This window comes from Pelodiscus sinensis, chromosome 27 (genome assembly GCF_049634645.1).
Source record: "Pelodiscus sinensis isolate JC-2024 chromosome 27, ASM4963464v1, whole genome shotgun sequence".
Lineage (NCBI taxonomy): Eukaryota > Metazoa > Chordata > Testudines > Trionychidae > Pelodiscus > Pelodiscus sinensis.
Window position 1 is genome coordinate 2,226,098 of NC_134737.1, and position 144,179 is coordinate 2,370,276.

A 144,179-nucleotide genomic window follows, 5' to 3' on the forward strand; every position below is an offset into this window, starting at 1 on the left:
ACTGCCATCTTCCCAAGAACCAGAAGCAGATGAAATACCTCCAAGTTATAGCAAACTGTTGGACTGGGAACAACCAAGGGAGTTGAGAGGTTACTCTACAGGAGGAGTATAAGGTATACATCTAGGGCATGTCAGGTGAGTTAAGGTCTGGTAGGTCATTAGCAGGAAGAAAAAAAAAAAAGCTTCCAAGTTTTTGAGTGAAAACTGACTCAGAGATTGTGACTTTGCGCCTGAGTTCTTAAGGACAAGTCCTACCGAATTTAATAACCTTTCTCTAGGGGTTTTTTGGTCAGTTCTCCATAACAAAAAACAGAATTTTATTCCTGTTGTAGAATTCTAGAGTTTGGTTTCCAAAGAACTTACATAAAGAACATAGTTCTCTATTAAGCGCTGCTTTTAGTGTGATTTTGATGGGGTCCTATAACAATTGAATGGGATGCTGCTAGATTCCATGCAAGAGGGGATTGGGCTATTGAGATTTTTCAGCTCCAGGGTTGCTGTTTCCAGTGACAGCAACCAAACACTTGTGACCGAACAGCTCTTTACTGTTGCATTAAGAGTGTGAGAGATGGGAGAGTCTCAGAGGTGTCTCCCAAGAACTGGATCATAAAGCAGAGAATCTTCACAACTGGGCCACTCACTCTGATGGGTGACTGGTCTTGCTCAGCTTGAGGATTACTGCTGGCATCCTAGTAGGAAAAACCAGAGGTACTTTGCCCACGTTATACCTGTTCAGGGGCTGCAGCAAAGATGCTAGGCCATTTCTTGGCACTGGTTTCACTTGAATCCAGTCACAAACTCCATCCATCTGCCCGTGGCTTTTGTGTTCACAGGTTGGTCTAACACGTGACAGAGCAATCTGTAGGCTTTATGAAAATATGCTTATGACTATGACATAACTGGAGTATGCTTTATGCAAAAGGCTCCCAGTGAGATATTACTGGAAAGTTTGCAATCTACTGAGTGTGATTATCCAGTTTGTATGCATGTACCATTCCAGTGTTTGAAGTTAGAAATATGAACTATAAGTCTGTGTTGCTAATGTAGCCCTGCTGCATGAGGGCCATTAGTAATACTCAGGGAATTTAATGGCCCAATACTCAGGACAGAGATCTGTGAATAGATTTGTTTTTCCTGTAAGCCTGGGAGGAGGGGCTATGGTGGGTCCTATCAAAACATTGAATGTCACCTGATGCTGGGCTCCATGTCGGATGGTGTCCCACAAGCACAGAGGGAAAGTTTAGACTGAACACAAAGGATTCCCGCCTTTTGCAAAACCTATGTAAAGGGAGTGAGGTAATCTAGGGGAGTGGGATTGCAGCTCCTCAGGTATCAATCCTCCTGACCCATCCCAACAAGATCCCTTGTGGACTGCCCAGCAAGTCTCCAATGTTCCCTCTAATTTTTTCCATCCATGTGTGGAATAATTTTGGTAGGTGCTCCAAAGTAGGTGTGGATGTGCATCACCAGTAGCAACACATGCTGCTGGTTGTGGGTGCTCTGCTAATTAGCTGGGTGGTACCTGAATTTCTCCTGGGTAGCCGCCCAAGCGCTCAGCTTCCGGGGAACACTGCGAGTCTCCCATCCTGCTGTGGAACAGGTTTTTTTTTTCTTTTTCTCTGGTGGAAGGGAGGGAAATGTTGGTGCCAAAAAAGCCCCATCCTTAACCCCCAGTGACTAGCCTCACACTCCAGACCCTAAAGGTATTGAGCAAAGCTCATGATCCTGGAAGTAGTCTAGAGTAACTTCATCAGAGGCATCCAAAAACTCAGTGTGTCAAAAGTCCCTGACAGCAACAAGCTCTTCCCACATTTTTGTTACATGATGTTAATATCTAGCCATTGTTTCCTTGCTCTGTATCTGTTGTGTTGTTTTGTTTTTACTTGATATAAGCAACTCCATGACCACTAAGTCATCAGTGAAGTGCTAGCGCTGTGTGTGTGTGTAGGTTGTTTTTGGTGGAAGATTCTCTCCCGCCCCACCCGGCAGGCTGAAATGTACACAGAGGAGTGATTTTTATCCAGAAGGTCAACAACTTTTAACTTTCCCAGAAAGTTCAGTGCTTTTTTGTCAGTTGAGAACCATTAAAGCCTCCACTGAGATCCAGCTTTTAGAAGGGAGTTTACTGTGGCTAGACAATAAACTATTGCGCAGGAGACATTAGTCAATTAATTTTTTGCCAACCCAGCCTAAATGTGCAGGGCCCTTGGCTAAGACGAACTGGGTCTCCATGAGGCTCTGTGTAAGGCCCTTTGTGATATTCTCAATGAAAATGCATTTTTTTCCTTTTAAATGCAACATTTGGCAGAAAGGTTCTCTGGGGCAGGTGAAAGAGAAATGAATAACATTATTGTACAGGGGAGAAAATGTGTTGTACAGGGGAGAAAATGGGCTGTAGTTTTGTACCCATCTTCCTGTAGGGAGCTTCATGTCTAATGCATCAAAACAAGAGTCTGAAAGTGACTGCCAAACTCCTCTGAATTGCACCATCTCACAGCCCATGGGGGCGCAATATACCGACTCTTCTTGTGAGCAGCATGAGAAGGTAAGGCAGAGAGAAGAAATGAACGGTACAGCAGCTCTTCTCCAAAGATCTGCTATCTCTCTCGCTGGCCTGTAATGAAAAGTCCTCTGGAATGTAATGGGAAGTGGTACCCTTTCTGTAGGCAGGTTCCAAACACCCATGTAAAGGTAGTCAAGTAATTGTTTAGAACCCTTGAAATGTGATTGTTCCATAGGACTTCGTGTCTTTGAAATCTGTAAATCTCTTTCCACTTGTAATGCAAAACTATCCCCTCTCTTCTCCTACTCCCTGTATTTCATCCAAGCTCATCGCCTGGCTTACCTCTCTGTTTTCTGACTTCATCGTTCTATGCAAGTTACCTCTCCAGTTTGCTATAAGATGCCAGGGCACTGTGCATCAAGGGCCTCCCTTCTGAACACCTGCCTGACCCAGGTTCTCCCATTTCCCCTTTAACCTCACCATGTTTCTCTTTGTGCTATTTTATATGGTGGTAGCTCACAAGTACTAAGCCCCTGGTGGTAGGTGCAACAGAAACACGTACAAAAATGGTGTCTGGCCTGAAATCCTACAGTCTCGACGGGGGGGGGGGGAGAGATTTGACCTAAGATACACAACTCCAGCTACAACAATAGTCCAGCGGGAGCCGATGAACCTTAAGTTGAATTTCTGGGGTGGTCCCACTGCGGGAGGTCGATGGGAGGAACTCTCCCGTTGACTTCCCTTACTCCTCGCAACCCCATGGCACACTGGGTCAATGGGGGTGCCATCAGCATTTGATTGAATGGGTCCTTACTAGACCCTCTGAATCAAACCCCAGATGATTGATCTGCAGAGCGTCAATCTGCAGGTTAAATATAGACCAGGCCTAAGTATAAGTTGTGGTGGTGGTGGAGGCGGGGGTAGGGGAGTTGCACCAAACTGATGACCCCTGGGAGGCCAAAGTCCTGCTGATGATCAGCAGCGCTGTCAGTCCATGAGCTGCCTGCCCACTGTAAGCTGCCTAGTGTAGGGGTTTTGTTCTTGGGGTGGGTTTAATATCTTACCCGTGTCCAGTCTGCATACAGCTCTCTGGGACCAACAGACCACTTATTCATAAATGGGCTGGAGAGAGGTCACCATGCTAACGAGGGAAAACTCCCTTTTCTAGAACTTGCTATTTTGTAACTGTCCTATTTTAAAAACAAAGCAAGGCTGTTTTCCCCCATCGGAGAATTATGATCACGCAACAGCACTCTAGAATAAAATAAACAGTTGGTTTGGTTTATAAGACTCAAGAGATGGTCTGTGGCGCGTACACCCGGCCTACGCGAAGCAGATTCTTCTCATCAGCCGGTTATGAAACCAGAGGTGATGACCTGCCAGAGAGCCCTGCTTTATTCAGAAGGGCTTCTCCACCTCGACTGACAGATTCTCCCACTGCGTTGAGGCTATGGAGCAAGGCTGGGGGGATTTTGCTCCGCTGTCAGTGTTTTGGGCCTGTGCATCGGTTTTTGCAGTCCATCTGTTTTAACCAATCCCAAACTGGAGCGTACCCTTTTACTGACCGTCTTCTGTAGCAGGCTGTGGCTAGCCAGTTGGGAACTGTGAGCTAATCTTCTAGACCTAGGGTGGGTGCAGTCTTACAAGCCACAGTTTGGCGTCTGGTCTCATGGCTTTCCTCTCCGTGCTCAGCCTCTCCTGGACGTGGGTCCTACTTACCCAGGCTGATGTGTGGAGGGGGATCTCAGCACACACAGTTAGTTAAAGCTGTTAGCTGCCAGGGATGTGTGTGTTTGTTTTTAAAGTGACCGTGGAGCGTGAGGAAAAAGGAGTGTTGCCAGAAAGTTAAAATTTCACTTTGTGGTTTATGTGGCTTATGCCTACTCAGTCATGCCTTGGGCCCTGGTAGAGCTCCCTTCCAGCTGGTTCCTCCCATGCCTGTTTGTGTTTGGTCCCTACCTCCCTGGCCCACTTGTACTATTTAGATGGCTTGAGTCTGAACAGAGTCCAGGCCATGTGGCCAGCAGGGGGCTGGAGGCACGCTTTCGGGGTACAGATCTGTGTAGCACCCCTTTCAGAGAGAGGGGAACCTGTGGTCTGGGAACTGCTGCCAACCCACCAGACTTCCCATCACTTACCCACACAACTCCAGCTAAGGGGGTACCCCAGGCTTGCAGGTTCACTCTTCCAGGGCATGTGATAGTGAAAGACAACACCCAGACTTTACACATTGCTCTTTACTTAGGTCTAGGCCAAAAATACACACCTGTCTGTCTCTGCATTTCCTTGCCATGGGCTTCTCCTGCCTCTGTAGGTTTCTTTGGGCTTGGCTGGAGGCCACTGGCTTCTGTAGCAGCTTGTGGCTTCCCTTCACGGAGACTTTTCTGCTCGTCTTGCTTTCTCTGACCTTGAATGGTTCCACAATTGAACTGGTCTTCTCTATGAACGCATGCCCGTTTCTTGTGCTCTCCTGCCCAAAGCTTCCTGTGACTCACTGTCCAGGTCCCTGGAGTTTATATGTCCCATTCACCAGCACCTGGCTTCTTTGTTCTTTGGCTGGTGATTTTCCACGCACAGGGAAACTTGATTTCCCCCACTCCAGCAACCGCTGCAGCCTACCCGTTCAGGCAGAGCACAGTTTTTAAGGTTAATGGCTTTTCCTTGGCCGTGGGCCGATGAATACATGCAACAGTTCCCATTTGCAACTGGATTCCACATCCCTCGAGAGGCATTTCCTGGAACAATAATACTATAATAACAACTTTATAACATCAGTCAGAATTCACACTCTGTACCTAGAGTTTCCCTTCGCGTTGCACCTAGCTGACCCCCCATTTCTGGAGCATTCCTTCTCACCCAATGTGTCTCCGTTCTCAGCTGCTCAAGCCCCTTCTAGAACAGAGAGAGTGTCGTGGCTGGTTAGGCCACTGCCTAATTTTACAGAGGTCACTGAGGAAGCTTTGCTGGGCAGAGTTGATCAAGCGAGCTAGAGATAAAAGCTAGATTCTGTGTCCCAGAGGCCTAAGGCATTCCCAAGGCTGGGGATGGCTTAGATGTAGCATGGCTCCTTCCAAAAATAACCCCCCTTTATATTTAAAAATTAAAATGAGCAATTTTGTGAGCCAAAGTACTTGTTAATGCACAGAGAGAGCCTATTAATGCCATCCTACGTAACCTCACCTGCACTATGCTACATTTATGCCAAAGTGACTGGATGTAGGAGCTGGCCCAATGCTGGCCTGTCGGAGTCAAACACAATGCGCTGCACCTTTGGTGCTGCTTGTTGAACACAAAGGAAGCTGAGCTGGGCTGTATTTGCATTTGCTGGATTTTGTAACAAGCTGTAACAGCTTGATGGGAGCCCTGGATTCAGGAAACTGCATCTGGGACCCTTATCAGGATTTTTTCCAGGGTGGTCAAAATCTGAATTGAAACGTCACCAGACTCTTACAGCCAGGTTCCGAGTGCTATAAACTCACCCATTGCCCTGTTGGGAGGGATACAACAGAAATAAGTGAATCTACACGACATCCCTGTTTGGCAGCGTCTTCAGTGCATGCCACCTTAGTGAGGACTTGCTAATTTATTGCAGCTCAGAATTCTCCACGGAATAGCAGCTAGCAAATCAACCTTCTCCCTCTAATCTGTTCCTCATTTTCTTCTAGAGCAACACTTTCTCTAGTTCTAGCTCCTTCCCATGATGGTCTGTAAATCAATTCCTAGCCCCCCCGGCCTGGCTTGGTGCAGGCAAGCCAAGAAACGGTTAGCAAAATAAAAATAGAGGCTTAGAGAAAACACGTGTTTACAAATTGCTGCTCTTTCATCCTCACTGACTTGTGGTGTATGTTCATGGCTCCCAGAACAGCCCCAGTTGTGTTCTCGGGATGAAGTCATTCGCCGCACCACAGAACTTTGCCACAATGGGCCAGATTCTGGCTTTTAGACCCTCATAGCCACAAACGCATCCCTATGAATGATTCACAGGAGAGCTGGGTTCAGTCTGTGACTCTGCCACAGACGCACACTATAACCTTGGTCAGGTCACTTAGACCCAGATGGGCAAAAGCCTTTAAGGACCTAACTCCCATGGAAACAATCCTAAATACCTTTGTGGATCTGGCTTAACCACTCCGTGCCTCGGTTTCCCATTTGTAAAAGTATTTATTAAAATGCTGATAATGCTACTTTCTCTACCTCACAGATAAATTCATAAATATCCAATACCCAGCATATAAAATCATTATTAATCTGTGGAATATCTATTGTTAGATCACCTATTAACCTGTGGAATATTTACTGTTAAATTGGTGTAAAGGGGAGCTGAGTTTGAGCTTGTTGATGCCATTTGATGAGCGTTAAGTGGTTTAAAGTTATATTCTCCAGGTGACCCCATGACTCAGCGGCAGACCCTAGGAGTCCTGACTTTGTCTCATGGCCCAAGTACTGAACATTGTCTTCTCAACTTCATTCATACTCCATGAGGAAATGGACGATTCTGCTTCCTAACAGGCCTTTTGTACAGGGCATAAAATTGCTTTATGCTGAAGGACTGAGCCTGCTGGAAGCAGATGATAACTGAATTATTGGGCCTTTCCCGTTCTTTCCCTGACAGATGGAGCATGCATGACATACCCTTTCACTCTATTACATATGCTGCCAGGAGATTTATAAGCCCAGTACGTGACTGACAGATTAGGAACTCCCACAGAGCGAAGGCGAAGAGCATGGGAACCAGGAATCTGGACATTTGGCCTGGAGTCAAGGAATTTGGAGCTCCTCTTGTTTAAGCAGGTTCTAATAGAAAGAGCTGCCAAATCAAACTAAAACCATAAAATCTCCCTTGAAAGAGGGATAGGGTAAGAAGGGTCTTTAAAACCTAATAACACGTCCTATGTCCTGGCCTGGTATTTATGATATACACATGCACGGCGGTGACAAGAGACAGTTTTGCAAGTCGATAAAATTAAAAAAAGAAAAGAAAGAGATTCCACTTAAAAGGAGTGGTTGCTTTAAATAAACAGAGCAAAACATGGGTTCATTCCATTGTTCTAATAGTTACATAACTTACTGTGTTTAATCACAGATATTTTAACCAAATTTGGACAAATTTTAACAATGGTAAAGATTTTTTGTTTTGTTTTTTTTCTTTTATTGTTTTTAAAGGCAAATACTGGTTTCCCTCAAGTCCTCATGACTGGAAAAATATCCTGTTCAGAAATCTTGCTTGGGTTTTCATTTTCTAACCTATAGCCTCTGTGCCTGGGCCTGTTCTTATTTATTTTCTGACTGTTTACTCACAAACCCGTGTTGTGCTTAACAGTCCCACTGGGTAAATGAAACCATACATGCTCCCTGGGAGCCTACTTTCCAGGTAGGATGGGGAAATAAAGATAGTACCCTTTAGTTCAGACTGCACACATGTCTAATTTTAATTGGTTTGTCACCTGGTAAGGGGCTGGAAGCAGAAGCTAGACAAATTCACATTGTTAAAATCTGGTACGGTATTTCCTGTGGAACTGCTCACCTTGAATCCTTCCTTGTTTGAAGCTTTTAAATCAAGATGGGAGGCCTTTAAAAAGATTCTGTTCTTGATTCTGGACATACTGCAGTGCCAGAGTCCATTGACTGACATTCTGCAGCCAGTGTCAAACAGGAGGGGACTCACAGCTGGATTTGGTTTTTCTCTTGCAAAAATTTGTGTGTCTCCGGCATCTCAACTGGCAATCCATTGACAATGATCATGTGATTACCGATAGTCAGGCTCAGCTTCTCTCTCAAATGTTTGCATGTGTCCGATGTCTCCGCTGACGATCTAAACGGTGATCCTGTGATCTCAGATGGTTGGGTTTGGCTTCTTTCGCAAATACTTTGCAAATATTTGTGTGTCTCCGGTGTCTCTGCTGAGACAGCATAGTGTTTACTCGTACAATGTCTTTAGTAGTCCTTGGAGTGTATGGGTACGTCTACACTAGCCCCCTTGTTCGAACTAGGGAGGCTAATGTAGGCATTCGAAATTGCAAATCAAGCCCGGGATTTAAATATCCCATGCTTGATTTGCATGTTCCCGGCTGGTCGCCATTTTTGAAATGTACAAGCCCGGACTAACTGCCCGTGTCTACACACGGCAAGGAAACGGGCGTTAGAAATAAAGCCCTAAATCGAACTACATGTTATTCCTCCTGCAATGAGGTTTAACAGGTAGTTCGATTTAGGGGCTTTATTTCAAACGCCCGTTTCCCTGCCACATGTAGACGCGGGCAGTTAGTCTTGGCATGTAAATTTCAAAAATGGTGACCGGCTGGGAACATGCAAATCAAGCGTGGGATATTTAAATCCTGGGCTTGATTTGCAATTTCGAATGCCGACATTAGCCTCCCTAGTTCGAACAAGGGGGCTAGTGTAGACGTACCCTATGAGAGTTCCATTCTTTTATCAATTATTATACAAGTTTTTATAAATGTATCTGTTATTTTAAATTTTTACAACATGGAAAAGTATTTATTGGGTGGTAAGCAAAAAGCTGACGACAAATCTACCGCTATTGCTTATAAAAATATTATGCAACAATAAACGAGCTCATCCTTCACATTAATCAATGATTCCAAATTTGATTTTTTTGTCCATTTCCAATAAAAATTTAGTTATCAAGTTATTGGCATATTTATTTCTTGTCCAATCCTAATCTCAATAAAATGATTAGCTTTACTTGTGGAGCAGTGAGGGTAGGATCACACACATTCATTTAGTGTTTTAGGGGGTCACGGTATCACAATGTTTGAGTACCCCTGGATTAAGGGAGCTGCAGTGTGAGAGGGGCTCTGAGCTGAACTTGAGGCAGGTAGTTGGGGTGCAGGAGGGGTTCATGACTGGGGTAGGGTTTTTCGAGATGGGGGCTCCAGCAGGGCACTGCTTACCTCAGGTGGCTCCTGGGTGGTGCAGTGAGACTAAGGCAGGCTCACTCCCGCCCTGGCCCTGCACCACTCCCGAAAGCAGCCAGAAAACTCCCTCCCAAGCCCTGTTGTGCCCCCTCTGCTCTGTGGAGAAAGGATACAAAGTGGGGGAGGAGGCACCTTGACATCAGCACCCTCCTTCCCCTGCCCTGCCCAGAAAGCTCCTGAGGGGCAGCTCCACGGGAAAAGAGATGTGCAGCAGTGGGGTGAGGGGCAATTGAAGTCCAGCCCTTGATAACAGTGTCTTGGCCAAACCAGTCAGGATCAGAGGCACCAGGATCTACTATCCTGATCTACTGGTTGGTGACCACTGCTTTAGCTGGATGTCTGTTTCTAAGCCCAGGTCTCCTCCTCCACCCCATCAGGTTTTAATGATTAATTTATACCTCTTCCAACATCCAGTTCTTCCTGCTGCATGCCCCTGCCGTGTCTTCCCAACTCTACTATATATTTGAGAGCATTCGTCTGTCTGTTCACGAACTCCCCCTAAATGGTAAGAGCCAGGGCCACCAAATTTGCTAGGCAGCTTCCTCTTTTCTCAACTTAGAGCAAGGTTGGGGTTGGTTGTGCCAGGACAATGGGATGTGCCTGGAATGGGACTGGTTCTCATGCGATCCACACAGAAAAGAAACACTGAGCAGGCAGGTGAAAGGGGCAGGCTGGGGGTGCCCCCACCTGTTTGGGACTGTCCTGGTCCCAGCTGCCTTCTCCCCAGACTCCTCTCAGAAAGGGTGGGAGGGGGATGAAGCTCCCCCCCGATTCATATGGGAGCATTGTTGGCTGTTCCCCTTCAGCGGGTAGTGTGAAGAAAGTGCACAGTTTGCTCCATTCCTCACTCTGGCTATAGTGTGTAGGGTTAGGCAAATCTGGACCTGCCCCCGCTGGGGGACATGCACCCATAGTTCGGCTCTGCGCGCTGGAGCTGCAGTGGCTATGGAGAGGTGCTTCTCAGCTGGCCCCAAGCTGCTGTGGGGGGAGAGAGCTGGGGCTGTCCTCTCCGCCTGCCCACTGCACCCCTCCTCCCCAGCCCCACCCCAGAGCAACGATTCAAATGAAGAAAAAACCAAAACTTAATTGAGTGAAGGACCCAAGCAGCGCTGGGTAAATCTTCATCATACGTATTGCTGGAGTACACGCTCTGGGTTGATGCAGATGAGTTACGAGCCCCAGCAAACCAGCTCTGATATCTCTGTGCTGAACGGCTTGTTGCTAGAAGGAAATAACCCAGATTGGTTCAGAGTCTGCAAAGCGGTGCCCTTTGAAACACCCACTTTCCGGAGAACAAATGCCATGTTAGCCTCCACCGTGCTGCCGTCCAAACCAGCCCCCAAGCACGATGGTATGCTAGAGCTCGTCATGACTGACACCCCAGCACTAGCTGACAGTACAGCCAGGAATGCATTCGCCCATTAGTCACTGCAGATAAATACATTCATCTGTCTGAGGGCTGCGGAGATTAGCAAAGGCAAAGTGGCGCACAGCGAGAGCCTCTGGCAAACCCCAGGAAGGGAGGGAGGATATTGTGGGTGTCACTGCTCGCTTATCCCTACACAAGGGAGAAAGAGAAGCAGCGAAGCGTGGCTCCTTCCATTGCCAGTTGACTTTACTGGCGTGATTAAGAATTAGGCAAATGTTTCCAAACGGATTTTCTTAACCCAGACAGGACGCCCATGTGAGGTGCTGACAAGAAATCTGCCTCTTGTGTCCTAGACTGGGAGTATCTCTTCTGAGCAACAACCAAATGGGAAAATCTTTGTCCTCACAACGTACCCCGAGGCCTTTTCTGACCGTGCGGAGGCTCTGGCTGCCAAGGGCATGTGGTCGTGGTGATGCGGAGCCAAAGTCCTCCAGATACTTCATATCTTAGGCATGTGCCATAATCCCATTTCCACCCACGTCACTGGACAAAAACAAAACATGAGGTTTCAGTTGTCTTAGACGGGCCTGGCAAGGTCTTGCCCCGCCCTGGAAGCCATTAACCTCTCCCAGATATCCAGTGCAGCCCTCGTCTGGAATGGAGACGGCTGCAGCATGGATCTAGCACGATGGATCCTTCCCACTCTCATTAAGGGCAGGTGTGTCTACACTCATCCCCCTCCCCTCCCACACCCAGATCCCTCAGGTTCAACTGCTCCCAATGGAATAGGCCCCAGGCTCTCTGCTGTCAGGGCTTTCTCCATCCCCCAAGACCTGAAGGGCAGGGAAGTGGGCACATAGGCAGCCTATAGGATGCAAATAACCAAGAGCATCCATGCGGCTCTCCGTGGGCCAGCTGGCTCAGGCACCAGCGCAAACGCTGGGGAAGCCCCATGTCCTTTGACTGCCAGTCAGCTGGTATAATTCCCTGGCTCCGCCCAATGCTTCTGGCCCCTGGGGTGGCATTGGCAGGCCCCGCAGAGGTGAGAGGGGATGGCAGGAGGACAGAGCTGAAGGGGAATGTCCTTGGCTTACCCCGATGGTGGCTGCCTGGTGCAGCTTTCATTATTCAGCAGCAGAGGGAGGAGAGTTTTAGGTCCCTCTTCTTACTGCTCAGGGAATTGGGCCTCTGGCCCTTGGCCCTGCTGTGCTGCCGCTGTTCAGACAGGGCCACTGAGGAGCGGCTACAACTTGGCTTTCAGAAGCAGCCTTGAATCTGGGCTGTTGCCTGGAAGGGGCGGGGCTGGGGCTGGGTCTAGACAGCCCTCGGTGCTTCCCAGAGCATGCTGCACACAGCTCCAGCAGTGATTTAAAGGGCCCCGATGCAGTTAGGGATGTAAAGTGTCTGGTTTTTGCCCGGACAGTCCAGTAATTGCATCCTCTGTCCAGTAAAAAAACCCAGAAAACACTGGACACATAAGATGTCCGATATTTTCTGTTTTTCTTGGACGGAAGGCTGGCAGGGACATTCTTCCCCTGCTGCATCTAGTGGGGGCGGAGGGAGTGGGGAGTGCAGGGATTTAAAGCTGCAGCAACTTTTTTGTTTGTTTTTGTTTTTGTTTTGCTCAACCCATTTTTTTCCCTGCCATATTCGGGATTTTTTTGGGAAGGTATCTGGCAACCCTAGTTGTAGTGGTGGCCAGCAGTTCCGGTCCCTTTTGTATCGCTGAGCCCTGGGGCAGTTGTCCCCCCCGCCCGATATCAGCAGGCTTGCCTCCAGAAATCCAGTCTGAGCTGTCTAATGCCAGGCACTCCTATGTTGAAGCAGCCAAAATGAGCAGCCTGTTTAGGGGACAAGTGGCCGGAAGTGCCTTGACCGAAGACACAGCACGGAGGCACGAGAGGCTCGGGAGCAGATGTCACTTCTGCATGTGCACAGACCGATTCCCATCCCCGTGCCGAGACCCACTGACGCTCTCTGTCAGCTCCTTTCCTGACACAGAGTCGAACCCCAGGCCTTGTTTTCATGAACAGCTTTATTTCCTGCTTTGACATATACCAGAGCCACCTGGGGAGAGACAGCTGCCAGGGGAGAAATGGCACGCGAGGCCATACATCTTAAAAACATTTTGAGAGAGGAGCTTTGGAATCTGGAGCCGTAAACACCGGTTCTGAGCCCAGTGAGCAAATGTGGAGCAGGTTGTGTTCTGGAGAGCGTCAAAGGCTTGAAAAGGGAATGAAAGCGATGAGAGTTTGCCTGTCCTTGTTTGACCAGATGCTGAGGGCTCTGGATGTTTTGGACCATATGTTTGAAGAGCATGTCTATCCCAGAACCAGAAGATTCAGGGGGCATTGTAGGGTGACGTCTCGGCTGCACTGTTTGAAAAGCTTTGGACTGGTAAAGGCTGATGGTGCATTAAATCCAAGCTCTGAGCATGTAGGTGGCTGTGGTTGGTACTTTTGCTGCTTGGGTACCTCTCCCCCACCCCCCATGCAAATGTCTTATCCCAGGGAGGGGGAAGCTGAGGGAGATTGGCATCTCGTTGGATCCGCTAGGGACTGTACTTTGCTTGGAATGGCTAGGAGTGGCTCCCTTGGGAGCAGAGATCAGCAGGGGGATGTGAGGGAGGGCTGGAGAGGGCAATACAGGAGGTCCCAGGCAGAAAAGATGGAGACCAGTTCACTACTGAACAGAGCCTAAGGAGGATGTATTTGGCACCCCACCACTGTGTAGGCCTGGCCGTCCCACTAGCGAGCCCAGGGCCAGAGGTTCTGTGACCAAAGTCCCCGGTTGTTACCGGAGATCCTGGGTTGGGAGCACTTTGTCCCTCTGACAAGCTGCAGGCCTCACCGAGAGAACAAGCACTGCAGAGCAAGCGCCACAGGAGCCAAGCTGGGAAACTAAACAGCCCTTTGCAGGCCTGGGGTCCATGGGAGCTGCCACAGTCCCAGCCTGTGACCCAGGAGCAAGAGAAGCGTCTGCAGCTAGATTAGAGAGGTGGAGCATCATTGGAAACACCTGGCTTGCACCTCACCGCCTGGGAAGCGAACAGAAAGGCTGCAAAGTACACTCCGAGGGACTGCCCCTATGCCCGGGAGCATCACTTTCCACGGGCTGGGGCTTGTACATGGTGGCTGGCAAACGAAGAACCCTGGTGGGATCTGGCTGCTGGTCATGCACCGAGCTTTCCATCCCTGCCTTGCAAGAGTTAACTCCTTCCCAGAATTGCTGTGCAGATTATCGGCGGGTGGCATTTGGAAAGTGGTTAAGAGAAAGGATGGGCTTCTTATGTCAAAGTCAATCAGTGTGTCGGGCGGAACACCTGTAACGTATCAAATTACCGGCCTCCTTCTCAAGCCCCATTTCTGCCTTTCTGACTGCATCAGCCTTGTGGGAGCTGATCCTGAGCGAGGCCGGGGAGATGGTACGAGGTGGTCACGTTGTCAGCCACCCACGTGAAATTCCACTCACCTCAAAGAGGCAGCTCTAGCCAAACGCCAGTGAACGGGTGAAGGGTCAAAAGAAGCCGCGTTTAAACCCTTCCACTCTTGGTTAAAGGGATGGGGAGTTGGTTTGAAGGGTGGGACCAAATCAGAACCCTGGATCTGCAAGCCCCCGAATTTGAGGGAAGTTTGGATCAGACTCAGTTAAACTGTGCTGCAGAGAACAACCCGCGATTTTCCTTCAGAGAAATGGGATGGAGCTTAATGCATCTCTGTGGATATAGGGCCAGAGCCCTGGGAGCAAATCTCCTGACTGGTGGGTGGGCAGTCTGGACATTGATGGAGGTTCAAAAGTGCATTTTCCTACCTGATCTTCAGCTCATTATATCATGTTCTGATCTGAGCACTCTAGCCATTGTTGCACAGGCAGTGTGCTACCAGGAAAGCTGCATGGAAGTCTCCCAAAATAATGGTTTTCCCGCAGAAAACAGCAATTTTTCATGGAAATGTGTTAATTTCAGCCACATTTTGTTTTGGAAAATTGAAAAAAAAAAAAAAAAAAGCGTCCTTGGATACATTCCAAATGTTCTGTTCTGATCTTTTTTGGAACCTTTTGGTGTTTTCATTTCAAAGTGACTATTTGTGTTAATTTTACCAATTTTTGTATTATAATAAACATTTTAAAACATCCAGATTGGAACAAAACATTTTGATTTTACAATTAATCTTTTGACCACTCAGAACATTTCTCTCCTACTCCAAGAATTTTGTTTGATGGGAACAAAACCCTGAAGATTTTAATCGGTTTCAGAATGGGGAAATAAGTTGTCATTTTTCCAGTGAGGTGAAGAACCCGGTTCCTGCCTAGCTCTAGCTCCAAGCATTATGTTGTGTTGCAATGTGTGTAGTATTGTCGACTACCCTCGAGCTCTGTGCTCCAAGTCGGCTCTGTGGGCCATATCAGACTCTGTCTGGTCTTGAATCCAAAGCCGCATTTTGATTGTAGTTGATTTGTTTCATGGGGGTTGGAGCGGAGGTTGGGAGAAGTCACCGAACAGGGCCACGTCTCTCGGTGTAAATCCAGAGTGTCTGCATAGGCGCCAGGGGCAGGCAGCAGCAATAAGAGGAGCAAAACAATCACCCTGGCTGCCCCTTCCGGAGGCGCCGCAGCTGGGCCTGGTGAGTCCCCGCGGGTCATGGCCTTGACTGTGGTCACTCCTCTTCAGCCCAAGTGGGGTTGTGGTATTTGACAGAAGCCTGAACAGGGCTGCTAAGGCTTGTGACCCTCTAGCCCAGGGCTGGCCGGACGCAGCGTGGGAGCCTCATGGGGCTATTTTACAATTAAACCCTGGCTCTTGAGTCCCCCCCTTCTCCACCTACCAGATTCTGCCCTGGCGTGAGCGATGGGGTTGGAGGCTTCTGCCCTGCGGGGTGGGGGAATCTTGGCCCTTCAGCCTTGCATGAGGCACTGGCTAGGACTCGGGGCTTCAGCCCTTCTCTGGCAGGTGCACCCGGCTCTCAAGTGTCAAGGTTCTCCCATAGGCGAGTAAGTTTGGCCATCCCTGCTCTAGTCCGACTGCCTGCATAACATACCCCAGGCAGTGGTCCCCCACCTTTCATGGCTGCCGTGCGCCCGGGGGCGGGGCCGCTCACGTGCCGGGCGTCCAGGGGTGGGGCCGCTCACGTGCCGAGCGTCTGGGGGCAGGGCCGCTCACGTGCCGGGCGTCCGGGGGCGGGGCCGCTCACGTGCTGGGTGTCCGGGGGCGGGGCCGCTCACGCGCCCTGAGCCCAGGGCCAGCACCATGCATGGGCTGTGCACCCAGGGCAGGGGCTGCCCATGTGCCATGCGCCGGGGACGGGGCTAGCCCAGGTGTTTCGGCGGGTGCACATAAATGCCCCAGCGGGCACCATGGCGCCCGCGGGCACCGCGTTGGGGACCACTGCCCCAAAGGCTCCGGCTCCGAGGCTCTTGCATTGAGCCCAGGACTTGTCTCTGAGGCAGAGCTGATCTGCCAACCTTTGCCTGGGTTGGGCTCCAATGTGGGAGAAAGCAGCAGCTCTGTCTGCCTCCATCCACTGCAGGGCATTGCAGACCGTTCCTGGGCTAGCCAGTGGGAGATTTTCTAAAGCCCTTATCCCTGGCCAAAATGTCTCTGGCACAGAAAAGACACTTGGCTGCCTTTTCGTGTTCGGATCTTTTCCTCTGCTGTTCCTGCCGCTTGTCTGATTGCGGCGCTGCCGAAAGTTACGTGGTCCGCCTGCTGTTTCACTGGGCAGGGGCCGCTGTGTGGCTGAGGTTTGATTTAAACAGGCGCTCGTTGGCTTTGAAGAATGGCTTGAGCAGCGATCCCGAGAACATGGCAGGAGGGGCAAGAAGCTGCTTTCTTCAGCAGAATTTTTTACCTTGTTACTTTCGTCATCGGCCTTTTTGAACCTCCCTCCGCCTTCTTTCTTTTTCTGGGCCTCTCTCCCTCCCTCTCGCTTTCCATCTGAAATGAATTTTTAGCGCTCACAGAAATTGTTTGAATTTGGACCTGGGGACTAGCTGTCCAGGGCTCAAGCCAAAAGCCCACTGCAGGCAATGGAAAGATTCCCAGGGACTTCAAAGAGGATTACGTCAGGTACAGCAGGGGCTTTCAACCTTTTTTTCCCATGACCCAGTGGAAGAAAATTGTTGAGGCCATGACCCAACATAATTTGACCGGAGTGTGGGCTCCGGCGTGGGGCTGAGAGCTTTGGGTGGTTGGAGGGGCTCCGGCTTTGTAGGGGGGCAGGGCTGGGGCAGGAGGGGCTCACGTCGAGCGGCTCCCGCTCAGCAGTGCAGCAGGGGGGGATGAGGCAGCTTCCTGCCTCTCCTGGCTCTGCAGATCAGGCTGCCCCCCAGAAGCAGCCAACAGCAGGTTCCCAGCCAGTGGGAGTGCAAAGCAAGTGCTCGGGGCAGGGGCAGTGCATGGAGCCCTGTGCGCTCTCCCCCCACACCCCACCTTGGGGCCAGGCCTGCTGCTGGCTGCTTCTGTGGTGCAGCACAGGCTGCGGTGCCAGGACAGGATCCCCCTGCAGCACCGAGACCCGGTGACCAACATTCCACGCCCCGGTGCTGGGTGGTGGCCTGGAGTTTGAAAACAGGAACAGTACGGGCAGCCGCGGAGCACGCTTCCTGATCCGGGACCACCGGCGGGGGAGTTCTGTCTCCATGGCTCAGCGGATCTTTGTGCTTCAACTGAGTCTAAAGAAACAGGGCTTGTTAGCTGGTGTTACCTACCCTCTAAGGACGGCGCTAAGGACTCCCCGCCCCCCACACCTCACCTCCATCACCAGAGTGCAATGCCTTTGAGTGACAGCGAACAGTCATGTTCCTCCTACTCATGTCTGGAGGACAGGATGTGTCCCCACTGCCCTCTCCTCCGGGTCTGGAGTTATGTCTGCTCCTTTCCCCACTTTTGTTCAGCAGCTCATAGCTCTCTGCATTGTTTCCACACTCTAGCTTTTCAGAAGCTCCCCTATATCCTCGCGTCTCCGAGGGCCTTGCCAGCTCTGTGACTCAGCCCATGCTCCAAGGAAACAACAGATGCTCGTGTCTGTGTTGTACTGTACCTGGCATGTCATGGGAGGGCAAAGAGCTGATCCAGGAAATGTGCTTTTGACATGAAATGCTTGATGTGAAACGTGATCTGCAGAAACAAACCTGCAAAGGCATTAACTGTCCATTAGGCATTTTTAGTTGGTCTTTCATATCACTCACTGGCTAATTCCTGCGAGTAGTTCTGGGGCTACAAGTTGTGCACTTAGCATCCAGCATTTGAGAGGCGTTGGCTAATTTCAGTGGGAGGCACAAGTTAATGTGGAATTGTTCCTCTGTCTTGGCTGGTGATCCTGGGGCTTAGGTTTCCAGTACAAATGCTCAGGTAGATCATGTCAGAGTTCAGCGTGGGTGAAATTCACTCCTGTGAGGGATGCCTGCACAGGCCCGTACCCTTGTTAAGTTTTATAAAATCATAGAACACTAGGACTGGAAGGGACTTCGAGAGGTCATCGAGTCCAGTCCCCTGCCCTCACAGCACGACAAGCACCATCTAGATCATCCCTGATGGGTGGGTCTAACCTGCTCTGAAATGTCTCCAGATTCCACAACCTCCCTAGGCAACTTATTCCAGTGTTTAACCACCCTGACAGGTAGGAAATTTTTCCTAATGTCCAACCTAAATCTCCCTTGCTGCAGTTTAAGCCCATTGCTCCTTGTCCCATCCTCAGAAGTTAAGGAGAATAATTTTTCTCCCTCCTCCTTGCAACACTCTTTTAGATACTTGAAAACCGCTCTCATGTCCCCTCTCAGTCTCCTCTCTTCAGGTAACCCCTTCAGTGCCTATGCCCCACCATTCCCTTTAAAATGTGTTGTTTCCACAAGAATTCCTGCCAACAGAGTGTTTCTGGATTTCCTCACCAAGTGAACTCACAAGGCTGAACACAGCCTGACCTAGTGCGTTTGAAAGGCCCAACATTCTTTTCTCCACTCCCCATGTCCTCTCAGAGATACCTGCTCTCCCCACTTCTGTTCAGGGTTTGTTCCACTCTGGAGGACTTTGAGGCAGGTCTGCTGAGAGGGAGGTCTGCACATTTCTGCTTATCTGCCAGACTCTGCACCCTAGCACTGAGCTCCCACCATGATATGTTACGAAATTGCCCATAAGTATGAGAGACAGGAGACATGGGGGAGTGGGGGAGTAAAGACACAGGCATTTTATATTTTAAATGGCCAAAATATGAGCCCAACTTCAGGTTGCAACATATCCAACATTGCTCATGGGAACATCTCAGAACCTAAATGCGTAGCCTTCTGCTGAATTACAGAGATACCGAACTTCCGTTATTTTCCCTAACATGTCGTGTATCAAAACCCACCAGGAGTGACCTGTGTAGGGCTAGATTTGCCAAGAACACACTGCATTCATTTTTGCCCTGTGGCTTGCAACAATGAATGTTTAAATTATAAGTTTGGAGTTTTTCAGCAATGAAAGTACCATTACATCACTTTAAAATGTAACCCTGCAAGTTACCTTCTCAGTTCTTCCACAGAGACTTTTTTTTTTTTTTTTTTTTTGGTCAATCCACTAAGCAACAACTTGCCATGTTTATACATTTCCCCTCCTGTGAAGTCCTGTTCTACTTCAAGGATTAAGGTTTCATCCTTCATTTCTCCTTCAGGCATCTTTTTCCAAAAGAAAAAGTAATTTTGGGGATTTTGCTTTTAAGTGATTATGTTACTGAGCATGTATGTCTGTGTTTCTTGAGAAGGCACTTTCAGTACACATACAAGTGATCTGTCAAGAACCCATGTCAACAAAGGAAATGGATTGGCTGTTGCAGTGGGATGATAGGGAAAGAAAGTGCACCGATGCACTCTCGGAACTGCTAGGAATGCCTAGCAAAACTGCCACTGCATCGCATAGCGTCGGCAGGGGGATTAATATAAATATGCAGTTGCTCTCCTAGTATACACACATACAGAATGGGCATAGTGTCCATGCTAAACACCATATGAAATCACATCAAAAGCTGTGCATGGAACATATCTAGCCCACTTAATGAGCTTCATTAACATGGGTCTTACCATTGACAGGTAAGGGCTTTTGCTGTTATATAAACCTTGGTATCTGTTATTTCCACTCTGTTTCATCTGAGGAGGTGGGTTTTACCTGTGAAAGCTCATGACACTACATATTTGTGAGTCTGTATTTGTTAGTGCCACAGGACTGCCCTTTTTTTTTTTAAAAAAGACTAACATGACAACCCCTCTGAGACTTTTACCACATGATGAAGGCCAGGGGGCTCTAGCCTTTTTAACCACAAGATCACCTTTTCAATGTAAGTGCAATATAAGATCTACCACAAACCCAGATACCCTGCCCCACTTCCTTCCCGCCCCTTCTCCGAGGCCTCACCCTGCTCATTCCATTCCCCTTCTTCCCCCATCCTCAGTCACTTTCACCAGGCTGGGGTAGGAGGTTGGAGTGCAGGCTCTGGTCTTGGGCCAAGGGGTTTGGAGTGTGGGAGGGGCTCCAGGCTTAGCCCAGGGTGGGGGATTGGGGTCCAGGAGAGGTTTCAGTGTGCAAGCTCTAGGAAGAAGTTTGGAACTCACATCTGGGGCAGGAGGAGGTTCAGGGCTGGAACAAGGGTTCAGGAAGCAGGCTCTGGCTGGGCACTGTTCAACTGAGATGGGTTCTGGGTGGTGGAGCAGTGGGGTTAAGGCGGCTTACTCCTGCCCTGGCCCTGCACCACTCCTGAAAGCAGGTGACACGTACAGCAATGGCGCCATGTGGTCCCCGGAATTTACAGGCACTGAGCCCACAGCTTCCACTAGCCACGGTTCCCCGTTATTGATCAATGGGAGCTGCAGGAGCAGTGTCTGCGGGCAAGGACGATATGTGGAGACCCCCTGCTCTGCCTCTCTCAGGGGCTGCAGGGACATGCCAGCCACTTTCAGAGGAGCAATTACCACAGGGATAATGACTCCCGCCATGACAAGTTCTGTATTTTAGAACTAAAAGAAGTAACAACAACAACCCCCCATGGATGTGTTGGGTCAGGAGAGGAGAGTGAAGGACAGTGGGTGTGTGTGAGAATGAGGCGCACACACACAGGGTGTGAAAGTGACAAATTTGCATTGACAAGTTCCCTCCATCCCCTTCTCTCTGGGTGGAGATGGGGTACAGGAGTGGGGGGGGAGGGACACCCTGACATCACTTCCCCCTTCTCCTTCCCACACCCTGCACAACAAGCAGGAGGCTCCCAGGGGCAGCTCCAAGGCAGAGGGCAGGAGCAGCAGGGCCGGGGGTGGAGGGGCAACTGAAGTGCCAGTGCTTGAGAGCTTCCTGGCCAAACCAGTCAGGATGGCCTGTCAGAGGCTCCAAGATCTACTGGTAGATCCCGATCGACTGGTTGGTGACCACTGATGTAGACACACGAGTACAATAGAGCGGATTCACTTCTTTTCTTTCCTGCATTATCATCGTCTTCTCCGTTCTCCAGAATGAAATTGCCAGAGAGCCAGCAGGAGGCCTGTCCACTGCGTTGGGACATACATTGTACATAGGGAGTGGGTTGGCTCTTTCCACGGGGGGAGGGAGCTTTCATGCTGAATCCCTCCCATGCACTGCAGACAGAACCATCCCCGGCCTTCCCGCTCTGCCACTGGGGAAGCTGAAGGAGGGAAGAGTGTCCGGTCATTAGCTCCAGGGTCTCTTTGGAAGGCGAGTACAGAGTGCCACCTGGGTGAGAAAGGACAGAGGCTTTCCCTGTAGCGAGATGGCCCTTTCCCCATGACAGACCAGCAGGCACTAAGGAGCGGGACAAAGGCAGGGTGTGAGCAAAGCTGGTGCTTCCTTGCGGCTGATCATTGCTCTCCCTCTGAGCTGGGATCTCTAGTCTGGTGCCCCTAGACCAAGGGCTAACATGATTTCCTGGAGCTGCAGGCAGGGCTGCAGGGGGCCTGTGCGCCCCCTTCTCCGCGGCTGGCCCTGGGCCAAAGCCAGTGGCTGGGGTACACAATCCCACGTCAGCTGCGGCTGAACGTAGACAACACTGGGTAGGACTTCTAGTTATGTACATAACACCTTTCATGAGGGAGGAGCCGAAAGCACGGGTAAATGGGCTAATCATTCATCTTATTCATCTTTATTAGGGTAGTGCCTAAGAACCAACTAAAGCCAGGGCCCAGTTGTGCTAGGCGCTGGACAAACCCAGAGGAGCACGCAGTGCCTGGTCCGCCGATATAAACAGGGTGGGGGGGATTACCCAGAGGGCTATGAATGGAGATCAGTCTCCCTAACACTACACAGTAGCCAAGTGGTTAACAGGGACCCACACTCAACGGGCTGAGAATAGTGGAGCCGTGCAGACCTTGCTGGGAATTCTAGGTAAGGGACAGGCTTTCCCTTAGTGATTAGAGGGGCCCGTCTTTTCTGGAAACCAGGCCAGTGTCTCTCCCACCGAGCCCCCCAAATCACTAGTCACTGCTGAAAACCTTGACCAGTGCAATGAGCCAAAGTGCACGTGGACCAAAACACTCTTCCTCGTATTGCAAGTGCCAGGAGCGGTGTAGGGGCTCTGACATTTGGTAGCCACCCACTGCATGTCAGCATGTGCCAGCTGTCCCAATGTAGCCTAGGAATGACATGGAGTTGGCTGAGGTGTTGAATGCCTTCAGCTGTCACTAAAAGGTTCATTGTGACCAAGTGCTCCACAAGGGGGAGAAACACAAGCCAGGGCAAGGACAGAACAAGGATGTTTAGCTAAGCCAGGTGCATTGGAGAGAGAGAGGGGACTTTGGTAGCAAGTTTCCAGCTTTGTTGAGGGCGGTTATAAAGAGGATGGTGATCAGTTGTTCTCTATGACCACTGAAGGTGAGACAAGAAGTTATCAGCTTAAACTGCCACAGGGCAGATATTAGGAAAAACTTAGTAACTAGAAGGGTGGGTAAGTAAGTCCTCGAAAAAACTTCCAAAGGAGGTTGTAGAATCCTCAGCATTGGTGGCTTTTGAGAACAGGTCGGACAAACCCCTGTCAGCGTTGCTCTGGGGTTACTTGATTCTTCCTTAGCTGGGGGTAGACTACACACCCAAATGCATGTGTTTGCATGGAAAGTGTGTGCAAACAAACACACAACTCTGTGGGTATTAAAAAAGATTAGATCTGATTAAAGAATCACTGTCTGCAACCAGCAGCCAATTGCCTGAAAGCTCTCACCCAGGAAACTGAATTCATTTCACTCTAAAGATCTAATTAAAGCTCTTAGTGTATTCCTTGCCTTTCTGATCAGATCAAAGCATTCCCGGAGCCAAATCAGTCCCTTAGTTTCAAGGCAATTACATAACTTATTGCATCAATTAATTCTGCCTCCAGCTGTAGGCATTTATCTCTGTCCATCACCAGCTAATCTGCACCATCAAAGGGAGCAATGAATATGGGGTATCAGGCCACAGGGGCTTTAAACTGCCTTTGCCAATTTCTTTCCCCCTCAATTGTTAATCCACATCACTGCTCCAGGTACAAGCTTGTGCAATAGGATTCAGTTCTCATGCTCAGATCCTGGCAGGCAGGGAGAGAGAGGCTTGCTCTGAAACCTGAGCCCAGGAGAGGGAGCATGGAGTGAGTCCAGGCTAGAGTGAACAAGCAAAACTCTTCTGGCAGCCAATGCTGGGCATTAACCACTAGGCAAAGCTGCCCCTTTTCTTCCTAATCCTAGGGAGTCTGTGGTTGGTTTATGGTCTGAAGCATGAGCACTGATCCGGCTTTGTACCTTCCATTCTACTTAGCCCAGCTCCAGGTATTCTTATTAGGCACGTAAACGGCCAACCCTTTTTGGAATCATACTAAGCTTTTGCCCTCAATGTTATCTTGTAGCAGGGATTGCCATAGGTTAATTATACATGGTGAAAACAGTATAGAATTTTCTCCATTTTAAATATTTGGCTGACCCCTTGTTGAAAAAGGGTGAGTAAGACTTCTACCCTGCATTGTCTCTGGGTAGATCACACTTTATGTAGTGTACCATGGTGTTTCAGTGTTAGCCTTCGCTTAGGGACTTTTCTTTTCTTTCTCTCGTTGTAGGAAGGCGAAATCCAAGTGTGATTTCCTTCTGCAATATGTACTGTTGATTGACCTCTGTCTCGGCACCTCTTACTAACTCAGCCCTAAACCGCACAGTCCCACATCTCCCTTGTCTCTCTTCCTAGGGAAGGCTTTCTCCGCAGCCGCTCGTTGCCCGGGCCTGGACATTGGCTGTTTCTGCAGTCCCTGAGAGGAGGAGCTCCACCCCAGAGGTAGCTGCTCTGCAGTGGTGGCAGAATTAGGTGAGCTTTGTGTGTGCTTACGTTGCAAGGCGCTTTGGGGCCCATACTGAAGTGAAAGGTGGCTACGCCTGCCCGCTGTCCCCGGTGCACTGTTTCTAGCAGAGGGTGTATTGGCTGGGGGCAGAGCGCGGTTAAGGGAAAGTGAGGAGGATAGCTGTCTGATGGCTCTGTGTGTGTGTGTTTTCCATTCACATAAACACTTCTCCAGCAGCTCACGGCCCCTTCAAGAGCAGAGCTGTGAATCTTCATCTCTCAGCTAATCAACTCGCTCGCCAGTCCAAACTTGTCAGGCGCTTTATCCCTTTGTTGGCAGCCCTCCCTCCACCCCCCATGTGACGGCAGACGTTCCCATCCTTCCCCGACACACATCCAGCTGCTACACAAACAAACGTCGCCCGGACAGTGATCCTTCCCGTCACACACGCCTGACCCCAGGTCCCCCACAGCCAGCCCATCTCATCGGCACCAGGTCTTGCTGAGACAGCCTTTACAATAACATTTGTGCTGCGCCCCATGCCCCAGCAGTCCGAACATCCCAAGTCACAGTTAGTAAAAGGACAGTGTTTACCAGCGGGCCTGGGAGAGCGGCGTTACTGCCCAAGCGGGGGGGGGGATGATGAATTGCTGCTTTGCCCTGTGCTTGTGCGACAAAGGATTAATCGTGTGGTGCGCAAGGCTCCTGCGGAGGAGAGACAGCTGTGAGGAGAGCGACTTTATGGGGCTGGCGTGGGCGCAGGGCTTGCTGTCTCCCCGTGGCTGGCTAAGGTGGTGGGTTGGCTCTACCCCAGCCATTAGACACAGTGGTGGGGAGCCTTGTCAGGGCTCCGAGGAGAGTCCAAGATTGGATCTCAGGGTCATAGTGGTCACGAGGGCTCAGTGCCTCTACTGGGAGCCAGATTTTCAGCATGTTGGCTGAGGAGCACGTTCATAAAACCCTAGAACTGGGAGGGATCTCGAGAGGCCCCTGTCGTCCCAGCAGGACCCAGCACCATCTAATCACCCCGATAGGTGTCTGTCTGAGCAAGAGGGCCTCTGAAGGGAACAGTGCTTAACACAGCCGGGCTTCTTTCCCTGGGCGGGCAGGGCTGGGCAGGAGCATTCTCCAGTGTGCACTGCCGGGATGCTGGCATGGCTCTTTCCAGTGGGTGCCCCGTAAAGGGCCCTGCTGGCGCAAAGGGGCAGCCTGAGGTGGGTTGGGCTTTATGTCGCATTGCAGTGGGGCCACGTTCGTTGAGCCACAGACAGCAACTGGCTTCTACCAGAGCCCAGTTAATCGGTGTTCACAAGCCCAGGGGGAGGTGGGCTGCAATGCCCTCCTGTCTGCTGGGAAGGGATGGGACAGGGATCTGCTACTGCTCCAGGCACCGGCCTAAGGGCTGGTGAGGAGATAGTGTGCCAAGTGGCTTCTTGGCTTGTTTTGGGAAGCAGGCCTGCTGCAGTTCACTCTTAAATGGGCCAAAGCAAGGGGTGCTTTTAAGCCACCTGCTTCATAGGCTGGTGGGTTGGCTGCCTACCTGGGGTGGTGGAGATCTGAGTTCAAGTCTTCTGTGTGCTTTTCCTGTTGGCGCTGTTCCCCTTTACTTAAGTATGGCCTGGGGCAGCTCTAGCGTTTGGATCACTCTGTAGCCCGGTGGTTGTGTGCCCGCCTAGGAGGCGGGAGATCCTTGGATTTCCTAGTTCTAATCCTACCTCTGCCCCTTTAGAAGGGGTTTGACCAGGGAAATCCTCTCTCCCAGGTGACCGGGGAGGTGGCAGATTCCTATTTAGGTCCCTGCTCCGGGTGGAGCCATTGTCTTAAGAATAAAAGACGGGACTTAGACTGAAAGCTCTCACCTCTCTGGGGGGTGGGGTTAGGAGGGGGTGGGGGGTGGGGTGGGTGGGCTAGGGAGGGGGGTGGGTGGGAGGGGTTAGGGGGCGGGTGGTGGGGGGGCGGTCCCTGGGAGGCAGGAGATACCAGCTCCAGTCCCTTCGCAGAGGCGGGACTGGAACTGGGATCTCCCGCCTCCTGGGCGGGCCGGGGACCACAGGGGGCAAAAGAGAGATCCTTTTTAAAAGTCATGAAGAGTAAAGCTGGGGGTAGCAAGATGTCCTGCCAAACAGCTTCTTGCTACAGAAGAGGAGAGACTTGAACCCAGGTCACCAACATCTCAGGCTTCAGCCCAAACCACTGGACTAGAGAAGGCACTTAGCATACAACTCTTGCTCCGGGCCCAATGACTCTTTCAGTCTAAGTGAACTACTTCAAAAAAGCCACACATGACAGGGCACTTGCTGTACCTCCCGGCACAGGGCTTGAAACCAGGCCCTCAGCATCTTAGGTAACAGCCCAAACCACTAGGCCAGAGTAGGTGTCTGGCACTGACTCTTGCCCCATTAATATGTAGCTAAAGTGGCAGTGTGTCACGAGGCAAAAGCCCTCTTACCCCCTAAGTCAATCCACATCACCTGACCAGCCAGGGCCCCGCCACAGCATAGCTCAGGCCCAGAGAGGGCGCCTGTCTAATTAATTAAAGGCTAAATTTTAATTAACACTTATCAGCTGGGGCATAGCCCCTTGCTCCCTGCAAGTGGTGATTTGTGAGCTTGCTCCTACTGCCTGCATGACATGCAAGACCAAAGGAGAAGAGCAGGAACACTCAGGCCTGGTCACACAGCACAGCTGACCCTGGGGCTCTGCATTGCTGGCCAGGGTAATGGAAACCCAAGCACTAGCTGACTGAGGCCTTGCTGTGGTGTTCTAGAAAGATCAGATGGTAACAAGTGCAGCTGTTTCAGGGGCAGCAGCCAGAGGCTGCACTTGCTACCATCTGATCTTCCTAGTCACTTTGTGCAGTGGTTACAAAGCAAATCTCTCTGGGCCACACACTGCACATGGTTTGCTAGGAGCAACCAAACAGGTGCGAAGTGGCTGCCACCACTGGCCGCCTCAGAACCCTGCAAATTATCAGTAACTTCAGGTGTCCCTGCTGTCAAAGGCTGGAGAGCGCGGGAGAGGCTGGGCTGGCTACTGCCCAGAAACTAGAGGTCTGAGGATACGGTCCAGCAAGGAGCAGGCTATGTATAGCACAGGGAAGATTTGGGGTGCCCGCAGGCTGACTGTGGCCACAGCATGTGGAGCACCTCAGCCAGATTCCAATGTTTCAACCATCTGCAGACCAGCAGGGTTATTTTTTGTGACTAACTGGGCATCATATTAGAGTGTCAGTAGCCCCTAGTTACAGAGAGTAATTACATCAGAGCTCTGGGTTAGACTATCCCCAGTCAGAGTCCTTACCGTTCCAAGTAGTTGACAGGTAGTGTGCTAGTCAGACAATTGCCATCGTTGTCAGTGTTCCCTATAAGCTGCACACTTGGGCAGCCATGCAGCAGCGAATCAAATGCTGCCCAGCTGATTAGTGGAGTGCCCACATGTGTCTTAGTGGTGGTGCACATCTGCACATGCCTTAGTGCATATAACTTTTATTCCACACATGGGTGGAAAAAATGAGAGGGAACAGGGTTGTAGTATGTGTGCTTTAGACTGACAGCTCTGGCCAAGCAAATAACATCCAAACAATCTGTTTTATAGTTGGGGATAGAGTCTTATCTGCATAAAGTCATAAAAAGAGACAAACTTCTCACATCAATTAATTCTATAACCAGTGACAAATATTTTGCTGTATTCGATGGGACAAACAAGCAAGTACAGTCATGCACCTACAGATTTCTGCTTTAGCAAAAGGCAAAAAAACCCCAAACAAAAAACAAATCCCCCCCCAGAAACCCCATAAAACAGAACACCTAGGGCTAAATATTTCCCAAACTTTCCAAAGCAGTACTATCTGGAGTGGCACGACTAATTGGATTTAGAAGCTTTTTGCCAAATTTGGTCAAACAAATGCTCTTTCTTTGAGTCATGGCCCTACCTGTGATATTCTGATTGAAATGTTATCCAGTGTTTAGTAAAAAAACAAACATTACACAAACCAGAGAAATACACCACTTCCTCCATCTCCATCCGCCCTGGCATTGACACCCAGTGTGCGTCTAACAAGTGGCAGCAATGAAATTCTTCTAGCTGACGGGGACACGCGAGTGCCCACCATGGGCCTAGGGGGACAAATGTAGGCTGCCTCCAGGAAAGCCTTCCATTTAGAGCTGACCCCGAGGCTTTATGGCCAGTGCTGGTCCCTCTCTGTTGCAGCAACGGAGGTGGCAAGTCATGGTACGAGGGGCCCTTTGCTAACTGCTCCCCAGGGGGAGGCAGCCAAAAGGAGGCTGGGAACCAAGTGCTTGAATGGGGCACCGTGAGAAGCAGTTGGAAGCGTGGGCACTCAGCAACACCGTGCCTCTTGGAGAGAACGTGGGGGAATGGAGCCAAAGCTGAGAGCTGCGTCCCTTTTGGTCTGGCAGGGAAGATGCAGCTGGGATCAGTTACAGAGATCCAGAAGGGACCCCAAGAACCATCCAGAGTGACTCAGGCCAGAGAATTCCCCACTGTGATTCCTGAGGCAACCCCCCACGTCTCTGCTTGAGCCAGAGTGTGTCTTTCACCAGCCATCAGTCCAGGGAACCTGCCTGGGGCTGGCCAATCCATCCAAAGCAGCTTTAACTCCAACTAAACCACCAGCTCAGCATGGCACCTTCATCGTCCTCCAGCTCTCTCAGTATCTTCTTAGTGGGAGGCGCGAGAGGAGGCAGAGAACCCGGAGGGCCCCCCGCCTGTTATATTCCAGATGCAGGAGGGCAGTGTTCACACCTGCCCCATGCAAGTGAGTGGAGTTGCTCATGGGACACTTCTTACACCTCGTCAGACAGGGTTGATTCAGGCACCTGCTTCCTCCTCCAGAGCACTGCTGAACGGGGGCTCCTGGCCTGGCTTTCGATCGCAGCTCCTGGCTGCCCCTGGTTCTTGCAGCTGCTCTCAAACTTCAAACTCAGGAGCAGTCTCCATTTCCGTGAACTGGGCCCCCGGTGATCGAAAGGATAGAGGTCGGCTTTCAAGTGCAGTCCTTGCTCTCTCCTCTTCAGCCAGAGAGGTCGCATGTGGCTATTTCCAAGGCACCTGCCATGCAAGAGAGAGAGGTTTGGTGCAAACGGGGGCCCAACACAAACTGTTCCATCCTCCTTGCACAAAGTTCCCCCCACCCCCTTCACCACCAAAGCAACAGCGCGGATTTGCTGGCTGCTCTCCTGCACTCATCCCCCCAGGGCAGGCTCCTGTTCCCTGGCAGGGGGCGAGTGTGTGGCATGCCACCGGGCGAGACCCGAGTGCGGGGAGGGACTGAAGCAAAGCTCAGCCTTGTGGCAGGTTTGCTTGGGAAAGGGTTTGCACCCGTCAGTGCCAAGGATATTTGTGGTGGAGCGACCCAGGCCTGGTACGAACAAGCCTCCTCTGCAGGCACCAAGCCCTGTTGGGTGAGAGCTGGATGCTACAGAGTAGGGGGAAGCTCTGCCCCTCGACCACTGTCTCTGGCAGACCCCAGGAGCTCTAAGACAAAGGGTCTGACTGAGGGCTGCCAGCCCCCTGCCGGTTCCCCTAAGGGCACTGTGGTGTCTAATAAGTAGGCCTCTCAGCAAGGCTGCGTGCCTAGCACGGTGCCACACCCGGCAGGAGCTGCCCTGGCATCTTTCCTGCTCATCCAGGTCCCATGTGCGGCTGCTGCCCGTGAACAGGGCTGTCTGCCCCCAGGCTGCAGCACTGGCTCCCGACGGAGACGCAAGAACCCTGCAAGAGGCAGCTAGGGGAGAACCTGTCTCCCTTCGTTCGAGGAAAGTTTGAGGATTAGATTCCCTCCAGTGCCCTGTTTGCTATGGACACTGAGACCCCACCCCACGGAAAACAGTGTCCGGTCCACGCTTGGCTCCAGCTCAGCTCCAGGGCACAGGAACGTGTGCGACAGGGGCTCGCCCTTGGGGAGGGAGGCTCCCGGGCACAGTGGGCCATTTTGAGGGGACACCCTTGACCAAACGGCTCTGACGGGCACCCCGATGGCCAAGCGGGGCCGTGCGGGCGACCGTCTTTCCCAGCCAGGCCGAGTTGGCGTGCGGAGGTTGGAGAGGTTTGCACAGTAAGTGGAAGCCCTTTTCCCAACCATGGTGCTGGAGTCGGAAGATGGCAGAACGCTCATCTGTACAGCCAGCTAGCTGCAGGGCCGCGTGACACAGGGCGCCCCTCCTTCAGCCTTGAGCTGGACGGAGCGAGGCAGGCGCAGTGGGCGGGCGGCGCAGAAGGGCCTTTGTGCCAGTCTGGGTGGCGTTTGCATCCCTACTGCACTGACCGTCCCTTTCCCCAGCCTCTCTCCCCCATTCCGGGAGCCTGGAGTGCAAGACAGCCTGGGAATGATCCTTGGGCACTCCCCTCCCACACTGGGGCCAAGGGGCCTGAAACCCTAGCTGCTTGGAGCACCTCGCCCTGGGACCTGAACGAATCTGCTCTCTATTCATTGCCACAGCAGGGAAATCAGCCCCTAATTCACCTGCCTCCGTCGCCAGCCTGCATCTGCAAATATTACAGTGGGAGTGCGCCGGGGGCCATGCAATTCATTGGAAAATTGAATTACCAGACAAAGGCCGCTGGCATTCAGGAGCAGGGCCGGGCTGGGCAAGACGGGATTCTGCTGATTTGGTTACAGTTGCGGTGAGAACGGCAGTGATTATTTTCTGACACTAGAGCCGACAGCAGCTGCTGAGGAAACAACTCCCTCTCGGCTGGAGGAAAAGAGCCCTGCCTGGAACAAGAGAAGCAGCAAGTCCCAGCCCTAAGGAGAAGTCACAAGTGTGGTACCCAGAGGAAGATGACATGCCGGCCCCTGGGATCCTACTCACGCAAAAAAGTGTCCTGGGGAAACCACACCGGTTCCAAACACCCTGATCCTTACTCGGGACACACTTGCACCCAGGAGCCTGGGACTTGGAGTGCATCCAGGGAGCCCTCCGTTCACGAGCTGCCTCCAGAAGGGAGTGAGGGGGTGAAATCACAGCTGTCCCCGACATGTGGATCAAGCCACTGACGCCCGCCTTCCTGCTCCCAAGGGTTTAAATGCTTCCGACCAAGCCAAGGTCGCTGCTGGAGAGGGTAGGAGGAAGGATGGGGATTAGTCGGAGCGGAGGGGCTGGATCTCTTTCCAAACCAAGAGGAGCTTGACAGAGGTCTGCTAAGACAGGATAACGAGAGTCAGGCTGGGGCGGGACAGGGGTCTCCATGGCGCCCAGACTAGGAAGTCGTTAACTGGCCGGAAAGGCAGTAAATGTGGCGTCATTTGCACTTGCAATCAAAGCCAAAACTACTGCTCTAAAGACACAAAAGGTGTTGAAATGTTAGTGGTCCCTGGCCCTCACATGCAGCAATGGGGAGGAGTCCATCAGGGCATGTGCACAGGCCTGTGCGTGCGAGAGAGAGAGGGGCTGACGCCATGGATCACAAAGCAGGGCTTTGGAGGGACTGATGCCCTGGGGGTGAGAAGAAATGGAGAAACCAGCACATTTCTCTCTGGAAAGGGCACCTCCCCTGGGATCTGAACAGGGACACAAAGTACCAAAGCAGGAAGGAAGAGCCCGGCAAGATAGTTACTGCTGTGTCATTTGTGTGGTACACTTTTTATACGGTAATCCTAGAACTCTAGAATTGGAAGGGGCCTCGAGAGGTCATTGAGGCCAGTCCCCTGCCCTCATGGCAGGACCAAGCACCATTTAGATCACCCCTGACAGGTGTCTGTCCAAACTGCTCTTAGATATCTCCAGAGATGGGGATTCCACAGCCTTCCTAAGCAACTTATTCCAGTGTTTAACCACCCTGACAGGTAGGAAGTTTTTCCTAATGTCCAACCTAAACCTCCCTTGCTGCAGTTTAAGCCCATTACTCCTTGTCCTGTCCTAGGAGGCCCAGGAGAACAATTTTTCTCCCTCCTCCTTGTAACACCCTTTTAGGTACTTGAAAACCACTATCGTGTTCCCTCTCAGTCTTCTCTTTTCCAAACTAAACAAGCCCAATTCTTTCAGTCTTCCCTCCTAGCTCATGTTCTCTAGACCTTTCATCATTTCTGTTACTCTTCTCTGTACCTTCTCTAATTTCTCCACATCTTTCTTGAAATGCGGTGCCCAGAACTGGACACAACACGCCAACTGAGGTCTAACCAGCACAGAGTAGAGCAGAAGAATGACTTCTCATGTCTTGCTCACAACACTCCTGTTAATGCTGCCCAGAATCACGTTTGCTTGTTTTGCAACAGCCTCACACCTTTGACTCATATTTATCTTGTGGTGCACTCTGACCCCTAGATCCCTTTCTGCTGTACTCCTTCCTAGACAGTCGCTTCCCATTCTGCACGTGTGAAACTGATTGTTCCTTCCTAAGTGGATTGTTTCATCCTATTGACCTCAGACCATTGCTCTAGTTTGAATAGACCCATCTCTGCCAGAGCCCTGGCTGTCCCCTCGCTCCCCCTGACCCATCACACAGCATCTAACGCTTGCAGAGAAAGCGGGCTCTGTGGTGGTTTAGCGTCCCCACCAACCCCACGACCGCAGTGATCCCTGCCACAGGGCATGGGGACCAGACACAAGCAGTGCAAGCCTGCCCTCTGCTGGCCTGAATATTTTGCACACGTGCCCTGGTATTCTGGCTGGACTAATAGTGACTCCTGTATGAGTGGTGCCTGCTGTAGGGTGAGCTAAACCTTTCCTGCACCCCTTTCAGGAGTCTGACTGCTCCTGCGTACCCCTAGGTTTCACCGCGTGTACAAACTGTGGGTTGGGCTTCTCTGACCAGTCCCTCATGAGAGCATTTGCCTCCCCAGGAGAGGACTTGTACCACCGGCCCCCAAGCCCACCAGCTAGCCACCCAGCAGGCACACTGCCTCCCCCCAAACCTGGCAGAGCTGCTTGCCCAGCTGCTGCTGGCTCCCTGGGTGCCCCAGGCTTTGCTCCAGGCCCGCATGCCCAGGTGCTGCCACAGGGCTCTGGCCCTGGCCCCACACTCCCATGGGCTGCCATGGGACTCCAGCCCTGTGCTGCCAGGGGGTGCTGGGGGACTCCGGCCCTGGCACTTCAGGCCTAGGGGCTGCCACAGGGCTCTGGACCCGGCCTCATGCTATCCCTAGCTAGGCTGCTGACCCTGTTGCCCCTGGCTGGCCCTCCTGTCCATAGGCTCCGGGGCTCTCTGGTCCAGGAGCATCTATGGTCCTGCCAGGCCACAGATGTTGCCGGACCAGAAAGTGCCGGTTTTTGGAGGTGCCAACTGTACTTGCTCACAAAACCATAAACGTGTCCCAGCAAACTCGTACGGAAACACTGCTGACTTTCTCATTTGTACAGTGTAAGGATTAAACTCCCGGGGGATATAAATACTGTGCTTGCACTTTTGCATACGGTACGCAGAGCAGTATACACAAGGCCTTGTATGACATGTTACTTTGTACTGGCTTGGCGAGGGCTTTTTATTTTGCTTGTTGCCAGACTAGGCAGATATCTCGAGGAGATGGGGTATCCCCATAAGACCTCTGCGAACTCCCAGAGGTAGACGTGTCCCTGGGTGAGAATCACTGAACTAAAAGGAACAGTTTGGTCTGGTGTCTTGTGGGAGGTGAAGCAGGGAGCCCATTTCTGTGTCTCCATGCTGGAGGTTAGCTAGCGTGCTTGTCCAAGTGTTTGGAGATGGGCACACATAGCACGAAGGAAGGGCGCTCTGCTTTCGCTCTCATGGAGGCTGATCCAGAGCGAGGGGTTGGCGGGCACTTTGCAGGAGGGGGAGGGTCTCTCTGCTACGTTCTCATGTGGTTTGGGTTTCTCTCCTCACAGCTGTGGCCACCTTGAGCTTTGTCACTTGGCTCCCCATTTCAGTGCCTCCCCTTTCCAAAAACGAGTCTGTGGGGCACAAAGCAGCCCCTGCAGCTTCAAGGGGAGGCCGACGAGGAGAAGAAAGTCCAGCGAGTCTCCTCTAGGAGATTTACCAGGGCACAACCAGGGTGCCTAGCAAGGGTTTTGTGTTAGAAGGGGGAAGCTGCAGGACAGAGGAGGAGGAGGAAATCTGATAAGCAGCCGTTAGGGCCAAGTCTCGCACTGGGGGAGGAAGGAGGACACTTGCCTGGCTAGGGGCCTGGCTCCCACTATGGCATTAGCAGTACTAGAGAGGGGAGGGAAAGAAGCAGTTTGCTCCAGGTAGATCCATCTGCTGGGCCAGCATTTCAGAAGCCAGCCTTGGGGATGCACAGACTAGGACCAGTGCTCTGTGCACCTTTTTTTTTTTTTGGCCTTGGAAAGATATTTTGGCCTTGGAAAGGTTCAGAAAAGGGCAACTAAAATGATTAGGGGTTTGGAATGGGTCCCATGTGAGGAGAGGTTAAAGAGACTGGGACTTTTCAGTTTAGAAAAGAGGAGACTGAGGGGGGATATGATAGAGGTCTATAAAATCATGAGTGGTGTGGAGAGGGTAAATAAAGAAAAGTGATTTATTAGTTCCCTAAATAGAAGAACTAGAGGACAGCAAATGAAATTAATGGGTAGCAGGTTTAAAACTAAGAAAAGAAAGTTCTTCTTCACACAGTGTGTAGTCAACCTGTGGAACTCCTTGCCAGAGGAGGCTGTGAAGGCTAGGACTAGAACAGAGTTTAAAGAGAAGCTAGATAATTTCATGGAGGTTAGGTCCATAAAAGGCTATTAGCCAGGGGATAAAATGGTGTCCTTGGCCTCTGTTTTTCAGAGGCTGGAGAGGGATGGCAGGAGACAAATCACTTGATCATTGTCTTCGGTCCACCCTCTCTGGGGCACCTGGTGCTGGCCGCTGTCGGTAGACAGGATACTGGGCTAGATGGACCTTTGGTCTGACCCAGTACAGGCGTTCTTATGTTCTTATGTTTTCCAACACCACAGCGGCAGCAGAACCTAGCCTAGGACAAAATAGTCCAAACCCAACCTAGGAGCCAGGCTGGAAGGAACAAGATTCTTTTTGAAAGTGGAGGCTCAGCTGTCACTGGGGCCTTTTTGTCCCCAGAAGAGCGCAGTATGTTTCTGTCTCGGGTTGACAGGATTCCATCCTGACTAGGAAGATAGATCATTGGCCTCAGGATGGTTAGGCTATATCTAGACTAGGCCGTTTTTCCAACAAAACTTGAGTTACGTCCACACTGCAATTGCGTTCTTTCGACAGTAAATGGAAAGAACAGAGGGCTTTTTGTGCAATAGGTAATTCTCGTTCTAGGAGGAAGAAACCTTTTGCGAAAGAGCTCTTTGCAAAAAGGCGTCTGTGGGCGGGGAAGAGGGAGTTCTTTCTGAAGAAGAGGGAAGAGGAAAAAGCACCGGTGCCCTGGTGGCCACTCTGCCCACAGCAATCACAGCCGACATGCGAGAGCGCGTCCAGGCAGTGCGGACGCTCTCTTGCTCAAGACGTTTTTGCAGGAGATCTCTTCCGAAAAAAGCTTCTTGCGCAAGAAGCCTGCGGTCTAGATGGAGCCCTATTCTCCATGGAAAGGCTGCCCTCTAGTGGAAGCTGTAGGGAATATCTTGGCACAAAACAAGAGCTATTTACTATATGGTTTGTGTGTCTGCCTGTGTGTCTGTGAGTCTCTTTGTTCACAATCTCCTCCTAAACGATAAGAGCCAGGGCCACCAAATTTGCTAGGCAGCTTCCCCTTCTCCTAACTTAAAGCCAGGTCTGGTTTAGCTGTGCCAGGACAATGGGATGTAACTGGAATGGGATTGTTTCTCAGCACACGGAAAGGGCGGGTGTGCCAGCTTTGGACAATTAGACTCACAAAGGGCCACAAGGAGGCAGCAAGTGCCCCCACCATGGGGAGCAGCCGCTGGCCACCTCGGATCGCCCCCAGGGAGCAGCCACCCCTCATGCTGCACAACCCCCACCGCTCTGGACTGGCCCTGGGGAGATGCCAATGGGAGACTTACATGCCCAGCCATGCCCCAGGCAATGTCCTTTAAATCTGCTAACTAGGGAATAACCCGTTTTCCTCCCCAGCCATGCTATATGAGGCTGCAGCATTAATCCAGCTAGAAGCACATCTCCATGTGCACATTAGCTGAGAGACGCTAAGCAGCACCCCTCCTGGCCAGTCCCGAGGGAAGAGGTGCATGGCAGAGGGCCACCAAATGAGTGCCCATCGCTGGCGTAAGTCAGTGCTCTGGAGTGGCAGCTGGGAGCCCACAGGCAGCTGCTCCGAGAAAGCGACACCGTTTGCCAACAGCCTTGTGGGTTCCTCAGTGGTTACGCACGCTCTGCTCCGGCCAACCACTGCAGAATGGCTGCATTCAACTCACTGAGTCCCGCCTGTGGTTTCTGGGGGCCACTGCCTGCCTTGAGCACACTGCCACCTCCACTGCGGGGGCAAGTGCCTAAGGAAATGCAGCAAGAGCCAGAGGAGCAAATCTTTGTCTTCTACCCCTTCCCCTCCAAAACGTTCATCTCCTCTGCCAGTTACAGTCCGTACCCGCATGCCAGGCCTCTCCCCGCCACCGGCCCTTTGCACACCTCACTCCTCTCCTCCGCCACTGCCTGCCCACCACACCCGGCACGCTGCCGCCATCCCCAATGGGCCAATGCTGGCAATCCATCTCACCTGCCAATTGCCAGTCAGTCACACAATGGCAGGCGAGGGCAGCCCCATGCTCCCTGTGAGATGTACGCACACATGAGCCAACCGACACAGTTCAACACAACTTAAAAAACCCCGTAAGCCCCAGAAAGGAGCCCACTTCGTGTCTCACCTCATCCCGCTTTCCCAGTCTAGGTTGTTCTGGGGGCTGGCCGCCAGGAGGATGGAAAGCTTTGCAACTGGGAAGCATGAACGCAGACTTGCCTTTGGTAGCAGCTGCTGGGTTACAACAGGCCTGTGCGCCATTGTGCTCGGGCGCTGTACTGCTCCTACAAAGGCTCCCCATCCTCAGCAGCCTAATTAGAGATGCACACATTGTAATTTTTCAGATGGGGAAGCTGCAGCAGAGAGACTAAGTGACAGGCCAGAGTCCCATGCGAGTCAGTGGCAGAATCCGACACTGATCCCAGATCTGGCGTTCCAGACCTGTGCTGAAGTGGAAGGCCATGTACCGGGTAAACATGTGGCTGGTGTAACCGGAGGCGGATCAACAAGGGAGAGGACAACGCCCCTTCAAAGGTACCCCCTGCCTTTCCTGTGTCAAGAAAACCTCTGTCCCATGTAGTGCTGCTGCTTGCTCCACGTAAGACGCATGAACCTACCTTTGTTCACCACGAGGTGGTGCAGGCGAGTTGCTCTTCTCCCTCCAGCATTAGCTCATTCCTTCTAGAGAGGGAAGAAAAAAGTTCTTGTGAAACGATTTGCACAAACAGACAACAAGTTGCCAGTGCCTATGCAGAGATTTTAAAGTAGATACAAGCCAGAAGGTTTCAGGCGGTGGGGGGGAGGCTCTGTGGACTAAGTTAGTCTCACATAGTCAAGGGAGTTGAAGCAAAATGCAGGACAATGTAGCACTTTAAAGACTAACAAGATGGTTTATTAGATGATGAGCTTTCGTGGGCCAGACCCACTTCCTCAGATCAAATAGTGGAAGAAAATTGTCACAACCATATATACCAAAGGATACAATTAAAAAAATGAACAAATATGAAAAGGACAAATCACATTGCAGAACAGGAGAGGGATGCGGGGGGAGGGGGGGAGGAAGGAAGGTAAGTGTCTGTGAATTGATATTAGAGGTAGGGAGAGTGGGATGTTTGTGAGTTAATGGTATTACAGGTGATAATTGGGGAAACTGTCTTGGTAATGGGTGAGATAGTTCAAATGTTTGTTAAGTCCTTGTTGGCAAGTGTCGAATTTTAACATGAATGACTGACAGTTCAGAGGATTCCCTTTCAAGTGCAGATGTAAAAGGTCTTTGTAGCAGAATGCAGGTGATTAAATCATTGTCCTTTCTGGTTAAAGTGGCAAGAAACTGTTTTCTCTTTGTGATCTTGTCTGATATCTGTTTTGTGGGCATTAATCCTTTGGCGAAGTGTCTGAGATGTTTGTCCAATGTACATAGCAGACGGACACTTTCGGCACATGATAGCATAGATTATATTTCTGGATGCGCAGGAATATGTGTTCTTGATCTTGTAACTCACTTGGTTAGGCCCAATAATGGTGTCAGCAGAGTGAATATGTGGACAAAGCTGGCAACGGGGTTTGTTGCAAGGGAAGGTACCAGGGTTGGTATTAGTGTGGTATGTCCTGTGGTGGTTGGTAAGAATCATCTTGAGGTTAGGTGGTTGTCTATAGGAGACTATGGGTCTGTCTCCCAGAGCCTCTTTGAGTATGGTATCCTGTTCCAATATAGGCTGTAGTTTATTGATAATGTGTTGGACAAGTTTAAGTTGGGGGTTGTAGGTGATGACAAGTGGTGTTCTATTGTTGGTTTTCTTGGGTCTGTCTTGAAGTAGATGGTTTCTAGGTATTCGTCTGGCTCTTTCAATTTGCTTTTTTATTTCTCTGGGTGGGTAATTGAGATTTATAAATGCTTGGTAGAGATCCTGAAGCTTCTGGTCTCTGTCAGTGGGATTAGAGCAGATGCGGTTGTATCGAAGGGCTTGGCTATAGACGATGGATCGCGTGGTGTGTTCTGGATGGGAGCTGGCTGCATGTAGGTAACTGTATGAGTCGGTGGGTTTTCTGTAGAGTCAAGGGAGGTGTGTGCCAGCAAAACTCCCTGCTGGGCAGTCACCTGTGTTTTCCGAACTATCTAGAAAGCCCAATTTCACGTGCCACCCCGAGGTCACCAGTTTTAGCTGCATCTCAGCACTCAGGGTGGCACATTAGTTTTGCTGGCGCCACACAGCAGGTACAGTGCAGGCCAGGGGTGTAGCCATGGGTGTGGGCCACTCACTTTGCATCCAGTCCCACCCCAGCAGCCCTCTCTGGCTCTGCTCATGCCCTATGGTTTGTCCTGGCTCCACCAGCCCAGCCAGCGTTTCAGCTGGGGCGAGGGACAGCACGGCTAGACCCTGCACTGGAATGCCGCTCCTAGGCTGGGGCAGCGGGCAGGCAGAACAGACCCCGCTGTCCAAGTGCATCCCTGGGCCTTCTGGCCAGTGGGTCCGTCCCCCCCCCAGGCCAGTTGGGGGGGGGGAGGACGTTGCCCCATCCCTTCTGTCCTCCCCACCCCCTTCATTGCCCACCCCCACAAATTCGGGGCCCTTCTGGCCATGCTGCCGGCACAGGCAGGAAGTTCATTCCAGTTCACCAATGGGTCTGAATTCCGCACTCTGGTCCCTGGGAGCTGGCCCTGCTGGGGCCGAGCTCCCTCAGTTGAGGCTGCTGTGACCCCTCCTGAGGCGTGGCCACTACAAAGTCCTTCATTGTGCAGGGTGCCTACTTGTTTAAGGGAGCAGAGCGAAACCCAGCCACCCCCGCCCCTGCCATGTAGTCAGTGCGTGTAGCACTGCCAGCAGCAGAACACTCCTCTCTTGGTGCGCTGGAGAAAAGCTGAACAGGGCCTGCTCTCTGAACACTCCGTGGCCAGGCTGGTGAATAGGAGCCTTGTGCGCCAGAGAAACTGACTCACTCCTTCTTCCCGGCAGAAAACAGCTGCAAGCAGGACCAGGGCTGGGCCAGGATCCTCAGCGTCACACAGGGGTGCAGCACCAGAGGTAGGTCGGGTTAAGTAGATTTCCACAGTTAGGGTTAAAGTAGGAGGCGGGTGAAACTCAGCCTGCTTTTGAGGTTTTGTGGGCATTCCAGGCTGGGGCGAGGGCTCTGAACATGCCAGCCCCACCTCCACCCCCACTAAGGAGAGTGTCAAAAGCACACTCCTTTAGCAGCTCCAGCTGATGCTTGGACAGGGCTCCCCCCGCCCCCTGGCACCAAGGAGGTCGGGGGAGGAAGCAGCACTGGTTGAATGGTTGCTATCCTAATCATGCTGGGGCAGGGCCAGCGTGGGGGACACTCCCTAGGAGCAACTCTTTCCCAAGCTCATCGCGGGGCAGTCCAGTGCAGAACCACTTCCCAAGCTGCTGCAAAACAGGCTGCAAAACCTGCTCACCGTGGGGCCTGGCGCAAAGGTAGGTAACAAGCGACTTGGGCAAAACGTGGCAAACATGCGGTGTGGCTCTAGTCTAGAACACTTCTGCAGGCCTGGCTAGGGGCAGCTGTAGCAGGAAAGGCCCCAAGACAAGCGCTTTGGAGTAGACACCAGCTTTTGTGGAGGGGTGAGAGGGGAAGAGATGACTTTGCACAGCAGCTTTGATGGAGAATTAGGGCCGAGTTTGCTCAGTACAGTATCCAAATGAAGCCCTTCTCCTTAGCACCTGTGCCCGGTAAATATCAGTGGCAACGTTCCTAAGAATGGCAGCTTTCATTCCAAGGGAGAGCAAAGTGCCTCACATTCACACAGGTAAAGTGTGGAGGGCTGCTGTAGCACTTCAGTGGGGGGCCTTGAAGGGGACTGTGTTTCAGGGCATCAAAGAATCTTTCAGCCCGTGGGAGCTGCGGAGGGAATTTAGATCAACAGAATGCAAATACTCGATTTGGAACCTCCCCAGGATGCTGGGTTACCACCCTCCCCATGCAACAAGATGCAGGAGCGTTAATGCTGGAGCACTTGGACAGCGGGGTGCCTAGAAAATGTGGACATATGCTAGAGGGTTATGGAAAGGCACAGGTACGATGGATTTACTTTTACATCTCACCTGTCTAATGTAACATGCTAGCTCAGGACCGGGAGAAGGGCTGCCTGCATAATTCCTGCAGCTTCCCAGCTGGGTTTGTGATTGTCCAGTCACCTGGCTCATTCCCCAGCTACTCCTAGGCCAGAGGCTGCTGAACTAATGGGATCACAAAGCAGAACTGGTGCCTGGCGATAATGCTCCTCTGGCCAGCTTGCCCAGGCGAGACATTAGTGACTGGAGATTCCAGTGCCCAGCCCTGGACCCTGTTTGTCATCCAGGAGGGCACACTTTGAAAAAGCAATACTGGCCCCAGGCAGAGCATCTTTGGACAGCGCTGCCCAGTGGACAGGGCCCTGGGCTGGCATGCCATCTCAGCTCTGCCACTACTTGCTGTGTGACCTGGGTCACTCACAGGCTGTCTCTGCCCCGACATACTGCCTCTGTAATACGGGGTTTGCCTGTGGCAGTTTGCCTGTGCAGCTGGGTCCCTACCTCTAATATAATGCAAATACTAAGGAACCCACCCAAAAGACACTGTCTCAAGAGGACATACACAGCTGCGTTTCTTTAAAATGTCTGCACCTTGGGTGTTAGGGCAGAAATAGCTATGAACCAACAGCCTGTGCGAGACTTTAATCACTAGGCAAGCAATGGCAAACTCTGGTCTTCATAAGCCATCCTAGAAAAAGCAGTGACAAAAAGGACTGTGGAGAGGCATGGATAGGTCAGTGTATAGCTCTCACCCCTCCCTGGGAGAGGCTTCTGGGTTCAAATTCCCAACCAATCTGGAGCTGAGTGTTCCGGTGGGGGAGCAGAGGGGTTATTGTGGCCTGGATTTTTAACAATGTGCTTGTTTGAACAACACTGAATAGCTGACTAGGCTCTCCATTTTAAGCCCAAGCCTCCAAAAGAGATTGCCCTCCAAGTCAGCAGTCAGTGTTTATAACGATGCAAGAGCCCATTATTAAATCATGCCTGGCACCTCTCCAGTGTCTTAAGTAAAATTGTATTTACAGACTGCCAGTTCAAAAGACACTTGCAACTCAACTGGGCTCCAAAGCATCTGAACCCTGCAGAAGCAGGGTTACGAATAGAGAAGGGCAATTTTCCCCAGGCTTAAATGTCCTAAACAATCTAAGAAAAACCATGTGTGTCAGGCCTACGTTTAATGAATTATCATTGTTCACAAGCTTCAGGGGGTAGATGAGTTAGTCTGTACAGGATAAACTTTAAAAACAACAAATGGCCTGGTATTACTTTATAGACTAACAAAACATGTAGATGGTATCATGAGCTTTCGTGGGCACAGCCCACTTCTTCAGGTGACTGTAACTTTCATATGTAAAGCAGGCATGGAAATAACAAATGACCAGTATACTGAATAACATTCAACAGAAATGAGACTCATCTAGCTCAAGCCACACTAAGTGATGCAAAGGTGACACGCTGTATCTTCAGGAGACCTAACATCACAGTAGTATGTGTGTCTACTTTAGAACAATATATCTTTCTTCAAGAAGCTATTATCTTCCAAGTGTCCCTGCTGCACAAGCTAGAGGCTCCAGGACAGCTTCCTTTTGTGACTGTGTAACATGTCAAAGAGAGGCATGAATGATGCAAGAGACAGCTTGATTGTCTCCAAGTGGCAGCTACAGATCCGCATCAGGTCAGGAGCACTCAGAGCAAAAATGTTAACATTTTCTTGCACGACAGTAAGATCTTAAAAATAAAACACTTTATTGATAGTATGAACGTTTAACACGTTTAATGCTGTCAGCTATAAAAATGATTCAAGACTTCTGCCTGGTACATTTGGCTTTACAAATTTACAAATGTTAATGAATACTAGTGTATGCATTTTGCACTTCATTATAACCCCAACAGCCAGTGACAAAGCTCTGCAGCAATGTTGGCTTATAACTAGGATGTAAATCATAGAAGAAAGTTTTAGTTGCTTCCACACACAGAATCTACTTGAAAAATGTAAGTACTAATCCTACCTTTCTTATTGGATTAGCTGAATGCATTTTAATATTTGTGCTTATTGTATCTCAGAAGATAGGCCACTACCAAAAATACACATTTTCTCTTGCATTGTCCCTCCCCATATTACACTGCAGAAGAAATACAGTATTCAGTGCATTTCCTAAGAAATAAACTTCACTATAGTATATATATCTGTAGAGTTATATCATAAAGAAATGGTACATCACCACTTAAGATTAGCGTAAAGCAAGAAAACTGGTTAAAGAAGTTGCTGGAACACTCAATTTTGGATTAGAATGATACTCTAGCTAAAATCCATTCACAATCAGTTTTCAGCTGTTATTCTGATTAATCAGGAGAAAAAATTGCTGTGGTAAAATCAAATTTTCAATGTGCTTTCCCAAGAGTCTCTACGTATTTAGCTGTAGCATTCTTCTATTTTTCTACTCTTGGTGTATATGGGCCATTACAATTAAATAGGATCAGTGATGCACACATTTATTATTTAGAAGTCCATAAAAACATATCTAACCATTTCTATTGTGTTATGCCAAAGTTTTATCATATGGGTTAGGCGTACAAAGAGGTTGGCTAGCACAGCATCTACTAGAACAAGTCAAGAACTCTGAGGTCCTATAAATTAGAGCTGGAAGAGACCTTATATATATATATATCATGTATAGGAATGCATCGTCCCAACCACTGCAGGAATCTTTCCTACAATAAGGTAGCAAGTGCTTTGTTTAGTCGAGTGCTAAATAACTAAAACATAGGAGCAAGCACCCAACAGTAGTAAACACTTCTCCAGATGTAGGTTTCATATTGCCGTTGGCAGAATGGTTAAAAATGGACTGACATCAAGCAGCAAAACTGAAATATCTGTTTTTAATTAAAAAACAAACAACCCTGTTCTCGTTTTATAATCTTAAAAATATGTATGTCTACCTTTTCTTTATGAATTATGGAGAACTTCAATAACATACCCAGACTATGATTTATATATGTATTGTGTGTAACATGTACATGGGTGCATCTATATATACACACACATTATATATATATATATATATATATATGAGAAAGAGTTAACATTTGGTTCCACAGCTGCAGCCAAATAGGCTAGCAAACGCATCAATAAAATCTGTCAGTCTGACATACAGTATTGTTACAAAGTGAGCAACTTAAGTTATTGCTTTTCATTTTAGTAAAGATCCCATCTTACTGTATAGAATGACTAGCGATTTCTCTTTTCAAGTAATAGCAAGTTCCTTATCTCAAAAGTTCTACGCACACATACACACAACAGTAGATTGCTTGAAGAATTTTAAAAAAATCAAAGGTGAAGCACCAGGAATTAATCTTTAGCCATTTAATCTACAGTGAGACATCTACTTAGGAAATGAATGAACTGCAGGAAAACTGGCACCCTGATTGTTTGTGTTTAATGCTGCCACTGGTTTTGGACAACTCCAGTGGAAAAAAAAAGGGACTGGGTTACACAGAGCTGAACAGTAGGTCCGAATTCTACCCTAACACACACATTCATGTGCGTCTCCTGCGTCTGACAGCAAACAGGAGCTACAGGGCAAAACTGGGGCCACTGCGGTGGTCACCTTCGAAAGATTTTCATTCTCTATTTGTGGTACGTTGCTGGCAAACCTGATTTAAGAACAACTGGAAAGGATTAAAAACAGTGTTGATTTAAACATTCATGATTCATAGAAGAGCTGTTATTTCTGTGGTTAGATGGTCCCTTTTTTTGTTTTGGACAGAGAACCACATTCATATCACAAGCTTAGTTCAGGCACTTTTTATACAGTGTTCATCTGGAATAAAAATCTGCACAAGTTCTTTCTGCATAATTTACAATGAATGCTTCAGTCCCATTATAGTTTGCTAATCAGCTCCCAGCACAAAATTTTCTACCTTCTCATTTCATTTGACTGCTGACATGAGACTCCGTTAAAGGCTACCTTACAGCGCTATAGTTAAGGTTTATACATCAACATAAAAATAATTTCCTAACTATTTTAAAAAAGAGAATACACTGCATGTATTACACAGAGGCATTCTGCTACTACCCAAATAAATAACATGGAGTGGATAAAACAGTGTCTTAGCTCTAGGATGCTAAGCCATGGAATGCTACAGTCACATTTTCTAAAGACTAGCTATTAGTTGGCAACAGTATGTCAATGTCTTTACCATTTGCTACTACAGCATTGTTAGAGCAGCTACTTGCCAAGTCCACAGGGGCACCGACAGAGGATGCCTGGGAAGGGGTTTTGGTTAGTGGGCCAGGAGTTGCCGGGGACTGAGCCAGGCCAGGTTTCTTCGGAGGAATAGGTGGAGGGTTCCCTCTTTCTGCTCTGGGAATTGTTGGCGATTTAATTCCAGGAGACAATGGGCTCAGTGGACTAGAAACTTTGCCTGGGCTGGACTCACTTTTTGGGCTCACTGCATTTGCCAGATTCCGGTAGTCTGTGCCAAAGGGTGAGCTATTTGGCGAGACTGGCTTTATAGGTCCCTGCTGACTGGTGAATCGGGAAAGAACCTGAGTGACTGTATTGCGGGCTAACTGTTTGGCAGCGGAGTTGTCTGCAAGGGTAGGAGACAAATCCCGCGATGGAGGGCTCTGCAGGCCGCTTGACTGATGGTCCTGATCAGCTTGGGACTGAAATTTGTGTCTGGCAGCATGGAAACGCTGGTTGATCCCAACCTGGTAGGACGACTGGTAACCAGGGCTGTTTGCTGAAGTTCCCACCAGGCGTTTAGTCAGAACTGGGGACGAGCATGGAGAAGACGACAGAGATGAGGCAGCTGTGTTGCTGGGAGAGACAGACGTCCCACCAGAAGGGAGCTGGGAGATCATATAAACAGGAGATTCTGTTCTTACAGGGGAACCTCCATTCTCAACTGCACTTTCTGGGATTGGCCCAACGGGCTTCTCTCTCAGTGGTGCCTGGTTCTCTGCTACGTTTGTCTGCACTAGCTCCCCACTTGGCTGCATCTCTGTCTCACAGTGCCCATTCGCTTTAGCATAGGGCTGGGTAGGTGTGGACGGGTTAGGAAGGGTCATGTGTGCAGCTTTGCCCACACTGCCCAGACTGGTGCTGTCTGCCTGAAAACTTTCTGTCTGGCAAGACACAGACCTCACCAGGGGGCTGTCTGTTGCTACATCTCTGGATATCACTGAGGGGTTTTGATGTGAATGTTCAGCAGGGTTGCTGCCCTGGCAAGCAACCTCCAGTTCTTTCAGGGCCTTTTTCAGGCTCTCCACCTCTTCCTTGAGTGCCTTTGTCCGGTTCTCTTCTCGGTTCAGCTTGGCTCTCAACTGTTCTCTTTCGATGTCAAACTCAGAGAGCTGCTTTTCTACCTGTGCCTCCATTTGCAAGCCCCGCTTCTTCTTGGAGGCCAGCTCCTCCTCCAGCTTGCTCACTTTGCTTCTTTCTTTCTCCAGTTTCAAGCTCAGCTCCCCTGCCTTCTGTCCCTCTTCGACTACCTTGGCTGTGGCTTTCTTGCACTCTAGTACAAGCATGGAGGACAGCTGTTTGTGGCGTGCCCTCTCTTCTTCCAATTGGCTCGACAGCTTCTTCTGCTCTTTTTCAATTTTTTTCACTTGGGTCCTTTCAAATTCCAACTGGAAAAAGAAGACAAAAGAGTTCTCAGAGGGAACAAAAAAGCCTCCCATATGCAAATGAGGCAACTGTCTATACCCAAAAAAACTAATGTGGTAAAGCTGCAGATCGGATGAGTTTCTCATTTGCCTCAGCTCACAATCCTGTATTTCCAACAACAGAGGGCTTCACTAACTCCACACACAAAGAAGGTTCCTTGTCCCATTTCAGATGTCTGAGAGGTCACCAACTTGTCGCATGGCAAGCAGCTCTGATTGGTTTCTACCACTTTGTATAATCACTGGTGGGAAATTTTCAGTTGTTTACATTTAGTGTAACATATACCAATGGTCTACCTACCATACTGAAGCTTCCTTTAAAGTTCCTTCTTAGTGATTCCTCCCTCCCCTCTGAATCTGCTTTACAGTGCCATTTAGAAATGTTTAGGGAAGTCTAAACTCTAATGCTATCCCTTTCTACTGTTCTTGTGTTACAGATGAAAAACCACCACCAATCTGCATTACTGTGGCTCTCTGAACAGAAGCGTACCAAATCTTTCCCCTACCAGTTTGGGAGTTCTGCATCAGTCTTGTAAAGTATCAGAGAGCAACAAGGTGGGATGCAGATTGTTCTGCCTTCAATTCAGCTTGCTTCCTGAGGTTTTTTTTCCCTTTAGGGCTGAAATAAGCTTTTTTAAGCTGTGAATATTTTAACCCATTTCACATATGGAAAACCAGGCGTAAGCTGGTATTTTACATATGGTTGACAAAAGCCAGGAAATGTAGAAAGTCATATCCTTAATATTTATTTGATACTCAATATGCAGCAGGAGTCAAAAAAGCAAACAGAATGTTAGGAATCATTAATAAAGGAGCAGAGAAAGAGAGAGAATATCTAAATCTTCTATATAAATCCATGAGACGCCCACATCTTGAATACTGCATGCAGATGTGGTAGCCTCATTTCAAAAAAGGTATCTTGGCACTGAAAAAAGTTCAGAAAAGGATAACAAAAATAGTTAGGGGTTTAGAATGGCTGCCATATGAGTAGAAATTAATAAGACTGGGGCTTTTCAACTCAGAAAAGAGAAGACTAAGTGGGGATATGACAGAGATCTACAAAATCACAACTGGTGTGGAAAAGGTGAATAAAGAGTTATTTATTCCTTACCCATAACACAAGAACTAGGGGTTCCTAAATGAAATTAATAGGTAGCAAGTTTAAAACAAAGGGAAGTATTTCTTTACACAACGCACAGACAACCTGTGGAACTCCTTGCCAGAGGATAGCGTGAAGGCCAGGACTTTAACAAGGTTCAAAGAAGAGCTAGATAGGATAGGTCCATCAATGGCTATGGGCAGGAATGATGTCCCTAGCTTTTGTTTGTCGGAAACTGGGAATGGGCAACAAGGGTGGGATCACTTGATGACTGCCTGTTCTGTTTATTCCCTCTGAGGCACCTGGCACTGGCCACTGTCAGAAGACATATCCTATCTAGATGGACCTTTGGTCTGACCTAGTATGGCCGTTCTTATTCAGGCACAATTAGACACTGCTTCATCACTAAGACTTAGTATAACTATGTGTTCTGAGGGCATTCAGCTTTCTGTGGGGAGGGCTAATAACTAACTCCCAAGATGCACCTGCTGAGTCAGCCGTTCCCGCTCCTTCTCCAACATGTAGGTGACATCATCTCCTTCAGCCGTGTCTTGAGCATGCCGCTGCCTTTCTTCCTCAAGATCCAGGATCACCTTCCAGGCACAAAAACACTGACATTTTAGCCATCTTTTTATTGAAAAACTTTTACAAACATGGTCCAGATATTCAGTGAGGCCTCTAGGTATCACTAAAGTCAAATTTTGACAAGCGTGACAGAATGTGTCAAAATTCAAATACATGCACACAAAAACCCACTCCAAAATTGTGTATGGGGCAGGCATATTCTACATAATGTCATAGCCACTGCCTTGCACAGATTTGCTAACTAAGTGTTATGAGTAAGAATATACATTTGAAAACCACTCTCCATGTATCTTCAATAGATAATTTGTATGTTTGTTTTCTGTTTGCAGTGCAGCTCTAAAAAGTTTGAAAGGAAGTAATTTTCTCACACAATTTCTATTTTATGCATTATTGGTTGGCTGGTGCTTGAGATGGGATTTCCTGACAAGATCATTAATACAAACCCAGGAGCATACAGACAGCCTCAGAGAATGCCAATTGTCATGGTTCTTAATCATGATATCATTGATATGCTTTAGAGATTGGTTCACGGGCAATTTACATTAGGATATGCATTTCTCTTTGCATTGCTGGAAGAGATTTGAAGCTTGTGACAATTTTTCAGTTTGATTTGACAAAACAAAGTTTATTTTAAATATCTCTGCTCCCCCACTTGAAAACAACATGAAAACTTGTAACAAAACTGCTTGTAATAAGGAGAGTCAAGCAGCTCCTTCAATTCCTTCACTGAATTACATGGATTACTGAGATTCCATTAACTTAGCAGAAAAGTCAACACACGGGCTTTCCAGTGGGACACTGCAACTCTGCAGTATGTCATGACCAAAATTCCAATGATCCCAAAAACATTCACCAAGAGCTCAATCCTTCTGACTAAGTTAGCTTCTTAAACATCTTGCACAAACATAATAGTGTGACTTAAAGAGGAAGGGCTATTCTTATTATAAAAAGTGATTATAGCTAAATAAGTGGCTGAAAATTGAAGTACAGGCAGTCCCCGGGTTACGTACAAGATAGGGACTATAGGTTTGTTCTTCAGTTGAATTTGTATGCAAGTCGGAACTGGCTCCAGATTCAGCTGCCGCCACTGAAACTGACCAGGGGCTGACTACAGGAAGCCAGAGGCAGAGTTGCTCTGCCCCCAGCTTCCTGGAATCAGCCTGATCAGTTTCAACAGCTGCTCTATCCGAGGCGTCCCGCAACAAAAGCCTGGTCTGCTGGAGGGGGGAGGGGGTGGCACACTAGCTGCGCCCCCCCCCCAGCAAACCAGGGAGACCGGGAGAAGTTTTTCTTGCCCCAGAGGACACGGGTGGCGACCCGCTGCCCGTGAGCTCCGGGGCAAGAAAAGCCCCGTTCGTAAGTGCGGATCCGACATAAGTTGGATCCGCGTAAGTCGGGGACTGCCTGTAATGTGTTTCCTATTTATTCTTCCAATAATTTACATTTCAAATTACATTGTAAATGGAGCAAAGATTACTTCCAAATATCATCTGTACACATGCTGCCTGAGAACTAAAACTCAAGCTGCTTTCTGCTCTTAACACTGATGTAGTAAACATTCTGCAAACCAAACTGCTTCAGATAGTAGTGGCATTAATGTAAAAAGCAGAACAGAATCCAGTTCACTGTCTCATAGCCTATACAGGAGTAAAACCTTACTTTGAGTCTTACAGATGAACATTAACTAGACATAATGGGCCCATAGGCGCGCTCTCTCTCTCTCTTTTAGCGAGAACAGACCTATTTGCATGAGTGCTATGACCAAGGTTTCCAGAAACAGGCCATAGCAAGAAGTGACATTGTTAAGAAGCAGCCATTTTTGGATAATGCCTTTTAGTTCATATCAGCCATCAGACAACAAAATTAATATCTATTAATTTTGTAGCAGCTTCACTAGACTAAGTTTGCAGTGTCTACATTGCTAGCAAATATTGGTTTGACTTTTGCTTGGAGAGAAACAAGCAAGCAAGGAAGCACACACCCTGCAAAAGCTGAACTCTGCAAACCAAGTACCCTGAAGGGCAAATAAATTAAATAGTCATGAGATTCCTATGAGTCCAGGACAGTGGAAGCTCTTGTTTGTCTTCATACTTATGTGCAGATTTCCACTTAAGAGAGGCAGATATATCACTGCTCCAGGGTGGTGGGGCCTCCAAACAATGTGGCCAGAGCTTTCACTGAGTGTGCCTTAACTATGCATTCATGCCAGCTTGGGAGACAGTGAAAGCAATATGAGGTATTATTAATGGGCATCAAGAAAAACACTTGTTCAATATTTTGGAGGAACAATAAATATACATGTATTATAAAAGTCTGTAGGGAGAAACTTCATTTCCACTAATTCTTTTTTTCTTTTAAATAAGATATAGACCACACAGTTAATCCACAGTTTAATGCCAAGTTTGCTCCGAGCTGCATACTGCTGTAAACTGGCTGAACTTTTCTGTGTGATGACATGGAAATGAAAGGATTTTTTTCATACTACTTCCCCATCCTGACTAAATTATTTCCTCCATATATTTTCCACAGATCTCCCATTAACAGAATAGCAGCACATGTATCTTTGTATTCACAATACACCATCTTTACTAACTGCACAATATTAATTAAAGCTTTTTAAAGCTACAAAGTATAACTGCTTAGCAACTACAGGAATGCCTTTTGCATTTAACTTTTACTCTTCACCATACTAGTCAACAACATACCTTTAAAACTACATTCTTTTTTAGTGAGTTCTACAGAAATTAGATCCTACCTTTCTGTGCCTGCTTTCGGCAGCAGCTAGTTGAGAGAGCATTCTTTCCTGCATATTCTTGCAATGTTTCATCACTACTTTTAGGATAGACAAAGGATTGGAGCAAACTGGCTGTTTTTCACCATGATTTCCCACCTTCAGCATCTCAAAATCTCTCTGCAGAGCCATTAGTGGATCACTGATGTTGTACTTTCCATAGCGTTCTTCAATGAAAGTGTTTCTGTGTTGGGCCTGAAATATATAAATATGTATTTCAATTTATTAAAAAGTGGTAACTGAAGAATTGTACGTAAACTGACAAATCATTTATAGATAGAACAAATTATCAATCATATTTCATTTCTTGAGCCGTAAAAATCACAGTTGCTTGATGTGAGATACAGACATAGTTATCTGCTCAAGGGATAAAAGTATATAGCACTGCACTTTTGTCCCCTCCTGATGAAAAGTGCTGAGTTAACAGTCCCAGAGACTAAAAAGCTCTACTAATTCATAGAACAGACTAGAAGCTGGTGTAGGAATGAATACAACAGTAACAGCACACTGACATTTAAATTGTCAATTAGTGCAACCTCCATGACCTATTTAGACTTTGTCATCTCCACTGATGCTGCTAACAAGAGGGCCCATAAGGGTCCTGGTTTTTGTGATGAATACGCTGGTTCTTTGAGAGAAGGACATAGTCCAAACAACTTATTTCATAGCTCATGAAAAGCAATCAAATGGCTACAGCACACATCATCAATGCTTCAACAACTTTCCATCCTTATGAATCTGGTAGAACGGGGTCAAAAAATCCTATTCCAAATCAGTCACATTTCACAAGGTTGTTGTTTTAGTTGTTGCTTGAAATTGAATCAGAACTTTTTCCACAATCAAAACATTTTAACCAACCCCAACACACAGCACAATATATTGTTGTTTAGCTTTCCCCACCATCAAAACCCAAATTTGTCAAAAAGGTGAGGACCAGAATATGACATCCTCCATGGCACAGCTTGAGGTTAATACAGAACAGGAATGGGGTGAGGTATGTTTTAGGAATTTTTTTTTTTTAGTGCTGCATGGCTTACATGAACTTTAGATTTCCAAATGTGTTTATTTTATCAATTACCCTGCACAGCAAATCATTTAAAAAGATCAAAACTGGCCTCTACCACAAGATACAGGAAGAGAAGCTAGTTTCCCAATATACATGGCAATGTGGTTTGAAGGATAGCAGGGGCTGCATGGAGACAGGGACTGAAAGTACAAACTCTGTCTCATGTGGCAAACCACAAGTGAGCCAAAGTGCAGATCCAAAAGCATGATGTTTCCAGCTCTATGCTCTTTCCTGCTAGAATTACTGCAGTCGAATCTACTGATTTCCATTTTTCCTTTCCCCAGCAGGAAGCCACATGCAAAAATAAATAAATCCAGCTCCAATGCCCATGTGTTTTGATTGTAATTAAAATGCCAAAAAAAACCCCAAGAAGATCATCATTAAAAGGATTCTTTTCAATGAAGAACCAAGGACCTCCTTTCCCCATAATGACCCCAAAAGTTTGCTCATATTATCTGAAACCAGATCAAGGTCAAAGCTGCTTGTTTTCTCGAATTCTGTGAACTGTATCCCCCTCCACATGCATGTGGCTTAGTGGCTGGAATACGGGATCAGGAATCTGGTCCATTCCTGGCTCTGGCATGGAAATACTATAAAACTTAGACCAAGTCTCTTCACATCAGTGTCTCAGCATCCCCGCGTGTATAAAAAAAGGGGCTTATTTCCTAAGTTTATCTAAGTAAGAGTGTGTCCCACCAGTGACCAAAAAGCAGTACAACTGCAGACTTGGACCAAAAAGTGGTACAACTGGAGTCTACTCTGACAAAAAGCCCTTGCCTCTCAGGGGCAAGTTTTCCCTGGCATTACGAATTGCCTTGAATGCTAGTTTTCGGTGGTGCTGAAAAGACACTACTGTTTTACCACCTCCAGAGTGAAACCACTGGCAAGGGAAGATGTGCTCTTTTATAATATCATGTACCAAACAGATACTCCCAACCCTTCTCCTGCTCCACTGGGACAGGATGCAAAAACTGGAGTTTCAACAACTCCAACTCATAACTGGAGTTTCAACAAATGGTCATAGACTCATAAACTTTAAGGTCAGAAGGGACCCTTATGATCATTTAGTCTGACCCCCTGCGCAATGCAGGCCACAGAATCTCACCTACCCACTCCTGGAATAATCCTCTCACCTATATCTCAGATATTGAAGTCCTCAAATGATGGTTTAAAGACCCCAAGATGCAGAGAATCCTCCAGCAAGTGATCTGTGCCCCATGCTAGAGACGAAGGCGAAAAACCTCCAGGGCCACAGCCAATCTACCCTGGAGGAAAATTCCTTCCCGACCCCAAATATGGCGATCAGCTAAATCCTGAGCATGTGGGCAAAACTCACCAGCCAGACACCCAGGAAAAGTTCTCTATAGTAACTCCTATCATCCCACCATTGGCCTATTTACCACCGATAGTGAAATGTCAATTAGTTGCACAGATCATGTTATCCCATCAAACCATCCCCTTCATAAACCCATCTAGCTTAATCTTAAAGCCAGATAGATCTTTTGCCCCCACTACTTCCCTTGGAAGGCTGTTCCAGAACTTCACTCCTCTAATGTTGTTCTGTTCCTACAATTTGTTATATGCACGGAAAAAAGTGAAGCAAATCCAAGCAGAGACAGAGGACTCAACAGCTCACTAGACAGAGGATATTCCACTTCACCAATTACATCATGTTTTTGATCCATAATCAACACCATTTATTCATTCTGGGACAAAAATACTGAAAGAATCACTATTCCGAGAAAGTCAGAGCTCAGTGGAGCAAATGCAAACAAGGCACCCTTTCATGAACAGTTTGTGCATTGGAGGACAAAGGAAGGAAATATTTCTTTCAACTTTGTTACAAACAGGTGGCCATGCATTTGTGTAACTACTAAAGTTCAAGCACCAGCTTGGAAAAGTTGAAGGTTAGACAGAATTTAGACAGCTGACATACCCTATGATATATCCCTGTGAGGACTGACATGTGTAGAAACATTAAACCCAAGATGACAACTTCTTTAGAGACAAAAGTTACCTCATGAAAGGAGTTAGTAAGCATCATTATGTTACTATTTATGGCTTAAAAGCATCTGATCTTAAGCACTGACAACAACAAAGGTCCAATAGATCTTCTACAGTCTCTCATTTTCTAACTTGATTAGATTTTTTCACTAGTTCTTAAATCTAAAAGGAGGCTCTTAACTCAGTAATGTCCTAACAAGCACTACCTCAATCACAGGCAAGGAACAGAAGAGGTTGGTCAATGGAATTAACTAGCAAGTTGGCACGCTGCTCTAAACTCACCTTCTGTTCTTTGTTTAAACCCCAACCTCCTACACACAAACCACGAATACCTTTTGCAGCTGCTGACTGCAATGAGGATGTAAGCGAGGAGTTGAGTAGTCAACTACCCAATAAGCATATGCATATGCTTATTGGGTAGACGAGTAACTACTTGAACAGTCGCTTCTCCCCCCCCCCCCCTTGCTGCCTCTAACAGAGAGAGGCAACAAGGGGGGGAGGGAGCAGGAGCTGGGGGGAGCCAACTTAAAAGCCAGTATCCCCCAGCATGGTCTCCACAGGAGGATAGGGAAGGCAGTGGCGTAGCGTGGGACAGAGCACGAGCCAGGAATCAGTTGATTTCCGGCTCACACCCAGCTCCAGACTCTGTGCCTCTGCTTTTTAAATGTATTAAGAGCCAGGAATCACCTGGTAGCTCTTAATACATTTAAAAAGCAGAGCTGCAGCATCTGGGAGTGGGTGCAAGCTCAATATGAATAACCTTTGTGTGAGTGTTTCCTTAACTTTCCAATAAACACAACTTAAAACATGAGCATACCCCTGCACAGCTGAAACCTCAACAGTACAGATTTGGGCCATGCACGAGAACAAGAGTGATATTCTCTAGGAGCAAACATGAAAAGTGGCTATGTCATATAAACTAACAGTTTGAAAAAGCAAACAGCAAGAATGGCCCTAACTGGGAAGCCCCGCACAGCCACCGGCGACAGGCTGGCTGGGAAAACCCAGCCGCCAGCCTGCAAGCGGGGGCACAGGAGAGGGGGCGAGGCGCCCGGACGGCTGCGTGGGGCTTCCCCTGCCTCCCTGCAAAGTGTCAGAGCATTCGCCGTGCCTTTCCCCGCTGACCCTCCGTCGCCGGACGCAGTGCGGGTCTCAGCAGACCCATTGCAAGGGCATACTCCCAACCCAATCCCCCTCCCTTCTCCTCCCCTTCCCTTCCCCAGAGCCAAACACCTCTCCTCCCTGCTGTAACCCAGTCCCCTTTCTCCCCCAACCTTATGTCCCGATCTCAAGGCAGCTGCCTGTGCTCAGCGGCTGGCTGCTAACAAGTGCAGGCTGGAGCCGTAGGCACACATGCAGCTCACAGCAGTCCGGCCAAGAGAGCGGCTGAACGGAGCACTTCTGTGTTATTTCGGGGACGGTCGTGTTATTGAAAAAACATTCCCTTAAAAAAAAAAAATTGTGCTATCGTGAAAATGTGTTAAGCGGGCACAGTTAAACGAGTAATTACTGTACATTTTCTTTCTTGACAATATCCCTGTATTATAGCAGCAGATTCTTTAAAAGAATTAGGCTATATCTACACAGCAGTGTTATTTCAGAATAACCTTAGTTATTCCGAAATTACATAGTTCACCTCTACACTATAAACAGTTATTTTAACGTAATGTTGAAATATTGTCGAGCTGGAGGACTTCTTACTCCGACTCCTGTAACTCTCATTGTACACAGAGTAAGGGAAGTCAGAGGAAAAGTGCTCTACCTTGGACTTCCTGCTGTGTAGACAGCGCCAAAAGCCAAAATAAGCTATTTTGACTTAAGCTACGCAACTGACATAGCTCAACTTGTGTACCGTATTTTCCGGCGTATAGGGCGACTGGGTGTATAAGACGACCCCCTATCTTTTTAATTAAAAGATAGGGTTTCATCTTATACCCCAGCGCCCCCCGCCTCCTTTGCTCCCGGTGTCCCTGGTCTGCTGGAGATGGTCCCGAGCAGACCAGAGGCACCAGGAGCAAAGCCGCCAGGAGCGCCTGGGCTGCCCCCCCCCCCCCCCGCCGCCGGAGCCCCTCCGCGGCTTTGAAAGCCTCGGGGGAAGCCGGCGGCGGGGCATCCCAGGCGCGCATGGGCTGCCCCCCCTCCGGAGCCCCTCCGCGGCTTTGAAAGCCTCGGGGGAAGCCGGCGGGGGGGCATCCCAGGCGCGCATGGGCTGCCCCCCTGCCGGAGCCCCTCCGTGGCTTTGAAAGCCTCGGGGGAAGCCGGCGGCGGGGCATCCCAGGCGCGCCTGGGATGCCCCCCCGCCGGCTTCCCCCGAGGCTTTCAAAGCCGCGGAGGGGCTCCGGCGGGGGAGCAGCCCAGGCGCGCCTGGGATGCCCCCCCGCCGGCTTCCCCCGAGGCTTTCAAAGCCACGGAGGGGCTCCGGCAGGGGGGCAGCCCATGCGCGCCTGGGATGCCCCCCCGCCGGCTTCCCCCGAGGCTTTCAAAGCCACGGAGGGGCTCCGGCAGGGGGGCAGCCCATGCGCGCCTGGGATGCCCCCCCGCCGGCTTCCCCCGAGGCTTTCAAAGCCACGGAGGGGCTCCGGCAGGGGGGCAGCCCATGCGCGCCTGGGATGCCCCCCCGCCGGCTTCCCCCGAGGCTTTCAAAGCCGCGGAGGGGCTCCGGCGGGGGAGCAGCCCAGGCGCGCCTGGGATGCCCCCCCGCCGGCTTCCCCCGAGGCTTTCAAAGCCACGGAGGGGCTCCGGCAGGGGGGCAGCCCATGCGCGCCTGGGATGCCCCCCCGCCGGCTTCCCCCGAGGCTTTCAAAGCCGCGGAGGGGCTCCGGCGGGGGAGCAGCCCAGGCGCGCCTGGGATGCCCCCCCGCCGGCTTCCCCCGAGGCTTTCAAAGCCACGGAGGGGCTCCGGCAGGGGGGCAGCCCATGCGCGCCTGGGATGCCCCCCCGCCGGCTTCCCCCGAGGCTTTCAAAGCCGCGGAGGGGCTCCGGCGGGGGAGCAGCCCAGGCGCGCCTGGGATGCCCCCCCGCCGGCTTCCCCCGAGGCTTTCAAAGCCACGGAGGGGCTCCGGCAGGGGGGCAGCCCATGCGCGCCTGGGATGCCCCCCCGCCGGCTTCCCCCGAGGCTTTCAAAGCCGCGGAGGGGCTCCGGCGGGGGCGCAGCCCAGGCGCGCCTGGGATGCCCCCCCGCCGGCTTCCCCCGAGGCTTTCAAAGCCGCGGAGGGGCTCCGGCGGGGGAGCAGCCCATGCGCGCCTGGGATGCCCCCCCGCCGGCTTCCCCCGAGGCTTTCAAAGCCGCGGAGGGGCTCCGGCGGGGGAGCAGCCCAGGCGCGCCTGGGATGCCCCCCCGCCGGCTTCCCCCGAGGCTTTCAAAGCCACGGAGGGGCTCCGGCAGGGGGGCAGCCCATGCGCGCCTGGGATGCCCCCCCGCCGGCTTCCCCCGAGGCTTTCAAAGCCGCGGAGGGGCTCCGGCGGGGGAGCAGCCCATGCGCGCCTGGGATGCCCCCCCGCCGGCTTCCCCCGAGGCTTTCAAAGCCGCGGAGGGGCTCCGGCGGGGGAGCAGCCCAGGCGCGCCTGGGATGCCCCCCCGCCGGCTTCCCCCGAGGCTTTCAAAGCCACGGAGGGGCTCCGGCAGGGGGGCAGCCCATGCGCGCCTGGGATGCCCCCCCGCCGGCTTCCCCCGAGGCTTTCAAAGCCGCGGAGGGGCTCCGGCGGGGGAGCAGCCCAGGCGCGCCTGGGATGCCCCCCCGCCGGCTTCCCCCGAGGCTTTCAAAGCCACGGAGGGGCTCCGGCAGGGGGGCAGCCCATGCGCGCCTGGGATGCCCCCCCGCCGGCTTCCCCCGAGGCTTTCAAAGCCACGGAGGGGCTCCGGCAGGGGGGCAGCCCATGCGCGCCTGGGATGCCCCCCCGCCGGCTTCCCCCGAGGCTTTCAAAGCCGCGGAGGGGCTCCGGCGGGGGAGCAGCCCAGGCGCGCCTGGGATGCCCCCCCGCCGGCTTCCCCCGAGGCTTTCAAAGCCACGGAGGGGCTCCGGCAGGGGGGCAGCCCATGCGCGCCTGGGATGCCCCCCCGCCGGCTTCCCCCGAGGCTTTCAAAGCCGCGGAGGGACTCCGGCGGCGGGGCATCCGGCGTACAAGACGACCCCCGATTTTTGGGGGATGTTTTTTAACTTCAGAGGTCGTCTTGTACGCCGGCATATACGGTAGCTTATTTCGGCTTTAGCCCTGCTATGTTAGACATGCCCTCAGAGAAAGATACTATAGAGACAACAAACCGAGGTTTCCAAATCACAACCTCTGTCCAGTAAAGATGGAGTGCAAAATTATCTGGTAGTAAGAATGGCTGGGAATCAATTTTACAGTCTTGTCTATACTCCTCTAATCACATGACTCCTGACTAGCATAGAATCAGAAGCAAAGTCTGTTTCCAGAAAAGTGGACTGTGTATTAGTTTACAATGATGGGGACCCAATAATATCAAACCTCTCTGCAAAAGAAAAGAGGAGGTTACTCACCTGGCTGTAACTGATGTTCTTCGAGATGAGTGTTCCTGGGGGTGCTTCACAGTAGGTGCAGATGCATCCCAGTGCCACAGAGCGGATTCCTGTTAGCAGCGCATTGGGGGCTGTGCGCGCATGGGTCCCTCTGGCACCATTGCGCTTGCGTGGCCACCCTCCCCTCAGTTCCTTCTCTATCCAGAACTTGGCATAGCAGAAAAGCTTTTTTTCTGTTTTGTCTTGTTCCAAAGTAGAGGGGAGGAAGGGAGGGTAGTGGAGCACCCTCAGGGACGTTCATCTCGAAGAACGTCAGTCACAGCAAGGTGAGTAACCTCCTCCTCCTTCTCTTTGAGAGACGTGCCTGGGGGTGCCCCACAGTAGGTGACACAAAGCAATTTGTGTTATGGAGGCAGGGACTTTGGATAGGCAGGGAAGCTGTCTGCAGTAGGGCCTTTGCTACTCTTGCGCAGTGAAGAGGGCTGGAGGAACATGCATTGTGCTTAGAGAAAGTTTGTTCTGATGCCCAGGTAGCAGCAGCATATATATCGTCAATGGGAACCTTCCTCAGGTAAGCGACTGAGGTGGCGATCGCTCTTGTTGAGTGCCCAGATCGAGATAAGTGGTGGTAGACAATTGAGCGAATAGCACACGGTGATGCAGTCAGAGATCTAATGTGATAGTCTTTGGGATGATATGTGGCTCCCTTTGTTGCATTTTGCAAGGAGATGAAGAGTCGTGGAGACGAGGTAAAGGTTTTTGTTCTGTGGACGTAGAAGGAAAGTGCCCTTCATACATCAAGGGTGTGCTTCAAAGGCGTTGGCATGAGGCTTTGGGAAGAATACAGCTAAGTGTAGCGTTTGGTTGAGGTGAAAGAGGGAGTGCACCTTTGGTAAGAACTTGGGGTGCCTCCATAAAGAAACTCGGTTCTTAAAAACAATGGTAAACGGTGGGTCCGCCATTAGGGTAGCCATCTTGTCTACTCTATATGCTGACATTATTGCTACTAGGAATGCCGTTTTTAGCATTAAGTGGAGAAGGGAGCATGTGGCCATGGGTTCGAATGGAGGTTTTGTGAGCACCATCAGTACCAGATGTAAGTCCTATGGTTCCCGAGGAGCGTTAATGTCAGGATATAATGTCAGGCCTGTAGGTCTTTTAGAAAGTGCTTGGTTACAGGATGCACAAGAACTATGGTGTCATCAACTGTCATATGGAAGGCTGTTATTGCTGCAAGATGTACTCTGATTGAGCTCAGGGAATGTTGTGATTGCTTAAGGTGCAGTAAGTAATCGAGGACTGTAGGCAGAGGGGCATCCTCCAGTGATATGTCACGGGAGGCCACCCAATGTGCAAAGCGAGACCACTCGTTAATATGTGTCTTTTTTGTTGTAGGGGCCCTGCTGCGTATGATCGTTATGCACCTGTTGTGAACATAGCAGTTCTACGACCGTGAGCCATCAAGGTACCATGCTTTGAGGTGAGAGAAGGAAATTTAGGGTGAGGAACCTCGGTTCCTGGTTGGATAGTATGCTCGGGCTGCATGGGAGGGTGATCAGCCAATGTAGGGATGTTCTGTTCAGGAGGGGAAACCATGGTTGTCAGGACTATCAGGTAGTACTATTGGGATAACTCTTGCTTTGTCCCTCCGTCTCTTGATGAGCACTCTGTTGAGGAGGGGAAAGGGGGAGGGAAGGAATGCGTAGAGCAAGGGAGCATTCCATTTAAGGATGAGAGCATTTCTGAGAGCATGTTTCCCCATGCCTTCCCTGGAGCAGTAAAGTGGGCATTTCTCATTTGCTTTGGTGGCGAATAGATCTATGTGGGATTGTCCCCAGCATGCAAATACGTCCGTCAGGACTGAACTGTTGCCCCTTGTGGTCTCGGGGTAGGGCTCTGCTGAGGGCGTCCGCTCTTGTGTTTAAAGCACTGGGGAGGTGGCACGAGCTTATGGAGATGCCATGAGTGAGGCACCAGTTGCAGAGTGCTATGGATTCCTTGCAAAGAGCCTGGGATTGTGCCCCTCCTTGTCTGTTTATATAAAACACACAGCCCGTATTGTCCATATATATTCTGACATGGATTCCAGTGATGTGGGAAAGAAAGTATTGGCATGCAAGCTGGACAACACTGTTTGAGGACATTGATGTGAAGTGTCCTTCCTGTTGAAGTCCATAGGCCCTGGGTTGTGAGTTCTCTCATGTGTGCTCCCCAGCCGATGAGAGAGGCATCTGTTGTGATAACCACTGTGGGTTCTGGGGTTTGAAATGGTATGCCTCTGCATAGATTTTACGGTTTTGTCCACCATCGTAGTAATCTTTTTACTATGTCGGGGAATTACAGCATTTTGGTCATTGGCTGCAGTTTGGGTTTGTAGGGGAATTTGAGCCATGTTTAGTGATGAGCTCTGTGAGGCAGGCACTATGTGGCCTGTAGCCTCTGGATGGGTGCCCTGTGTGGTGCATCTATAATGAGCTTGGTCAGCACCAGAGGTGCCCGTTATCATAGGTACTGAAGCATGACTTGTCAGGTTTAGCTGACTGCCTCTCCATGGAGCGCCATTTAGGCGAGTGTGGGTTTTGAGGAAGTGAGGTGGCTGGTTTCTTTGGGGATTTGAGTGGTTTGTCCCCTTTGTCCTTGGAGATCTGCTGGCAGTCTGGATCTGAGGAAGGGTGTTTGCCCTTCTCTATTAGGATCATTTTTAAAAGGCGGTCTCTATCTTTCCATGTGCGCGCCTTCAGTTTGGTGCAGTGTGGACAATCCTATTGAGATGGGTGTCTCCGAGGCATTTTACACATTTATCATGGCCGTCAAAGGCCGGTATCACATCACTGCAGTCTGTGTAGCGTTTAAAGCAGGGTGAGACCATCTCTCTTGGTGATATTAGAAACGGCTGGAGAAGCCAATTTAGGTGAGCGTTGCGTTTTTGTTGTTTTTTCCCTAAGAACTATTAGCAAGAAGAACTTGGAGTAAACTAATCTATCTATCTATCTCTAGAATGAATGAGGATTGAGGAACACTGTGGAGGCCTGTCTGAAGTTGGGACCGGTATAAAGGAACTGAAGGAAGGGTGGCTGCACATGCACGATGGTGCCAGGGGGGACCCGTGCACCGTTCATGTGCGGCCCCCAATGCACTGCTATCAAGAATCTGCTCTGCAGTGCTAGGACACACCTGCACCTACTGTAGAGCACCCCAGGGATGTCTCTCGAAGAAGAACATTGTCTCCCTTCAGGAAAAGTTAAAGATCGATATCCCTGAATACTATCTTGGAACTGCTATCAATAGCATCTTCTCCTGTTCACCCCCATCGCTCTTCCCCACCCCCTCTGCCTACACTTAATAAATACTCTACCCTGTTTATTAACCTTCCAAAGTGTATATATTTTTTGTGTCTAAATATGTTTGATCAGAGCTTAAGAAACCACTTTGAGGAACAGGAAGGAAAAGGGCGTGCTGTCTTGAATAAATGGGCCGCCAGTGGTTTAAATGAATCATAGGAAAACACTAGCAGATTGATTTTTTGAATAGATAAAGGGGGAAAAATCCTAAATTGATTCTGAAGCCCTACAATACATGAGTTAACCAAACCCAACTACAATTGTGAGGGAAGCTTTTCAATAAATTATCCAGCTGGCTCAAATGTTTAGAAGGACTAGCTGTTTTTTCTTTTTAAACTGAATCCAACCCTGTAGTGGTTACACATGATCACAACAGGAACTCAAAAATAACTTCCCAATTAAAAATGATATTAGCACTTATTATATTATGAGCACTTCTGAAATAATTTACTCATAGCTCAGGAAAAGCTTTACAGAAAGTTTGGACCTGGCTCCAAAAGGCAAGGGTCCCTCCCTTCTGCCAGAGTAACATAACACCCCATCCACTTGTGTGGAAACCAACACAACAAAAAACAAAAACTACCAAACCAACAAACACATGCACACACAGTGTGTTCTTTAGATCTGATTTTTGTAAGGACTGAAATGATCCACAAAGCTACATTTTTTTTCCTGCTTGCAAGCATCATTGTGCTGTTTGTTTTGTTGAATCAAGCTAGGGTGGTTTATTTCCTGTCTGGGAAAGAACAAAATGTTCCTCCTCATTATTTTTGAGAGGTTAATGATTTCCTTGAACTGGAATAACCAAAAATGAAACTCTTAAGTCTTACTATTGTCATACAAATAAAAGCAAGGCAGGCATAAGATAATCAGAAATATTTAACTATAAGTCAGGACTCCACAAAAAACATAACTAAATATACCTGACCCCCGAAAGGCACAACACCCATCCACTCTCAAGAAACACTCAATATATTTATGGCCGCGTCTAGACTGGCATGATTTTGTGCAAATACTTTTAAGGGAAAAGTTCTTCCATTAAAAGTATTTGCGCAAGAGAGCGTCTACACTGGCATGTGCCTTTGTGCAAAAGATTTGCTTTTGCGCAAAAGCATCCGTGCCAGTGTAGACGCTCTCTTGTGCAAGAATGCTCTGATGCCCATTTTAGCCATCGGGCTTTCTTGCGCAAGAAATTAACGTGGCTGTCTACACTGGCCCTCTTGCGCAAGAATACTTGCGCAAGAGGGCTTATCCCTGAACGGGAGCGTCGGAGTATTTGCGCAAGGACCACTGATTTTGTACATTACAAAGTCAGTGTTCTTGCGCAAATACTCGTGGCCAGTGTAGACAGGTGGCAAGATTTTGCGCAAAAGAAAATCATGCCAGTCTAGATGCAGCCTATGAGTTTACAAACCAACATACTTCTTCAGCACCATGCACTAGCAAATACAAAGTCTACAGAAAGATTGTTATAACTCCTTCTTACAGTCTACTGCACAGTTGACACCACTGGTCAGCTAGAGGCATAGCTGAACAGATAAATTTTGCACTGAAAATTTTCAACTTAATCCCTCTACAATGAAATGGCGACGCAAGCTATGTGCCTTATGTGACACACAGCTGAGCGTTATCTGGTGGCTTATGTCACTGAGTGCATCTGGTCTTTTAATTTAAAAGGACACAATCATTCACCAAGACAACTGAATATAATGTATTCACTTCCCAACAATGACTGCCTCCTTTTAGTGTGAAAGTTGTTACTGGGGTTTGCATACTTATGTTAAATAAATATGCAAACTCAAAAAATAACATAGCTGGCTTTCCAGGCTATTCTTGGGGGAATGGCAAGATTCTTAGGCAGAACAGAAGAAAATATTTTAAGTAGCGGAGGCTCTGACGGAGAACAACAAAATTCAGCTACTCAAAAATAGTATTTCAGGTTCTGGTAATGAAGATGTTGAGGCTTCCAACCATGTCAGGTGCTGCAATAACTGATTGGCTTTGTTCAATTTGAATTTGGGTAATTGGCCACTGCTAGTCTGTTTTGAAAAAGGATAATTCTGGTTTTATGGAGCAGAAGCAATATTTGGAATAGTTAAGAGATGTTTAGTTTGCAGATAAACAAACTGATGGCTTTACTCTGTTAGCAGAAAGCCTTTATTTTCTCTGGGGATTTCCAGGCTATTCTGGGCAGAGTGTTTTCTACACAGTATCCTTCAGGCTCCTTTCTTATTTCTTTTTACTGAAGATTTGACTGAGACAAGGCATTGTATCATGGCCTCTGAACATCCTCAATTTCCTTTTGTAAACCACAAGTCATAAAATTAGTGGGAATTTCCAACACAATCTTTATTTATTGTTTGGACAGAAAATGGGGAATGTGTATATTTAGATTTTAGTTATTTTCACTTTAGAGAAAACAGAAATAAGCTTTCTAAACTATTTTAAGTTTGCTATCTTTACTTGAACCCAGAATTCCTCAGCAACTTTATCTGTCTCAAAGTTCCTCCTTTAGATTATGGTGAATGGCATATTCTTTAAACAGCCTCCTCTGCAGTCTTGAACTTCCTTATTATTTCTTTCCCCAGAGACAGATGTTAGAAAATAAAGATAAACTGAGGTCACAGTAATCGGGGTGGGGATTACTGACTTTGCATTAAGCTACCAGGAAGAAATATCATAAGGTGTCTACTCCCTATCCTATTACTTGTCCCATAGCAGCTCTGTATCTGAAAACTGAACATGATTTTGACCAAAAAGTGGATACTAATAATAGATATTTTAAGAGAGACCCAAAACAACATGGCTTTTTCCTTCTGTTGTACTTGGCTAGTCAGTAAATCATATCTCTATTGAACCAACATAATACCGTAACCAATATTAAACAAGCCAGTGAGTTAAGGTAGTCCAGGCTTTTGCAAGAAACCTAATGTACATGAAATGGAACAGACAACAGACTCTCTTGTATGTAAAACTGAAATGTAGACTACAAATTACTAATCAAGATGATCACAGTATGCTTGGAGTCCATATACTGAGGATGGGGGCGCTCGTAGGCTGAATTGGGCCAAGAAGCTGTATTTTGGCTCAACGAAAGAAAAGAGAACATGAAGCTGAGACTCACACAAAACATATACTCATGAAATAACACAGAGAGGAGAAAACAATCATCTAACTGGATTTGTTCTTCAGAAATCGCTCAGTTACTAGATAGGTGGGTGACAGTACTTTTTAATCACTATTTATTGGTGAGCAAGTCAACAGAAAAAGCTGCATCAAATATTGTAATGCAAGAGGACAGATTACAGCAGAAGCCTGCTAAATCCAAGTATTTTATAATCTTCTCAAAAAAGAAAAAATATCAGTAGTTTTGCCCCATCTCTTAAAGTTTTAGTAACTGCTATAGGAGGCCTTATGGTACTGATTAGAAAACTAGGAAAAATAATTCAATTAGCAAACGAACAGTTTGTTTTAGAAAGCACAGCCTCACTTAATTCTTTGTTCATCTATTTGTTCACTTGCAAACATCAGTCATTCAAAGTAATTCTAATTAGCCAGGCTCTACTCTGCTATGAAAGAGCTTCACCCTGAAGCAAGAACAAGCCTAAAAGCTGCTTCCTGTTTTCAGATATAAAAGCAAACAAAACTTCCGTTTTAATGAATGGAGAAGTCTGTTCTCAAAAAAGGGAAAGGGAACAAAATGGTCTATATATGTCAAGAATGACAGATCTAGTTTATTTTAATGGATTTCTCTCACATATCATGTGCTAGATCTGAGAAGGATAATTTGGGGCCCCTTCATGCAGTAATTTCTACATGACAGTCTTATACAAAGACAACCCACAGAAATGGGCCCTTAATGTTAAATTGTCAAGTGATTATATAAATATATCTCATTGCCAAAATAGCTGCTACCTTGTGTGCGCTTTAAATATAATCAGGTGGAAGAGGCAGCAGAGAACTCTGGAAATGAAATTAAGGTCTAAACTGGATGGATTAATTTGAGAAGGATTTTTGTGAAGGTCTGTCAAGTGAATAAGAGAGGCTATTTTTAGGTGAAAGGAACAGATCTTCAACTGGGATGGGTGCTACCACAAGTGGTGGGTGTCTCACCAAAGCCCTCAGTGAATATTTGGATAAAAATAATTTGTTTGCTCGGCCCTTTATAATGGATATGGTCCGATTGGAGACAACTTCAAACTGCTGTATTTGTTGTATTATCTGTATAAGTCAGGATCAAGGCCTCATGGTGCTAAATACAGATGAAGGAAGACAGGGCCCCTGCCACAAAGAGATTATAGTCTAATTTGGAACACACTGCAACAAGCGAGACTAAGGAATACCAAGAGGGAGAGGGCAGATGGGGAAAACAAAGACAAGAGTGATGGTAATCAAGTTACACTATCTCACCTAACCAGCATGCATACATTGACTGTTCTAACTCCTTTGAACATAGTTAAAATCGGATCAGCTCATTCTAATCAGCATTCAATTTAATCCTGGCTGAATTCTTGAAACTGTTCTAGCAGAAAGGGATCTTTAGAAGGGAGAATGGTAGTTTATTGGATTAGCTCAGTGAGGTTCTCCACATGTAGGACTTGTCTAGACTACGCGGAAGATTCAAAAGAGGATATGCCAATTCCTGTTGAATTTGCATATCCTCTTTCGAATCTTCCGCGTAGTCTAGTCGTAGCCATAGAGAGCAAGATGGAAGAACATGCACAAAGCACTTTTGGAAGAAGCACCAAGGGACAAAGTAAGTAGGAACTTGCAGATGAGGGCCACTGTGGAAAAAATAAGTTAATTGTTTGTATCTATGTTTAAGGCTGAGGACACAAGAGTGTTTCCCAAAACAGAACCATACTTTTTTAGGTGACAAATCTGAAGAACTGTCTCAGACTGATGTGTCATTAGAGGAGGTTTTGGAACAAACTGACAAACTGACCAGATGGTATTAACCAGTGTTCCCTGTAAGATGAGTGCTTGTACAGCTGCTCAGGAGAAAGTCAAATGCCTCCCACTGATTAGCAGAAGCTCACAGCTAGGTTTTTGTTTCGCATGCATATGCCTCCATGCACATACAAGTGTATCCCACACATGGATGGAAAAGATTCACTCAACAGTTCTGAAGGAACTCACACATGAAATTGCAGAACTACTAGCTATTTTATAATCTATCATTTAAATCAGCTTTTCTACCAAATGATTTGAGAATAGCTAATGTGGTGCCAATTTTTAAAAATGGCTTCGGAGTTTATCCTGGAAATTACAGGTAGGTAAATCTGAGTTCAGCAGGGGGGAAATTGGTTGAAATTATAGAAAAGGAAAAAACTGTCAGACCCATGGATGAACATAAATTGTTGGGGGAAGAGTCAACATGGTTTCTGTAAAGAGAAATGCCTCCCCAAGCTACTAGAATCCTCTGAGGGGGTCAATAAGTATATGTGGGCAAGGGAGATCAAAAGGATATAATGTACTTAAATTTTCAGAAAGCCTTTGACATGGTCCCTCACCAAAGGCTCTTAAGCAAAGTAAGCGGTCATGGAATAAGAGAGAAGGTCCTCTCAGGGTGTGTGTCTAGACTACAGGGTTTCGAAAAAAGTGGCCTTTTTTCTAAAAAACTGTATCTGCGTCTAGACTACCACCGCGTTCTGTCGACAATAAGTCGAAAGAATGCAGCGGTTTTGTCGACGGCGGTAAACTTCATTCTAAAGTCGTCTTTTGAAAAAAGGCGCTATTGCATGAAAACGTCTACACTCTCTTTCAAAAAAGCGAGCTGCTTTTTTGAAAAGTCTTCCTGTTGTCTAGACACTCTTTTTCAAAAGATACTTTCGAAAAAGCCTCTTTAGAAAGAGGCTTGCGGTCTAGACGTAGCCTGGGATTGATAACTGGTTAAAAGATAGGAAACAAAGGGTAGGAATAAATGGTCACTTTTCAGAATGGACAGAGGTAAACAATGGTTTTCCCCAGGAGTCTGTACTGGTACTGGTCCTAGTCAACATATTCATAAATGAGCTGAAAAAATGGGTAAACAGTGAGATGGCAAATTTGCAGATGATACTAAACTAATCAAGATAGTGAAGTCCAAAGCAGACTGAAGAGTTAAAGGGATCTCACTAAATTGGGTGACAGGGCAACAAAGTGAAAAGATGAAAATATAATTCCAACTATACATATAAAATGATGGAGTCTAAATTAGCTGTTATCACTCAAGAAGGAGCTTGACATCTGTAAAGGCTGCTCCCCATTCTGGCACTTAGAGTGCAGAAGATGGGGGCCTGCAAGAGACTTTAAACTACCCTGCCACTAACAGCTAAAAAACTCTCCAAGGTCACAGATTCCCTGGTCTTGGGTGGTACACTGCTGCTGCCACCAAAATGCAAAAACCACTAGACAGCCCAAGAAGACACACTTGGGAATTTCTTCTGTGGGGTAATCCCAAGCACTTTAATCTTCCTTGGGAGAGAGCCTGAAAACAAACTCTTAATAGCCTTCGTGTCAGGCACATACACACAGAACTTCCTGCCTTCTAGGACACAGGAATCAGGAAATAGCCTTAAAAAGGTGATTTTATTAATACAACAAAAAAAGACATACTTGGTAAATCATACTTATTTGCTGTGTGTCAGAGGCAGATTAAAAGCACAGAGAACTACTTCCCTGGGATTCAGTTTAAAAGTTATAATTACTTGGGTTCAGCACAGAGTTCACAAACAAGAAAAAAACCTGATCACGTCTGTGACGTAGTGGGGGTACCTGGCTGGTTTCTATGCTGCTGGCTCTGGGGTAACCCCCACTGGCTGCCGTGGGTACCATGACCCAGCAAAACAGGATGAGTTACTATGCAAACCAGTATGGCCAGACACCCCCCATGGAGAGGAACAAAGGAAGGTGGAATGCTGCCCTGGCTGGGGGGCAGGGCTGGAGGAGAGTTAGTTGGTTGCTGGCTGGAAGCATGGAGGAGACAGCCTAGGGAAAGGGGCTGGAGTTTAGGGGCCCAGTCTCCCCCATCTCAAGGGGACCTGAGGCAGCCTAGCCCAGCTCTGTGACCAGACTACATCTGTGCTGTGCTGTAACCTGGAGAGGCAATAAACTTCCTCTATTCCACCAGCTTGGGCAGTCTGTTTGTGCCATTTCGGGGTGCAGGAGACGCGCCGTCACAACGTCAAACTAAACAGTCCCTGTTCTACATACATCTGTGTTGTTCCAAAGTTTAGGCTTTTTTTTTGTCTTAAACTTGAATATGGCTGGAAAATCCATGCCTTATTCTTGACTCAGTCTATTTCTCTCCCAGCTCTTGCTCTGAATTCCCACAAAAGAATTGAAACAGGCAGAACCTGTTTTTCCATTCACATTTCTTGCTCTTTTTCCATTGGCTTTCCTGGCTCCCTGCCCACACTTTCTGGAGACACACTGTTTCTGGGTTTAACCTGCTACAAGGCAATATAATTAACTAAATGGCTGGGATGTCTAAAAAAGGACAGTACCTCTCCAATCTATGACTGTGACATTGTGGATAATTTTCTAAAAACATCCACTTGGTGTGCAGCGGCAGCCTAAAAAGAGACCAAAATATTGAGAATTATTAAGGGATAGCTAATAACATTGAAAATATATTGCCACTGTATAAGTCAATAGTATGCCTACTGTATATAGATGTGGTTACCCCATCTCAAAAAAAGCTAACAGAATTGGAAATGGTTCAGAAAAGGGCAACAAAAATTATTAGGGGTATGGAATTGCTGCCATATGATAGATTAATAAGACTGGAACTTTTCAGCTTAGAAAAGAGATGACTGTGATAGGAGTCTATAAAATCACAGCTGATGTGGAAAAAGTAAACAAGGAAGTGTTATTTACTCCTTGTAACACAAGAACTATGGGCCACCAAATGAAATAGGCTGCAAGTTTAAAACAAACACAATGAAGTATTCTGTCACACAATGCACAGTCAAGCTGTTGATCTGCTTGCCAGAGGATGTTGGGAAGGCCAAGACTCTAACAAGGTTAAAAAAATAACTAGATTAATTCATGTAGGATGGGCTAATCTGGTTATTAGCCAGGATGGGCAGGGATGGTGTCCCTAGCCTCCGTCTGCCAGAAGCTGGGAACGGACAACAGGGGACAGATCACTTGATTACTTTTTCTGTTCATTCCCTTCTGGTGCACCTGACATTGGCCACTGTCAGAGGATACTGAACTAGATGGACCTTAATGTGACACAATATGGCTGTTCTTAGGGCAAGCACCTTGAATCTGATACGGTGAGAAACAGAGAGCCAGTGCAAAGAAACGAAAAAGGACATGAGTGACAGGGAAGAAAGGCTATTTTAGTTGCTGCAATTTGTACAGGGGTGTGTGTATATTCTTTCAGTACAAAGGGCAGCATTGTTTTTATTCATTTGCCTGGGTACCCCCTTTTTGTTACCCCTTGGAAGACTGCAGTGACGTTTTAATAGAAGGCACACAAACATCTTATGATATGTGCTCAGAGTTGCAATATAAACAAAAATTTATTATGCCAAATAACTCCAGAGACTTCAAAAGTTTATTGAATCAGATGCAGAACTTGTATATCCCTCCAAGTGCTAGTTTCATGCAATCCTTCTCATCTTGCTTAATAACCAAAACACGATTGAGTAAGCCTCAGGAATTTTTGCTAGATCTTAACATCCATTAAATAATGTAAATATTGCAAAAACAATGCCACTGTTTATTAAATTATACCTTATCCAAATACTAAAACAATGCTGATTTCTGACTTTATAGTTTGGTATACATGTATTTCAGACTGCTCTCTAGAGGAAATGAAGATGCAAGTTCTCTAGCCAAATCCCCCTTCCTTTTTGCTTGCTTTGGTCTTTAGAATATTTGAAAAACTGTAACACAACCAGTGACATACTGTCAAAGCCCACATCAAAATGGGTTTCTGCCTGTTTCAGCTTACTACTGCAGTGCAAATACATAGTTGGCATTAAAAAAAATCAAATTATAAAGTCTGGAAAGACATCTTACCGTGGGGAAACACACTGAACAAGGGAAAACAACAACCTCAGAACTAGCAATTAGGGATGTAAAAGTTAACCAGTAAGCCTCACCCTTAATGAGTATGGCTTACCGGTTCTGGTTAACCAGGAGGAGCTGGAGCTGGGCAGGGGGCTGCTACAGCCCCATGGGGCCTACTGCAGCAGCCCGTTTCAGGTGGGCCTGGCCTCCTGCCAGTCCTGCTGTAGATTATAAAATGGCTCCCCAGGAGTGCTCCCGGGAAGGCTTTGCTGTGGGCTCTGCAGTATAAAGCTCATTTAAACTTCATAGTGCAGAGCCTGCAGTGCGTGTAACTGCTATGATTTTTAATGGTTACACGGTTACATTTTGAACTACATTTTTACATTCCCTACTATCAATCAGACAACTTATCAGAGGATGCCGTCAATGAATGCTTGTTTCAGCCCTTCAATTGTTGACTCTTGTTCCTGGCAGATGTATTAGTCCTATTATCCCTGTTTTATTCAATGTAATGTTTTAGAATGGTTATACGGTTAAAATCCGTTTGTTTGTTTTTTTAAAAGAGAGCTGTAGAGTTTTGGACTGGGTTTGGCTGTAAATTTTTTGCTGCTCAAATTTTGTCCAGCTTCTAGACTAAAGTAGCTTTTGTGATTTTTCTCTCTAACATATATAATATGTTCATAAGGGTACCAAATGTATCCTTCCAACATGGAGGCCAGCTTTAGTTATGACTGTAGTAACTCTAGGTTCTAGGATCAAGGCACAAAAGACTGCTGGGAGACCTACAGATTTCCACCCACCTACTCCACTAATAAACCAGTGGAAAAGACAGCAATTTTCATTTCCCTAAGAGTAGTACCCGGGAGGAACCACAGTGAAAACTAATTCTGAACCAAAAACGTTTGTACTTCTCTTTTCTGACTAAATTCAGTTTTCTCTTTACTTTTATTTTGGGACGGGGAGAGCTGTGAATCACATTACAACTGATAATTTACTAGACCTAGGAGAGTAATTCATTTGATTACTGTCGCCACTGTACATTAGGTGATTGCCATGAGCAAATCATATTTTCATCTAATTTGTTAATTATTGAAATATACTTGTCAAATTTTGGTTGGATGTTTTTATGCTGATCACAAACACTTCACCTCTGGTTAAAAATCCATTTTAATTATTGTTGCAGCCTATCAAAAAAGTTGCAGGAATGCAGAACTAGAGAAAAGTACAAACTAAATATATTTACAGAATAATATAACTGGAGAGAGAATTTAACAGGTAACCTGAAGCCAAGACACTGTCTAAATGTAAGAAGAAAGTCCAACGGAGACCTTTAGATCCAAGTCTTTTTCAGCACACTTGGATTGAGGCTAAAGAGGCATCTGAAAGAAAGCTAGCAAAGTCAACACTGCAGGAAGGCAAGCAACATGCTATTCTAGTTTTCAAATCTCTGAAGTTATAACACTACAAGTTATGACGACCCAACTTGAAGCAACCTTTAATACTGAACGTGGTCACATTCTACTATTTATTTTAATAACCTGTCAATTCCATTTCCACCTTTCTAAATACCTCAGTTTCCTCTAACTTCAAAATTATTGAAAAGAATAACGCACATTTCATCTCAGGGCTTGTACTACTTCCAAACAATTACTGCTTTCCTTCCTTGGTATTTTCCCTCTTAAGATATATGTAGCCAGATGACTTGAACAAGATGTCTGCTCCAAACGGTGAGTTTAAGGATAATTTTGTACACTTGGTAATTGCTTCAGGTCACAAAATTGTTATGAAAAATTAAATCCAAGGCAATACAATGGATGATGAAATAAAAGTTCCCTCACAAAGAGAGAGTAATATTTTTGTACCTGAGAAATCTCCTACAACAAATCACAGAGATTTACACCTGCACAAAGTAGGAGGACAATAAAAAGACTAAAAATAATAAAGACAAAAACCATTCTGTCCATTAAAAACATGTGATGTGCCAGCAACAGAATAATCATCACTGATAGCATGAACAGTTTGTGAAGAACTAAAGAGGTGATGGCCTGACATATAAGGGAAAACCCTAAATTTGAACCAAACCAGATCTCATTTCAAATCAAACGATCTGGTGAATGGAGAATAGCAGGCATCTTTCTGTTTTACAGGTTGAACCTCTCTAGTCTGGCACCCCTGAGACCTGATCGGTACCTAACCAGGGAATTTGCCAATCCATGGGAGGTCAACATGGTCTAGCAATATTACCAACAATTCTACTGCTTCCTGGGCTCTTAGAAGACATTTAGGGGTAAATTAAAGTTAAATAACAGCAGAGACCACTGAGCGCCAGGACTGGTGGCTGCAAGCAAACCTTATTGAATTGTGAGAAATTTGGCCACACCCATGATAAGTGGCCATCTTGTTAACTAAAATTATTCCAGATGATGGATGTTGCCAGACCAGAGTGTGCTGGATTAGAGAGGTTCAACGTGTATACAAATTTAAATTCAATTTCCAATTGTCTAGTGCAATTCAGAGAGGACTGCAATGTTACATTGCTTCTTTTCACTTCATTCATTTTGCCCAGTGCTGGCGCCTTGGAAAGATAACTTTTACCTAAACAAAAAAACACGTGCTGACTAAATACAACATTTCCACTCTTATCAAAATGCTTTCTTAATTACAGCTGTGGTTTCCCTGGGTGTTCTCCCTATTTGGGGGCAGAGCTTTACAGATGAAAAAAGCTGTTTGCAGTAAATAAAACTAGTCTAGTGCCACAAAAGCAATATTTTATGAAAACATGTGATATAACTACCTAAACATCTGTTTCCAATAGAACCAGAAGGCATTATAATGCACAGCACAGCACGAACAGGCTATAAAACTAACCATTCATGGGGTTCTCTCTTTGAAGCATATTGATAACCTTCAAAAAGTCATTTAGTTTTGGATGGTTCAGAATGAATCAAATGTGAAGGAAGTGAAGGTACAGCTTTTAAGATACTACACACCAAACTTCTTTTATTTGCCAGCAAAATGCAGAGTTCATGCTAAGCTATAGGACTATTCCATTGGTATCCACAGTAAACCTCCTACCAATGCGCAATACAAGAGTACTATCATGCAAGTACAAAACCATATTGACTTTTAATAATAGTATCTAGATACTACTGTATAGTGATTAGTTCCTTAAAAATACATATAGATATATACAAGCCTGTATGGTAAAAAATAAAAGGGAAGAGGAATGGGGAAGCAGCATAAAAGGGTGGAAGTTAGTAGAGGAAGAATAGAAAGAGGACATTCTCATTTTAGACTACACATATCACAACACCTCACTTCAGAATTGTTGCATGGAATTGTTGCAGTTACCTTAGAATGTACAGCATGCAGAAAAGCAACCAGGGAAGCTTTTTACACTTAGTCAATGGAAAAGAGCCTTTTTCAATACAGACAGCAAACCCACATGACTATCCTACCTTGAGGATTTGAGATAGATGTATTTAATCTTTGTCACCCACTCAGAAAGAGATGACCCACTTGCATGATTTACAACAGACAAAGTAGACCACGTAAAGTGACTAATTGGAATGACAGCATGGCCTAGGAAAGGAATGAAGAACCTAGCTATAAATCAGCTCTCACAGAACATCTCTAATTTTTTCCTGCCACAACATTTTTGCCTCATTAGTCCCACTCCCTCACTCTCGTTTAATATTCCTTCTTACAAAATACCTTAGTGACTAGATTAATTTTAAAACATTCTCTGTGGAATAATAGATCAAGATTGCTTGACAAACTGGAAGAGTCAGTATCACAGCTAAGAACACCTCATTGAGAACACCCTGTTCTCTGCACTCTCATTTAACTTGAATGCCTTGGACAATTGTAGTTGTCCTGATACAACACAGAGGATACACAAAACAAACACCACAGATCAAAATCAGCACTTTCAACCACTGCACAGAGACAAACAGGAAAATAATGCAAATAATGGAGTAACAAAGAACAGTCATAGTGCGATCCCTACAAAGGCCAGCTGAGGATTGAGTAGTCTTCGTCAACACATGCTAATGCAGTGAAGCAGATGTACTGCACAGGGACAAAGGCACAATAAGGATGACAAGGTCCTGTATCTGAAAGAAAGGCCATCCAGATACTGTTAGACATCTCAGGACTTCAGTCTGTGACAAAGTAACAAGCGATGAATCAATTACTCCACTGAAGGACATATGCAATTTTGCAACTTCATCTGATTGCTTGCCTCTCTCCAGGAACATTAATTCCATCTCAGGGTTGAGTTTCAGCTACTCAGCCTGGACATAAGCCCCAATATCAGCTACTCACTCTCAAGCACACTGTCCAGCTCCAACAAAACAGTACTGAGCATCATTCACACAGGCAATGAAGGCTGTGGTGCTCATTCTTTTCTATCAGCTTAATATGCATGCTACATGAAAGTAGGGTAACATAAAATACTATAAAAACAAATATGAGAATGCTTTTCATATAGCTATAACAAGCCTACGTATAGTCTTAGAGAGCATCTGGCTTAGGCTACATCTATATTATGAGTTCTTGAAGAGAGCCAGTGTGCACATAAATAGCAATGTAGCTGTGGTAACAATGGTAGCAGCAGCTGTGCTGCTGCTTCCACTACTGTGAGTAACCTGCTATTTAAACTCCTGCTAACTTGAGGAGAACTAGTGCGAATACATATGCACAAGCAAAGGGATCACAATCCGAACATGTAGTGCAGGCGCAGCCTTACTATCCCATTGGTACTATGTTATTCTTAGCATGGAATTGCTATCAGCTTGTTAGGACACAAAATAGTCATCCTGCCAGAGAGATTTTGACAGATGATTTTCTCTGTTGTTCTGCTTACTGAAGAAACAGGGACACATGAAACATTTAATTAAGAAGTTTAAGACTAACCCTTTTAATTCTTCCTGATACAGAATCAAGAGCAGTTTCATTATCAAAAACTAAGTACTGACATTTAGATTGCGCTCTGCCCTTAAACTAGGGATGTAAAATCCCATTTAATCACTTAATTGTTTAAGTAGTTAAATGTTATGTTTAACTGGTTAACCGCTTAAATGGGATTGGGTGGGCTGGGCTAGGCCAGGGCTACGCCAGACCGGCTGGAGTGCCCCCACCCACGGCGTGCTGCTCCGGCCAGATCGGGCACATCGTGGGTTGGCGCTGCTCCGGTTAGGGTGGATTTCCCCTGGCTGTGGTGCACTAGGTTGAACCTGTCATGGACAAGGGCTACTCCTGCTGGGATGGAGTAGCAGCTCCCCCCTTTTCCGCCCACGGCAGGCAGGAGGCTGCTCCAGCCCCTGCCCATTAATCGTAACTGGTAAGCATCATCTGATAAGGGTGATGCTTAGTGGTTAACCATTCACATCCCTAGCTTAAACACTCTACTGCTTACTTTTGCAGGCAACTTTTGATAATGAATTCCAAGATATTGATCATTATATAGCATTGACTATCTAACACTGCTGATATCCAGTAATGTATCATTACTGCTGAACTCCATCTTGGGATGACTTTCAGGAACATGGTAGCATTTTAGGTACTTACAACATACCTTTAAAGCTTCTATGACAAGATCTCTTGCTTCTAGTTCTCCTTCAAGGATACTAAATAGCGTCAATAGTTCTGGTTTGCTGAGCTTTTCCAGATTCATTCTGAATACCTGAAAAATAAAATAATCAGAAAAGAATCAGTTCACCTGATGTTGCTGAGAACAGAACCAACTGTGATATTATAAGACTCAGGAATGCACAACCTTTTTTCAGCCTGGAAACTTCAGACCTTTTAGTTTTTCAAATTGTAATCTGTGTTGTCAAAGGAGAAAACACACAGACCAGCATTTTCTTTATGACCTCAATAACAAGTTGCAGAAGATTGATTTTTCACTTTTTCCCAGAGGTTCACAAGCATATGCATATCCAGATGGTGGAGACAGAAATAAGTGCTAACGTAGCAGTTCAATATTCAATGAGCAGCAGTCAAAATTAACAGGAGAGAGAATGGACTTTAAGAAAAAAAATATGCTATGGTGGATTATGAATCTGAACCATATAGTTGCACATGTCCCACTCAGGACTTAATCATGGACCCATACTTCAGGCATGTAACTTGTTTAAGAACAACTCTGCAGTCCAAATTGGTCCATCATCTCCCATAAAATAAATACTGAAGGTTATAAGTTAGCATGTGAAGGCTACATTGTACTTTTTGAGCCATCCTTAATGATATCTCTTGTGGCAGACACACACTCCACAGGATTAACACCACAGAAGCATAAACACATGGAGAATTCTGGCTTCACTTTCTATTCTGTGGAATTTTTCAGAAAGAGCACCTTGTGAAATATAATTTAAAGTTGTACACATCAGAATTCAGATGCAATATTTCTGGATACTGGCTTTAAACGAAGATCAACAATCACTTCATATGTTTTAACAAGTCCATGGCTCTATGGTGGAAATGAAAAAAACTGTAATACTCTGCATTAAACATGCATAGGTTGTAAACAGGTCAAAACATTCTTGCACATTTATCCTTCATTGCAAGGCAACAAAAAGAGCAGCTACATGTACTAAATGTATTCCAATCTTTTGCCACTCTTAGCATTTGCAAAGTCAAAAATGTCATAGGGAGTTTGAATAGATTTCAATTTGTGATATGATGGTTAACTGTGCAAGCAAAAAATGGACTTACCCACCGGATAATTAATTTTTAACCTTTGTTTAGACAAATATATTCAGCAGAATGGAATCTAGTGAAACTTTCTATTCTAAAGTCACTGCTACTTTGCAGAAAATTTGCATAATTGTCTTGTGTAGAGCCAAGCAAATAAAGCCATGTTCAGTCTTGTTTAAGCAGACACAGTGGGTAAGGTAGTATCTTTTGTTGGACCGACTTCTGTTGATGAAAGCAACAAGCTTTTGAGCTATGCAGAGCTCTTCTGACTAGGGATGTTAAATATTTTATTTATATATATGTAAAAGTGTAACCGATGCTATTTTCAGCGGTTACATGTTTTCACACAGAGTGGGGAGCTGGCTCTGTGGAAGCTGGCTTTTAAGCTGCCTCCCTGAGAGCACAGGCTACTGTGGAGTAGCTTCCCACCCTGATACAGAGGCAGCAGCATGGGGGGAGAGAAGAGATAGGAGCAGATGCTCACATTTCAGTGTTTAAACTATCACATCCCTACTTCTGACCAGAAGATGAATTCTGTGTGGCTGAAAGTTTGTGTCTTTCACCAACCAGCAGAAGTTGATCCAATAAGAGCTATTACCTCACTCAACTTCTTTCTCTAATATCCTGGGACCACACAGCAACAACAACAAATATCTAAAAGGGTGTCACAAGGAGGAAGGAGAAAATTTGTTCCTCTTGGTTTCTGAGGACAGGACAAGGAGTAATGGGCTTAAAGTGCAGCAGGGGAGGTTTAGATTGGACATTAGGAAAAAAGTCCTAACTGTCAGGGTGGTCAAATATTGGAATAAATTGCCATATGATTCTAACACTGCAAACAAAAGTGAAAGATTGTTTAAGCAGATGCAGTTTCCATTTGCTGTGAAAGGAAAATTGTCTTGCTCATCAGAAGAGTAATGAGCTTAAGTATCTTCTATACACTTTAAGAGAAATTTAAAGTAGTGATCTATTCTTCTCCTCAGCATTCATCAGAGGCCACTGTCTATGAAATAATATTCTTGATTCACTCAAAGTCCAGTGTGAAGCATTAAGGTAGAAAAGTTTCAGCTGAGCAGTACAGCCTCCTTTTTATACAACTTTTCTGTGTAGGCTTACACTGGCACATCTAGAGATTCTTCTTAAATGAAAGCATAGCTATGGCTGTTTATGGTATTGTGGTTGTGTAAAATGCAATGTAACTAGCCATTAAAGAGCTGACAGCATAGCATGTGTTCAGTACTGCAGATAAATGAATTTACTGTCTGAGGGAAAGAAGTGTGACTGTATAATAAACAGTTTGGTAAACCCCTACATGTCTGGTTTCATGATTTCCAACAAGACAGCCAGCCATCAGTTGGTGCCTTCAAAACAGAGGAGGAAGTAAGTGGTAGGGATATAAAATCCCATTTAACTAGTTAACGGTTAAACATATTGTTTAACCAGTTAACTGATTAAAGGGGCATGTGGGTGGCGGAAAGTGCTCACACTCCAGCCCTGCTGAAGTATCCACACTCAACCCCGGCCAGGGTGCCCTGTAGGCGGGAGCTGCTCCGGCATCCCAGTCGGAGCAGCCCCTGCCTGTGGGGCACCTGGGCCCTCTGCAGTTAGAAACTGCTCTGGCGGGATGGCTGAACAACCTGCTTGCAGCAGTCCTCGCAGGTTAAGTGGTTAAACATTCACATACCTAGTAAGCGGTTCTGCAAGTAGCAGCAATATGAGGCAGTAGAAACTTAAAATTCTCTCTTACAGGACGGGAATTCCTTCTTGACAAGTTGCTACCCTACTTTTAAAGGTGTGATACTACGCAATTCCAACAAGGGACTGAGTGCAATATGTACACTGGACAGTGAGTTAAAGACTACTTAATTTAGTTCTGAGTATACAAATCAATATGAACTCTACTGCTTTGGATTAGCAAACCCGCTTTTGTTTGATTCACTGAAACTCATGTTTTATGCATGCTAAAACATTAAAAGAAGGGGCATGACCTGCTGCTTTAAAAAAAAATCACAGCTCTAGACGTCTTAAAACTGCCAAATAAGTGCCTGGAAAATTTAGCAGAATTCCACCTTCCTGCTTCGTACATGCAAACTGGTGAAGTGCCCAGGATTATTTGCTTCCAGGCGCTACACTGATATTAAAACATAAACTAAAAATATTTAAACACTAGAAGACTTACCCAGTGTCATTTGGGTCCTTTAGGCCAGGGATCTGGGAATGTGGTGTGTGCAGGAGTCATGACAAGGACTTGGGGATGTGGTGGGCTCAGGGCATGAGGCTGGGGTGAGAAGAGCTCAGGGGAGGAGGATAGGGGTGTGCAGGAGTCAGGGGATGGGGTGGGGGAACCCGCTGGCTGCTCCCCAGGGCTGGGAGTAGGGTGGAAGAAGGGACTGCGCAGCCCACCAACCGGCTGCTCTGTGGGGCCAGTTTGAGCCAGCAGGGGGTCGCGTTGGCTGGCCAGCAACTGCACCACAGGGCAGGCTGGAGTGGTGGAGGCTGTACTACTGACCAATGGCTGCTCCGCAGGGCTGACGTGCTTGCTGCCCGCCGATGTCATTCTGGGTTCCCCATGTTTGCTGCCCCCTTGTAGCCCTTCATGAATATAACTGTCCCTGCTATTACAGCCCTCCCTTTCCATCTGATGAGAAACAATCACATTCCACGCACATCCCAATTTTCTAGCTCAATCAAACCTTGACATTGCTTTAAGTTATAAGACGAGAGAGCTGCCTACCAAATTTGGTGGCCCTTGCTCCTACCGCTTAGGAGTTCTTGAACAAACCGACTCATAGACTGATGCATAAACTCTGAAAATCTACTATATATTTGAGAAAGCTGATAAGTGATTAACATTTTGAAATACACATTTAAGACCACACTTACAGCAAAGGGAACACAACTGGATTTAAAAAACTCTTTTCTCTTTAAGAGAAGCAAATATAAATAATAAAATGGATAAGAAACTAAAGGTGAACACATTTCTTTTCATGTGACTACTTCCCCACAGGGTAAAATTTGAGGCCATTTTCACTATTGTTGACAGACAAAAATTCTTTCTACATCGGGTCATCTTTGCAGAACTAAAAGCACTGAGAGAATAATCAGATTCAGAAAATGTTAGTGTCACAGTTTGGCTTTAGATGTTTTGTTCTCTGCTGCAAGGACTCTTTATTTCAGAGGAGGGCTTTCTGAACCAGCAGATATATTTAACATTCATCAGTTCTGGAACACAGCCCCTACTTTCAAAATTTTAATTAAAGATTTTATAGGAAATGTTAAAACTTGCCAAGATGTGGGAGGGGGGTTTCCTGAACAAGAATGAACACTTACAAAGAATTTAATTTTGCCCAACTTTTTAAAGATGAAACATCTGAATTATGTTGGCATTTTTATTTTAAAATGGAGTTTTTAAGTCAATACATTCAGTGTATAGCATATTATCCCAGACAATAACTTGAAGTAAAAAAAAAAAAAAAAAAAAAAAAAGGCTATACTGAGAAACAAACAAAAAAAAAATCAGAGGACTGGTTAAAGTAATGAAAAACTGATTTCTTTAATGAACAGCATGTTATTTGCTTTATCTTAATCTCTACTAGAGTTGTGTTTTCTGTAAATATTTAAACAAATATACTTTGAGTTTACTCCCCATAATATTTATTTTCCACAAGTATTTTAAGAGATTAAATCACTTTGTGAGGGTGATCACCAAATTAGTAAATTTTAAGCAAATATTTCAAGGAAGCAAATTTGAAATTAATGTTATTCTCACACATTCAAGAAACCCCACACCATTCATTTGAGCTGAGCAAACATTCCACAATTCAAATAATGAATACTAATAGAAAAATACTTCTAAATAACTTCAGGAAATTACTCAAATAATTTTGAATATACATTTACAAAAACTATTCTGTTTCCATGCAGTTTTAATGCTCAACCAGTAATGTCTGTGGACGCCTAATGAAATTAGACTGCTTAGGTGCCCATTTTCAGACATTTGAGCACATTCTGGAGACCAAGTTTGGCACATGTTAGGAGACATACTTATACTTGTTCCCTAGTCTCCTTCTAAGCTTAGTGTTACTTGGCGTTGTCATCTTGCATTAAGTGGCTTCAAAAATACAAAGCATTTTTCAACCACATTCATTCCAACTGCTTCAGACAGACTTTGCTGGGAGGTCATATTCAGGTGCTATTGTCTGAGGCATACTCCAAACTGTAAATCTGAAATAGGAACCACTTATTGTAGACATGTTCTCTCTCTATAGTGTGACCGTCCATAACACATCTAGGTTTCTCTACACAATATTTTGCAGAGACTAAATAATTTAATTTATTCTTGCTTTAGTATAAGAAAGTTCATGGAGTTCAAAACTTAACTACAGAAGAACTGGTAGAAACCTAAAAGATGATCTAATTTTAAGTACATATAAAAGGGGAGTTAAACTTTTTTTTAAACCAAATAAAAATACACTAGCACTAGATCACTAATGAATATATCATAATATAGTCAATATTTATCAGGTCTTTCAAAGAAGCCCAGTGAACCTTGCCCGTAGAAAGCTTCAGCTCATCTGCAAGATATACCACACCTCCATTTTACAAATGAGTACAGTAATTCAAGGCATAAAGTGTTTGCCCAAGGTCCCTTCAAACAGTGGCAAAAATCAGAAAGGCAACCTGAAAATCCACATTCCCTGTCTTCTGTTTCAATCCCCAACCATGCAATCTCTTACACAAATTTTCCTTCATTATCTACACCTAAAATTTCTACTATTTTTCCAATTTAGGAGACTCATATTTGTTATGAGCTCAATTAGAGTCCCATTTCAACTAGGGATGAGAAATATCAGTTAACTGATTAGTAGATTAATCTCATCAATTCTTATCGATTACTTGACTATTCTATATTACCCAGGGGTGGGGCTGGTAGCCAGTGTGCTCCAGCCCTGCTCCTGAGGAGCCCCCTGCCTCTTCATGCTGCTGCCTCTGTGCCAGGCGGTAGCTGGTCCACGAGGGAAGCCAGTTTAAAAACCAGCCCCCCTTGTGGACTGGCTGCCTGTTGCCTGTGTTGCTACCTCTGGTACAGAGGCAGAAGCACAGGATGGCAGCAGCCCCTGTCTAGGGGCGGGGGGCTGAGCTCCTAATACACCTGGCTCCTGATACACTTTAAATGCAGAGAGTCACAATAGGGGTAGGTCCCGGACCTGGTACGAACCAAGAGTGAGCTGGGCTGCTGGCCAGCCTGCTAAAAAAAATACTGGCTGGAGGAGGGGCGGGGGGGAGAGGAGGCAGGGGAGAATGCGTGTAGTCTACAGCATTAACCTGTAAGCTTTACAGGACTACACTATTACATCCCTAATTTCAACAGGATACTACATTCTAAACAACTATTCCGTATGTAGAAAATGGCTGGAGAATTGTACACTGATCAATATACTCTTATAAAGATGCAGTTAGCCGAGACCAGAAACCTCTCATGCCTGGAATTGTTTGGCTGACAATTATGTTACTTCTGCTTTATGAAATAGCTGGGAAACTGTAACAGCTATTTTCTACAGCACATAAAGAAAATGTGTAATTTACCAAGTGTTCCCATTTATAAACAGAAGGGGAGAACAGTCTTAACCAAAAAACAACTCCCATTGCTATCTAGAATTCATTTTACAAGTTAGGACCAAGAAAAGATGTTTGGCTTTCTTTCCAGTTTTTAAAATTTACCATGCTTAAGTAGACACTTTTAAGTTTATAAGCCGTATGACTGCCATGGACAGATTTTAAATCTCAACACCCTGACTGTCTGCCCAGGAAATGCATGACTTAATTTTAACAGTGGTTCAGTTCTTGCACAGACTAATTAATGAAGGGTAAGACTGAATCAGTATTTACAGGAAACAGTATTAAATTATATTTAGTGAGATGTTCAGTATTAAGTTGTATTAGTTCAGTGAAGATGTAAATTGAAAGACAAATACTTTTTTTTTTAAATCAATGAAAAAAACCTGAATTTCCCCCAGCAATATTTGAGGTCCTAAAGGTGGTAAAATTAACTGTCCTAGCACAAGTACATTTAGCACTATTCTGAACATCAAGTTTCACACTGAAAAAACATGCTGGTTTTACATTTTATCAGTAGTACATGAAGAGTTATGATTATTTCTGCATTAGCTTACAAATCAGCACATCCTCTACAAAGCTGTGAAAGTTTTCTAGTATGGTTCATTTGCTTGCCAGTATAGCTTACAAATTGCACTTAAGTACACATAAGAGGAGAGTCCACAGTCAACTATTGCTTGCCGCCACACACACTGTAGCTATCCAACATGTTATCGGAGCATGTTATGAGCTAACTTTTATGATTCAAAAGAGTAATGCTTTGACCTAAGCACGTCCTATTTCTATACCACCATATGCTTACAAAGTGCTACAGGATCAAGTCCCTGCCTACAAAAAAATTATTCTAAATAAGTACCTCATAACACTCCTGTATGTCTATTTATGGAAACAAAAAGAACAAGTCATATATACTAATCAGTTGTATACTGGCTTACACTTGAATGTTCAACATCATGAAGCTCAAGATACTTTGAGACGATGCGGACACACACACACACAACAACCTAACAGCAAAAAGTCACACACAAGTGATCTATAATTGTACTCAGAGTAGAGTTCACCCGGTGCTACTATATGTCTTGATGAAAATCTCATGAGAGAGTCATAATTAAAACAAGATTTTGAAAAACACCACATTTGTATTACAATGGTTTTCAGGCAAAAAGTCGACCATGCAAGGTTGAAGTCAGCGTTACTCCACGTGAAAGCAGGAATACCGAAATAGACTTTAACAGCCCTTGAAATGGATGGAACAGGTTTGGTGGTGTGGACTCATTGTTTAGAAAATCTACATAAACTGGCTATGTTCGACCTAAATGCCCAGTGTAGACCAGGCATTAGTACATGTGATAGGGCCCTCATTGCTTAACGCACGCACATTCAGAAAAAGAACCCTTCTAACCCTTTTGTCTTTAGGGATGCTGGTGAGGGGGAGAAGGAGAAAGAACTAAAAAATCAACCCAATTTATTTTAGTGCCCAATTTCACAAGAACACCAGATGTCTCTGAATCAAAAAATAACTTAAAGATGCCATTACACCAATACATTCCTTCCTCTGTCTGAATCCTACCCTATGTCACTCTAAGCATGTCTTTTATGCTAATTTCCATCAGAGGACTGTTGCCTCTCTATCCCTGCACAATTTTCCCTCCACTCCCATTAATACCACATACATACACACATGCATTCTTCCAAATAGATTTACATGTGGGAACTGGCAAGAAATAAGTACCGTTGCTTCTATATTCCTAAACAAGGAACTCCTTTTCCAACAACCTTAAAAACAGTATTTAGGAATAGTAATAAGGACATTACAGTTCACTCCCAGAGTAGTATGCTAACTTGTGTGAACAGAGAGATCAAACCATGAAAACTAGGGCATTTAGTCTTATAGAATAAATATTTTTATTAAGTCTGAAGTCTACTACACTTTTAAGACAGCAATCAAAAGTTCACAGATTAAACAAACAAAACTGCTTATTGCTTGTCTAAAAGTAAACTTCCTCTTAGCTGTGTTATACTTTTTTCAGCAGAAACATATTTTTATACTTGAAAGCAACATTTCTTATAGTACATTTTGTTCTAAGCCTGTCAATGTTTCCCTTAAAATAACCTGTACAGAATTTAACATAAAATATGCACAAAATAGTAAAACAAAATTTCAAAATAAATAACTAAACACCATCTTGCAGCTGAATCTGAAACTTTTAAAATTAAGACTTAAATATCCTGAGCAAGCACTGTTGGGAGGAAAGGATGGAGTAGGTTACCAAATAATATGAATATTTCATTATATTTAATCATGCACAATACCTGAACAGATTATTTTGAAGGCACTAGGCTATATTCCCCTTGTAGCCATGAATGTAAATGTGAAGCTATTTAAAAGAGGTCCTCAGCATAAGAGAAGAATCTAGTCCATTGATCCCAATAGAGCTTGATGACATACTTGAGGACTCCAAAGGCATCAGTGTTCCTCTCAGAAAAGAGTCTAACCACACCACTTCTGAAAAGCACATATCGCAGAATACGTAATGGGAGTTCTGTATACGTAAGGATTTGACTCATGTGTCTTGTGCTTCTCCTTGCAACATTTTAAGCAGAACAGAAGTGGGCATTTTCCTTTAATGATTGGGGCTACTTCCTGTTCTTTCAGATGCTATGGCTACAAATATGCTGGTTGTTCAACAATGCTTCTGTGTCTACAGCTCTCAACAAGCCTCATTTTAATTCTTCATAGATGAAAAAGGGCTGATATTTTCAGAAGTTCATAGGCATTCAGATACCATAAAAAATCTAAAAAGCTGGTATGGAAATCAGCAAAATAAAAAACATGCTGCAGTATACCTACTAGGGATATAAAATTCTGCTTAACAAGTTAACCGATTAAACATTAAGTTTAATTGGTTAACAGATTAAATGGGAGTGGCCTGGAACATCCTCCCTCCCCACCCTTCACAGGCAGTGCCTGCTCCAGCCCAGCTGCTTCTGGCCCCATGCATGGCTGGAGTAGCCCATGGCTCAAACAGGCTGTTTTCTGAGTACAGGTTAACTGTTACCCAGGAAGCATCAGGATAACCGGTTAACTGGTTACCCGTTAACATCCCTAATACATACAAAGTTGCATCTGTGCTTTCAGTTACATTATTCAAAAACAGGCATACTACTCTCTCTAACTTCTTGTCTTTCCTCAAACGTATTATTAGGCAGTACGCCAAAACCACAACAGAGAATTAAGCTAAAATGAGTAGAATTTGAGGATTTTATTGGAGGGAAAGGGATGGTGGAAGGCAACCTAAAAGCTAAACGAAGCAACTCTTTCCCCAAAATAAAATATTTCCCACAAAAAGTTCTTAAAATGTTCTTTTAACTACTATATTAACAAAATCATCTCTAACCCTTGTGTACAAAATCCTTCAGCTAAAGCACTGGATGGCAAAACTCTTTACTTCATTTAAGAAAAAGCAAATCACCTATCCATTTCTGCTACCCCATAATCTCTATTCAATGCTGTTCTAAAGATCTAAGAGAAGACTAATGACTAAAAGCCAAATACACACCTACAATTAAGCTACCTTCAAATTAAGATGCTCTGTACAGACACACGAGGATTTTTTTCTGGCTTGCAACCAGTTAAGACCAAAATGTTTTAAAAATGTACAACAGAAGCATGTTTGTATTTAAAAATGACTGATCAGACATTTCTGGGGTCACTCATCTCATGTTAGAGAGCTCTCTTCTGAAAATGAATGTTTTTTCAAGCTCTTTATCCAATCCATATGTCTGCTTGCCTCCCCCCCGCCGTGAGTGTGTGTGTAGGTATGTATGCGCGCGCACGTGTGTGTATATATATATTCACACACATACATACATACACACACACACAGCCTGACACTTAAGTTATAAGTACCTTCAACAACTGAATTCAGATGCATTCGGCAACGTATGGGACAAGGGTCTATGTTTCTAGCGCTAATGTTTGCAAAAATGTGTGGTTTACATTTCAAAGGTTGAAATTTTGTCTTCCTGAGTCTGTACATAGAAAGCCCCAGTAAAGCCTGTTGCTGCTGGAAGCCTTGCTGAGCAACAAGAGAGTATTTAATAAGACCATGGTCATTTTCATTGAAGACCAGAGGATTCTGAATACAAGTTGAACCTCTCTAATCTGGCATCCTTGGGACCTGACCGGTACCAGATAGGTATGTACAAAATTTTAAAGTTATTAACCATGTAACTGATAGAAATTCTATGTTACATGGTTAACCATGGCTCCTGGGGGATTGCCACAGCTCCCAGGGCTCCGCAGAGGCTCTTAGGGCTGCCGGGACTGCTATGGCTCCTGGTATGAAGAATTTAAACAGTGCCAGCAACCAATAAACACTTATCGGTTAACCAGGTACCTGGTTAAATTCTTACATCTCTAGTGCCAAACCATGGGAGGTTAATATTGCCTTGCACAGTGGTTCTAAAACTGTGGTCTGCCGCTTGAGCTCAGCTCCCCCTGCTTCCACCCTCTCTCTTACCACAGCAGGGAGCCCATGCAGGCGTTCCAGCCTCGTGTTCCAGCCTCTCGCACCCCCTTTTCCTCTGGCAAGGTTAGATCACCAGCAGTGGTTTCACTTGGGGAATAGGAGGAAAGTGAGACTTCAGTCTCCTCGCTGGTCCTGCCTTATGGGGAAGAAGTGGAGCGATGCAGAGCCAGAAGTTGGGGAAACAGCAGCGCACTGATGTGCTGCCTGGAGGCTTTCCCCGCTAATCCTGGGAAATCCAGCTGATGGGAGCAGCAGGAAGACATGCCCAAGACACTATGCCTGTGAGCAGTGTGGGGTGTGAAAGCAAGTAAGTGACCCCACTGCCCCTTCATGCCCAGACCCCACACCTCTACCCTGCTCCTGCACTGCCCCTCGCCAAAACTCCTTATCCCCAAGCTGCTCCTGCACTCTCCCTCGTGGACACACACCCTACTCCCTGCCTGATCCTGCACCCCACCTCCTGCCCAGACTTCGCATTCTTACCCCCTCCTGCAGCCCACCTCCCACCCAGATCCTGGACTCTCACCCCTATCCCACTCATTGAGAGCTTTGTCCCACACACTGAATCCCTCATTTTTGTTCCCACCCCAGAGCCTAGGAGGGTCAAAAATCCCCTAACCCTGAAAACCCAGAAGAGTAAAGCCGGCCCATGGAAAGCCCTGAACCTTAGTTCTCCCTGTTCCTCCATGGTGCTGGAGCAGCAGAGGAGTGAGGTGTTTCATTTAGGGGTCACATCAGTGACGGTTGGGGGGGTTTTGGAGGAGTTTTTTGCTTCTCACTTTTGTGGTTCCCAACTGATTTTTCTGTGGGTCTATGGCCCCTGATCCAAGGTTCCCCACCCATGTTATAAATAAAGAAAACATTGAAACTTTTTGTGTTGGACATAAATTAATATTTTACTATTTAAAATGAAGTTTGATAAACATGAGAAAGTTAAAGAGCTTAATCTATTTAATATTTCCTTTCTTACTGGTTAAATTAAACCATTTTCCCTAGCAGCAGCACTAACAAAATGACTTGAGCAAAATTATGTAATTAACGGTGAGTTTCCATTAGCAACTGGTGGTCCACGGAAAGGCTTACATTAAGCCAGGGCAGCATTACCAACACTTCCACTGCTTACTGGGCTCTTAGAAGACATTTAGGGGGTAAATTAGAGCTAAAGAACAGCACAGAGCACAGAACCAGGTCCAGTGGTTTCAAACAAACTTTATAGGATGCAGGAAACCTGGTCACACCTATGCTAAGTGGGCATCAGGCTAACTAAAAATCACATCAGACCACGGATGTTGCCAGACCAGAGTGCTGGTTTAGAGAGATTCAACCTGTAACAGCAGAGAAACTCAAGATTCAGGTTAACTTCAATCTACTACTTACGAAAATTGAACTGGATGTAAAGGGTCATACCTGTAGCATAAAACCTGCTACACAAGGCAGTAGTCCCTGTGTTCCTCACAAAAGAGGACCATGCATAAAAGCAGACTAGTCAAGAGTAGTGTGGCTACTTTATTTCCTCACTTTCTTGCAGCAGCCAGGATCCTGAAGCAATATACTCCTCTTCCTTTTTAGTGGGAGTTCTGGGTTTCTCACAGAAGCATTGCTTCAGGAGTTGGCCCACTGGTCCATGGAGAGGGCTTCCCCACTCTTGCCTTTTGTATAAACCTCTCACTATGAGGCTTAGTTTTAAGGCTAGTTAGTGTACAGTAAATTTTTGAGACCTAATTAGATATATTTCTTTTCCTTATTCCGTCAGCAATTCCCTGACAGATACTCTTCATGCCTCTTTCTTCCACTAAGAAAAGGGAATTTTTAGACCTAATTTCAGTGCTGGTCTGTGAAATAGCCAGCAATGGTGTCAGATAGAACCTGAGCAAGCCAGCACTCCATCTATTACAGACCAAGGATGTAAAATTTCATGACATCCATGGGTCCCCTGAATCAGAGTCTGTTCTCAAAGAATTCAAACAGTGGTCCATGAATATTGTGCACACAGACCAGATTGTGAGACTTGGAAGCACTTAAAAAAGAATAAAAAATGACTGATCTACATATTTAAAAAAGCTGACTGTGGATTTCTCATCAAATCCACAGCCCCCGAAAAGGTTTAATAAATAAGCAACAGTCCACCTATCCTTTATCTCCCCAAATTCAAGTTTCAGTAACACGTGAACAAAGAATTGCCAGGAAAATCCACAAAACTATAGTTTTTCTAAACACACATAAATTATCAACCTTTTAACTTTTGCTTCAGAATGCAAATTATAGATAAGAAAAAAGGCAAACATCTTCAGGTTTTTTTTAAACAAAGACTATTAAATGTCTACCTAATACATTAGAGACAGACTCTTTAGAAAAAGCTTGGAATATAACAGCTTTAAGTTAGATGTTTTTATTTTGTTTTACACGAGGAAAGAACAATTTTACTGTTTTAAAGCCCTGATAATCCCCCTGTGAATGGCTAGCCCCCGTCAATTTTACTGCAAATTGAGAGATATGCAATGACCATTTTGGCATCTCTATTCACAATGTCGTGTGACTATGCAGGTCAAGAAACTGCCACCTGTGTGTCCCTGTCTTGCTTTACTAATAGCTGTTGAGCTTAACTTTCATGTTAATTTTTCTCTGCCTCTTTCCTTTACCATGGTGAGGACAGTGCCAGTTCCGCATCTTATATCTTCCAAGATAACAAGCCTTTGTTTGCTTTCTTATTAGTTTGCTTCTCATTTCTATTCATGGAATACTATTATGCAACCTTTGATGATTTTTAACTCTTAGCTGCTGGTGGAGACCTGCCAGGTAGGAACCCACTTCCTGCTAAAGACATTAAGAACTTTTATCTGTTATTAGTGACACAATGTGGGCGAAATATTTTTCAACCTCACCCTCCTTATTTCTGCATCATCCTGGGACCAACACTGCATATTCTGGTTTATAACACTCAGGATTTCAAAGACTATAACCAGCCTTGATCAGAGAAATTTTCCTCTACATTATCTAGTTTTTCAGCCTACCCATGTCCATCTCATTGTTATGAACTTAAGGAGGAGGTGGATGACAGTAGAGGGATCAGCTGATGATTACCTGTTCTACTTCCTCTGGGGCATCTGCCATTGCCACTGTTGGGAGACAGAATACTGGGCTAGATGGACATTTGGTCTGACCCAGTACGGCCGTTCTTATGTAGGAAGCACACAACTCGGTCTGCAGAATTCCTCTCTTAATTGCATCCCACGGGAAACCCTTTTGAATAAACACGGTTCTCTTCCGCCCCTTTAGATAAAAAAAGGGAGGGGGAGGGGGAAGAGAATCTGGATCTGGATTTCTAACGCTCCAGTCATCTGAAGAAGTGGGCTGCGCCCACGAAAGCTCACGCTCCCATGGGCGGGTTTTGTTACTCTTTAAGATGCTACTAGGCTGTGTGTTGTTTTTTCCCTTTCCCCTGTTACAGACTAACTCGGCCCCCTCTGCCCTGTAGATACTGATGGGCAGTGCTTCCCTCCATTCTGCGCTCTCCTTTCAAACCCGTTTGTGTTTACACACACTCCCCCCCCCCCCCACCTGGCAGGAGTTAGCTCGCACGCCCGGCGCTCCCCGTGCTCTCAGTATTAACACAGCCACACAGCAGCGAACACTTCCCGCGGGCGCGGTGCACGCGGCGGGGCGCGCTTTCCGCCCGACTTGGGGGGGGGGCGTCCTTCTTCCCGCCGTGCCCCCGTCCAAGCTCGCAGCCAGCGGACGGACACGTCGGGGCCCAGCCCCCCGCGGGTCCGGAGCGGGCAGGGGGAGCGCGGGCGCGGCCAGAGCCCGAGGCGACCCCCCCCCCGGCTAGCGGGGCGGGCGGGGGCGCTAGAGCTGCCGTCCCGGGCCCGGCACCTGGCGCGAGCTGCGCAACACGGCGCGCGCCAGGCGGCCCGAGCGCCCCCCCCCCCCCATTTTGGGGCGCGTGAGCGCCCAACCGGCACAACGGTCACCCGCCCCCCCCTCCGCAGCCCCGCCCCTTCTGAACCCCCGCGCGCGGGACTCCGGGAGGGGGAAGCAGCGCCCCCCAACGACACTGACCTGCCCCGGCCCCGTCCAGCTCCGCACCCTGCCGCGCTACCACCCGGCCAGGCTCGTCGGCCCGGCCCCGCTCGGCGACCGACGCTCGCGCCCGCCAATCGCCGATCACCCCGACCCGGGCCGGCAGCCAATCCGCGAGCGAAAGGGCGGGGCGGAGCGGGGAAGCCGGTCGCCGGCGGCGCCGCTAGCCAATCAGGGCGCGGTGCTGGGGACGGAGGGGCGGGGCGCGGGGGCTGAAAATCCCTTTTGTTCGCAGTGCTGGAGGGAGAGTGAGGAGCCGTGATTTACACGTCACTTCCGGGGCTGGAATCTGAGCGCGGGTGCAGAGAGCTGCTGGCCCTCTAGGGGGAGCTGTTCCCAGAGCTTGCAGTTTGGATGGGGGGGGGGCTGTCCCCACACCCGGGGGGGGGGGGGGGCAAGAAAAGGGGGTCTGGGAGCTCCCCCTTCTCCTCCCATACCGGCTGGAGGCAGGGCACAGGGCCCCCTGAGCTTCCCCTTCCTCATGCCCCAGCCTGGGACAGGGCAAAGTGGGAGGTGGGGGGCTCTCTGCTCTTGCCTCCAGTCTGGAGAAGCCCCCCCCCCCCAAAAAAAGCACCCTCCAACCCTGGTGCTATTTCTCACGCACCTGGCTGGCCGCTGCAGCTCTTTCTGCATCTAGTTCAATTTCTGCTGCACAGCTATGGTGAAATACTTGCCACAAGGCCTCCAACACACACTTTTTAAAAAGCTGTCCCTGGTCCCATAAGGGTAGCAGAGTTAGATGGTAACTGGAAAAACGTAAGAAAAAACAAATAGTCTAGTAGCACCTTAAAGAATGTGTAGATGGTATCATGAGCCCATGGGCACAACCCACTTTAAGCTCATGATACCATCTACCTGTTTTGTTAGTCTTTGAGGTGCTGCAAGACGATTAGTTGTTTTTTAAGTTTTTTCCTGGTGCTGGTGTTTGCTTACCCTGTGCCATAGATATCAGAAATGGAGCTGACAGTGGGCATGGTCCTTTATGCTGGCTGTGCTTGCCAGGTTCCATCCAGCCAGTGAAGGAAAGAAACCTGATTGGTAGTAGATGGTGTGAATAGAACACCAATGCAAGATAGTGCACATCTCTTCCTGAGGGGTTGTTTTCTTGAAACTTCAAACTAACGGCCAACCTCCAAATGGTTTTGTTATTTCTGTCAGTTTCAGTGCTATCAGATTTTGTAGTCAAGCCCATCTTTAGACTCTAAGCTTTTTAGCACAGGGAGCATCTTGGCTTTTTGAGGTGCATAGCAAAATAGGATCTCAATCATGGTTGGGCCATCTGTGTAGTAAGTAAATCCATTTCTTCAGGTCTGAATATTGGTGACATTGTAGCAGAATTTTCAGAAGCCTTCATGATCCATCACTAATTTTTAGTGTGCAGCAGCTGTTCCTTCATTGATCTGCTGCACACCATTCATCAATCTCCTTGCTTGTTGTCCCGTACTAGCATGATCCTCTATCATTCCTTCCATAATAACTTTTCCAAGTTTCCATCTCTACGGCTCTGTAAGCAAAATACATAAGTTTTCAGCTGTTGCTTTCTGACATCGGGGTCTGCTTCTCTCAAAAAGATTTCTAATGTAGACATTCATCTTTTTTCCATCCGAGAGACAGCAAGAGTAATTTCCAGCATAATATTCCAAAAGCTTCAGTTTTCTTCTTGTCAGCAACAGCAGCATTAATTTACCATGATTCATATCTCTAAGTCATTATAGAAAAAATGATGCATTTCACCAGTCATACCTGCGCACATTTTGAAATGCTATGTTTTTTCCATGCTTTCTTAAGAGAGGCTGTACTTGAGCACATCTTCTTGGGAACAAATCCCCTTGCTTTGATATACTGTATATCAAAACAAGGAGGCTTCTGTATTTATTTCCTTATAGCTTCTCTGCCAATTGTGATATCTGCTTGGTACTATTTAATACAAATACAAGACAGAATCCTGTTACTTTGCACCCCTCAAATCCTACCTCTTCCACAGGTTCACTTTGTGATGGTAGGCAAGTCAAAATTTCCATGGCTCAGTTTTCTCATCAGTAAAATGATAATAATGATTCTACTTCACTCCCATATAATGCTTTTCATAGCATAATAATACCTGCTGCAGTGAATGTTGTAAAGCTTAATTAATATTTGAAAAGTGTCTTCAGATCCTAAACAAGCCATGGACATAAGATAAGGGGAAAAAAAGTAGTAACTCACATTCCCAGGCCTTTTAATCTTTAAAGCATTTCACAAATCTTTAAACGTGTTCACAAATCTTTAAACGTGTTATTATGGTAATGCATTATTATTGGAAAGAAAATTTTGTTTTCATGTTTACACAGAATAATGTAACTATTTCAGAAGTGAAGAAAATTAATAATGACAGTGACAACAGAAAAAAACTGCCTTCACTGTCAGCAGCATCTTTCCTGTTTTTTTAAAACATCTGTTATGAAAATATGACCTCTCTAATAGCAAAGCAGTGCAGAGGCCAATGCAAAATCTGTATTTTTGACAAACCCTAATTCTAATCGGAAGAGCACATGACAAAGTGAAAGCAAAATGAGATGAAAGGTTAGTAAGATCTGTCTGTTTAGTCCTTGGAGCAAACCACTCTATCACTGGAGTTTAAGCCTTTCTTTCTATCACATTAATAGATTCCCCAGAGAGACAGAGAGAGAGTTTACATGGATGCTGTTGTTGTTATTCTTCTACTCCAGAATGGTTTTCGTGTAAGATAAGAAACTTGTTCTGATGAAATCACACACTCCATGAGCTGCTTTGCAGCTTGGGCTGATTTTATTATTGTGATTATTATTACTATTTACCACTAGAAGATTTACCTGGCATTGATCAAGTCCTTAACTCAATTTTTGTTTTTTGGGAAATAATATGAAAATGTACATGCTTCATTGAAATAATTGCCCTGGGCTGGCACTGGGGATGAGGGATTCAGTATGCAGGTTGCCCCAGGAAGAGAGGACTATCCCAGCTCTCTCTCATTGCTGCTGGGGCAGGTCCAGGTTGGACTGTGGGAGGGCACAGAAGGACCACATGTCCCGCAGCAGCAGCAGTTTTGGGATAGCTCTAGGTTGGGTGCTATAACTGGGCGGGGAGGCCCCTCCTCCACTTGCCCCAGCAAGGAGCAGATGTGTGTGTGGAGGGGGAAGGTGAAGCACTCCCTCCCATGACTCCAGTGCTGAGCTGCCACAACTGGGGAGGAGGCACAGACACCCCTCTCCTCCCCAGCCCAGAATGGAATTGCTGCAGCAGCTCTGTGCTGGAGCTGGCAGGCAGATGTGGCACTCTGCATACCTGCCCTGAGCTCCTGCCCTCCCTGAGCCCGCCCTGAACATTTGCTCAGTTCGGTCAGTTTTGAGGACTGTACTGGATTTGGTGATTCTGTCTCTTTTCTGTTTGGTTTTATGAGGAGAAATCCCATTCCAGGCACATCCCACTGTCTTGGCACAACCAAACCTTGGTCTTGCTTTAAGTTATGATAAGAGGAAGTTGCATAGCAAATTTGGTGGTCCTAGCTCTTAGTGTTTAGGACAGTGGTCCCCAACGCGGTGCCATTTATGTGCGCCCGCGGAGCAATCTGGGCTGGCCCTGGCCCCGCCCCCGGGCGTGCGGCAGGTGCCAGCCCCGGGCGCATGGGCCGCCCCTACCCTGGGGTCACGGCGCATGCCAGTGCCGGCCCCGTGCATGCAGCACCTGGGTGGCCTCTGCCCGGGGTTGCGGCACATGCCGGTGCCGGCCCCAGGCGTGCAGCGCATGCTTGGCCCCACCCCCAGGCACTTGGCCCGTGAGCGGCCCCACCCCCATACGTGCAGCGCATGAGCGGTCCCGCCCCCAGGCGCCCGGCAGTCCCAAAACGTTGGGGACCACTGGTTTAGGAGGAGTTCTTAAACAAACGGACTCATGGACAGATGGACAGACAGATGCACAAACTCTCTCCAGTGTATGGTGAGACAATCCCTACCCAAACCTCAAAATTAGAACAAGAGAAACAAAGCTTTTGTCTAAAAAAGGACAATTTAGAAATTGCTTTAAGCAGCAATTTTGGTTGCAAAGTGAACAACTGCAGTAAACCAGTGACTGATCCTTTTTTCCTTTTATTTTTAATGAGAAATGTGTTTGAGCAAACAGGTCCTACAGAGAAAGGGATAAATCTTCTGCTGTTTTAAACATATAGCTTGGCTGAAGTTGATGGAACTATGCTTTTTTACAGCTCCTCAAGGACCCTGGGGCTCTAGCTTTTCTTTATTAACTTTGGAAGTAAATAACTATATTCTTATTTATATTACATTAGTGCTTAAATCCTAGCTATGATGCTGCTGTGCTAGATGCTGTACATTCACAGGCTATGTCTACACTGCCCCCTCTTGTGCAAAAAATATGCAAATGAGGCAATGGGAGGAATATCGCTGCGCCTCATTTGCATAATCAACGAGGCTCCATTTTTGCGCAAGAGGCTTTTGCGCAAAAACCCCTCTTGCACAAGAGTCGTTCATCCTGAAAAAAAGAGGAAGAAAGGCTCTTGCACAAGAGGGGATTTTTGTGCAAAAAGGAGACATGTAGACGGCTCCTTTTTGCGCAAAAGCCTCTTGTGCAAAAACTGAGCCTAATTAATTATGCAAATGAGGCATGGTGATATTCCTCCCATTGCCTCATTTGCATATTTTTTTGCACAAGAGGGGGCAGTGTAGACATAGCCACAGAGTCCCATCCCTGCCTTACAGGCCCTTTGAGACAAAGGGTGGGAGAAAGGAAGATTATCCCCATTTTACAAATGGAGAACTGAGGCACAGAGAGATGAATTGTCTTGACCAAGCTTGCACAGGGAGTTTGTGGCAGAGATGGAGATTTTCTTGGTGTCAAGCCTAGCACATTCATCACAGGTCATTCTTTTTGGCAGCATCAACTTTCCTCAAACAATGAGGCTCAAGACCAGTGTTTCTCAAAGTGGTCCACGAAACCACTTTGAGAAACCTGCTAATTGGCCGGTGTAGTGTGTTTATTTACCAGCTCCACTGTCATGGAGGCTCATGGCTCCCTTTGGCTCCAGTCTGCTGTTTGCAGCCAAGGGAAGCCACGGGGAACTGGAGCCAATGGGAGCCGTGAGGTTCCGTGGCCATGGAGCCAGTAAATAAACAACCCACACCGGCCAATTAGCAGGTTTTGCTCAGACCTGCAAGAAAGACCCAGTTATCACCAGTTGCGGGGGTTTTTTTGCGGGGGGGGGGGAAGAGGAGAGTGAGCCATCTGAAAAGATGTAGTTGTACAAAGAAGCTGACGTAAAACCTCAGGATTAAGTTTGTTTCTTATTTTCCCTGCAAATCACACTATGGCATTTAATGATATTGGTGCACCAAGCGTTTACTTGGAAAGGGGTTTATTGTATGTGCAGTGTGACTTATCTTGATGGTAAATCTGATGATGACTCAAACTTCTCATGATTCTTGATGCTGTACAAACACTGAATGACGCAGGTGTTGAGACAGGTATTTTGCAGATGGGTAATAGGAAAACAAGCATGTTTAAAGTTTTCTTACCCAGAACCACATGGAAAATAGAACCTATGGGTGCTCCTGGACTGCCATTTTAACCCATATACCTCATTGCCTCCTTATTGAGAGCAGTGGTCTCCTTGATTGATGAGTTGATTGTCTAGCCCTTTGTTCTCTGAGGAATGGGGGTTACTGCCATGCGTGCTGCTATGGGCATTCCATATTCCTACACAGCAATCCGAATGAGAACTGAACCCACTTCTACAGAGGGTGCTGCATGGACCCTGATCTCCCCAGGAAGATGTGCTGAAGAACTGGTAAGTCATGCGGGAAGCCAGAGAATAAATCTGAATTGCCACCCTTACTGTTATCTATGACCCTGCTGACAGCAGACCATGGGGCTTGTGGGTGCCTATGAACCTACATTCCCTCGCGACATTTCTGAAGAAACAGCAGCAACAGCTTAAAACAGAAGGCACAGAGTATAGGGAAGGCTAATGACACCAGCACTCAGGCGGATAATAAACCCGTCAGTCTTCAGTGATACAAGTGACAGAGAAGTGCTCAATTGTGCAGTGATAGTGGTAGCAATAACATATATATCCTCAGACATTCTAGACTCCTCTCCCTTCTACCTCATGAAGTACAAGGTGTTTATTTTTCAAGAGTGTTGTTCATGCATAAAGTATTGCAGAATATTGTTGCAGGGTTGCCAACCCTCCAGGATTGGCCTGAAGTCTCCAGGACTTAAACATTAATCTTTAATTACACGTTGTCATGTGACGAAACCTCTGGAATACATCCAACCAAAACTGGCAGCCCCAATGCTCACGATTTACTGTCTGGTAAAAGGTATCATCAGTAAAAACAACCCTTCACACTTCCAGAGTGCCTTACCACCAGTGATCGCTGAGCCCTTCAGAAACACCGCGAGCCTCTCAACCTTTCCCAGGAAATAGGCATCCGGGCGCCTACTATTTAGAGCGGAGCAAATAATTGATTTTTTTTTATTCAGTGACCTGCATTTGCAACTGTTTCAGTTGTCCAGCAACTGCATTTTTTTAAGCAAATAAACTGTCAAAAAATTCACCCAGGCAGTTCTACCACCATTATAATAGTGTCAGGAGGGTAGCCGTGTCAGTCTGTAACTTTAAAAACAACGAGTAGTCCTGAGGCACCTTAGAGACTCACAAATTTATTAGGTCATGAGCTTTTGTGGGTATGAATTTTCGTTTTACCCACGAAAGCTCAAGACCTATTGTATCTGTTATTCTAAGGTGCCACAGGACTCCTTTGTGTTTTTACTATTATAATAGTTAGGCAGCACGTGTAGTAAGAGCACTACTCATCACATTGATCACAAGCATCTCACAGTGATCTGGTGCTGTCTGCCTGTCCATATCCACCTGTTGGCTCTTGTCTTTCAATTGCTGTTGTGTGCGCACAGTGCCTATCACAGTGGCACTGGGGCCTTTCAGCACTACTGCATTACAAATAAACAACAACAATAATTCCTACTTGGCAGGGCACCAGGCACCGAGTGGGTTACGTGAAACTGGGGCACCGAGTGACTTAAGTGACTTGCCCGAGGTCACGTGAACAAGTAGGTACCTAGCCTGGGATCCCAACCCAGGAGACAGGCCCTCAGCAGGTGTACACAGGGGTGGATTCATGGATGGCAATGAGCAGTGTTCCCTGTAAGCTGAGTGCTTGGGCAGCCACCCAAGAGAGAGTCAAATGCTACCCAGCTGATTAGCAGAATGCTCATAGCCAGCAGCAAGAGTTTCTACTGGTGGTGCACATCTGCACATGCCTCAAGGCACATAATATTTATTCTGCATAATGAACGGAACAAAATAGAAGGAACATTGGTTGTGAGAGAGAAGATTTGCAGAAGAGAAATCAGTGAGATGCCAGTAGGCTATGCTAGTGAGGGGAGGGGAGTCTGCAGTTCCCTGCAGAGATTAAAAGTGGGAAGAGAGCAGCTTTGTATTGGAGCAATATAAATAAAGGAAGTTAGAGCTAGAAGACTGTTAGACCGCTCCCTGTTAAGGGCAGGATAGAGCCTGACAAAGGAGATGTTGTCTATGAAAGTGACACTACATCTCAGCTGAAAAACCAAGCAGCCGCAGGAGGGATGGCTGGCGAATAAATAAGGTCCCTGTTTTAATGGTTAATGTTAGCCCAATGCTATATGTATGAATTGGGGAGGTTAACTTGATGCCAGCGGTGAGGTGCAGAAGGTAGGCAGCATCAGGTAGCATTAATCAATTAATCAGTGGCTTTAAAGAGCATTCCCAACATTTTTACAATAATGAAGCCAACATCCCTGGAAGTAAATATGGCTAGAAGTGGGTATCCTTTACATATTTCAAAGCTCATTATGAAGCTAATTTTGTTGTTCTGATTAGCCAGCTTCTGGATTCCTCATGGCAGGTTGTTTGTATTTCATCAGCTTACAAAACAACCAGCTGCTTCTGAGACCATGGCCCAGTTTGTATGAGTACAGCTCCCTCCTGTGTCAGACAGCTTATATTGCACCTTATTTACAGCATCACATATGCATGCTGAAATGTCCCTAACAATGCAATGTGGGGAACCGTCCACTGTTTATGCCTAGATGTCTCTGGGAAGCCAGGTGGGTAAATAAAGGCACAGATTTTCCTGGTCTGTCAATCCAACAATGTTCACCAGAAAGTTATTAGTAAAAGAGAAAACTAACCCAGTAATAGGAGGAAGGTTAACAGATTTTCCCAAGATGTTACAAGCCACTAGAGGGCATGAGATTGGCAGGGAGTATCTTGTGACCACGCCAATGCTTTCTAGTCCTAGAAGTTTGTACATATTTATTTGGTGTGCAGTGATGTTATCCTGATTAATGTATCATCTGTTCTCACCAACAACACACCAGAAGGAAAGTGAACTTGAGGAGTATCACTTTGGTTTGATATTATGGATTTAAATCAAACAGTGTCCTGCAATACCATCATCTTTCACATTAGATCATTTCCCCTCCCCGCCCTCCGGCCCAGGTTATAAGCCCCAGAAAATTGTTTTTTATGATGGTGAAGGATGGCAGTGGAAGAGTGCTTGCTGCATGGATAGCATCCATACGTTCACCCTTGTTGCAGTGTTCTAAGGCTACTCGTCAGTTTCAAATAAAACAGAAACTAAATTCCCTACCTGTTCTTTTCTGATCATGTTTTCAGTTCTTTTTGGAGGGAGCTGAGGCACTGCATGGCCATTTTCATTGGCCTTAAAGCTCTGCCTCACAAAAATTTGCACGGGAACAATGGTTGTTGGGACCTAGATAGTTACAGGGTATTTACAATGGAGAGGATTTTGGTGCATGTTGTACATGCGGGAAGTAACCCCATTTATTGTAAATTCACTCTTGGTGCTGTATGTTAAGAGGGAATGTGGTTGAGTAGTTTGAGCAGGGACAGAGCGAGGACTCCTGGGTTCGAATTTCACCCCATCTCTGCTTCATTGTGTGTGTCTTGGGGCAAACCACCTGACCTATCTCATGCCCTCTATTGGCTTGTAACAGCTTGGGAAAATCTGTTAACCTTCCTCCTTTTACTGGTTTAGTTTTCTTTTTTGCTAGTGAATTTCTGATGGGGCTCCTGTACATTTCAAAAGAGGAATGCAGAGGTGCCTATAGACTAGTCAACTAGTCAAAAAACTATCCAATAAGCAAATGCTTATCGGATAGTCTAATAGTTGACTAGTCTTTAACATCCTTAGTTCTCAAACTTTGTCACTGCTTTTCTTGTAAGGGAACACCAATTAGTCCTCTCTGCATCAGCTAGTTCAAGTTGTCAAGGCTGAAGGCCTGTCCACTGCAAGTTGGTCTTCAGGTTATCCTTATACCTCTTCCTTGGGCGTCCCTGTTTGTGACCACCACGTACCAGCTCCTCATAGAACAGCTGCCTCGGGATCCTGCTTTTGTCCATGCAGAGAACATGGCCAAATCATTGAAGCTGGATCTGGAGGATCTTGGCTTCGATGCTTGTGGAACTAGTCCTATCAAGCACTTCTTGATTAGTAATTTGGTCCTGCCAGCGTACTTGCATGATTGATCGTAGGGAGCACATGTGGAACTGCTCCATCCGCTTGATGTGCCTATGGTTCAGGGTCCACGTTTCACAGCCATACAGGAGAGAGGTGAGGACCACGGCAATATATACCTTGAGTTTAGTTTACAGGCGAATATCTTTGTGCTGAAGAACTTTAATATGCAATCTCCCAAGTGCCTGACTGGCTTTCAGGATCCTCGCTGTAATCTCTTTGTCAAGGGATCCATCACTTGATATTGTGCTGCCCAGGTACTTAAAGCTGTCCACTACCTTCAGTTGTGTCCCATCAATAGTGATACGTGGCTGTGGAGGAGTACTGTTTGGTGCAGGCTGGAAGATGACTTCTGTCTTTCTGAGGCTAATTGTGAGACCGAATAGTTTAGATGCTTCAGAGAATCTGTCAATGATGATCTGCAGGTGGTCCTCTTGGTGTGCCATAAGGGCACAGTCATCAGCAAACAGCACTTCGGTGATAAGCCTCTCCAGTGTCTTGGTCTTTGAAGTAAGACGTCTCAAAACAAACAGTGAACCATCCAAATGGTATCTGATGTAAATACCAAGATCTAAATCTCTGACAGCATGCATGAGGACTTGAGCGAAGAACAGGTTAAAAAGCACCGGGGCGAGTATGCAGCCCTGCTTCACGTCATTGGAGATGTTGAATTTCTCAGATGGCACACCATCCGAGAGTACCTTTCCTGTCATGTTGCCGTGAAACAGCTTGATGAGTGAGATGAACTTCGTTGGGCAACCTAGGTTCCTGAGGATGATCCACAATGCATCTCTGTTAACCATGTCGAATGCCTTCGTCAGATCAATTAAGACAGAGTAGAGGTTCATATTCTGCTCAAGGCACTTCTCTTGCACCTGTCTCATTATGAAGATCATATCGACAGTACTGTGATTAGGGCAGAAACCACATTGTAACTCAGGGAAACTCACTTCTGAAATTGTCAAAATCAGCCTGTTCAGGATGATGCAGGTGAAGATTGTCCCGGCAATGGAATAAGGTTCTTGCACCCTTATTCTTGTACAGAGCAACTATAATGGCATCAAGGAGATCAGATGGCATTTCTTCCTCTTCCCAAATACTGGGACATTATGAAAAACCTTAAGTGACTCCTCATTAAATGCCTTGTACAGTTCTGCGGGAATTCCATCCTTGCCGGATGCCTTGCTGCAACTCATCTGCCTGATGGCCTTTCTAACTTCACCAGGATCTCCCAGGTCTTCAAGGGTTGGCTTCTGAGGAATTAGTTCCAGTGCTGACTGATGGACTGATGATGGACGATTCAGGAGCTGACTGAAATACTCTTTCCATCGGTTATTAATGCCAGCCTTATCCCTAATCAATGTGGTTCCGTCTGCAGACAACAAGGGGGCAAAGTCAGACTTGGAAGGACCAAAGACAGTCTTGATGGAGCTGAAGAACTCCCTTGAGTTATTTAAGTCAGCATAGTGTCGCACCTCTTCAGCTTTCTTCTCCCACCACTGGTCGTGCATTTTGTGGATTTCTCGCTGAGGCTGAAGAAACTTAAACCTGTCTTTCTTAGAGATGGAGCCTGGGTCATTCTGCCACTCCACAAAAGATAAAAATCCCATTCTCACACACCTACAGTAGATAAAAATCCCAAATAGTGGGTATTACTGGCACACTGACTGTGGGTATTGAATTTAACAGACTCAGTGTGGGTATATCTACACTACCCCTCTAGTTCGAACTAGAGGGGGTAATGTAGTCATACGGAGTTGCAAATGAAGCCCGGGATTTAAATTTCCCGGGCTTCATTTGCATAAAGCCGGCCGGTGCCATTTTTAAATGCCGGCTAGTTCGGACCCCGTGCCGCGCGACTACACGCGGTAAGGACTAGCTAGTTCGGATTAGGCATCCTAATCCGAATTAGCTGTACACCTCATTCCACGAGGCGTACAGCTAGTTCGGAATAGGAAGCCTAATCCGAACTAGCTAGTTCGTGCCGCGTGCAGCTGCGCGGCACGGGATCCGAACTAGCCGGCATTTAAAAATGGCGCCGGCCGGCTTTATGCAAATGAAGCCCGGGAAATTCAAATCCCGGGCTTCATTTGCAACTCCGTATGACTACATTACCCCCCTAGTTCGAACTAGGGGGGTAGTGTAGACATACCCTGTGAGACTAGTCTAGGTCTTACTAGTGAAGGGCTGTAGATTGACGGCATTTTCACAAATTTCCTTTTAAACTGCATTCTGCTGGTGTGTGAACTTTTCAATGAATTAGAATTACTGCTGGAAAAAAGAAGGGCCTTTCCTTGTGTGACTCCGCTGCATGGGGCTCATGCCGAATGGTTCACATGAGCAGACAGGACTGGCTGTGACACTACTCGTTATAAAGTTTTGGAGCAAGAGCAGTTGGCCAGGAGAGAGAGTTTTCTTGAAGTGGAATGTTCTGAGAACTATTTTTGTGCTCTTCCAAAGTCTTTTTCATCCCAGGAATGCCTGGGGTTTAAGGTCATTTAGGAAGATAAATATCTTCTCTGTTTTCCAGGTGCTTCAAATGGTGCAGAATGTTCAGGTGACTTGCTTGAAGTAATAAAGTCATTGGCAGAACCAGGCATAGAATCCTGGCAATCAGGTGCCCTACCCTGCTCTAACCATGAGATACATTCTAAAACAGTGGTTCCCAAACTTTTTGGCATCATGCTCCCCCTTTTTGATTTTTAAGAAACCCTCACGCCTCCCCCCCCCATAGCAGCAAAACTTCTTGAGCAAAAAAAAAAAAAAAAAGGAAAAAAGGAACTGAACAGGGCAGCAAAACTTGATGGGGGAGGGGGAAGAGGAGGCTGAGTCGCCTCATGCCCCCCCTAGAATCTCTTCATGCCCCCCCCAGTGGGGCACGCCTCCCAGTTTGGGAACCCATGTTCTAAAATATTGGATGGCTGCAACCTTCTAAGAGGTAGAATGACTCAGGATGCACAGGAATATATTTTAATTAAGTATTTACATACTTCAGAGTAGGGATGTGAATGTTTAACAGGTAAGCCTCACCCTCACTTAACAGGTGAGGCTTGCTAGTTAAGGTCAATTGGTGGGCAGGAGGCTGCTTCAGCCTCATGGGGGGCCGGCCGCGGACAGGGGCTGCTCTAGCATCCTGACTGTTTGCAGCGGGCCCACGTGCCCCGCAGGCAGGGGCTGCTCCGCCCAGGCTGTAATTAGCCTGGTTCTGCTATTGACATCTCCTGACAAACGCATCAAGGCATAAGAGAAAGTGCCGAGCCTTCATTTTGAAGTCCACCTTGGGTTGGTTTAACCAGGCTCTAGAGACAGAGGAAACAGCAAAGAATTTTGGCTGGATGTAAATGGGAGAAGAAAGATCAGGCCACCAGAGACCGGGGATCTGGGGTAAGATGCGCATGCATGTAGACCATTTGTTTTTAAAAACTCTTCTCTTATCCCTAGTCTGGGTGCTTCAGTTACGATTAAATGATTCTTTGTTTTAAGAGAGCTGTTTTGAGTCACTGTATTCATCATTGGTCACAACTCCCACAGGGAAGAACCACTAGAACCAAGTCTGTTTGGACCAGCTGACATACAGGGTGCTGCAGTTCTAGGTCCTGTTCAGGAACAGGAGAGTGACAGGATTCAGCCTCAGAGATGGGAAGACTAAAGGTCTAGGACCTGTAGCGGGTGGACTCAGATGCTAGCAGACGAGGGGATCACAGGGCAGCATGCCCCGAAACTGGGACAAACCATTTAGGTTTTTGTTGCGCTGAAGAAATTAACAACCTCAAAATATATCAGGCACCAAGAGGACAAAATAGGTAAAAAAAAAAAAAAAAAAAAAAGCAGCTTCTGAAAAGGTGTCACAAACAAAAGGGAATAAAACATGAGTACAAACAATTAGAAAGGAGCTGATGTGTCATGGCTGTGACACCACTGAAACAAGAAACGAGCTGGGAAGAGATCCAGGGCTGCCTCATAAGCATTATGTATTTTATCTCCTTAAATACTGGATGACAACCACCCTTGCCACTGTGTGTTGTTTCTTCTGGCATGGGGAAGCGGGGCTGTACTTCAGAAAGCTCTCTGCAGTAGCACAGCCTTTTTCCAGACCCTTTGCCACAATGAAAACATTTTGTGTGTGTTTTTTCTTTCCCTTCAAACTGTGGAACAAAGATCGACAGCCTTAATACAATCTTTAGGGCTTTTTAAAGGCCAGCAGTTATACCCTCATTTTGCTTTTAAAAAGCCATACTTGATTTTAATGTTTGGGATTTTGTTTGGTCTTAAACAAGTCAAAGGGGCCATAACCTCTCCCCCTCACTTTTTTTGGCAGCTTATTGAGAAGAGTCCAGTTGCAGCTGAGGAAAATAAGCACAGACCATTATACAAAAACATAGAGGGCAAACTCACACGGCTTTAATTTTGTTTTCTAGACTGTGCGCGCAACTAGGGTGCTCTCTCTTCAACAAAATCTCCCCCTGTGAACATTACAGAACCAAGATGACCTCTGTGACGCCTTCCTTCGTATGTTGCATTAAAAAAAGGCTTTGGATGGCTAGTGGATAGCTGAATGTGAAGGGTAATGGGATGTGGAGCTTTTCATTTTAGATCATTGGCTTGAATCTAATGGCCGTTCAGCAGCCAAGGTGAATTAGCTGGTGCAGTTTGTCAGAGAGAGGACGACAGCAAAGTTTCAGTCCTGTTGCTAACGGACAGGTGTCCCTAATTAGCATGAGCGGGCAGCCTCAGCAGTCACGCCAAGGGCAGAAAGGACAAAAGGAGCAAAGTCTATTCCAGGACAGGACTGAAGCACAGGGGTTGGGGGAAGATAAATTGCTGCCGCCCACCCCGTGTCTGTGTTGATAGAGGATTTCTGACTCCAGGCACTTTTCTCCAGCACAAATTTCATTAATCAACAACCTGCCTCATATCATCTAATGCCCACAGGTGGCCAAATGTGATCTCTAACACAGCTTCATCTTCCCCCTCCTAGTGTCTGTTCTAGTGGCCTCATGATTACAGCAGAGGATTAGAATTTAGAAGACCTGGGACTGGTAACAAGTCACTTGATCTGCCGGTAACTTGGCTCCCTTAAACTGAATGCCCCTACCTTTAGAGGCATAACCCCATTCACATTTTCCAAGTGTGTGGAGATCTCTGGCTGAAAGGTACACATTATTATTTGATAATCTTGGACTCTGCTGTATTAGGGCAGCTAAAAATGGTACCATGGCAAGGATGCTCTGAGAAACTCTTTTCTAATCTGGCAATTTTCAACTTCAATTGCTAAGCATTCCTCTTTTACTCTCTACCACCCTCACTCTGTTTGAATTAGCTTTCTCAGCACTGCAGTGGGGCTTATCTATATTGTATAAGATTAAACAGCCGTCATTTTCTGAAGTAATATAGAAGGTGCTTTATTTGTAATTTTTATTATGACATAAAAATGGAGCATTCTCTTTTGGGAAATTGATTCCTTTTGTTGTTATTATAGGACTGTTTTTGACATAATGGATCTTTGATCTCATAACTAATATTTATATATGGAAAAAATGAAAATTCAGAGAACTAAGCGGATACTTCTGATAAGGAAAAGTATAAACTAAAGTGCATGTGTATTACACACACACACACCAGAATTTTGTTTGTGTGTCTTGATACTTGCATATCCCAGACCATATTGATCTTCATCTTTAAATACCCCTCAGCGCATTACAATAATACGTTTGAGTCAGTAATCTAAGAAGCTGCTTCTACCACATGGTCAATAATTGCTCATCCCCTCAGGTTTGCATAGTACATATACTGGGCCAAGTCCACATGTGGGGTCAATCCAGATATGACAGACAGTAGATGCGCCCTGGTGCACAACTCTGGCAAGAGCTGGCTGAGCTTCAGCAAAAGCCGGCAGGGAACTTTTGAAAGAGCTGGCAGGGACCCGGGTTACAATAGGACAGTACTTGTAAGAAATATTAAGTTACTTTCACTGCTGGGTCAATCAACACAGAGCCATTAATTTCGGTGCCAGCCTATGCTAGCCAAGGATTTAGTCCAGCTTTGCAAACCCTAGGGGATCGCTCTCTCTATAGAAGAATTATTTCACCGGTCATTCAAATATAGCCATATTTGGGGTGAAACACTGCCGCTATTTAAAAGAGCACAGCAGGAGTTTAGGGCCAGACAGTAAAGAAAATACCATACCCAATTAATTCCTCTTTCAATTTCACAGGTAAACAACATCATTATCCAACCTGGAATTGGGCCAGGACAGTAGAATTTAACATCACCTTATTCTTACGGATGCTGCCAGCATCATGAACTTTGGTATTGCTTCTCATCCAAGAGACAGCATTTCCCAGGGCTGCCAGCTCTCCAGAATTGTCCTGGAGATGCCAGGATTTAAAGATGTCATGGACCAAAAGCTTCAGGGATACAGCCAACTGTAGTAGGGCTGTCATCCTGCTCCAGGTGGAAGCAAGGAGCCCTGGGAGAGGACTCGATTGTGGAGCCCACAGCTGAGGCAGTGGCAGCCAATAAAGGCCCAGCTGGGTCAGTATACATGTGGGTTCTGGAGGGGAGAAGAGGAGACTTTTGTTCCAGTGGTGGAGCAGGAGGGACCTGGTTGCCAGGGAAGCGGCAGAGGGTACCTGAGACAGAGCAGGGCTGGGGAAAGGCAGGCGGAGCTCTGTAGCTCTGGCCAGGCAAACTCCCAGGCTGAGGCCTTGCTCTTAAGGCCTCAGGATACTAGGGCAACAGAGGCAGACAGGGCAGGAGAAGGCAGCAAGACCATGCCCGCTTGCCAATGGTGAATAGCCGTTTCACACAGCAGTTTGCCCCCGAGGCAGGGGCTAGATGGCGACTTGTCACTGAGGCAAGGTGGGTATAGGGGACTGGGGTTCCCCTAGAGAGAGGGGCATAAAACTTTTGTTTTTGATGAAAAATTCAGATTTACAATGGGGAGAAGTTTCACGAATACATGTCAGTTTCACCAAATTTTAATTTAGGGAAGGGGAAGAAAAACACCTTAAAAAAACTGAAACAATTGAAAGAGTTTTGACATTTTCCAAACATTTCAGTTTTTCAGTTTGAAATGGTGTTTAGTTTATAAATGTTGTCAAGAGGAAGTATTTCATTCAACCCCAAACAGGGTGTGTTTCTTTTCCTCCCCAGTTTCCAGTGTGCCTGTGAAACAAGAAAGCGGTCTTTCACCCAGCTCTGATTGCGACTGTTTAATCTGCAAGCTCTGCGGGACAGGGGCTGCTTAATGCTACCTGTTTGTGCAATAATCCTGCACCATGGGGAACTCTGACCTTAGCGCAGGCTTCAAGACGATAATGGGAAAGATGCAGTCATGGGCATACTCATGGGACCCATAATATTTCTAACTATACGAGCAGAAAGGCAGGAGATGAGATCGCTAAGCTGTCTGCGCACATGTCTCTGTTCCTGTGCCCAGGCTATCATTTTCCTAGGGAATTTATCTCCACTTTTTTTTTTAAAGCTTCTCTCTCAGAATAAATGTCTAAACAAATATTGCAGAGATACAGCCAAAACCACAACAGCCTGCAATTAATTCATGTTATGCATTAACAACAAAGGTCTTGCAGCTGACATCCATGGCTTGGAGTTATGGCGTTGAGACGATGTATCAGGTGGATTGAGCGCTGCTTTATTCAGAGTAGAGGGGAATAAGTGAAAATGTGAAGCAACAGGCAAGGGAATGGATGTGTCTGCAGTATTGGATTGTGTTTTCTTTACTTGTAAGCCTTTGGAATTGAATTCTTTCCCACATCAACCCTTCCTGGCTGAGTGCCCGCATGAGAAACATGCATAGAGGCAGACAGCATTCTTGTCAGACCCCTTCTTGCTACAAATACAGTATTAATTACAGGCAGAAGGAAGAAATGTCACTTTGCCTCTTTCCTTTCCCTGGTCCTTTCAGGCAATTTAATGGACAAAGGACTCTGTGAGCTGTTAGCGTGGTGGACAAATTTCAGATTGTGATTGAATGCTTTGATAAGGTGGTGGAGTTTGTTTGCCAATTTATTCACTGTACTGGGCTCTTATTTCAACTCTATAACATGCTTTAAACCAGATCAGGGGCACAAAGAGTGGTAGAGCACAGTGATATGTTAGGAAATGACCCCCATCTAATAACAGCCTATGGCCTCAGACCCATTGAATTACCCCCATGCTCAATACAGCTGGAAATTGCTTTCACTGCTGGGCAATCAATTGCCAAGATTCTGAGACTGATTGATTTCCTTTCCTCCACAGTTGGAAGATCAGAAAAAAGAGGGAGAGAAAAGCTTGAAAGCTAAGGGGGGCAGGGAATCTGGAGAAGAAATCATTTCTCCACTGTCCATATGGTGGGCTTGCTGAAAGTGTTTTTTAATTGTTTCTCTTAAGTAGAAAGGAGGGAAACATGGGAGCTGTCCTGTAGCGCAGATGGTAGCAACAGGCAAAAGCAGTACATAAATTAGACCCTCTCTATTTGAAAGCTCCCCCCTCCCAAATATTGGGCTGCAGGCACCTCTGCACTCCCGCTAGGACCTTCCCATCTATTTGTTGTTCTCATTACAAATATCAGCAGGTCTGGCCCTATCAATAAGCAAAATATGCAGCTGCATAGGGCACTGCATCATTTGGGACACCAAATTGCCCTAAATTTCATAGAATCATAGAATACTAGAACTGGGAGGGACCTTGAGAGGTCATTGAGTCCAGTCCCCTGCCCTCATGGCAGGACCAAATACTGTCTAGACCATCCCTGATAGACATTTATCTAACCGACTCTTAAATATCTCCGGAGATGGGGATTCCACAACCTCCCTGGGCAATTTATTCCAGTGTTTAACCACCCTGACAGGTAGGAAGTATTTCCTAATGTGCAACCTAAACCTCCCTGGCTGCAATTTAAGCCCATTGCTTCTTGTCCTATCATCAGAGGTCAAGGAGAACAATTTTTCTCCCATCTCCTTATAACATCCTTTTAGGTACTTGAAAGCTGCTATCATGTCCCCCTCTCAGTCTTCTCTCTTGTAAACTAAACAAGCCCAATTCTTTCAGTCTCCCCTGATAGCTCATGTTTTCTAGACCTTGACATAAGAAGGGCCATCCTGGGTCAGACCAACAGTCCATCCAGTCCAATATCGTGGACAGCCAATGCCAGATGCCCCAGAGGGAGGGGAAAATAACAGGTAATCCGCACATGATTCCTCACCTGTCACCCACCTCCAGAGAAAGGGAGGCCAGGGAAAACATTCCTATTAAATGACCTTTAATCATTTTTGTTGCTCTTCTCTGGACTCTTCTCCTCTCCAATTTCTCCAGATCTTTCCTGCAATGTGGTGCCAGACTTGGACACACTTCTCCAATTGAGGCCTAACTAGCGCAGAGTAGAGCAGAAGAATGACTTCTCGAGTTTTGCTTACAACACTCCTGTTCATGCTGCCCAGAATCACGTTTTTTTTTTTTTGCAACAGCGTCACACTGGTGACTTCTATTTAGCTTGTGGTGCACTCTGACCCCTCCGTCCCTTCCTGCAGCACTCCTTCCTGTGTACACGCTGGACAGAGCTGATTGCCCACGTCTCCCTTTCTCCTTTGTACAACACCTGTCAGTGTGGCTCACGAGCTATTCAGGGCAGTAAATGGCATCAGTATACTAAGTGGTTCCCCAACTTTCATGCAAACTCAAGATTTCTTTTTTCAGTTTTTAAAAGAATGAATAAGCTAACGCTCTGAGGAAGAGGTCCAGGTGAATTACAAAGGAAATATTCATTTATTTAGAGCAGTGCATCAAAGAAGCAAACTGTTCTGGGATTCCAGGGGCAAACAACAAACCACCACTGCCCCAGGAAGAAATTGCTCTGTCCTGTAACTGCTTTCCCTACAACTCCCCAGACAAGGCTTTTAGAAGGATGACCCACCCCCAAATATATTTCCGACAGAGCTGCCCATCTGCTGGCTGTCAGCAGCAGATCTCATTTGCTTGCTAGTCATGTAGGCTATTAAAAAGTCCAAGTCGAAGGCCAGAGTTACTGTATTTTCCGGCGTATAAGGCGACTGGGCGTATAATACGACCCCCTAATTTTCCAGTTAAAACATAGGTTTTGGCCTATACTTGCCATATAAGACTACCCCCTCTTCCGAGGCAACACCATTTAATAACATCAGATTTGATTTAAATAATTTTAATTAAAATGGTTTTGACTTACTGGTACTTAAAATCCTTCAAAATCCTCATCATGTTCATCCTCTGACATCATAAGTTCATTAATGACATCTTGTGGTTCGCCCGCCGGGCGCCAGGGGGCGGCCCCCCCCATAGCCACGCGCCCGGGGCCGGTGCCCCCACCCTCAAGCGCCGCGTGCCTGGGGCTGGCGCTCCCCCCGCCAAGCGCCGTGCGCCCGGGGCCGGCGCTCACCGTGCGCCATGTGCCCGGGGCCAGCCCCGAGCACCGTGTTGGGGACCATGGACATACAGTATCAGCACAGGGACGTTCTATACCCGGCGTATAAGATGACCCCCGATTTTTGGGGGATGTTTTTTAGTATAAAAAGTCGTCTTATACGCCGGAAAATACGGTAAGTATGCTTTGACTCTTTGTGCTGCTCCACTGACACAAAATTAAGCCAGATGGCATAGGCGTACTCAATCAGGGAAACTGGACAAATGCCCTGTGACTTCTGCTAGGCAGCCAGTCCCAACACCGTGCTTCCCCCCCCCTCCCTCCCCCCACAGCCTGACAAAGCCTGCGGATACTCAGAGAAAGGAGAAAGTTTGCACAAGGCTTCTGCAAGGCAGTTGATAGCTGCAGACAAACTCCACATAAGCCAGTGCCTGAACGTGGATGCTGTTCAAACCCAAATCAGGAGTGACGGTGAGAATTTTTGTAGCTCGAGCTGGACAGGTGAAAGCCCTGGTGCAGCAATAATGGCTGGAGATTTCCCGCAGGCGTAAGAGGAAAGTGCTTTGAAGCTTGCCTTACCCGCTCTGCAAAACTCCCAGCTCTGGGCCCTTAAAGGTACGGTGGATGGGATTTCTTCCCATGCACCACGCATTTCTAGGACGAATCCTCTTGATCCTTCCCCCCCCAGCTCCTTATGTGTAGATTTGTTGGACTTTCAAACCTTAAGGCAAGGGCAGGGAACCTTTTTCGGGTCAGGGGTTGATGACCTACAGAAAAATCAGTTGGGGGCCACACAAGTAAGAAGCAAAAACAAAATCAAACCCCAACCCCTCCCTGACGTGGCCCCGGACTGAGAAGGAGACAGACCCTCCCCACATTCCCCTCACACAGCAGAGCCTGGGGGGCCCAGGCAAGTCGATTTTGTGTGCTCCAGTTCTGCAGTGGAGCAGCGGGGGTGGATGTACCAGCACGGGCTCCCCAGTGCTGGGGTGGAGGAGCCTTGAGCCCTGGGGGCCGGATCCAAGCAAGCCAGGGGCTGCATCCAGCCCCTGGGCCTTAGGTTCCCGCTTCTGCTTTAAAGTGCCGTGGGTGGGGTGGGCTGTCTATGAGACACTACTTCTCTTTAAGGGGCAGACCACTCTGTCCCCCAGCCACCAAACGATTAAAAAACAGCGTGGAAGTTAGCCGTGTGACCGTGCCCACGGCGGCCATTTCCAGGCCAGTTCTTGGTAAGCAGCCTTTGTCAGGCCAATGGCGGAACACTTGCTTTCCAGGAAGGCGTCGTTTGGGCGGAGCACACACGCTTTGTAAGGACACCTGCTCATTCTGCTGGTTTTTTAAAATGCTGCCACGCTATAGTTCCCCTGTTTATGGGAGGACAGATGGCACGAAAGGCCCCTGCCAGTTTTTCAGTCGCTTGAATGCACGTACTGTCGTGCTGGCAAGGGCCAAAAGCCTTTTTGCACAGGCCCATTTTGGAATGTCTCTCTGGGATCCGGGTTCCAACATTGCAAAGTTGGAAGAAGAAACACAGGGCTGTGACTCACCCGGTATTAGGGAAGTAAAAACACACCACAATAGTGAACTGGTTGGTTGCCGCAGCCACAGGCACTAAGCCCTGACAGGAGGGTGCCTAGCTGTGAATTTGACCTCTGCCCAGGGTGAATTTCACGGGGAGGCCTTGGAATGGGAGGTAAAGCAGAATGAGAAAGGAGTCATGCCATGGTTTAGAATTACACAGCTTCACAATCCCGAGCCCTCTAGAAAACGGTTCTTTATAGATAAAATTATAGCTATTTTGATCCCTAAAAAAATTTAATTCAATAACCAGTCTTACCATTATCTGCGTTTTGTTAGGCTCCCTTCTGCACCTTGATTAAAACCGACAGTTTAAGATTTGCAGTTTAAGCTAGTTAATTATACGCAGCATATATTATTACATGCACACTTGCCGTGGGATTTATAATTTTGATTTTCTGCTTGAAATACATTGGATGCCTGCTTTTCCATCTTACTATTTTTGTCTGAATGACTCAAAACCAAGTGGCTCCTGTTTGCATGAAGAACAGCAATTGCCGCCTTGTTACCTAAAACGAGGGATTTTATTAGCTTGAGTAAATACCTGGAGGAGAGATGCCTTTCCTGAAGGTTATTCAAATGTATATTTCATTATTTTGCCTAGTAACCTGGAAAAAAAGTTTCTCTTTCTTACTTCCCAGTGTACTCAAGTACCCTTGATATAATTGACGGCTGCCTCAGAATATCAATGTTGGTTTCTTTCCAGGGCCATCCATAGTTTCTCTTTGTGATTTATTTCCCGCTCCCCCTTTAAATATTTAAAGCTACGCTGTGTGAAACATGCCTATGACCCATGTCAGCCACATTTCCCGTGAGACGTGTTGCTGGCCCTCGCAGCTGTCTCGGCCCTTTGTGCTGGCTCACATCTTTGCACAGATGACTCCCTCATGAACAGCCATTGTGCCCTTCAGCTAAATATGGCACATCAGAAACCTCACCTCTTCCCTCCTCCGTCACACTGACGTTGCTGCTGTCTCCCTCTTGCTCGGAGTTCTCTTGGGCCCCTCCCTGTCTTTTACTCTGTCTCCGCAGGGACTAAAAAGCATCACTATCCAGTGGTCTGGCCTGCACTCCCCAGCATCCCGTGGTCTCAGTCCAGTTCCTAGCAAGCTGGTCTTCACCCTGCCCTGCCCCCTTACCCTTGGAAGGCCAGGGTCTCAGTGCACGCTGGAGATGGAATTGCTCTCTCACCCCCTAGGGAATGGCTTCCATCTCAGGACTAAAGCATGCTGGACAGGGAATGGCCGGGGATAAGCAGAAGCCTTCTGTGTCCAGGGTGAACCATCTGATATCTTTAACAAGTTTTTCATTTTTATGGAGCTGTGAACACTAATCCCCTCCTTATAGCTCATAAGAAGAACATAAGAATGGCCAGACTGGGTCAGACCAAAAGCCCATCTAGTCCAGTATCCTGTCTGACAGTGGCCAGTGCCAGGTGCTGCAGAGGGAATGAACAGAACAGGGAATCATCAAGTAATTCATCCCATCGCCCAAACCCAGCGTCTTACAAACAGAGGTTAGAGACACCATCCCTGCCCACCCTAATAGCCATTGATGGACCTTTCCTCCTTGAATGTATCTAGCTCTTTTTTGAGCTCTTTAAAGCCCTGGCCTTCCCAACATCCTCTGGCAAGGAGTTCCACAGGTTGACTGTGTGTTGTGTGAAAAAAATACTTCCTTTTGTTTGTTTTAAACTTGCTACCTATTAATTTCATTTGGTGACCCCTAGTTCTTATGGGAACAAGTAAATAACTTTTCCTTATTTACTTTCTCCACACAAGTTATGATACTCTAGACCTAGGTTAACCAGAGTGCCTCGTACGGAATGAGGACATTGAGATAATAGGCATCACAACAGTTCACACTCCAGCTTAGAGAGCGCTCTGCCCAAATCTCATCTGATGCCGTGACTGCCCAATTTGCCTCACTACTCTGCAGAGTCTGAACCTGGCTTACCCCAGCAGGCTCTAGTGTTAAAGTATCGCCCCGATCGGTGTTTATTTTTATCTTTGTCTGTAGCTGCCCTGTCACTTTGTTTTGTCGTGGGAGCTGTGATCGAGCCTGTGCCAATGGAAGCCCATTCCCACTAGCTCCAGGAGGTGATGGTTTGGCCAAATGTCTCTCTAGTCCAATGTAAGATGAGCACCAATGAAAAGTCCAACATGCGGGCCCCATGCAGGCCTGGACATCTACTTCTCTCCAGGAGAATCGAGTTCCCGAGCTCAGAGGAGGAGCCGTGGCCAGCCCGGGATTCCGGTGGTCACGGCCCATTCCCAGCAAGGCTGGACTCTATGTGACTTCAGCAAGTCACTTCAATGCTATCTCCATTCTGCACTCAACGCCTGGGCCCTGGCTCAGCTTGGAGACCCAGCCCCTTTCTGGCCACATGCCAATCAATCTGACGTGAGTCTGCAAGCCTTCAGAATTGGGGTCCTCAAGCACTTCTTGGGATGGGGAGGAGGGGAGTCAGAGCCTGAGCTCCGCTGCAACTTGGGCCAAGCCTGCTTCTAGTCCTGGGCTGCAAAACACAGCCCCACCCTGCTCTTGGACCTGAGGAGTTGGCTCAACCCATTCGACAGAGCAGAGCTATTCATTTAAATGCTAGTAAATAAAGATGCCGCGACAAAAGCTGCAGGCTCCCTGATGCTTTATGAATCTTACGACAGCATTATACACCCAACAGCATAAAAAACCAGACATTCAACGGGAACTAATTAACTCAACTCAGCCAGCTAGTAAACTGGCTACAGAAGCTTCCATCTCCTGGCAGATACTCTCAACCGTCTCTTCAAAACTGGCAAAGGACTAGCCCATGCAGCGTGCTCTGAAAGTCACCCAGCTCCGGCTAGTTTGTATCAAAATGCCCACGGGCAGAAATCAGAGATGGCTCTGGGGTTGGATTTGGGATCTCACAAATGTCAGGTGCAGCTGGAGGCTGGGTCTCGGGATTGTCCCATCAGAGAACAGCTCTGTGTTCGGGAAAGGCAGGTGGGTGCCGTGCCATTCCTCAATGAACAGCTGTGCCACCACTCAATACTCATTAAAATCCTGGGAAGCAAACCTGCCTCCTCATTATTCCTTTCATGAGCTTGGCCTCATGCACGTGGCCATGGCTAAGTCAGAGGGCCAGCAGATCTCTGGGGCAAACATCAACCTTGGATGAAGCATGCTAGACACTCAGCAAAGCCCATGTACACTCGGGCTGAAACAGGCACCTCATAGCAGGAAAGTGTGTAGAAAACTAAACTGCAGGAGTGTGCAGCTGAGCTAGCGGAGTACAACCAGAGGAACCAGGAAGTAAAGAGCTGAATCCTGGGAAAGAATCATAGAACACTAGAACTGGAGATGACCTTGAGAGGTCATCAAGTCCAGTCCCTGGCCCTTATGGCAGGACCAAGCACCATCTAGATCATCCCTGACTGGTGTCTGTCTAACCTGCTCTTAAATATCTCCAGTGATGGAGATCCCACAACCTCCCTAGGCAATTTATTCCAGGGTTTAACCACCCTGACCAGAAGTTTTTCCCAATGTCCCACCTAAATCTCCCTTTCCACAGTTTAAGCCCATTGCTCCTTGTCCTATCCTCAGAGGACAAACAGAACTGGCTTAGTCAAAAATTCATCATAACACAACATGACGACACAAAACCACCAAAACATAAATACCCAAATACAAATAGGTCAAGGAAGTCAACTCTGAAGCATGCAATTTGGTTATCAAGGATGGCACAGTTAGGAACTGTGTGCTGTGATGCTAATCCAGCGAAGCAGGCAGAAGCACTGCTAAAGTGTATGAGGAAGACAGTAACATATGGGCTGATCACGAGGCCCTGATTTTGCAGTAAGCCCTTGTTGGCTTCACTAGGGCTCCAGGTGGGTGCAAAGCCCAGCCTGTGCAGACTCCATTTCAGCATTGGGACCTGAAGCCCCAAGAAAACACTTAATAGGATGCCAGAGATCCTGGGCTACAAAATCACTTCTGGGAGAGGAGAAACAAACAGGCTGCATCTAGACTGGCAAGATTTTGCACAAAATCTTGCCACCTGTCTACACTGGCCGCGAGTATTTGTGCAAGAACACTGACGTTGTACTGTACAAAATCAGTGGTTCTTGCGCAAATACTCCGACGCTCCCGTTCAGGGATAAGCCCTCTTGCGCAAATATTCTTGTGCAAGAGGGCCAGTGTAGACAGCCAAGTTAATTTCTTGTGCAAGAAAGCCCTATGGCTAAAATGGCCATCGGAGCATTCTTGTGCAAGAGAGCGTCTATACACTGGCACGGATGCTTTTGCGCAAAAGCATCCGTGCTAGTGTAGATGCTCTCTTGCACAAATACTTTTAATGGAAAAACTTTTCTGTTAAAAGTATTTGCGCAAAATCTTGCCAGTCTAGATGCAGCCACAATGTTTATGATCCCAAAGTAAGCATGCCCTGGAAATTACAGTGACTGCATGATATTTAGAATCAAGCATTGGTGATACACTCCTCCATTCATCCATCTGCTGAGCTTTGAGTTCGGGGCGGTGCAGCATTTTCTGACAGCGCTGACCCTCGAAGCAGCGGAGAGAGGACAGTGAAATGCACATCCCCATGTCTCACGGCACAATGTGTTTCTTTCTAAGTTATCCTTCAGCCTGCAAAATGTAATACAAACCAGGATGATGAACTTCAAGCTGAGGATGGTGACTACCTCTATGTGTCATTGCAAGTGGTGTCATCTATGGCGTGGTGGGGTATTGGTCTGAGCGGGGCCAGTCGATGGTGCTATCATACAAATAAACAACAATCCATTTGTTTGCATTAGTGTACGGTAATGCTATTGCTGGGATGGAGCAGAGCTTCTAGTCACTCCTTTCATGGCTGGTTGGGTGTCTTTCTGTGCCCACTGCACAGAGTGCTAGCACAGTGCTTACATTCCACCATGCTTCCTTGTAGACCCAGGCCATTCTAGTGCTCCTGGAGCCAGCCCCGGGTCGTGGGGGAGGTTCCTACCCCAGCCAACTCTCTCTAGTTAGTTTCCACTTTGGCTGGGACAATTGTTTCCTTTTCAGTGTAAAAAAAAATTAATCTGTAACTAAATTCAAGGTTAATATTCAAAACTCTTTTGCTTAACTGCATGGAACATCTGTAGACTTGACCCATCCTAGAACCAACTGGGATCGTAAGGCACAGGGAGTCCACCAGACTGGAACATTAGACTATTGAGCATTGGTGCTCATTAATCATACTGTCATTAGGCAAGGGAAGTCAGCTCTTATAATGAATTCTGGGAGAATGCTTCATATTAGTCACACTCTCATTTGCTGTAACTTCTGTCTGTGTAATATATTCAGGGTTTCAGCTGCACCACTCAGGCTAAAGTCAAAGTAACAAAACTTAGGTGGATGGTGGACCATGGGGACTATCCTAAGATAACAACCTTTCCATTTTCCCAGCACTGTCATCCATTCAGGCAAAGCAATGACTCTTATTAAACATCACCAGTGTTCTTACAAGCAAACATTGCCAAGGTATAGAAAATCCCGAGGTACTGAACAGTTCTTCCTTGCTGAGTTCAACACCCTTGCAGAAAGGGGAAAGAGATGTTGCTGATACTTGTAATGGTTTCTCTCTTCAGCATCTTTGAGCAGAAGAAAAATTCCTTTCAAACTGGCGACTGTTGTTAAAGTAGGTACAGTGGCTTGCTTACCTGTAGGTTCTATTCCCTGCTTCATCACTGGCTCATTGTGCAACCTGGGGCAAAACATCTTTTCTGTGCCTCTGTGTTCCCCATCTGCACAACACAGATGCTAATGCTTGTTCACCTTGAGGTGTATTAGTGAAGGGATACACACATGCTCACCTGAACACATGGAGATAAAAATTGCTCCTGGGCATGGTGTTTTTAGGACTCTTGGAATTTCAAGTTATCATTCTGCGAAAGGCAGTGGGAAAGGAGGATTCTTGGGGTACCGCAGTGAAACTTCGGAGAGCAGCACTCAGCCTGCAGAGGTCTAGCCCACAGCTGGTGTAGGGAGCAGCCTGCTTTGTCTCTCTCTGGTTCTGGGTTCTTGTGGGATCTAAAGTCCAAGAACTAAAATAGTATGACAGTGCAGCCTTCCAGCAAGGGTATTCCTGTTTGTATCTGTGTTCTCAGCATGGATGCCACGAACACAAATGGGACAATGACCACTGCTGTGCAACACACAAAAGTAATTTGTCTTTCCTGCCAGCGCAGCAGCTAGCAGCTTGAATGCTTCGCTGGCCTTCTTGTCAAGATCTGAGGATGTTTGACTGCTGAACAGAACGTTACATTTATGTTTCCGTGACATTAATAACCCCGGGAAGCGACGTGCCCACATTTCCAAATGAACTCTGTTACCATTCATTTTGGTGGCTACAAAAGTTGCAGTTCATGGTCATATGGCTTGTCCCTGGTCAAAGGATGCAAAATGTGACAGTAGCAAGTGGCATCATTTCTCACACCATCTCTCCCAGCTCCCTTCACCCTGAACGCAGTTCTGTTAGAGCAGCCTCCCAAACTGCCCTTCACACGGACACTGACTGTCATCACTGTCTTGGATACCCCTGTTTCTTTCTTCCAGTGTATGCAGTCAACCTCAGATGAGATGAGAACCCTTTGATGCTTGGTGCAACCCTGTTTTCTTCCTTACATGAGGGATGAATTTGACTCTCTGAAATAAGACTCCCTCATCCATGCTTGGGTATTGCAAAACCCTTAACAATGGAGTGGTCCCATCCATCATATTCGCTAGATGGCACACATTGAAGATAGCACAGGAGCCTTGCAGATGGACGGAAAAGATTTTTTTAAACACATATTTATTGATGAAAGCATAAGTGATAGGCAGAGAGGCCTATTACACAGGACATTAAACTGGGAGTCACACAAACTGAATTCTATTCCTGGCTCTGCCACTGACATGATGTGTGACCCTGGGCATGTCACTTCCCCTCACTACAGATTCAAGTGGGCTGCAAATTCAGGTGGGCAGCAGAACTAGTGCCCCCAATATGGAAATACTCTGCGTGTGTGTGTGGGATTCAGTCTTAGTTTAAATTTGCAGAGGTGAGAGCCGGATATAGAGAGGCTGGAGCACACTCCGCAGTGCTTGGTATCAGGCCGTGCAGGCAGGTGGGAAGCCCTTGGACCCTCGCTGCATGGAGCTGACAGTACCGCCTCACCTCCCTGCAGAATCTTGGTCTTTCCCTTTGTGCCCCTCCTACTGTTCCATTCCCCGACTGTGCCTGTGTTTCTCCTCCCACCCTTAGCCTGTCGAGACCGTGAGCGCTTTGTGGGAAGGACTGTCCTTCACTGGGTGTTTTTACAGCATCTAGCCAATGGGGCCCATCTCATTTGGTACTTTAACCTCTCTGTGTAGCCTCTGCCTTCCTCTGGAAAGACAGATAATAATATTGAACTCCCTCCTCCCCACCGTATTCTCAGTGGAATTGCGCAACTGCTCCTACTGAATGGTTCAGCTGATAAATCCAACCCTTTCTGCCAGTGGATAATTCACCTGCAACAGACTGTTTCTGTGAATGACTAACACCCCCCCCCCCCATGCTATTTGTTCAGGCCCAGTAATGAGTTTCTTAATGAGTGTCAAGAGATACAAGCATTTGCTATGGGACTGTAAAAGATGCGAATGAGGAGGTGTACAAGAAATGATGGCTTTAGTGCTGCAAGACCGACAAACCTCCAACTCTGAGAAATGAGGAAACTGGGTAGCCCAGAGGGGTGCCAATGAGCTACAAGCAACAGACGTATCAAAATGTGGATTGCAACAAGTCCTTGGAGTTTGCGGGACGTGGGTAACTTTGTGTGATGCTGGCTCTCTCTCAGGACGGCGTCTCTTGTTTGCAGCGAAGCAGAGCTCTCGGCGCCGCCAAACACTCTGTTCAGAGTCGTTTTTGTCATATGAACCAATTGGCTCTTCCTGTGTAGCTGTTTGCATTTGATGTTCAAGCCACTGCTGAGTCCCTTCAGTCCGGTTTTACATGCTGGAGCGAGTCTCATAACTTCCCCGAAATGAAGCTGCTGTGCTTCTGCTGGAGCCTCTGCCGCTGATTTGTCTTCGGCCTGCAACACCAGGGGAGTAATGCTGAATGCCAATGATTTCCTGTACCTCGCTGCACCCAAAAGAGCACCTCGCAATTGACCTGGAGCAGCAAAAACTGCCATTGTAGGGCTAGAGCTGGAAGTAGTGGTTCCAAATCAAGGCTGAGAAAAGGCATTTCCCAAGCTCTGGAAATCCAATCCGCAGTAGCATTCTCCGATGCTGGGGGAAACAAGGGACCTGATTCTCTGAAACCCCCTTCCTGTGCAGAGTTTTCGCCCACTGTCCGGTGGCCAGGTGTGGGGAGGGCGCCGGAGTATTCTTGTGAATTGCTGGGATTGATATGAATGAATGCGGGAAACATGAGTTTGGTTTGGCTTGGTATGTCCGAATTTGCTAGAGGCTTCTGGGAGCGGGAGTCTCCCAGCGTCGGGCCGTTTGTATGGAAATTTACTGAGCGTGCTGAAATTGCACTTCCATGGTTAATCAAAGGCTCTCTCTGTGTGTGGATATTTTAGTTAAAACTTTGGTCAGCTGCTGGCCAGCTCACAGAAAGGAAGAAACACAGAAGACATGAGATCAGTCAGTGTAGTGCAGGATGACCCGGGTCAAAAAGACCCTTTCAGCTGGTACCACACTAAGAGCTCAAGTGAATGACTGATGAGAGAGTAAACTGAGTTTTGATCTGTCCAGGTTGTAGCCCCCTCCTCAAATCTTAGTTAGAAAACCAGTCATGGAACGACATGCGAGTGCTTTGAGAGCAAGGGGTATATAAGTACTCAGATTACCATACCTGCAGTGTTAGTCAGTTACATCCCCATTTATCATGGGAAGAGGCCTGGGAGACAGAGGGTCTCAAGGCACTTTTGAACTAAAGGTCCAAGGGCCTGCCAAGACCCTGCTGAGGGGGACGTGACAGACTAAGTACTTCAGAAGGGAAGAGGAGAAGGCTCCATCTGGGACGGGACGGTATACCTGCTGTGTTTGCCAGTCAGGGTACTGTACAAGGTCAACATAGTTACTGATGGTTGAGGCTGATTAGGAAGATGTATTATAAGACCTTTCACTGCTTAGGTAATTCTCTCTCAAATAAATTCCTGTGCATTGAGCAAATTGAATCTGAATTTTCACTGGTACCGGGAACAATCTACCCCGCTGTGGGCCATGAAAGATCCATTTCAACACCAGGCAGAAGCCCCCAGATTTCTCTAACACCCTCTGCACTCCCCAGATGGTCTGAGGAGCAGAGAACAGCCATAGTGCAGTGCCCTAGGTACACCCCGATCATCTCAGGGCTCCTTCCAGAGCTGGTCTGGCTGCTAGCTGGACTGCCCCTGGGGTTACCTGCTGCGTGAGGCCACCGTTCGGGGCCTACTTCAAGGTAACATTTTGGGCACTGCCGTTGTGGCCAAAGAGGGCTACCATAGAGCTGAGAATTAGACCCAACAAGTGCGACTGAAGAAATTCTCATGGCAGGTAAAAACAGGGAAAGGTTTACAGGGACGGTCTGCCCTGACAGATCCCTGTGCAGTACTGGGCAGGGGGGCTGGAGCCATTTTTATAGTGCGGGGAAGGCAGGGAGCTCTTGAACCCACATGGAAACTGCATCAAGTCAGGGGGTGCTGCAGCATCTCCCCCTACATCCTGAGTTCCAGCCCCTATGGTCCTGGAGTGAAGACCATCCAGCAAACAGAGCATCCGGATGCTGCAAGCTCGGCTTTTCACACTGCAGGTGGCGCAGCTCACCTCGTAAGACTCTCACCCAGTGCAGGGCCGGGTTTGCATTCCGAAGAGGGGTGAGTGTGTGCACAGCAGCATCCCCAGAATGCCAGGATGCCCCCCAATACCCGAGGAGCTGCGTGCAGTGAGATTCCAGCAGATGGAGCTGCGTGGCTGCAGAATATGCAGGGGTGGCCGGTTGCCAGGCCAGCCTCCTGCTTTCCCAGAGAACCATCTCAAAGCAAATTAAAAAGGCATCAGTGTTGGCTGCCAAACCCCAGGGAAGAGCTGGGCAGAGCCACCCTCCCCTAATGGCTCTAACTCACTTGATCCCTATCTCGCTTCCAAACAGCCCACCCTCCCCATGCCCCATCATTTCCTTGCAATGACCAGGTGATGATTTGGATTGTACAAAGCAGAGGAACTCAACCCCTTCTTGGGAAAGAGACGAGCTATTCATCACAGCCCCCGGCCCACGCTTGGCACGGCACCGTGGCAGCTCTGATTCACCAGCCAGTCACTGCGTCCAGTTACCAGACAGGCGAGTACAATGCCGTCTTGGCCTAGTTCCCCTTTCCAAGCAGTACTTTGATTTGTCTCCTTGCTCGACCACGAGGACACCAGTGATGGCTTGGGGATGTCTTTGTGCACCAAAAGAAAGATGTGTTCACACACGTGTGCCAGAGCAGCCATTCCTACTGCACGCCAAAGCGTGCAGCCCTTCTCTCATCCCCCTCTCAGTGGCAGCATTTGCAGAAAGTTAATAATAAATAACCCTTGACAGTGGGTATGGTATGTTTCACCCTCATTTCTCATTTCTCAGCCAGCCTCCTGCCCGAAGCCCGTATTCGACTGCATCTCATGTGGCATGCAGGAATGTTTGCTGTGCTTCCTGTAATCCAACGGTCTCATTTCAGCATATGAAGAAGTGTCTGGAAGTTGTACAGCACAGACCAGAATAATCAGGGCAAACGATTAGCTCTCTGCTAATCCAATTCGTAAGCTGACTGAAGAACAGCATTAAAATACATCCTGAAACATTATTTATATGGAAGGATGATATATGAGCCTCAGCACGTCCATAACATAGTTCAACTGAAAATTGCCTATATCATTTCCTTAATGTAGCAAAATCTACATCTCCGCTTGGACGGCTGCGTGTCTGGAGAAGCATTTTTCGATACCCAGCAAAGCTCTTCCTGTCGAACTATCATATGATCACCGAGGAAGCAAGGCAGGTTTTCTATAATAATACTTAGCACTCCTCTTGCACCTGCAGTCTGGCAATCTTATCATTCTTTATAACTAGTAATTCTCACTGCATGGTAAGTATTGCTCATCTCATTTCCTGGGGAGGAAACTGAAGGACAGAGAGGTGAAGCAACTTACCCAAGGCACAGAACAAGCCAGTAGCAGAGCTGGGAATAAAAACTAGGAGCCCAGACTCCTCATCCCTTGCTCTGACCATTACAAGGCACAGCTAACGGCAGCTCCTCAGCATCTGTCTCATAGGGTGGAGCGGTGCCCACGAGCCATTACAACCTGTTACTGAATTACCCATGTAGTTTGAGTACATGACAGAAGCCAGGCTCTAATGAAAAGTATTGCAGTGTTTTCACAGCCAAGCATTTCACCTCATCTTATCTTCCTGTCTGTGAGCCCTCTGCCTGCCTAACTGGACTGGCAATCACAATATTGGAGCTCTGGTAAAACAAGGAGAATTGGGGAGCTCCACGTCTTCCTGTGATTCTCCGGGTGTTTCACAGCATTGCATGTGAAAACAAAGTGAACGCACAGAGAATTTTTACAAGCATCCCCAAGGGAAAGTAATTAGATTTCCAACACTTCAGCTGCTCGCGGGTTAAAACAAGTCAATAAGCCCTTTCAGGGTTCTTTATCCTGCCTGGCTGTCACAGCAAAATAGCAGCCCCCTCTTTCTCATCCTCACCTCTAGCAAATCTCTCAACTCGAGGGCTTAGGAGAAAATTCCTGTTTCCCTCTGAAGCATGACAGACATCAGGCAGCACTAATATAGCTTTGACAGCGAGGAGCAAATGTCAGGAAACTAGGCCCTGCTCCTGCGATGCCTTTGATGACGTCTGAGCTGGTGACAAGAGGAGGACGAAAGCGGGCAGAAGATGCGAGGGGAACATTGTGAAGGTGACAGACAATGCAGTAAGACAGAGGGAGGACGAATAACAGCCATGCTCGGTAGCAGGGTTCCATTTCTGCATGATTAATGGGCCTTTTAATAAATAGTTAATCGTTGAGAGGGTCTAACCGGTCACTGGTTTGTTTCGAATCATGATTTATGGCCATCTAACACACACAGGCACATCGTTCACGTGCTGACAGTGACAGCAGGTGGGGAACAAGGATTCCCGCTTGTGAAAAGTCGTGAGGTTTTGAAATTTTGTTTTTGTTCCACATCGGAATGAAATTGGGACCCTTTAGCTCTTTGGTGAAAAAACGAGACAGAGAGAGAGAGAGAAAGGGAACTCTGACTAAAGCAAAGCATAGACTTAACCCTGCCGTTCCTACAGCCCAGGGGAGTCCCCAATCACAGGCTATGGGGAGGAGTGTGAATCAGAGAGATCACGCTCCGTGCATCCTGGACGCAAGATACCGTCAGAGTTCCCTGTATGCTGAGCACTTGGGTGGCCGCCCAGGAGAGATTCAAATGCTGCCCAGCTGATAAGAGGAGGCTCTGGGACACCTGGCATTGGCCACTGTTGGCAGACAGGACACTGGGCTAGATGGACCTTTGCTCTGACCCAGTTTGGCTGTTCTAATGTACGTCCTTGCGGAGATGGTGCTGGGGGGAACTCCACCCAGCACTGGCTCCTGCTCACCACCTTTGCTGCCTCTCTCTGATACAGGCAGTAAGGGGGTGGGAAGAGACCAGTCAAGTCACTAGTCAACTACCCGATAAGCTACTCAACTAGTTGCTTACAACCCTACTCCCAGCCCGATGTCCTTTGAGTAATAGCTCCCCTCTGAGTGGGCTCTCAGGTGCTATGTCCATAATGGATAGACAGGACCTAATATTACTGCCTTTTAATGTGTTGTCTTATGCTCTGCTTGTCACAGATCAGTGCTGTTCCCTTCAGGCCTCTTATCCATGTAGCTGGAGATTGTGCCTTCCCTAGTGGTGAGCTGGGGTGGAAACACAGTGTCTGAAAAACAGTATCTTAGCACTTTTCTGTTTGAAAATTGCAACCTCGTAACCTTAGGTGGTCAGCTGCTACCTCGCCCGCTGCCCAGTTCTAGAAGTTATGTGTTAAAAAAAGCTGATAGCCTGGGTGCTTTTCTCTTAGCCCGCCCCCGCACACACGCACGTGCATGTACACACATACTCCCAGGCACTCTGATTCCTCCTGCTTGTGCACACAGAGCACACCACTTAATTTAGTCTGTTGTACATTTAATCAAGTCCTGCTCTCCCAGGAGGGGCACATACAAATTAGCTTAGCCAGACAGCTGAGCTTTGGAAGCAGAAATGGCCAGTAAGGACTTAGCTACATGACAGCTGCCAGACTGGGTCTCACCGGGGGTCTTCCACGTCCAGTATCCACCCGTGCTGAATGTTTCAAAGGGCGGGGTTGTGGAGAGGGCTCCTTGTCCAATTGTGCAATGCTGCAGTGGAGGGTCTGGGCGGAAACTTTTTTTCCTGACTCCAGTAGTGACCAGCTGAGGTCCAACGTCATGCTACACGGCTCTCATGGGGAAACAGCCGGCAGGATGGTCTCGTGTTCCTAACAGAGCAGGAAAGCCCTTTGATAGCACTGTCCATCTTCTAATGCGTGTCCTGGTTCTTGACACCTCCTTCAAAATGCCCTCAACTGGCCCACCTCTACTGTGACAGTAGCATTGGCAGCATGGCCCGGGGGTTTCGTGGCTGGGCAGCGTGGCCTGGTAGAAATGGACATCCAGATTCCTAGGTTGTATTTCTGCTTCGGACACTGGTTTGCTGGGTGATTGTGGGCACCTCCCTTTTGCCCTATGTAAAATGGGGGCCATTATCCCGAAGAGTTATATGGCTGAATTCCGTACGGCAGTGACTGTCACCACAAATCCCACGGCACTTCAGTTTTGGCAGGGGGAGACTTGCCCGGTCGGTGCCCAGGTCTCTGTTCTCTCTGGGTTTACACTCTGTTTGAGTCTGTTGACTTCACTGGCGTTACTTCAGATTCAAGCCAGTGGAAGTGAGAGTTACCCTGCCTCTCCGTGTGTTCTTCTCCTCTGCTTTCCTTTCCGACTGTCAGCCCTTTGGTGCCGAGACTGTAATGGGATCTGCCGGGGTGCATAGTCCCATACTGTCTCATTATTCCCTTGCACCCCCCCCCCCACGCCTTTCTGTCTGTCTGTCTATCTGTCTGTCTCTTGCCTTACACTTACGATTGTGAACTCCTTAAGACAGGGGTTGTTTCTCTCTCAGGCTATGTCTAGACTACATCCCGTTTTCGGTAAAGGGATGTAAATTAGGCACGTCGATATCGTAAATGAAGCCGGGATTTAAATATCCCAGTCTTCATTTGCATAATGGCGGCTGCCACTTTTTTTCAAAACGGGGCTTTTTCAAAAAAAAAAAAAATGAGGTTAACAGGATCTTTCGAAAAAGGGTTTTATTTTTTAAAGACTCCCGTCTAAACAGCCATTTTTTCCCAAAAAAGCCCTGTTTCGAAAAAAAGCGGCAGCCCCCATTATGCAAATGAAGCACGGGATATTTAAATCCTGGGTTCATTTGCAATATTGACGTGCCTAATTTACATCCCTTTACCAAAAATGGGATGTAGTCTAGACACAGCTTCTCTCTCTTTCTTTGTCTACAGTGCTTACCACAACAGAGTCCTGATCCAGGCCTAGGGCTCCTGGTCACTGGATAATCTACTGTATATTTGAGAGAGTGTGTCTGTCTGTCTCTGTCTGTCCATTCAAGAACTCCTCCGAAACGGTAAGACCTAGGACCACCAAATTTGGTAGGCAGTTTCCTCTTATCCAAACTTAAAACAAGGCCAGGGTTTGGTGCCAGGACAATGGGATGTGCCTACAATTTGATTATTTTTCATACAATGGAAAGGGAGGGAGGGGTCTGGTAGCAGGGACAGTTATACTGTATAATGAGCACGGGAGGGGAGGGGGAGACAGAGATGGGAACTGGGGCAGCATGCAGAGCCGATTCCTCCTCCCCCTGTCAAGGTCTCTACTATGGGTGTTCCCGGATCAAGGACACCCGGTGTATGGTGGTTCAGATATATTGTCATTGATTCATGGCTTTCTAATTTTTTTCTTCTACCTTGAATGGTCCCTTAGAATGGGAGAAAACTAGAGTGTCAGAGTCCAAGCTGTGGGGTGGAAGGCTGGACTGTCCACATCTAAGACAGGTCCCAGCTTTGATGCTGCTCCACAACTGGGTCTGATCCCCATTTTGTTGCATTTGCTGAGAAAGACAGCTGGGATTTTATCACCCAGGAAAGCCTCTCTCTAGCACACCTGTCACTTCATCGGAAGAGAGAAAAGAAGACTCATTCCATACAATAAGGAGAGGACATTTTTGCGGCCACCTCTATTAATTGTGAGCTTTTGCTAATTCTGTGTCTGTCGTCTTAGGCTGTGGCTTGCTAGCACACGTATATAAATACTCTGACAACTTCACGTTAAGGAGTTGCCTGAAAGCCACCAACGCAAACAGAATCTCTGAGGGCAAGTTTCCACAGGGTTGGTTCAAGCCAATCTGAGGCTACGTGCTGAGCTATTTAATTGTTGCAGATGGACCCATGTGCAAACTTCTCCCCCCCAAACACCATTACCATGCCAGACTGAGGCAGGGGAAGTGACTCAGGGAATGTGTCCTGCACTGGTACACGTGTGTGCGTCGGGAACTGAGCGAAAGGGGAGAGCAGCGGCTGGAGGTTTCTCGTTGAAAAGCCGGGGTGGGGAATCTGGAGTGGGCTCACACCAGGGATGTGACAAAACGGGTTGTTAACTCGGAGCAGATGATTTTTGAAGCACTGGCCCTGAGAAAGTGGGAGGCTGATCATCCCTGTGGCTATACCTGGTGGCTCATCCTGTGAGCAGCAGTGATCTGGTGTCAATTTCACTACTGTCCACCTTCCTGGCCTCTTTCAGCAGCACTGAAAATCTTCTGAACCATGAGGAAGGGTGAGAAAAGCAGTCGTGAGCAACCTCAGCCCTCTCTCTACCCCCATCACCAATCACTTGCACAGAGAGAAGACATCCAGCACAGTGTATCAGGAGAAAAGTCCTGACATCATCATGCATATCAGGTGCTCTCTCATTCAGTATATCACCCAGGAAATTTGCATGCTGGCAATGAAAGCCGAAATAGCAACCCAAAAGCTTCGTCAGCCTAATAGATATGGTGATTTGCATAATTTCTTATTTGCATGGGGCCCCTATTTAATTTTTCCCCCCTGAGTGATCAAATATCTTCACCTCCTGATGAACTGCATGTGACGTTTAGAGGAGTAACCTGCCAGCTGAAAATGCTAACATTGTGGGCATGCAGTATCTATTGACTGCAGGGTCAAGGTTCCTGCAATCAGGGATGTTTCAGGGCTTTTTGTTCACTGGAATCCCAGCATCCCTGCTCCCAGGACCCTGAGACTATGTCTACACTACAAGTTTTCTCAGCAAAAAATATGCTAATGAGGGACTCATTTGCATGAGTCGCGATCTCATTTGCATATTTTCTGCCGATCCGGTTTTACACTGGGGCTTTTGCGTAAAAACAAGCAGTGCTGAGGTTTTCTTTTGTCACAAAACACTCTTTTTCTGCAAGATCCTTATGCCCCCCAAAAGGAGGTATACCAATCTTGCAGAAAAAAGGGGTTTTGCGCAAAAAGAAAACGTTCACACGGCTTGTTTTTGTGCAAAAGCCCCAGCGCAAAAACGGATCGGCAGAAAATATGCAAATGAGACCGCGACTCACGCAAATGAGTCCCTCATTAGCATATTTTTTGCTGAGAAAACTTGTAGTGTAGACATAGTCTCAGAGGCCTCAGGTTCAATCCCATCTGTCTAGAGTCTTCCCGGGGCACTCAGATACATCGAGTGGAGAGAAGCAATGGTCGTTCATTTGTGCCAGAGTCTACTTCTCTCCCATATGGACAGAAGTTGGATTTAAAGCTGTGCCCAAAAGGAAATAAATATTGTAGCTATTCAGCAGGAGGAAAACTTTCCTGGGATTTTCTTAAGGATTAAAAACAAATCGAACAGCTGTATAGGTTGTGATTGGAGTGGAGGGATTTGACATCGAGACTATTCCTAGCCCCATCACTGATTCACTGAAAGCCCAAGGTCAAGACACCGCAACCCTTTGTGCCTCAGTTTCCCCATCAGAGATGGGCATGACAGTACTAGCCTCTCTCGTGTGAGGAGGGGGAGCAAGGCATATTGCGAGGCTTCATTCCTGTCAACTTGTAAAATGTTTTGAGCGGAGCACCTGAGTTAAAGGGCACTGTGGGAAGTGCACAGCTGTGCCGCCGAATTTGCAATCTCCATCTGTTTCTGTCACCTAATCCATTTACCAATCCATAGCGTGTGGATCGATACGACATTCAGCCTGAAGTTTATTGCTCATCTGAGGGGGTGGAGGGACCACTTCACAGAGACGCTTGTGGTTTATTGCTCACACTCCAGTAAGGAGCACCGTGCATTCCCATGAGCCACCCCATCAATTAGAACCTTGTCTGGCCACCAAACTGAAGGGGGCGCATGGATTTTCCAATTGCGTTGCCTGAATGACAAAGATGAAATGGCTCTTTGTCTAACACGAATTAATATTTAATACAGGCTTCTTCGTTCCTACCACTGGAGAAGCAGAGCCTGCATTTCTTCCAGAGGCAGCATTGATCTGTTGCTAAAAATAGGAATTCCAGGGTGGGGAGACAAGAGCCATCAATTCCCAGAGAAATGCAGGACCTGGGTTTCTGCATCTGTTGCCTGGCAGAGGCCCAGTGTTTTTTCTTGTGCAAGGGGCTTTTTCATCTCTCCCCAAAGAGGAATGGTGCTATTTTTAGCTCCAACAAGCATACTTCATCTTTTTATTGCCTTGATCCGTGTTGGGGAATGACAGTTTGCCCCAGGTTTGGGAAAGCATTCCAAAGGGCCAGGAAAAGCAACGGTCCAACGCTGCTTTGGATTTGCCACTAAGCCCTTTGTCAAAATGAAAATTAACTTTACTTAGCAATAGCAAAACCTCCAAAGCCAAATCACCCAGCACTTGGGGAATGCAAACCCAGATTAGGGACTGGAATTTCTGCAGCTGGCCATTATTTCTCTAGTGGCCTGAACCACAACCTTAGATCCAGTAAAACTCTGTGAGGTCAAAACGTTATCCTTCTTCAAATCTCCCCTTAAATCCCATGTTCTGGGATTCCAGCAACACACGCAACAATGACTGGGCAGCTGGTGTGTGGTGACTGCCACTAATGACACAAGTTATAATGGTCTGACTGTTACTTTGGGCTCTTCCCTCTGTTATATCCACTGGCGGTCGCTCCTCTTACAGTGGGATTGCAAGCTCTTAGTGAGCAAGGAGCATCTTTTCATTATATGCATGCTGCTCACCATGCTGCCCCGGAGCACGACAATTATCCAAATAATTGCTAAAAGATCCAAACAGCCCTGCTTTGGAGGTCATTCAGAATCCAGGCACAGGGGCTGAATTTTTGCAACTCCAGCTCTTTCCTAATTAAAAACAAAATGCAGTGAAAGCAGGTGAGAGACAGCCTCTCCCTTCTTTATTGGAAACTCCAGTGCAGGCGCCGGATCATACCCACGAACACCTCTGACTCTAATTCCCTGCCAGGCAGTAGCATTGCCAAGTCTGTCTGAAGACAGGGGAAGTCAGGGGGCAGGTTAGACTCAAAGCCAGGCAGAGAATGTAGTGCTGACATAAGCCACATCAAATTATCAGATGCTCCTTTTTCATTTAAAAAAATGAATATCACTTGAGTGGATTATCGGGGAGAGGCTCTGCGGAAATGCTCTACTCAAAGGAGAGCCGGCAGTTGTGTAAATGAATACAGATTAGGCCTGGCTGTAGGGGCAGGAGTCCAAGAGTGACAAAAGAATCCAACTTTGGCATTAGACTCCAATAATTCACATGCTTTGTCTTATCAGAGCATCTCTTTGGCCAGAGCGCGGGAACGGGTAAGAGAAGAGGCTTTCTGAGCCCAGAGAACACCCCAAAGCACAAAAAATCTTAGCCGCAGCGCTGAGACAGTGATGTCAAATTCTGCCCTTGTGATTTGGCAGCATTCTGGGCTGGTTTAAGAGACCTAGAAGGTGTGAGGCAGGCGAGAGGCAGGCCCTGTCAGTACACAGCAAAAAAGAATGTTCCTCGTCTTGCTGTGTAAAGATAAAGGGGCCTTTGCCCTTTCACTGTCTCTGCGGAAGTGGGGGTCTGTGAAGGGAGAGGCAGAGCCTGCCTGTATATTATCCCTACAAGTTCTCTGTCTCTGTGCTACGCCACCCGTGTCTTTGCAACAGCACTAATGAGAAAACGGAGGCTGACGGGTCCCAACAAGCCAGCATGCAGAGGCTGAGAGCACCTCTCAAATCTCAGAGCTGGGTCATTGGATAAGGGCTTAAAGAGTCACTCAGCAAATTGTTCCCTCAGATTAAGGCAAAGAAGATTTGAAGCTTTTTTTCCTCCCTTCCTCAGCTGTGTTTTTCCTTTTGTTTTGCAAAGTGGCCAGACGGGGGTTTTGTGGTAATCTGCTTTTACAGCATAGGAGGGAATAAAGTAGCAAGAACCCCCACCCCCACCCCCAGCAAACCATTTTTGTCTAAAAGCCAAGTCAGAGCAAGGATGTAGCTGGAGGGATTGCCCAGGGGAGGCCAGAATGGAGCTATGTGCTAGGAGCAAGTGGATTGGGATGGGGAGTCAGGGCTTTTGGGCTGTGGGACTGACTTTGTAAATGATCTTGGGCAAGTCATTGCCTTCTTGGTTTACACGTGTGTTGAATGAGGATGGTAATACAGGTTGAACCTCTGTAATCTGGCACCCTTGAGACCTGACTGGTGCTGAAGCAGAGAATTTGCCAGACCATGGGAGGTCAATATTGTCTAGCAGCATCACCAACACTTCCACTGCTTACTGGGCTCTTAGAAGACATTTAGAGGTAAATTAGAACTAAATAGCAGCGCAGAACACTGAGTGCCAGGACTGGTGGCTGCAGACAAACTTTATGGGACCATAGAAAACTTGGCCATACCCATAATAAGCAGACAACTGGCTAACTAAAATCATGCTGGCCCATGGGTGCTGCCAGACCAAAGAGTGCCAGACTAGAGCAGTTCAACCAATTTTGAGGTATGGAGCACTGACCCCTTTTCTCCATTCATGTATAAAGGGAGACAGAACAAGGTTCTGTAAAAGAATTGTGCATCTTTCATTTCGGAGACTCCTCATGAGTGTTATAACTCCTGAACGGCCCTTGCCGCTAGCTCATCAACCCAGAGAGGCATTCTTTCTGCCAAGCATTATCTTAAATGGAGACAGCATTAGAAAACTGCTTCAAAAGCAGAGACTAAATTCACTTTACAGCTCTTATTGATCTGGCTTACAATTGAATCGAGTGCATGTGCTTATCTTTGCTTTCTTTGTGAAATATGCTAACAGCACATGCTTTCTCATAACTCAGCGTCAGGCCTGGGCTGCGAATTCAGGCCTGACAACTAAACAAAGAACAAGGCCCTAGAGATCGCTCAGTCCCTTTCCTATGGTAATCAATAGGGTTCATTAAGTTTATGAGACAATCATGTCTTCTGCTCCCCTGGCCCGGAACCTCTGAGTAATGTCTTGCCAATGCCAAGTAATTATAAAGGTGTCTTACAAGGGAAGCAGAAGCAAGGAAATAACCTGATTTAGAGCAGTTTAATGAGGGGGAATTTCTTTGTTTGCGGCACGTTTCCTAAATAGCACAAATGTGTTAGCTCTAAACTTCATAGGAACACAGCTATACTTTATTAGGCACCCTCATTTTCCTGCTGTGTCATCTGGGAAGAGTTCTCCTTTTAGGCTCTGTGATATAGTAGCGTATCTCCCTTCCCCTTTAATTACTGGCCTCTTCTTTGGCTAAGTCTTCCTTTCAGCTTGTTTGTAGTCTATAGGTCCGGTAATCTATCTATTTACGTAGCCCCATGAGCGGAGTATTTGAGCACCTCACTAACTTTAATGTATCCTCCCCCCTACCTCCAAGATAGCGCAGTCCTCTTGCGTCCATTGTACAGATGGGAAACTGAGGCACTGTGGCCAGACAGACTATAACCCCATATCATCCATCTTATTTGCCTCTCTGAAGCACAGGGCAGAGAAGGAGCAATAATATCAGCATAGTCTATGCTGGCTCATCTGATCCTGAGAAGCTTAAACACAGATATGTGGATAGAGAGCAGCTAAGTCAATAAGCTGGCCTCGAGGCTGCGGCTGGCACCTATGTTGATTCGAACACACAGTCCCAGGAAGAGGAATTTCCCACTGAGAAAACAATGTCCAGTACTTCAAAATTTAATCATCTCAATTCTCTCTTACAAGTGTAAATTAAGTTCACAACTCCCTTGTAAGAACTGGTCTCACAGCAGACAGACCAGCATCAATTGGCATGACAGATAAGAAAGAGAAATACGTGACCTCATGATTATAAAAGATGGGCCCAGCACACACTCACTTTGAGTGTCATTCTACCCTCTATCTGCTGGTCGGGTTAGGTGTTTGACCTCCCGAGGTTCTATGGGGACGCCCACCTCGTATTTTCGTCTTTCCTAGGAATTGAGGGACCGGCCCTGGCCTGACATGCTGGAGTCGAGAGGCACAGAAGGGGGTAAAAATGGTACCTGGATGTGGTCCTCTGTCTTAAGTGTACACATAGAAAGAGTAAGCTGTTACTTGGTACCATTATTTCTATTTTTCTATCTTTATCTTCTTTGTAACCATTTTTAAGACCTATATTTTGCTAATAGTTAAGAAATAGAGCAATAGCCATTGTAACCATATGATTTATAAGCTTCCTCAAATAAACCTGTAACTGTTTAAGTTTTAACCTGCCTCCTTCAGTTGCTGTAATAGAACCAAGCACAATTTAAAAGAACTTCAGCCGGTCATAAGGGACAGATATAGGGAGAGCTTGGGCGTTTGGATTTGTGTCACACCCAGGTGGCAAAATTCAGTTGGGGCGCTTCTCAGTCTCCCTGAGGCTGCCCGCTGCGAAGGAATTATGAAATTCTAGCAGCTGAAATCTGAAGCGTAATAAGCTCTCCCTGTACACTTATTGGGGCACTCGTCAACCTCCTCCAGGTTGCCCGCTGCAAGGGACCCCGGTCTCAGCAGTTAAAGTCTCGAGTGTATAGTATACACACACACACACCACTCACTGCCCTGACCATTGGTTGGCAGAACTGGGGCACTCGTCAACCTCTTCCAGGTTGCCCGCTGCAAGGGACCCCGGTCTCAGCAGTTAAAGTCTCGAGTGTATAGTATACACACACACACACCACTCACTGCCCTGACCGTCGGCTGACAGGCACAGAGAGGCTAAGTTGCTTTTCCAAAGTCACACAGGGAGTGCGTGGCAGAGTCAACGTAAGAAGATAAGACAAGACACATATTTGGTTTGAAAAATTACTTTTCACATCAAGGCTGGACCTGAGAGGTTGGAAGTAAAGAAGGATGTTTTTGGTGCCCACTTAATAATAAAGAATCTTAGCAGCAAAACTAATTAACATCAGAGGAAGATAATACCAAAATTAGATCATAGAATCATAGAATCATAGGACTGGAAGGGACCTCGAGAGGTCATCGAGTCCAGCCCCCCGCCCTCAAGGCAGGGCCAAGCTCCGTCTACACCATCCCTGACAGATGTCTATCTAACCTGTTCTTAAATATCTCCAGAGAGGGAGATTCTACCACCTCCCTTGGCAATTTATTCCAATATTTGACCACCCTAATAGTTAGGAATTTTTTCCTAATGTCCAATCTAAACCTCCCCTGCTGCACTTTAAGCCCATTACTCCTTGTCCTGTCCTCAGAAACCAAGAGGAACAAATTTTCTCCTTCCTCCTTGTGACACCCTTTTAGATATTTGAAAACCGCTATCATGTCCCCCCTTAATCTTCTTTTTTCCAAACTAAACAAGCCCAGTTCATGAAGCCTGGCTTCATAGGTCATGTTCTCTAGGCCTTTAATCATTCTTGTCGCTCTTCTCTGTACCCTTTCCAATTTCTCCACATCTTTCTTGAAATGTGGCGCCCAGAACTGGACACAGTACTCCAGCTGAGGCCTAACTAGTGCAGAGTAGAGCGGCAGAATGACTTCACGAGTTTTGCTTACAACACACCTGTTGATACAACCTAGAATCATATTTGCTTTTTTTGCAACAGCATCACACTGTTGACTCATATTCAAATTGTGGTCCACTATGACCCCTAGATCCCTTTCCGCCATGTTCCTTCCTAGACAGATCGAAAACTCAGGAGTTCTGTGGTCACAGGCCTGTGGCTAACCACCACCTCTCTCTCATTTGCAGGCTTTTACTCAGAATGCTCTTCCAGCTCCTATCTGACAGCAGGGCTGGCGTTCTGAGCTCTAGGGTCAAACCAGCAAGTTTGCAAGCACCCTGATCTCAGCTTTGCAAGGTAGTTCTGCAGCAGGGTCAGCTGGGCGTTCCCCTTCCAGAGCTTTATCGAGGAACAAAACAAAGCAACCATGTAATTCAGAACACAGGCATAGCTGGAAGAGAACACAACCCAGCTGGCTCTTAATTTACTCTGCATTCTTCTTATGACCTGACACCACCACAAGCTGCATATTCATTGCCTAAAATAGCACCCACCGTTGATTTATTTTGGTACTTTGAAAAACTACAGAAAGGGCACCTGAATTGAAACATCTCTTAGTGAGCTCCCACCATAATCATTATATCTAGCTCTGCCTTGCTGGAAAATTATTGGCTGCTGGCTTAAGAATCTCTAATTATATATTACTGAGGGTGTTTTCTTCTCTCCTTATTATCTCCCGTCTGCAGCCTGCGTCATCGCTTCAAACCCTTTGCCCTTGCACACAGCTCTTCTCTTAGCAACATAGTGGCTCTTGGATTCTCATGGTTTTTAATGGAGGATTAATCACTCCATTTTATCCTTGTCCTCTGAATAGAATTTCCATTTTAAAAAATGGAGTGAAAAGGATGCTGAGATAAGAGACTCTCTGTTTTCCTCATGATGTTCCAGCTCTCACAAAGGGAACTGCATTGTCCAGGGAAATGCTGAGACCTTGTGTATGCTGGGTTTTAACTTTACCGGTGCAAACCCCTACTGCAGACAAGATTCATACAGGGTCAGGTTTTCCAGCGTTCAGACTTTACCAGATCTTTACCAGCATGTATACTGGCAGATAATAGCCTTGGACTGGAGTAGGCAGAACCAGTAATATCTCACTGTAGAAGGGGGCTGGGTTATAACTCTGACATCAAACCATATTTTTGTATTTGCAGGGGGAAGTTAGCCTCATGGGGCCCAACCACCTGGAATACTGTCAATTTTTTCCTTTCTCTTTGTCCCAGCATGTAGACGCTGGAGCTACATCTACACTGCAGTCTTTTTCTGCAAAAGCTTATGCAAATGAAGCATGGATTAGCATATCACCACACTTTATTTGCATAATTAATTAGGGGCTGGCTGCGCAAGAGGCTTTTGCGTTAAAAGAAGCTGTGTGGATGGCTCTGGTGCAAGAGCTGTTCTTCCTCATTTTTTCAGGTTAAATGCTGGAATAAGTTGCCTAGGGAGGTTGTGGAATCTCTATCTCTGGAGATATTTAAGAGCAGATTGGACAGACACCTGTCAGGGATGGGCTAGATGCTGCTTGGTCCTGCCATGAGGGTAGGGGACTCGACTCGGTGACCTCTCGAGGTTGGTTCAGAAGAGAGCTTCCCCCCACCCCCCACTTTTATCCTACTCCATTCCAGCTCTTACTCCACCCCCATCACTGTGGTACTTGGGTACCCTCCATTAAGTGAGGTGACTAATCTCCGTCAACCCTGATGCTTTCCCTTAGAGTCTTTTGAAAAACCTACTCTGAGTGTTGAGTTGGCGATGAAATTCAGAACCAGGAGGGCCACTGTGAAAGTTTTGCACAGCCCTGATGCTGACATTCTCCTGATTTCAAGGGATTTCCACAAGAGGGCGGATAGCGTGAGTGAAAGGTGAACACTAGTGCAGGCTAATCCATGCGCTCAGCTAAATTCCTGCAGACTGGGTCATCTGGACCTTGCAATTCTGACAGGGGAACAGACCACGTGCTCATGCACAATGTAGCTTTGGAACCAGCTTGCCCAGAGCTGAGCTTCTTGTAGGGGAAGCCATGTTCTCACCTTGCAAAAGGAAGGGGTTGTCACACTCTGCAAGAAATGCCACTACCGGCTAATGAGCCCTCTCCTCAGGCCCATCAAGGTAGCATCGGGGTGCTCGGAGCAGAGCCTGTGGTTAAGTGCGCGGCATTCCCTGCCTACCACAGAGGAGACAGGTCTCTCTCAGTCTCCCCCTTGCCACCAATTTTGCTGATGTCTCTCCCATCCTCTGGCAACAATTTCAGGGGTAAAGGGTCCTCCTTGTTTGACTAACTGCTGTTACGGCCCCGCCACGCTCAGAGCCTGAGGAAACCTAAGCACACATGTTCTGGAGACCTTCCGGAGTGATTTGGTAGCTCAGTCATGCTATGGGTTTTGCATTCCCTCAGATGAGAAAAGCTAAGTCCTCTCACACTGCAACACATTTTCTCTAAGTGTGAAACTCCCCTCTGCAGCAAGTCTGCATCACAGGCTCCTGTCTCTCCCTCCTCCCACGCCTTTAATTCTCCTGTTTGCTCTCTCTGTTTGATTTCCGCACGAGCCTAGCTCCTTGCTTAATGGACAAGGTCAACTCTTTTGCATCTCCTAGGAGCAAAGTGCCCCATCTAGTGCTAATAATGTTTGATCAGCAGGATACGTTTTGCAAACTCAGGCTAATCCTGTTGCTATCTGATGTAATCTGAAGGGTTGGATGGGAGAAACACAATGTAAATTTAATATTAACCTTGACCACCCATGTTAGCACAGATTAAGGCATTACTTGATATAATAGCATCAGCTGGATGCTAGAAAAAAAGGGCTCAGGGCTGCGAATTTTTCTTTCTTTTGGAGCACAGGCAGCTTCCTTGTGATGGCTTTTCTGTAGCAGGAGATTCGCCTATCTTTACCGCATACAGTGGCCAGTCATTTTTTCATGTTTTTCCCTCTCCCAGCTGCCTGCACTTTCTCTGTACATTGTCACTTGGCACCTATTCCACTATCTCCCCTAGCCACCTGTCCCGGAGTTAGAAAAAATATCCAACCCTTGCCAAGGCTGATCACTGCAAATATTCGGCGGATTACTACCTTGGCAGGACTTAAATGCTTGCTGCAGACATAAGCCCTGTCATGGTTGGTTTTATTTATTGTTGCATAAATGTATTTCCAAATAAAACAGAAAATGAACAAAAACTGGGTGACGGAGCTATCAAACCATGCCGGCTCATTCACGCGCAGAAAAGCCTGCCTCAACTAATTAACCTGCACCAGCCTTGTGTTGTTCATACCCAAGCCATGAATTAGTGTTGTATTTTTTCACGTGCACATGCCTCATAATTTTTACTGGACAGCAAAAAAATCGTTTCCCTTGCTGGGTCAGGAGCAACAACAAAAAACAAGAGGCGTTGATATTGGGGTGCAAAATTAGAACAAGCTGTTCCTCCCTTGTGCTGCCCTGGCTGGTAAAGTTTCCTTCCTCGCCACACAGCGAGGGCGCTGAAGTGCATGCGTGTGGCAGGAAATGAGCCGCTGCCTGCCTGCCAGCCAGCGTAGTAAGATTAGAGGAGAAAACACTAGGGCATACTTCTGCTCTGTCCCAAATCTCCTTGTGCATTCAGTGTGACACCTGCTGTAACAATACAAGATGCTAAAGATTTGCTTCACTTCAGCTGCTGTAAGAATAAACTTTTGAAAGGAAGAAGTGACAGCCAGGGCTGTATTTAGGGCTGCGTTTGTTAATGGCACACAGAACAGCTGCAAGACTTGTTAGTAGCCTAAAAGAAAAGGAAATCATAGGAAAGGAAGATAGACAACCCAGGGGCATGCAACGTCCCTGAGAAACAAGGACCTCCTGGCCCCACGCACCCACAATATACAACCATGAACTTGCTTTCACTTATGCCAAGCCTTAGGCATTTCTTGATCACACACAATATAATGAGAGTCTTGAAGAAAAATAGAGAGGTGGCAGAAACACAAATCAAGAAGTAACATTTTTGAAGGAGAAATTATAAATTGCAATTTAATCACATAATCACTTTGACACTCTCAAGCAAGCTAATTTCTTCCCTTGCCTCATTTCACCCACTTGGCAAGATGAATCTTAATGAATAATGCCCTATGAATATTTAATTTTCCGATCAATTTGAATTTTGTCTTGCATACCTACCTGCTGCCTGAATAAATTCGTTCTCCCTCTAAGCCCCTCTCTCCGCAGCAGGAAAACCAACTTTTTATGGAGGTTAGGGGCAAGGAACACATTTCTCTACCATGCAAGAGGCGAAACATGGCAAATGGGAACTGGGTGGCTGCAGCAGACTACTGAGCTCCGAAGACTGGACAAAGATGAGGTGGCAATGAGGAGGCTAACATAGGCCTAGTGTGAGACCCTTTCCCATTGAACACAACAATCTTGATGCAGAATCTGAGATCCATTCAACTGCCGAAATCCTGGTATCACAGCACACCGCTTGCTCACCTCACGGACAGAGCTCAGCAAAATGATGGTTGTTAACAGTACTTGCAGCGGCTCCTAGGAGCGTGGCTGAGGAATCGGGGCAGAAGACGGTGTCTTCCCCAGGGAGCTCATGGTCCAGGAGTCAGAGGAGATGAGGCAGGAACTGACAAAAGGGGTGGAGGCAGCAAATGAACAAACGGTCTAGCAGAACAAAGAGCTGTTTCAGTGCTGGCTGTATTAGGGACAAAGACCCGTTAAGGTCCTTATGGTTCAAGCCATGGCAATTTTGTAGCCATTTGAAAAGCAAGGCAGCTGTTCCGGTTTGCCTGTGAACGACAGGCAGCTCGTGTAGTGTGCGCGCCTGTCTGTACATGAGATCCAGAATATACACCCATGTACTTGCTTTCACTCAAGCCACGCCTCAGGCATGTTCTGATCACACAAACTAATGAGAGCCAACACTCTGGGCCTGGTCCCAGGACAGATGCTATTGTAGGCCTGTCACTGTGAACTAGCCATGCTAACACCGATGTGGCTTGACAAGGCAAGAGAAGCTGACTGACAGGGGCTACCTGAATCTGACTGCAGAGGGGAGGGGTAGAACGCCTTCTCCCACCATAGCCAATGCTTGTGGTTTTATCACAGACCCCGCGATATTTGGAATATTTCTTAAACCCCAGTAAATAGGTAAGACTATTAGCTTCCCCACAAATAAAAGACAAGTCCTCATGGTGGCAGATGTGGTCAGAAGTCACCCATGGAGTGTCCTGACAGATATTCGACTCCATTCAGTGAGGATAACAATTTGGCTGTGTGCGTGTGCTCCCCCCCCTCCCCCCCCCCCCGTGTGTTGTGCTAGCTCTGTGCAGGTAGCCAGCACAGCAGACTCCAAGGGAGCCCCCAAAGGCTACACAATCAGATAAGGTGTAAATGGGCCAGGCCAGGTTTACAGTACAGGAAGAACTGTAATAGCACCTGGATACTAAGGATGCTAAGGACTCAGCTCAGTCAGTGAAGGGATATGTCACTGCCCCTTCGGCTGGGCAAGGACAGCCCCTCTAAGATGCAATTTTATACAAACAAGTCGCACATCACTCCTGGAATACCTGGGTGCCACCCTCTGGTGTATTTAGGTACCACCATTTACCCCATACATGCTGGTTCCAACACAACATTGCTATCCATCATCCTGACCCTATCCCGAACCTGGGTCAACTCATCATCTATGGGGAGTGTGTTAGTACCAAGCTGTCTCCTAACGAGGTATCCTGCTACCATTTCTCTAGAATGTGTGTAAGGCCTGTGCCTAGCATCTCTTAGGTCTGAGTGTTTCTGCAAGATCAGCCCTGTTCTTGCCAAGTTCTGTGAGCAGGGCCTGCCTCTTGCTCACAGTGTCACTTTGCTTTACGTTAGCAAAGTCCTGACCATTGGGGCCTAGGCCTCAGGCCTCACACCAGGCCTGTGATATCTGGGTTAATGTTTCAAGCCCTCATCTTAATACAGCAGAGAAAAGTTTACCCTAAAAGGGCACCCTAAAACGCACAAAACCCACAATCAAAGAATCCCAGAATATCTTATTTTTAACACATTTCACAAATTTTAACGTCAGTCTCATGATTTTGTTGTCCCAGACTGGTCAGCTGCTCTGTGCAAAACCTCAGTGGCCTTCGCCATGTCCAGAGCCCGTAATGTCCACTTGAAAATTGAAATTCTGATAAGACCTGGGCAGTCTTAACTTGTGCCTCCCGCTTCCTTGGAGTCAAGGTCTCAACTGATCTGAAATTGGATGTACCATTAACAATTTCATGCTGTTTGCTAGAAACATACCGGTCAAACCCTCCCAGAAAAAGGACCCCCAGATCTCTCTTAACTTTGTAGACATAAGAACGCAATGGATTTGTGAAGGCTTGCTAGCTCATTCAGGTGCACTGATTACCTTTAATGATTTTAAGCAACTGTCTGTGTAATTGGATTGGTTTTAGTAAGGATTCAGAAGGGAAGGGGAGGGCAGTCACAATCTCCCCATTAATAATTATTGACTGGCAGCATTTTAGTATGCTGGAGAACTCAGCTTCTAAAACAAGTGCACAAGGCATAGCTGAGGAGAGGAGGATCGTGGGAACTGGATTTGCCACAATGTTGTGGCTTCCATGGTCTCCCATGGCCATTTCCCATAGGAAGATGGACCTTGCCCAAGCTTGAATTCCATTCAAGAATGCGCCCCATGCTTCAGAACATCAGTATGGGTTTCAGATTAACTAGTCCTTATTTCTGTTCCTCTCCACTGCTTGCCTTCAGCTGGCCAGAGAAGCACTTACCAACGGCAAGGCAAGTGCATGTCTGAGTGGGCTTGAAACGGGGAGAATTGGAAAAATGGCCAGAAAGCCGATACCGAGGGCTGGGTCTTCTGAAAAGTGGTGAGTGCCATGCATGCATCCTACATGTACACCGTTAACGCTCTTGGGAATTTGAAACTGTGGCTACAAACCCTATGTACATGCATAGAGCCTACACTGACCCAAACAAAGTTCTGTCCATACATCTATTGCAGATTCTTTAAATAAACATTTCAAGAAGTGACAGTTAGGGAGTTCACTTGCCCTGTTTAACCATGTGCCTACAGACACTATATATCATGGAAACAACAGGGTTTGGGTCTTTCTGTTGGCCAGATGGTCTTTACGGTCAGGATACTCTCTATCAAGGCTTTCTCCTAAGCTAAATGCACTCCAAACTACACCAGCCGATAGCTAGAATAAGAACCACACCATGACATGAAAGAAGTTTATAAAACACAAGTAATGGCTATTGTTAGATGCCATGATGCTATGAAATTACAATTTTCATCTGAGGATTGCAAAGCAGTTTGGAAACACCAGTTAAGTCTTACTGTCCCCAATATGAGAGATCACTATCTTCATTTTACAAATGGGGAAAGTGGCAAATCTGGGAACAGAACATAAATTCCTGGCTACAGATACTCTATGTTAACTGAACAACCCTTGCTCCTACTTAGTATAAATATAGTACACGAGGGTGAGCTTTTGTGTTTCAGCAAACAACAAACAAAAACAGCAAACAAACAACACAATGTAACATAATATAATTTCCCCATCAGTCTTCCTAGCTATTTCGTCCACTTCTGATGGACATTAAAACATCAGATAAATCAGCTAGTTAATAATGGGTTGATACTGGAAGGTAATTTCTTTGACTGTACACAACATATGCAAGCATCTATGCATGCTGCCTTGGTTAGTATCCAGCTGTAGTGAAATGTGTTGCCCGTTGTGGGGATGTGAAATACAATGGGTCTGTAATTCAATAATCCTTTGGTTCTGGATTTGTTCCTGCTTGTGCTGAACATAGCTGAGGTTGGGCTATAGAG

The 144,179-nt window shown here is 46.8% G+C and overlaps 1 protein-coding gene and 1 long non-coding RNA gene across 4 annotated transcripts; one reads left to right on the top strand and one right to left on the bottom strand.

Annotated features, from left to right (window-relative positions):
* Positions 1–42,420: 42,420 nt before the first annotated feature.
* CTTNBP2NL (CTTNBP2 N-terminal like) lies at positions 42,421–91,784 on the bottom strand. 3 transcript variants are annotated; one of them, XM_075910076.1, is made up of 5 exons: positions 91,646–91,784; positions 76,321–76,428; positions 50,809–51,039; positions 47,954–48,061; positions 42,421–46,333 (listed from the first exon to the last, which is right to left on the bottom strand). In XM_075910076.1, the coding sequence occupies exons 2-5, from the start codon at positions 76,417–76,419 to the stop codon at positions 44,861–44,863; spliced, it is 1,911 nt and encodes a 636-aa protein (XP_075766191.1). In that variant the 5' UTR covers positions 76,420–76,428; positions 91,646–91,784; the 3' UTR covers positions 42,421–44,860. The 3 variants fall into 3 exon arrangements, with proteins under 3 accessions (XP_075766191.1, XP_075766190.1, XP_075766192.1); XM_075910075.1 differs by lacking the exon at positions 91,646–91,784 and adding an exon at positions 90,668–91,008; XM_075910077.1 differs by lacking the exon at positions 91,646–91,784 and adding an exon at positions 85,368–85,904.
* Positions 91,785–97,232: 5,448 nt separating this feature from the next.
* LOC142820903 (uncharacterized) lies at positions 97,233–109,486 on the top strand. Its single transcript, XR_012897895.1, has 3 exons — positions 97,233–97,481; positions 107,450–107,769; positions 108,391–109,486. It is a non-coding gene; the product is annotated as an uncharacterized LOC142820903 (long non-coding RNA).
* Positions 109,487–144,179: the final 34,693 nt, after the last annotated feature.

Excerpts from the sequence above, each read along its gene's own strand:
- CTTNBP2NL (XM_075910075.1), bottom strand. The coding sequence starts at position 90,697 with ATGGCAGATGCCCCAGAGGAAGTAGAACAG. Across the intron at positions 51,040-76,320 it reads TTGTCATAGAAGCTTTAAAG|GCCCAACACAGAAACACTTT; the intron begins GTATGTTGTAAG and ends TATATATTTCAG. Across the intron at positions 46,334-47,953 it reads GGGAACGGCTGACTCAGCAG|TTGGAATTTGAAAGGACCCA; the intron begins GTGCATCTTGGG and ends TTCTTTTTCCAG.